This window comes from Rana temporaria, chromosome 10 (assembly GCF_905171775.1).
Source record: "Rana temporaria chromosome 10, aRanTem1.1, whole genome shotgun sequence".
Classification (NCBI taxonomy): domain Eukaryota; kingdom Metazoa; phylum Chordata; class Amphibia; order Anura; family Ranidae; genus Rana; species Rana temporaria.
Genome location: NC_053498.1, coordinates 133,681,385 through 133,825,563, shown reverse-complemented (window position 1 = coordinate 133,825,563; position 144,179 = coordinate 133,681,385). Strand labels below are relative to the sequence as shown.

Genomic DNA, 144,179 nt, shown 5'->3' with positions numbered 1-144,179 from the left:
GGTAACCAGAACTGTGCCATAAAATTGTTGCCACTGTGCCATAAAATTGTCACCCCTGTGCCATAAAATTGTTGCCACTGTGCCATGCCATCAAACCCAGCCATATGCCATCAATTGTTGCCACTGTGCCCATCAGTTGTCGCCACTGTGCCCATCGATTGTCGCCACTGTTCCATGCCATCAATTGTCGCCACTGTGCCATGCCATCAATTGTCGCCACTGTGCCATGCCAAACGCAGCCACTGTGCCATGCCATTGTCGCCACTATGTTCATCAATTGTCGCCACTGTGCCATGCCATTGTCGCCACTGTACCATCAATTATTGCCACTGTGCCCATCAATTGTCGCCACTGTGCCATCAATTGTTGCCACTGTGCCCATCAATTGCCGCCAGTTTGCCCCTAAAATGCCGCCAGATTGCCCCCCCCCCCCCCCCCCCCGCTTGGGACTTACCTTTCTCGGTCAGCCATCCTCAGATCTTCCTCCACGATCCCTCAAAGTAGTCCCACCCTTGATGTCGCTTCAGCCAATCAGGTTACCGGTAACCATAACCGGTGAACCTGATTGGCTGAGACGCGTGTCAGTGTTAACCTATTTGGAAGCCGATTACAGCCCTCAGGCTGTAATGGGAAAGACTATCAGAGCCGCTGGCTCTGTTAGACACTTCCACAGCCAACCAGCTGCTGTTTTTCAGATGGCCGGCGCTCACCAGGGGTGTATTGTTTTTCAGTGGCGGTGCAGGAGCGAGAGGGGGCGGCGCTCCTGCGCCCTCTATGGACTCACCCCCACTGGTTCCAGGACTTCTTTGGTTATACCTCGCCCAGGGAATACCTCACACCTCTGGGGCTACATGGCTGTGACTAGGGCCTGAATCAGTCCAGTAGGGGTCAGCTTCTACAACTGCCTCCTCTTTGTGTCCCCACCTGAAGTAACTATCTCATTCTACACATAATTTAGAAGCTACCAGACGGCACCACCTAGTTGCCAAAGTGGGAATTGAGCCGACACTCCCTTACACAGGGGTGTGCATAAAAAAGACTATTGTTCAGCTTTAACCATACTTGAAAACCTTTTCTTCCATGACTAGATTTTCTTTTAACTTTTTTAAAATCTCTTTCTCATTCTATGTATAGAAAAAACATATTTTCCCCAAATCTCCTTTGAGCTCCCTGGGATCCAGAGCCCTCACAAAGCCTCGTATTATATGCGCTGTGTGTTTACTCATACAAAGTTCTGTTCCTGTTGGCAGGAAAGAAGCAATCTACATATTCAGCCATGGCTCTCGTAATTGATATTTGCCTCGAAAATTACATATTTATGTTTTAGATAATTTTGTGCTATTCACGTGCTCTGCGGTGCTCTCGCAAATTCCCCGTGAATTCATAACGCCGCTGATATAATGCATATTGTTTGCCGCGCCGCAGAAAAAGAACAGGTTATAATCTCATTTTTCCCCTCACCTGAATGTAAATTGGAAAGGCTGAGAGGGGAAATTGCTCACATCTCCGTGCCATTAATTTAGGGCTGAAACTCACACTTCATCACAAATATGTTCTTCAGCGCTGTGAATGTGAATCAACTTATTAAAAAGTCTGTTTGGAGCTTTGTTTATGTATGTGTCCATTACCTCTTGAAGTATAATATTTAATCTTTTCATGAATACAAAAATACGGATATTGTTAAAAACTGAATTTCAGCGAAATATTCATTATGAGCTGCTGGTTGTGTCTAAACCTAGCATCAGACCAAATATTGCTTGTTCCAAGGTTTGGCAAACGGCCAAATTAAATTGGTGTTCAGCCGACTCAAACCACCAGCGGCAGTGGGAAGTGAAACATTTAGTAATGGTATTACTATAGGTGCTAAATGTTACAGCTTCGTCTCTGGCTGGTTGTTAGGAAGCCGACAGCTGCTGGCGTCTTAACAACCATAATGCATTCCCGCTCGACACATTCAACTGTAAACCGGGGATTCCTAGCTAATAGAAGATTTAACCACTTAACCCCCGGACCATATTGCTGGTCAAAGACCAGAGTACTTTTTGCGATTCGGCACTGCGTCGCTTTAACTGACAATTGCGCGGTTGTGCGACGTGGCTCCCAAACAAAATTGGCGTCCTTTTTTCCCCACAAATAGAGCTTTCTTTTGGTGGTATTTGATCACCTCTGCGGTTTTTAGTTTTTGCGCTATAAACAAAAATAGAGCGACAATTTTGAAAAAAATGAATATTTTAAAAATAAAAAATATATAAAAAAAACAATTTTTTTCCTCAGTTTAGGCCGATACGTATTCTTCTACATATTTTTCGTAAAAAAAAATCGCAATAAGCGTTTATTGATTGGTTTGCGCAAAAGTTATAGCGTTTACAAAATAGGGGCTATTTTTATGGCATTTTTATTAATATTTTTTTTTTACTAGTAATGGCGGCGATCAGCGATTTTTTTCGGTACTGCGACATTATGGCGGACACTTCGGACACTTTTGACACATTTTTGGGACCATTGGCATTTTTATAGCGATCAGTGCTAAAAAAATGCATTGGATTACTATAGAAATGCCACTGGCAGTGAAGGGGTTAACACTAGGGGGCGGGGAAGGGGTTAAGTATGTCCCTGGGTGTGTTCTTACTGTGGGGGGGGGGTGGCCTCACTAGGGGAAATCACTGATCTTCTGTTCATACATTGTATGAACAGAAGATCAGCATTTCCCCCTCTGACAGGACCGGGAGCTGTAACGAGCGATCGCGTGTGCCCGGCGACACACGTGAGCGGGGGGTGCGCGCCCCTGGTAGCCTGCGAGAGAGCCGACATAGATTGACGGGCTCTCCAACAGGAGAGCCAACCTGCCGCCGTAGAATGATGGTGGCAGGTCAGCAAGCAGTTAAACAAAGAGGTGGGGAGTGCATAAAAAAAAAACTGTCACAACTACCCCTAGCATTGGTGGCCAGGCACTATAGCAGCCCTCTTTCCTATAAGGTAAACAGGCCTACCTGTGCTCAGTTGCCCCCAGGTCATGTAGCACCCTGATGTTTAGGCAGGGTTGCTATCAAATTTATTTGTCAGGCGATAATTGCCTTGGCCAATTGATAGAAGATCAATTGATTCCTCTCTAAATCTGGACTTGTTGCACCCTTTCTCTTCTGCCACTAGGTGGCACTAGGCTAGTGAAATGAGATAAGACAGGGGCTTTGCAAGCTCAGACATGAATGGATGGGGTGTCTCAGCCAATGGGAAGATATTTTCTTTGGTCCCTTGGCCTGCTGGGAGAGCCTATTTATTTGGGTGGAGTCAGGTAATCAAGGTTCTTAGCCACCTGGCATTGCCGATCCTGACCTCCCTGGGGCCCTAAGCAAAATTCTGCTAAGGGGCCCTCTACCTGACCCGTGAATAATGGGCGTGGTTTAAGCATAATGCCGGGCGTGGCTTACATGAGCGTGACTCAAAGGGGTGTGGTTAGAGTCTGAGATGAACGAGGGATAGAGGGAGAAATAAAGGAAGAAAGAGAGAGAGAGAGGAATTAAAAAAAGAGGGATGGAGGGAAAGCAGGCCCAGATCCTACACCGCAATAAAATATGTGTATTCCAGAAAGTTTAACAATCAGCAGATAAAGATACTCCAAAATTCTAGTGTTGGCGCCTCAATCATCTCGGCACCATGGTTGTTATGGTGTCAGGATGATTGAAGCGCATTATTTATATTATTACATTGTAATATAGAATGAAATTATTCAACTAACCATAATGCAGAATCAGTGGGAGCTCTAATATCACTGTCCCCAGCCAGCAGGGTGCTTTCTTACATCTCAGGGGTCCCCAGTCAGCAGAGTGCTTCCTTACATCTCAGGTGTCACTGTCCCAAGCCAGCGGAGTGCTTCCTTACATCTCAGGTGTCAAGGTCCCCAGCCAGCGGAATGCTTCCTTACATCTCAGGTGTCCCCAGCAGAGTGCTTCCTTACATCTCAGGTGTCCCCAGTGGACTGCTTCCTTACATCTCAGGTGTCCCCAACGGAGTGCTTCCTTACATCTCAGGTGTCCCCAACGGAGTGCTTCCTTACATCTCAGGTGTCCCCAACGGAGTGTTTCCTTACATCTCAGGTGTCCCCAGCAGAGTGCTTCCTTACATCTCAGTGCCTCCTTACATCTCAGGTGTCCCCAGCGGAGTGCTTCCTTACATCTCAGGTGTCCCCAGCGGAGTGCTTCCTTACATCTCAGGTGTCCCCAGCGGAGTGCCTCCTTACATCTCAGGTGTCCCCAGTGGAGGGCTTCCTTACATCTCAGGTGTCCTTAGAGCATGGGGGGAGGTGGAGAGCACTGGGCTGGGGTGTTAAAGAGCACTGGGGGGCTGGAGAGCACAGGGGAGGTGAAGAGCACAGGGGAGAGGCGGAGAGCACTGGGGAGGCTAGAGAGCACTGGGGAGGCTAGAGAGCACTGGGGGGCTAGAGAGCACTGGGGGAGAGGTAGAGGGCACAGGGGGGCAGCGTAGAGCATGGGGGAGGTGGAGAGCACAGGGGGAGAGATGGAGGACATAGGGGGCATCGTAGAGCACAGGGGGAGAGGCAGAGGGCACAGGGGGGCAGCGCAGAGCATGGGGAAGGTGGAGAGCACAGGGGGAGAGATGGAGGGCATAGGGGGCAGCGTAGAGCACAGGAGGGAGTTAGAGAGAAGAGGGGGGCTGGAGAGCACTGGGGGGGATAGAGAGCACTGGGGGGCTGGAGAGAATTAGGGGGAATTGAAAAGAGCACAGGGGGAGGTGGAGAGCACAGGGGGAGAGGCGGAGGGCACAGGGGGCAGCGTAAAGCATGGGGGGAGAGACGGAGGGCACAGGGGGAGAGACGGAGGGCACAGGGGGAGAGACGGAGGGCACAGGGGGGCAGCGTAGAGCATGGGGGAGGTGGAGAGCACCGGAGGAGAGATGAAGGGCACAGGGGGCAGCGTAGAGCATGGGGGGAGGTGGAGAACACAGGAGGGAGGTGGAGAGAAGAGGGGGCTGGAGAGCACTGGGGTGGGCTAGAGAGCATTAGGGGGGGTTGGAGAGCATTGGGGGGAGGTGAAAAGCACAGGGGGAGGAGGAGAGGCAGAGGACACAGGGGGGCAGCGTAGAGCATGGGGGAGGTGGAGAGCATGGGGGGAGGTGGAGAGCACAGGGGGGGGGCTAGAGAGCACTGGGGGGGGCTAGAGAGCACTGGGGGGGGCTGGAGAGCATTGGGGGAGGTGAAGAGCACAGGGGGAAAGGCGGAGGGCACAGGGGGAAACAGTAGAGCATGTAGGGAGGTGGAGAGCACAGGGGGAGGTAAAAAGCACAAGGGGAGAGGTGGAGGGCACAGGGGGGTAGCCTAGAGCATGGAGGGAGGTGGAGAGCACAGGAGGGAGAAGGAGAGCACAGGGGGGGCTGGATAGCACTGGGGGAGAAGTGGAGGGCACAGGGGGCAGCGGAGAGTATGGGGGAGGTAAATATCACAGGGGGAGGTGCAGAGCACAGAAAGAGATGCAGGGGGCATAGGGGGGCAGCAGAGAGCATGGGGGAGGTGGAGAGCACTGGGGGGGCTAGAGAGCACTGGGGGGGGGCAGCAGAGATAAGCAGGATAGGAGGAGCGGTGGGGTATAGAAGAATCATTCTCTCCATCTTCTTCCCGCAGTACCTGAATGCCTGCGAGAGGGAGAGGAGCAGAAGCAGGCATTCAGAGACCGTGGGAGGACGATGGAGAGAATGATTCTTCTATATGCAGCCACCCCACCGCTTTTCCTCCTATTCAGGTTACAGGGGGCCGCACTTAATTTCTCTCTGATCCTATCGGCAGACCAGGTGCCGCAGCTCTATTTCGGCAGGCAGAGCTCCCTTCTCGTTCTGGTCTTCAGGAAAATGGCGGTCGGCGGAGACATTATCTCCGCCGGCCGCAGCCTGCGTAGTCCGCGTATAGGGCGGATCGGCCCTGCCACCTGAACACCTGTCTGTGGTGTTGTGCTACCCCAGGCTGCTAGGCTGAAAGCCTAAGGCCTATCAAGGAGCTGCCTGGAGGCCTTTCAAGGAAAAGGAGAGAAGGGTTGGGACTGCTGGCTTGTAGTCCAACCAGAAGTAGCGGTTCAGCCAGACGCAGAACCAGCTGTGGTTGGAGGTAGAAGGAGAAGCTGTCGCCACTAAGGGACCATCCATCTTGTTACCAAAGACCACTGTGAGTAAGCTGAAGCCAGTACCAGAGCAGTCTTCTCACCAGCCAGGGACGGTGAAGAAGTGGGAAAAATTCAGCGAGTGCCAAGCCAGGGACCCAGCAGGACAGCAGAGGTGACGCTTGTGGAGCATCAGTGGGTGCCAAACCAGGGACCTGGCAGGTCAGCAGGGGTGACGCATGAAGAGTATCTGTTAGGGTTGAGCGAACCCGAACTGTAAAGTTCGAGTTCGTACCGGACTTTTGGATTTTTGGTACCCGGACCCGAACCCGTGATTGGCCAGTGCAGCATGTGACCCGCCTCTATATAAGCTAGAGGCACACAGCACACAGCACAGCACGTCACTCTGCTTTAGATAGTGTAGAGAAAGGCTGCTGCTCTGAGGGAGAGAATTAGATAGGAGTCAGACTATCCTGCTTCAGAAATCAAATTACGCAGCGATCTAGATATGTGCAAGTCACTCTGCTTTAGATACTTTAGGGAAAGGTTCCTGCCTCGTTTTGCTTTTAGGGAGAGAAATAGATAGGAGTCGGTCCTGCTTCAGAAATCAGATTAGACCAGCACTGCATATGTTACTGTGAGATACACCCTTTAGATACTTTTCTTCTATTGTGCTATTCAAAAAACATCCATTTAAAAAAATTGCAGTGTTTCCACCATATCTGTACTTGTGAGATACACCCTTTAGATCATTTTCTTCTATTGTGCTATTCAAAAAACATCCATTTAGGGAAACAAATAAAAAATTGCAGTGTTTCCTCCAGTGTTTGCAGTGTTTCCTCCATATCTGTACGTGTGAGATAAACACTTTAGATACTGTTCTTCTATTCCTCAACCTCCTACTCCATATGGACCTCGTCCCCCTAGGTCAAGATTATTTATTTTTTATTTTTTATCTTTAGGTATTTTATGTTATTTTAAGTTATTTCCCTATCCACATTTGTTTGCAGAGTACTTGCCATGCTCTTGCCGACTTGTTGCTGCCATTTGCAGCCCTCTAGCCCTTTCCATTACTTTTTTAGAGACATTTTAGTACTCAAAAGTTCGGGTCCCCATTGACTTCAATGGGGTTCGGGTCAAGTTCGGGTCCCGAACCCGGACTTTTTTCTGAAGTTCGGCCGAATCCATCGAACCCCAACATCCAGGTGTCCGCTCAACTCTAGTATCTGTTAGTGCCAAGCCAGGGACCCAGCAGGGAAGCGGGGCTGACGCTTGAGGAAGATACTGAGTGCTAAAAGTAGAAGAGCTCAGGGGATACAGTGGCTATTGGATCCAAAGTCTAGTGAAAGACTGGGCAATCATTGAGTGAAGATCCACTGTGAGTGACTGTGGAGTAAGCCGAGAACTGTTTGTGTTGCCAATAGTTGAATATAACTACTGTTAGTAACTACTACAAGATTGTTGTCAAAGGAGACAGCAGCCTTGTTTTGACAGATATCCACTCCCACTTCCTGCTGAACTCCGGAAGTTCGGCTCTCTCTGCAGCCGGCCCATTGAGAAAGCGCAGCGCGATTCGCACATGCGCAGTAGGAATCCGGCTGTGAAGCCGCAAGGTTTCATTGCCGGTTTTCCTTACCCAAGATAGCGGCGCCAGCACTCAGGAGCCGATTCAAGAATCAGCTTGGGTGAGGACACCGTGGGATCCCAGGACAGGTAAGTGCCCTGATAGTAAAAGTCAGCAGCTACAGTACTTGTACATTTTTTGGTGGGGGGCTGGAGCTCTGCTTTAAGTAGTGGATGGTAATGGATTATTTTTGAAGAATAAAGATCATTTATTGTCACTTTAAAGCTTTCCCGCAACACTTTGTCAAACTACCAGCAACTTTGTCAGTAAAGATGGTAACTGACACTCATTGGGATTTTTATTTATTTTTGGTTATCGCTCATTCTTTGTGTAGCAGATATAATAAAACACTTTTATTTTAATCTCCATTTTGTTGTAATGCTGCTTGTTAAGCACTTCTATTACCTGTTATTAGATCCATTTGTTCAATTGCTTACCGGAATGTCTCTATTAAATGTCTTTTGCAGAAAATGATTTTACTCCCTCCGCTCGCCATGCAAAATGGCTTGTTGTCTAATGCTCCCATCCTTCCACGAGATGAATGTACATTTACAATGGTCTCTGCTTATCGCACTGTGTAATTATGCCAATATCCTACATGGATTATAGACAAAGTCACTGTTCATTGGGTTATTGCCTGGCTTTGCCGGAATGGATGGGATTTCTTATCAATTTCAGTCGGATGCAGAAGGTCATTTTGGCTGAAGAGTTCTCTGGATTTGCTTTGGGCAAAGGAACAGTCAAATAGGGAGGGAGTGTTGCTGCCACTCACCTTGCGCCTGCAGTCTTATCCAGATTTTATGTAACGCGCCCCCGTACACACTGTGATGGAGTTAATAAACTGATTATTTTGTGTTTATGTTATTTTTCTCCTAAACCACTCAAATATTGGTTTCCTTTCTTATATTGTTTTATTTATTTTATTTCTTGATCTATATATATATATATATATATATATATATATATATATATATGTCATTATAGAGTTAAAAAACCTTCAGGGGTGATAAGTGAAAACAGATGTCTCCAAACCCCCCTTCTACTACTCCTAATCAGCTGCTACTCCTTCCGGCCCCCTCCACCGAAGAAGCAAATGGCGAATGATTGTGGAATGAGTGTGCCTCGTGGCAAGAAGAACAAGTAACAAGAAGAAAGCCATATATGGACTAACGAATCAGATGTGCTCATATGAATGATGTCATTCTGTCTATAAAGCTGTGATAATAAAAAAGGTTCCTCCTCTTTACAGCTGGACTGTTCCTCGTTTTCTGCATGCTTTCACAACTTGGGTCAGAGGCAGTTTTAGGTTGCCCTGGAGTTGTGCCAGGGGACGTCCATTTCAACACGATCGGATTTTCCCACAGCAAAAGTCCGATGTGAGCTTTTGAACGGAAATTCCGACCCTGTGTAGGCTCCATCGGACTTTTGCTGTCAGAATTTCCGCCAACAAAAGATTGAGAGCTGGATCTCAATTTTTCAGACGGAAAAAATTCTGATCGGAAATTCCGATCCTCTGTAGCAATTCCGACACGCTAAATTCCGATGCATGCTCAGAAACAATTTGATGCATGCTCTGAAGTATTGAACTTAAAGGATTTGTAAAGGAAAAAAATGTTCACCTTAATGCAATCTATGCATTAAAGTGAAAAAACATCTGATGATGCTGGCCCCCCCCCGAGCCCCCGTTTTACTTACTTGACCCCTTGAAAGTCCCGCGCTCGGTCCTGAGATCCTTTTCGCCGCTCAGCCTGGCCGCTGATTGGCTAGAGCAGATGGATTGAGAGCAGCGCAGCCATTGGCTGGCGCTGCTGTCAAACACCTCCGGTGACGCGGCGCGCCGAAGGGCGGGGCTGAGTGATACAGTGAGCGGCTATTGCCGCTCACTGTATCACGGCAGTGCGCCCGCAAGGACTCATCACCATGCGAGCTCTCTCGCATAATTGTGATGAGTTCTTGCGGGGAGGACCAGAAACAGCCGCCGAGGGACCCTAGAAGACGTGGATCAGGGACACTCTGTGCAAAACGAACTGTACAGTGGAGGTAAGTATAACACGTTTATTATTTTAAAGAAAAAAATCCTTTAGTGACCCTTTAATTTTCTTGGCTCGTCATAGTGTCACCTCGTTCTTGACGGTTGGAAGTTCAGAGAACTTTTGTGTGACCGTGTGTATGCAAGCCAAGCTTGGGCGGAATTCTGTCAGAAAAACCATCCAAGTTTTTTCCGACTTAAAATCCGATCGTTTGTACAGGGCATTAGGTCTACCAGAAAAACAAATCTATCCACTTCCAGGCCAGACCTTGTCTGGCACTTTTTGTTTACATGTAACAATTGGTATTGCTTGCTAGAAAATTACTTAGAACTCAATACCCCCCCAAACATTAGATATTTTTTAAAGCAGAGACCCTAGGGAATAAAGTGGCAGGTGCTGCAATTTTTTATGTCACATGGTATTTGTGCAATTTTTGGGGGAAAAAATACTTTTTGGAATTTTAATAAAAAAAAACACAATACAATTTTTTTTTTGTAAAATATAAAAGATTATGTTACATTGTGTAACTAGATAACAAATATGTCATACTTTAATATTGAGCGCGCCCCTGCAACGGCAACAAAAGATGTACATTTTACAATCCATTGGTGATGCTTTAAAAGCCTCTACAGCAGGGGTGTCAACCTCAATTTCATTGTGGGGCGCATCAGCATTACGATTGCCCTCAAAAGGGCCGGTTGCATCTGTAAGATTAGATTTCCAGCGCATCCCCTCCCCTTACATTAGATATCAAGGGTCACCCCACCATCAGAAGTGGAGTCCCCCACTCTCCCTTACATCATAGTGCACCCCCTTATCTTATGCTGCTGCTGGGAAGAAGCTGGATGCATTGGTTGAATGCAGAAAGTAAGGGTCTGGAGGAGGACCAGAGCTCCACGAGCCTTGTGTTTGACACCTGTGCTCTACAGATTACCACTTTAGATTTACAGAGGAGGTCTAGTGCTAGAATTACTGCCCCATGATCTGACATTTGCGGCAATACCTCACATTTTTGGATGACTGCTGTTTGTGCATGTGCGGGGCCGACACACGCTTTCGCCTTTGTGCACAAGCACAGAGGGACGGGGGCACTTACATATTTTTTTTTATTAATAATTTAGTTTATTTTTTCATTTTTACACTGTTGCTTTCAATTTTTTTTGGATCACTTTTATGTCTGTCACAAGGAATGTAAACAGCAATAGGCACGTGACAGGTACTCTTTATGGAGAGATCTGAGGTCTATAAGACCCCAAATCCCTCCACAGCATTCAAAACACCAAGATGGGTGTTTTCAAATGCTTTGGATTTAAAAAAAATGGTGCTGTTGACATCCAGGTAAACCAGATGTACTGTAATGTCAGGTCATCGCTTCCTGGTTACTACAGCCGATGAAAGCCGGGCTTTGTTTGGCTCTCCGACCAGCACCGACTGGTAGCTCTGATCTCTCGGTGAGACGGGAGAGCCTGAGAAAGCTGTAGAAGTGGAAATGTCCCCTCCCGTTGCTTGTAAAAACAATCCAGTGGCTGGTTAGCTGCTAGGATTGCTTTTACATGAGAGCTGAACACTGGCACTAAAAAGTTGGTTATAGCTTGCGTGTGGTCATCCAATTTTTTTGTATAGCCACTTCCGGACCCTAAAATGTTTCGCTCACTATCGGCTAAATCATAGACGCCTCTACGATTAAGCCCCTACTGGATGAAATATGTTAGAGGGGGTTCTCCTATGGGTGGGAGACCAAGCTGAAGACATTTTTTGCTAAGAGAGGTTTTCTATGTGCCGAGGTACTGTGCCGACGGGCGCCATTTTGTTGTAACCTGCATCTATTGCATAAGGCTTGAAGCAAGTATGATGTGGACTGCTGAAGATGCTGGTCAGGTCAGGTCAGGCTAGACCAGGGGTCTCCTAGAGTGAGCCTTAGAGGGGTGAGGTATAGGCATTCCACCCAATGCAGCGAGTACGCTGATAGAGCTTGTGCCCATAGTATTCCAGTAGGTCTAGGAAACCATCCCTGGGTTCAGGCATGGATCCGTTAAAGAGACCATGCACTCCCACACCACATGGCAGTTTAAAACATGGAGGACCGGCAGCCCAGTAGCTGGCTTCCGTTACATTATAGCTGGTCATACAGTATTTCAGAAGACAGTCAGCTATAGCAGATTGTTATTTCTCTGATGACTGGATTCCTTTAACATGTGAGAATTTTGGACTATGGGAATAGGGCAGAACAAACATACAAGCCCTGTGCATAGTGGGTGACTGTTTGGGTATCACCTAAAAAGCTGGTTCTGCAAAACCATGGCACTACCCATTGGTCTGCCCTTCAATTTTCCTATCTGACCAAATAAAATTATGGGAAAAAATGTTGGAACTCAAAGGTTGGGGTTATGCCATTGGTTTTATACATGCCAAAAAAGCGACATTGCGTCAGCTCACAGTTCAGCAAGAAAAACAAGGGATGGTGTGGAAATTCCAATTAATGACAAGTTTTCAGAACAGCTCTGTGTCTCTGTAATTACTGGCTGCGTTGTAGAACTCTTGATTAAATTCTTGGATTTTTTTTATGTTCAGTAAACAGCAGCTGTAACCCCGGAAAACTATCAATTGTTTCATCAAACATGCGTGCTTAAAAGCTTTATTGGTAACAAAGGAGCTTTCCGAATAGGAACTGAATGTGATGAATGTCCTGATGAAAATGGTAAGGGCTGACTGGTACCCTTCAACACAGAGATGTAAGGCCGCCCATACTGTAGATGGAGTGAACCACAGAGAACATGTTGACAGGTTAATCCCTCCCTCCAAGCTAATATGTTCGCCACTAGCAGCTATAACAGCCACTAATCGCATGTAAAATCTGTCCGGATGGTTGTACCCAAATTGATCGATTGATCAACTTGGGTACATTCAGCCTGCCCATACATGGTTTGAATCTCGGGCAGTTCCTGCTCAAGTGGCTGAGTTTCAAACCATCTATGGCCGGCTGAACAGCCAGGTCTGGGAGAGAAGGTTATAATTGGCATCTGAAGGCAGCCAATTGGGTAGCTGAGAACTGGTGTTGATATGCTGAGGTGCATAATGAAGGGGAGACATTTTTTTATTTTTATGTGTGACACTTCTGGAGGTGTGTAAGAAGGAGGCTCCTGTGGGGTGATCTCAAGGTGTCGAAGAAGAAGGCTCCCGTGGGGTGCTCTGAAGGTGTAGAAAAAGGAGGCTCATGTGGGGGTGCTCTGAAGGTGTAGAAGAAGGAGGCTCATGTGGGGTGCTCTGAAGGTGTAGAAGAAGGAGGCTCATGTGGGGTGCTCTGAAGGTGTAGAAGAAGGAGGCTCTTGTGGGGTGCTCTGAAGGTGTAGAAGAAGGAGTCTCATGTGGGGTGCTCTGAAGGTGTAGAAGAAGGAGGCTCGTGTGGGGTGCTCTGAAGGTGTAGAAGAAGGAGGCTCCTGTGGGGTGCTCTGAAGCTGTAGAAGAAGGAGGCTCATGTGGGGGGCTCTGAAGGTGTAGAAGAAGGAGGCTCCTGTGGGGTGCTCTGAAGGTGTAGAAGAAGGAGGCTCCTGTGGGGTGCTCTGAAGGTGTAGAAGAAGTAGGCCTATGTTGGGTGCTGTTGGAGGTATGTTAGAAGAAGAGTCATGTGGAGTTACTTTGGGGTGTGGAAGACAAAGGCTCATGTTGTGCGCTCTGTCTGAGGACTTGTGTTGAAGTGCTGAGGTCCATAAAGAAGGGGAGAAATGTAAATTTGAAAGGCGAGTGCAAACATGGAAAGCATGGAAGAGGGAGTTTTACAGTATGTGTGACACTTCTGAAGGTGTAGAAGAAGGAGGCTCATGTGGAGTGCTCTGAAGGTGTAGAAGAAGGAGGCTCATGTGGGGTGCTCTGAAGATATAGCAGAAGGAGGTTCATGTGGGGTGCTCTGAAGGTGTAGAAGAAGGAGGCTCATGCAAGGGGGCTCTAAAGATATAGCAGAAGGAGGTTCATGTAGGGTGCTCTGAAGATATAGCAGAAGGAGGTTCATGTGGGGTGCTCTGAAGATATAGCAGAAGGAGGTTCATGTGCGATGCTCTGAAGGTGTAGAAGAAGGAGGCTCATGTGGGGTGCTCTGAAGGCAGGGGAGGGATGGCAGTCTTAGGCCTGGGGGGCAAGTCCAGTCAAGTGGCCCATAGAGCATGGAAAAGTGATGGATAGAGGTTAGAGAAAAACAGTCTAAGATTTTTTATGATCACAAGAGTCCGCACAGAGGCTACCCTTACATCAGAGTCTGCACAAAGGCCCCCCTTACATCAGAGTCCGCACACAGAGGCCCCCCTTACATCAGATAGATTCCGCACAGAGCCTCCCCTTACATCAGAGTCCACACAGAGCCTCCCCTTACATCAGAGTCCGCACAGACCCCATATACATCAGATCTGATGTAAGGGGTGTTCTGGGAAACTTGATTTAAGGGTGCATGCTGTGGACTATTGTGTAAAGAGGGTCTCTGCCCACCAAAGCCTGCCCCCCTCCCCTTTAACAAAGTCCACAGAGCACCCCTTTTTATACACTGGGGGGCAGGAGAGACTAGAGAGGGTGAGCTTACCAGGATGGAGGCTGAGGGGCAGGCAGGCTGTCTGATGCTTTTTTGGGTTCAAACTTCCTGTCCAGTAACCACACATGCCCGGGGAGTGTGGGCAGGGCAGACTCAGAAGGAGGAGGAGCAGATGAGCTCTATCTCTTCTCGTGTCTGTGCAGAGAGAGAAGGGGATGTCAGCGCTGGTGTGCGCTGAGGCTGAGCTATGTGTGAGACGAGACATAGCTCAGCTCTGCAGCCATCTACCTCGGAGCTGACACAGGCACGGCTGCACAGTGGGAGGTGAGCAGCGGCCGTGACCTGTGTTAACAGAGCTCCAGCAGGCATATTCCTGCTCTGCAAAAACAGCATTTGGTAGTGGCGGCCGGTGGCTGTGCATAGTTTCACCAGCCCGGGGGGGGGGGGGGGGGAGATTTTCACCCTGCCCCCCCCCTGCCAGCCCTTCCCTGTCTGAAGGTGTAGAAGAAGTAGGCCTATATTGGGTGCTGTTGGAGGAATGTTAGAAGAAGAGTCATGTGGAGTTACTTTGGGGTGTGGAAGACACAGGCTCACGTTGTGCGCTCCTGGAGGCAAGGAAGAAGAAGGCTCACGTGTGATGCCCCTGTAGGCTTGAATGAAAGAGCTTTATGTTGGGATCTCCTGGAGGAATAGATAAAAAAGGAGACTCATTTGGTTGCTCCTAGATGCTTGAATAAAGGAGGTGTGGGGCGCTAATACATGTGTAGAAGAAATCTGATGATCTCCTGTAAGGGAGACTCATATATCCCCGTCTATAAAGGCTGTTTTTTTTTTTCTTTTGGGAGATTGCTAATATGAGAAGCATCTCCTGAAAAACACTCACCGGACAGTAGGAGTCCTGGGTAGTAATGTTAGTAGGGCCCAGATTGTCAGGATAACAGGTTTAAGTGATAAAATCTTGCTTCTAGAAGGTGTAGAGGCTGTTAATCCAGCATGTAGGCAGGGACAGTCTACATTCTCCACTGCAGGTAATGCTTTTCTGCAGCAGCACTACAGTTTGAAAGGAAGTCAGGAGGAACATGGTTCCTCTATGGTTTCCTGGAGAAGTTATTCCATTGGATGCTGCCACCCCATGTGACTCTAGCAGCCATCTTGGGTCAGACAGAACCTTTTTAAGACCCTGGTTCACAGGTTTGGTACGCATTTGTGAGTTGGTAGAGTAGGGACGGGTACCCCACCTGGTTGTGACAGAACTAGTGGCAGGGAAAGGTTCCGGATGAGGAGGGAAAGCCTAGGGCTCGCAAATTCTCTAAACATCTTCCAGCTTGGGCATGAGACAGCTAGGCCACATTTTACCCCTTTCAACAGATGTTGCCAGTTCAGCTGAATCCTGCTCTCTACACGCTGTTAGAACTTCACCCCACCAACTAAACTCTCAGCTTAGTGAACCAGGCTTGGTGAGACTATACCCCAACTTGTCACTGGTCATTACAGATAGTCAAAAACGTAAAATGTGTATGTGTGAGTGGGTCAGAGTGCTTCCTTTTTCCATTTTGTTTAACAGTCCAGTCAGAATTCCTACATTGGTTTCAAATACGCTGCATGTCCTACCGCTGGCCTAATATTTAACAGATCTGTCAACCTCTATGAACACGTTTGGTAAGCCTGTATGTCCACAAGCAGCTTCCTCAAGAGCTTGGGTGTATACATGAGGGCGGGGTTTTGGTTCCTCATGGGAGGAGCACAAAGTAGCCTCAATTTGATATTCCTAAATGTTTGACACAATGTTTGCTTGGTGGCCTAGACTTCTAGCTTTCCAATAAGAAAGAAGGACAGACCGGAGCCTTGGGGGAGGTGAGAGTGGGGATTTGGGTCCACCTCATCAATTTGGACTTGGTTAGCCATAGAAAAAAGCTGAATAGAGTAAGGTGACCAGATTTTTAAAATGAATTTCGGGGACATATTTATTTTTTTATTGGCAAATGGTAAACTATTTTATATGCATATTTTCCTCAAATTATATATGCAGTCAGTGGTGTAGCGTGGGTTGTCAGTGCCTAGGATAGGGCAAGAAATTTGCACCCCCCCACCAGACTTTTAACACTCCCTGACACCCTTCCACTAGTACAGTAGTACTGACCAACTTGATTCCTACACCTACCTGACCACTGCACTAACCTACCTCATTCCTACACTGACCACTAGACTGACCTACTTGATTCCTACACTGACCTACCTGATTCCTACACTGACCATTACACTCACCAACCTTATCCCTACACTGACCTACCTGATTCCTACACTGACCACTACACTAACCTACCTGATTCCTATACTATCCACTACACTAACCTACCTGATTCCTACACTGGTCTACCTGTTCCCTACACTGACCACTACACTGACCTACCTGATTCCTATACTGACCACTACACTGACCTACCTGATCCATGATAATCCATCGGAGCGGGGCTCTCCCCAGCACCAGGTACTGTTCCCGACACCCAGCCGCACCTCAGTATCCCCTGCCAAGAGCTTCTCCAATACCCGCACCAGAGGGATCATGGGGGACAGGCTGGACTACAGGAGTCCTTGGGCGGGGGGGTGCAACACAACACACTTGGGGGGCACAGTAATGATTTTGTGCCTCCCAAAATGTTGCACCCGGGGCAAGAGTACCAGATGCCCCCCTCCATGCCACTGCAATCCGGGGAAAAATCCAGGGACAGACTGGTTCCGGAAACTTGGATGTCTGGTCACCCTAGAATAGAGGAGCAGTATGTGTGTGTCTGAAGATAAATCCAGAAAAGTGAATCATATAATTTTATTAAATATTTGCCATTATTCCGATTATGAATATTTTATGGTTGTAGAAGAGGCCCATTTGCTGGAGCTGAGACATGGAATATGTACTCAGCACTTCAAGTAAAAAACTGAAATAAGGTCCTTATAATCTCTGTGTGGTTACAGCTGAGCAACCGGGGGAAATGTGTGCACTTGTCTTTACCATACAATCAAATGAGAAAATATCGCACAGAAATCAAGTCCCATTATTGCAGATGTTTGTCGCCCAACAAAACTGGTATCGGAGTGCCATCTGGTGTATGAAAGGAGTAGTGCAATCTAAGATTCTAGTTGAGGTGTCAGTACCGACCATGCAATCCAGCTTCACGGGGCAGATGTTATGCAAGCAGGGGTGGACTGACAACTCATGGGGCCCCCGGGCAATAGAAGATTATGGGGCCCCCGGGCTTATAGATGGCCGCCACGCCAGGAGGCAGTGCAGAGGCAGGGCATTTCACATCAAAAGCATGTTGGTTTCAAACATATCAGGGACAGATGTAAAAAAACACAGATTTTTACATACTGTCCCTGTTTTTATTGAGCCTGGCAACCCTGATGGGGCCCCCTAGTGGCATGGGGCCCTCGGGCAGTGCCCAAGAGTCCCAATGGTCAGTCCGCCCCTGCATGCAAGTTTCCCAACAAAAGAAACTTTCTCGGTGCATATAAAACCAAAAGTTTTAAAGCTTTGTATTCATAGAAGTAAAAGGGGCCAGCCAAAGCCAACATGCAAAAAGCAATATCTGAGTAACTCATTTTGTACTGAGAGAGCAGAGAAGTGGGTCGCACATGCTAACTAAGAGCTTATTCACATGTGAGGTTGGTGGGTGGAAAACGAACGTTAGCATCTGTGCCATATATAAGAATGGCAGATGCAATAGGGCCTTGCTGTCTGATCTGCAGCTTTGCCCTGTATCCTGTACCTGCCTTTGATCTGAATGTGACCCGGCTTCCTGACTACTCTGATTCTGTCCACTCCTGACCCTGACTTGCTTAAAGTGGAGGTTCACCCGGAAATTACAATTTTTAAGATTAGATTCATGTTCATTTTGTCTAGGGGAATCGGGTAGTTTTTTTTAAATCAAAGCTGTACTTACCGTTTTAGAGATAGATCTTCTCTCTATCGCGCCACGATTTTCCGAAAGTAGCTGAACGTCGGTGCGCAGGCGCCGTATAGAGCCGCACCGACGTTCGGCTTCTTTCGGCTACTCGTGACGCGATAGATGCGACCGTCGGAAGCCTGTCAATCAAGAAGGAACGCCCAGTCCCGAAGACCATACCCGGAAGCGGCGGAGAAGATCTATCTCTAAAACGGTAAGTACTGCTTCGTTTTAAAAAAAACTACCCGATTCCCCTAGACTAAATGAGCATCAATCTAATGTTAACATTTTTTTTAGGGTGAACTCCCGCTTTTACTTTCTGTTGCCAAAATTCTGCCTGAACTTTGACCATTCTTTGCCTGATGTCCCTGATGTACCTGATCTTCCGTGTATAACCTGACTTGTCTGACTCTGCACCAGTTTCCTCCACTTGATACAGCCTCTACGTACTTGCATCCACAGTACCCCGACACACGCAACCTACCTGCATCTACAGCACTCCAGCATCCACCACGTGCCTGCATCCACAGCCATACCCCGCAGCTCCACTACCGCTGCCGGCTGTTTCACCTGTTCATCTGCTACCAAGAACATTGCAGGCACTCCTACCTCACCTTGCTCTCGCAGCCACTGTTCCAACCGCAGTGGTCCGTGAACCGGGGCGGTCAGGCTCTACCTGAAGGTACGTGACACTGGCAGTGGCACACTTACTATATGCTACTGCCAGTAGCATCACTAGGGTTGGTGTCACCTAGTGCAGTAAAACATGGTGTCACCCCCCAAAAGTGCACCAATGATGCAGCATGCAGGACTTTTGGTGCGCTTTCAGAAAAAATGCGCAACCTAATAGAAATCTATAGGACTGCAGCTATAACTGTGCCTTTACATTACACAGCCCCTGTACCTCTGGACCTCTTTACTTTAGACAGCTCTGCACCTCTGGACCCCTTTACTTTACACAGCCCCCGTACCTCTGGACCCCTTTACATTAGACAGCTCTGCACCTCTGGACCCCTTTACTTTACACAGCCCCTGCACCTCCGGACCCCTTTACATTACACAGCTTCACACCTCTGGACCGTTTTATATTATACAGCTCCACACCTCTGGACCCCTTTACATTACATAGCACCCTTCACACACCTTTGGACTCCTTTACATTACACAGCCCCCTTCCCACACCTTTGAACCCCTTTACATTACACAGCCCCCCCCATACCTCTGGACCCCCTTTGCATTACATAGCCCCGCCTTCTACACCTCTAGACACCTTTACATTACACAGCCCCCCTCCCACACCTCTGGACCCCCCTTTGCATTACATAACCCCCCTTCAACACCTCTGGACACCTTTACATTTCACAGCCCCCCACAGATCTGCCCCTTCCTACCTTATTCGAGCATGCAGAGTGGGAGACACAGGAGAGCGGAGCAGGAAGCAGGAGAGAAACAGCTACGTGGGGGGGGGGGGGGGGTTCCGAGCCAACCCACACACAAGAGCTAACCTCGGGAGGTGGAGGTCGGGAAACACTGCCATCACCCACCCCCCCCCCCCCCCACGGGCGGCAGCTAGGGAAATCCGAAGTGTGCAGCGGCAGTGTAGCAATAGGTTCCGCTGCGGTATTGTGTGGAGGAGGAAAACAGGAAGACATGACAAGCGCGGCCCCGGGGGTTTTCCAGCTGAAAAAAAAAAGCCAAAGCAGCAGGCGGGGCACTCGCCGTACTCAGGAAGCCTCTGACACCCCCGCAATGTGTGGCACCTGGGGCGGACCGCCCCCCTGCCCCCTCCTTGGTACGCCACTGGCCAGCCCCCCTAAAGTCTGAAGGACAGCACACTGGCCCTTTGCTCAGAAAGTTTGGGGACCCCTGCTCAGGCCTGGTACACTCAATGGGAATATTGGACAAATGATTGCCATTTTATTTTTTCCATTTCGAAAATAAAGAGGTTACTCAACTTACGAAAATTCTTGTATGACAGAATACAACTTTGGAAGTGACGAATTGTATTTGTGTTGTATTTTCGGGAGAATACTGTACTGAATGAATAAAAATCGCACAATCTGTTATATGAGAGAAAAAATCATCATGCTATAAAAATGCACGGTTTACTGTAATACCGTAATGACACTGGCAGGGGGTTAACCTGTAGGGGGCACTGAAGGGGTTAAGTGTGTCCTAGAGAGTGATTCTAACTGTTAGGGGGGCGTGTCTACGAGTGACATGTCACTGATCGCTGTTTCCGATGACAGCGAACAGACGATCAGTGACATGTCACTAGGAAGAACGGGTAGAACGTGCGCGTGACCACACGGTGATAAATTAACCACTTACGACCGACACTCGACTATTTACTTCGACATCATGGCACGGGCAGGCAGATTGTTGAACAGTTATGTTCTTTTAAATTTGCTGTCCAGCGGGCCTTGCGAGTGCGGCCGCGTGTCCCGGGAACTCGATGTTCCTGGGAGTCCCGCGATTGCGGTCGGCAAGGGCAGAACAGGGGAATGCCTTTGTAAACAAGGAATTTCCCTATTCTGCCTAGTGACACTGTCACTGATGACCGTTCCCCGTGATCGGGAACGGTCATCAGCGACGTTTCACGTGTAGCCTCGCCCCCCAACAGTAAGAATTACTCCCTAGGGAGCACTTAACCCCTGAAGCGCCACCTAGTGGTTAACTCCTTTACTGCCAGTGTCATTTTTACAGTAATCAGTACATTTTTATAGCACTGATCGCTGTAAAAATGACAATGGTCCCAAAATAGTGTCAAAAGTGTCCGACGTGTCTGCCATAATGTCGCAGTCACAACAAAAATCGCTGATTGCCAACATAACTAGTAAAAAAAAATATTAATAAAAATGCCATAAAACAGTCCCCTATTTTGTAGAAGCTATAACTTTTGCGCAAACTAATCAATATACGCTTATTGCGATTTTTTTTTACCAAAAATATGTAGAAGAATACATATCGGCCTAAACCGTGGGGAAAAAAAAAAGTTTTTTTGTGTATTTTCTGGGGATATTTATTATAGCAAAAAGTAAAAAATATTGCTTCCTTTCAAAATTGTCACTCTTTTTGTTTATAGCGCAAAAAATAAAGGTGGTGAGGTGATCAAATAGCACCAAATAAAAGCTCTATTTGTTGGAAAAAAGGAACGTCAATTTTGTTTGGGAGCCACGTTGCACGGCCGTGCAATTGTCAGTTAAAGCGACGCAGTGCCGAATCGCAAAAAGTGGCCTGGTCTTTGACCACCAAAATGGTCCGGGGCTGAAGCGGTTAAAGGGGACGTACCTGTAAGCCCATTTTCGCAGCCGTGCCATTCTGTTGACGTAAATGATCATGCGGCGGTCCATCGGACAAAACTCCAAAGTAAAAACACGCATGCTCAGAAGCAATGCAAACCGTAACACAACATTTGCAGAAGTTGCAAAAAGGGTGGCGATAAAGAGCTGAAAAAACACGTAGTTTTGTGTTTGTTGGCCAACAATTGTGTGCCGTTTGTATGCAAGACAAATTCCTGGTCAATGCCCTTCAGACAAAATCGCTTTGCCCGCGGAAAATGTGATCATGTGTACGAGGCTTAAGTAGGAACAAATGATATGTCCCTGACAGACACAAAACCCCACGCTGGCGCTCGTGCACGCGATCGCGCGAGGCCGGCGGTGATCGTGCCCACTGGCCACGCACCCTCTGGTGGCCGAAAAAGATAAGGACGTACCTGTACGGGGTTTCGCCCAGGAGAACCTGCCGCAGTATATCTGCGCGAGCCAGTCGGGAACTGGTTAAATCACTTGGCATCTTGGTGTTTTGTACCTGGGTAGACTAGCCGGTGGTCGGCGATGGAGGACCGGGAATAGCTATTCTAGTCCCATGCTAAGGATGGAAAACCTTGTTAATAATCCAGATATACCGTGCCGGTGTCTGTTGCAATTACCCAGCGATGTCAAATGTATCTTGCAGAACGTAAATCGTAATGGCAGCCAACAGCATCAGAATGCAGCGTCCTTATTTGAGGCCGCTTTCAATATACAGGGCGGGGGGGGACGGTAACATGGCTAATCAGCCATTTGGATGTGTGGCGGGCTGACAGAGCCGCGATATGCTTTACATGGGCCTGCTCCATCCCTGATAAGTGGAAAGCGAATTGTAAATCATGGCGTGCTGCCACATATCTCACAACACCGCTTCCCGTCACAAAGCGGACGGGGAGAACGGCTCGGTGCTAAAACCGCCAGGTGCGGGCGGCCGGTGGAAGATTTACAGCCGTCTCTCTGCCGGAAAATAGAGAAACTGCTAATAAGGTACATGATTGTGTGTGACTCGGGCTCAGAGGCGAGCGACACAAATGGCCATCGAATACGCGGTATACAGGGAGTGTAGTGTTCTATGATGAGGACGGATCAACATTAATCCTTCTTCAAAGAACAGCTAATGCCGTGGTTTTCTGGCCTGGCGTTTCTGTTGCCTCTACCGCGTCCCACTAGTCATCACACAGCTATAATGAGTGTAGTAGGAACCTTTCATGGTCTCTTTTGTTGTCAGGGCTCAAAGAATTCAGGTTTAAAGGAAGACTCCGCCTTTAATTCTGTGACTTCAGGCAACTAAATCTAGACTCCAGAGAGAGAGATATCATTTTGCCCCCCTGTACAAATCATTAGTAAGACCTCATCTGGAATATGCAGTTCAGTTTTGGGCTCCAGTTCTCAAAAAGGATATCGGGGAACTGGAGAAAGTGCAGAGAAGGGCAACCAAACTGATAAGAGGCATGGAGGAGCTCAGCTATGAGGAAAGATTAGAGGAACTGAATTTATTCTCTCACAAGCAGAGGAGATCAAGGGGGAATGATCATCATGTATAAATACATAAGGGGGGATCTGATTGCCATAAATGAATACTTAAGGGGGGGATATGAACATACCTCCCAACTTTTCAACTTCACAATGAGGGACAAATGAGCATACCCCCCAAGCGAAGTTGTTGAGCGCGGGGGGGGGGGGTCCGCGGATCAAAGTTGTTGAGCGGGGGAGGGCGGATAAAAGTTGTTAAGCGGGGGGGAGGGTTCCCGGATAAAAGTTGTTGAGCAGGGGGGGGGGCCACGGATCAGAGTTGTTGAGGGGGGGGCGGAGCAAACTTGTTGAGCGGGGGGGGTGCCACGGATCAGAGTTGATGAGCGGGGGGGGTTTACCGCGTGATTTGTCGCGAATCGTGGTAATCGCGGGGGGGTGCAGCGAAATTGGGGGAAATTAGTGCTGCTCGCGGCAACGCGGGACTTTCCCGCGAAATCTGGGACGGTTGGGAGGTATGATATCAACACCATGTATAAATACATACGGGGGGATATGATCTCCATGTATAAATACATAAGAGGGGATATGATCTCCATGTATAAATACATAGGGGGGATATGATCACCATGTATAAATACATAGGGGGGGATATGATCTCCATGTATAAATACATAAGAGGGGATATGATCTCCATGTATAAATACATACGGGGGGATACAATCACCATGTATAAATACATAGGGGGGATATGATCACCATGTATAAATACATAGGGGGGGATATGATCACAATGTATAAATACATAAGGGGGATATGATCACCATGTATAAATACATAGGGGGGGATATGATCACCATGTATAAATACATAGGGGGGATATGATCACCATGTATAAATACATAAGGGGGGATATGATCACCATGTATAAATACATAAGGGGGGATATGATCACCATGTATAAATACATAGGGGGGGATATGATCACCATGTATAAATACATAGGGGGGGATATGATCACCATGTATAAATACATAATGGGGGATACAAGCCTGACTCTATTCTTCAGTATGTTAGTTTGTTGGAGATAATCTTCTTCTAATGTACAGTTTCTTTTGATACACACAAACCGACTCCTCGGGATATTGGATAGGCACTTGGACTGATGAAGCCATTCCTGTCTGTAGATGGATTTTAGTGTATCTTCTTTCAAAAGTATATTACTATCTAAAGATGTTGCCTTATTTCTATTATACTGGAATGATAAATTTATAACCATCCAAAACCAACAACATAGGGGGTAATCCACAAAAGAGATACACCGTTGTATCCCTGTTTCTATCTATGGAACTGATCCACAGAATCAGTTTCCAATAGATAGGCAGAAGATCCGACATGTGTAAGGGACTTACACTGTCGGATCTTAGGATGCAGTACCTCGGCCGCCGCTGGGGGCATTTTGAGACGAAATGCCGCGTCGGGTATGCAAATTAGCACTTACGGAGATCCACGAAGCTTTTCAGCTTCGTTTTTTCTCCGTAAGTATTAGTTTGCTATCGCAAAATTAGGGCTGCTTTTACAAGGTGTAAAGTTAGTACACCATGTAAAAGTAGACCCTTCTTTCCCGCGACGGTGTCTTTTTTTTTTTGTCGCAACTCGTATTTTTTTTTTACGCCCGTGGCGATTCTCAAAACCCGGCGCAACGTAAAACCGCGCAAAGCACGTTGGGAAAATGACGTCGGGAGCATGCGCAGTACGTCTGGCGCGCCTAATTTAAATGAGACTCGCCCCATTAAATTAGGAACGCCTTGCACCGGACGATTTTAAGTTACACCGCTGCAAATTTCAAGGTAAGTGCTTTGTGGATCGGGCACTACCTTGTGCAATTTGCGGCGGTGTAACTTAAATGACAAAAGTTACGTTGCGCCGGGTGTTTGTGGATTACCCCCATAGATCTTAAATCCCGCGCCAGATAAAGAAGATGTCATCTATAAAACACTTGTAAAAGCATAATTCTGTCCATTTATTCACATTGACAAGTTCTCTTACCCATCTGTCTACCCCATGGGTGCCCAATCTTTTGAAGAGCAAGGGAATGGTACTCCAGGATATAAAAAGGAACAAGTTTCCCTTGGTTCCTTTTTATATCCTGGAGTACCGTTACCCTGTGTTTGATTGGGATACTGGCGATTACCTGGCTGACCATACCGGACGGATGTTATTACTACACCTTCAATGTGGATGGTGGATGTCACTCCTGTATCTATGCTGTGTTTGATCTCTTCGAGATCTTTGGCTCTGGTAAGGGTCAGTGTTTGATGGTGGTGGAGGCTCTTGTTCGTCATCAACTGCACCATGTGTGGATCCATTTTTGCACTTTGGGCTTACTATCCTTACCTTTGTCTATTATTGGACTTTGGTTTATTATTTTTCATTTTTTCAATTTACATACAATGGGCCAGATTCTCAAAGGGCTTACAACGGCGCAACGCCATTTGCGCCGTCGTAAGTCCTAATCTGGCCCGGCGTATCTAAGCGACTGATTCTTAAGGCCCCATACACACGAGAGGATTTATCCGCGAATACGTTCCAGCGGAACGTTTCCGCGGATAAATCCTCTCGAGGATTTCAGCAGATTTCTCTGCGATGGAGTGTACTCACCATCGCATTGAAATCCGCGCCGAAATCCTCTGGCGATGACGTGTCGCGCCGTTGCCGCGATTATGACGCGGCGACGTGCGCGACGCTGTCATATAAGGAATTCCACGCATGCGTCGAATCATTACGACGCATGCGGGGGATCCCTTCGGACGGATGGATCCGGTGAGTCTATACAGACCAGCGGATCCATCCGTTGGGATGGATTCCAGCAGATAGATTTGTTTAGCATGTCAGCGAATATTCGATCTGCTGGAATCCATCCCAGGGGAGAAATATCCGTGGAAACAGATCCGCTGGCGTGTACACACCATAGGATCTATCCGCTGAAACCCATTCGCTGGGATTTTTCAGTGGATGGATTCTATCGTGTGTATGGGGCCTTAGAATCAGTTACGCATAGATATCCATTAGATCTGACAGGCGTAAGGCTCTTACGCTGTCAGATCTTAGATGCAATTTTTTTTCCCGCCGCTAGGTGTCGCCGACGTCGTTTTCCCCGTCGTCTATGCAAATTAGCTATTTACGCGAGATTCCCGAACGTACGCGCAGTCGACGCAGTGAAAGCGTAAACTTACCCCTGCTATATGAGGGGTAAGTTTACGAAGGTCCGTCGTATGCCATGTTAAGTATGGCGTCTGGTCAGCGTCGTCTTTTTCCGTCGTTTTCCTAAGTCGTTCGCGAATAGGACTTTACGTCAATGACGCTCATGTCAGCGCCATTGACGTTTTCCGTCGTGAGCTGGAGCATGCGCACTGGGCTATTTTTACGGCCCCCGGCGCATGCGCAGTGCGATCGGCGCGGGAACGCGCCTAATTTAAATGATCCACGCCCCCTACCTGGATCATTTGAATTAGGCGGGGCTTGCGCCGGAGAATTTACGCTACGCCGCCGCAACTTTACAGGCAAGTGCTTTGTGAATCAAGCACTTACCCGTAAAACTTGCGGCCGCGTAACGTAAACGAGATACGTTACAGCCGCATTGTTTAACGCCGATCTATAAGAATCTGGCCCATTGTGTGTATATCTTTGATATTCTATGTATGCTGATTGGATATTCACTTTGTATTGTGTCCACGTCACTTTATTGGATAATAAGCATTTTTTGTCCTGTTTTTAATAGCGCAACCCCTCTCCTTTTCTTATGTATTTTTGATGTTGTATAGCATTTTTGAGTCGCAGCTTTTCTCTAATATTTTTTCACATATGGTATGCGCAATTTTTTCTTTGTTTTATTCGAAGTGGTGCATTATCCTACAGAAATTCAAGGGTGCCAATATTTTTGGCCATGACTGTACATTGTTCCATGCAACTATTTCAATAATGCCATACCTGGAGATCTTCTTTCACTCTGACATTACTTTTTTCAGTGTCAGATGTTTGTAAAATGTGAAAAAAAGGAAATTATGATGAAATTAGGGAAATAAAATGAATTATTTTTGCCCATCCGGATGGCATGACAGATGGTAGCTTGCCTTATTTGCCTGCAGCGGCGAGATGCTGCATCATCCTTTGCTCCGCTCTTTATGAATCGGCTCCAATAAACTTGATAAGTAAATACAATAAATCTGCCTTTGGATTTACATTGCGTTCCGTCAGCTTGTATGATGAATGTGTTACTCCCCCTCTTTTCATTTGCTGCTGTTTTACTGATCGGAATGTCGTAAACACGGGTCTGCCATGATTTATAATCTGTGCCCGGGTGGTGATCATTCTGAATGATGCTGGCTGTAATAACGCGCCTCCGAAGTGACTGGCTCTGCATCTTAACTGACACCTGTCTCTGTGCGGCTCCATTCTCAGTCCGCACTTCTCAAACGTTGTCTTTTCTTGAATTAATTCTTCTGAAGCACTCTTTCCTGCACCCGCTTCCGCTCTGTTGAAGGGGGCCCTCAAGGGGATGCCATTTTTATTAGTATTTTTTTTTTTTACCAGTAATGGCGGAGATCTGCGATTTATATCGCGACTGCGATATTGCGCTGGACACATCTGACACTTTTGAAACAATTTTGCGACCATTGTCATTTATACAGCGATCAGTGCTATAAAAATGCACGGATTACTGCGTAAATGACACTAGCAGGGAAGGGGTTAAACACTAGGGGGCGATCAAGAGGTTAAGTGTGTCCTAGGGAGTGATTCTAACTGTGGGGGGGATGGGCTACCACCGACATTAAAAAAAGATCACTGCTCCCGATGACAGGGAAAAGTAGATCCCTGCCATGCCACTAGGCAGAACAGGGAAATGCCTTCTTTTCTGCCTCTCCGTGTCACGATCGCGAGCCTCTGGCAAACATCGAGTTTACGGGGCCTGCGGGCACGGTCATGCGGCCGCCGCGCATCAAATTAAAGGGGACGTACCTGTACGCCCATTTGCCCACCGCTGCCATTGTGCCGACATATATCGGCGTGCAGCGGGCGGGCGTTACCCACTCCTGATCCCTGTATTCTGCGTTTCCCACTCCTGATCCCTGTATTCTGCGTTTCTCACTCCTGATCCCTGTAGTCTGCGTTTCCCACTCCTGATCCCTGTATTCTGCGTTTCCCACTCCTGATCCCTGTATTCTGCGTTTCCCACTCCTGATCCCTGTATTCTGCGTTTCCCACTCCTGATCCCTGTATTCTGCGTTTCCCACTCCTGATCCCTGTATTCTGCGTTTCCCACTCCTGATCCCTGTTTTCTGCGTTTCCCACTCCTGATCCCTGTATTCTGCGTTTCCCACTCCTGATCCCTGTATTCTGCGTTTCCCACTCCTGATCCCTGTAGTCTGCGTTTCTCACTCCTGATCCCTGTATTCTGCGTTTCCCACTCCTGATCCCTGTAGTCTGCGTTTCCCACTCCTGATCCCTGTAGTCTGCGTTTCCCACTCCTGATCCCTGTAGTCTGCGTTTCTCACTCCTGATCCCTGTATTCTGCGTTTCTCACTCCTGATCCCTGTATTCTGCGTTTCCCACTCCTGATCCCTGTAGTCTGCGTTTCTCACTCCTGATCCCTGCATTCTGCGTTTCCCACTCCTGATCCCTGTATTCTGCGTTTCTCACTCCTGATCCCTGTAGTCTGCGTTTCTCACTCCTGATCCCTGTATTCTGCGTTTCCCACTCCTGATCCCTGTAGCCTGCGTTTCTCACTCCTGATCCCTGTTTTTTTGCGTTTCCCACTCCTGATCCCTGTATTCTGCGTTTCCCACTCCTGATCCCTGTATTCTGCGTTTCCCACTCCTGATCCCTGTAGTCTGCGTTTCTCACTCCTGATCCCTGTAGTCTGCGTTTCCCACTCCTGATCCCTCTATTCTGCGTTTCTCACTCCTGATCCCTGTAGTCTGCGTTTCTCACTCCTGATCCCTGTATTCTGCGTTTCCCACTCCTGATCCCTGTAGCCTGCGTTTCCCACTCCTGATCCCTGTAGTCTGCGTTTCTCACTCCTGATCCCTGTATTCTGCGTTTCCCACTCCTGATCCCTGTATTCTGCGTTTCTCACTCCTGATCCCTGTATTCTGCGTTTCCCACTCCTGATCCCTGTATTCTGCGTTTCCCACTCCTGATCCCTGTATTCTGCGTTTCCCACTCCTGATCCATGTTTTCTGTGTGTTATGCACTCTTGAACCCAAAGCAGAGTCCGCTCAGCTTTCATTTAACTGTACCACTTTAAGAACCCCCCACTGTTTTGCAGTTTTTCCACACGCACAATGAATTGTGTAAAATAGGGGGCTGGTATTGTGGGTGTGACTACAAATGGGGGTTTAATTTATGGGTGTAGTTTAAAAGTGGGCATGGTCAGTAAAAAATCTTGTAACGTTATCTCAGCATCTATGATCTGTCTGCATTGAATAGAGATTATTATTATTATTATACAGGATTTATATAGCGCCAACAGTTTGCGCAGCGCTTAGTGATGAAATCACTGGCCCGGATTCAGATACATTTGGTGTATCTCTCGGCGGGCGTAACGTATCTCAGATACGTTACGCCGCCGTAAATTAGGGCGCAAGTTCCGTATTCAGAAAGAACCTGCACCCTAAGTTACAGCGGCGTAACGTCTGTGGTCCGGCGTAAGCCTGCCTAATTCAAATGTGGATGATGTGGGTGTGTTTTATTCAAATGAATTGTGACCCCACGTATTTGAAGTTTTTTAGGAACGGCGCATGCGCCGTTCGTGAAAGAATCCCAGTGCGCATGCTCGAAAATTATGCCGCAAATCGTCAATGCTTTAGACGTGAATGTAACTTACGTACAGCCCTATTCGTGAACGACTTACGCAAACGACGTAAAATTTTCAAAATTCGACGCGGGAACGACGTCCATATTTAACATAGGATACGCCTCATATAGCAGGGGTAACTTTACGCCAGAAAAAGCCTGACGTAAAAAAATGCGTCGGGCGGACGTACGTTTCTGAATCGGCGTATCTACCTAATTAGCATATTCCCATGCGTAAATCGACGGAAGCGCCACCTAGCGGCCAGCGTAAATATGCAACTAAGATAGGACGGCGTAAGAGACTTACGCCAGTCGGATCTTAGCCTAATTTCGGCGTATCTTGCTTTCTGAATACAGAAAGAAGATACGCCGGCGCAGCTTTGAATTTACGCGGCGTATCAATAGATACGCCAACGTAAATTCTTTCTGAATCTAGCCCACTGGGTCTAAAATAAGGGATATCGTGAAAATGGAAAGGTTTTATTTAAACATATGTCATTAGCATCTTGATGAAGGGAAGGCAAAATATTATTTAATTAAACTTCAGCTTTAAAACTGGTCTAAAGAGATTTACTTTAATATTAGTCTGGATTCTGTACATATTTATATCTCGACAGTGTGTTTCTAACGAGAACAGTGTGTTCCCCTGATAGTCATCAAATACATTCAAACTTTAACACTCCAGTAACAGACAGACAGCGATTCGGAGTCACACAGCGATGAGTCTTAGGCTTCAACTTTGACGCTGCTGTTGGTCACACGGACTCCGAACCAGCCCTTCCAGAACACGGAGTCCTGACCGCCATGCATGAACTTGACAAAGCGCACTCCTGGACCATAGCCAGAAAATGTGTGAGTGACCTGCATTGAGAGAAGACAATAAAAAAAATCTAACACAAGTAAAAATATAAGAAATCATATTGGAGCAGCAGTGTAGAGTATTCCAGGACAGGCGAGTTAGATAGAGGAAGGAGCAGAGATCTCCAGCAGTGCAGAGTATTCCAGGAGAGATAGAGGAAGGAGCAGAGACCTCCAGCAGTGCAGAGTATTCCAGGAGAGGAGAGATAGAGAGAGGAAGGAGCAGAGACCTCCAGCAGTGCAGAGTATTCCAGGAGAGGAGAGTTAGATAGAGGAAGGAGCAGAGACCTCCAGCAGTGCAGAGTATTCCAGGAGAGGAGAGTTAGATAGAGGAAGGAGCAGAGACCTCCAGCAGTGCAGAGTATTCCAGGAGAGGAGAGATAGATAGAGGAAGGAGCAGAGACCTCCAGCAGTGCAGAGTATTCCAGGAGAGGAGAGATAGATAGAGGAAGGAGCAGAGACCTCCAGCAGTGCAGAGTATTCCAGGAGAGATAGATAGAGGAAGGAGCAGAGACCTCCAGCAGTGCAGAGTATTCCAGGAGAGGAGAGATAGATAGAGGAAGGAGCAGAGACCTCCAGCAGTGTAGAGTATTCCAGGAGAGGAGAGTTAGATAGAGGAAGGAGCAGAGACCTCCAGCAGTGCAGAGTATTCCAGGAGAGGAGAGATAGAGAGAGGAAGGAGCAGATTTCTTCAGCAGTGCAGAGTATTCCAGGAGAGGAGAGTTAGATAGAGGAAGGAGCAGAGACCTCCAGCATTGTAGAGTATTCCAGGAGAGATAGACAGAGGAAGGAGCAGAGACCTCCAGCAGTGCAGAGTATTCCAGGAGAGATAGACAGAGGAAGGAGCAGAGACCTCCAGCAGTGCAGAGTATTCCAGGAGAGGAGAGATAGATAGAGGAAGGAGCAGAGACCTCCAGCAGTGTAGAGTATTCCAGGAGAGGAGAGTTAGATAGAGGAAGGAGCAGAGACCTCCAGCAGTGTAGAGTATTCCAGGAGAGGAGAGATAGATAGAGGAAGGAGCAGAGACCTCCAGCAGTGCAGAGTATTCCAGGAGAGGAGAGATAGATAGAGGAAGGAGCAGAGACCTCCAGCAGTGCAGAGTAGGCCAGGAGAGATAGATAGAGGAAGGAGCAGATTCCTCCAGCAGTGCAGAGTATTCCAGGAGAGGAGAGTTAGATAGAGGAAGGAGCAGAGACCTGCAGCAGTGCAGAGTATTCCAGGAGAGGAGAGTTAGATAGAGGAAGGAGCAGAGACCTGCAGCAGTGCAGAGTATTCCAGGAGAGGAGAGTTAGATAGAGGAAGGAGCAGAGACCTGCAGCAGTGCAGAGTATTCCAGGAGAGGAGAGTTAGATAGAGGAAGGAGCAGAGACCTCCAGCCGTGCAGAGTATTTCAGGAGAGTTAGATCTCTTTCACACTGAAGTGCTGCTAAAACAGCTGCTAAAGCGCTGGTAGTTTTTGCAGTGCTTTTCGGGCACTTTTTTTTAATGTCACATGACATCATGACCTTAAGGCTGCTTTCACACTGAGGTGCTTTGCAGGAGCTATAACCCAAGAAAATAGCGATTGAAAAGCACCTCGAAACTGCCTCTCCTCTCACTCCAATGTGAAGAGGTTGTGAGGCGGGCGGCGGCGGTGATGGGCAGAGTAGCTGATTGCCTCCATTACTAGTAAAAAAAAAATATGTCCCCAGATTTCATTAAAAAAATCTGGTCACCTTAAGTTAGATAGAGGAAGGAGGAGAGTCCTCCAGCAGAGCAGAGTGTATCAGGAGAGGAGAGTTAGATAGAGGAAGGAGCAGAGTCCTCTAGCAGAGTAGAATATATATCAGGAGAGGAGAGTTAGATAGAGGAAGGAGAAGAGACCTCCAGCAATACAGAGGGTATCAGGAGAGGAGAGTTGGGTAGAGGAAGGAGCAGAGTCCTCTAGCAGAGTAGAATATATCAGGAGAATAGAGTTGGATAGAGGAAGGAGAAGAGACCTCCAGCAGAGCAGAGTGTATCAGGAGATGAGACTTAGATAGATGAAGGAGAAGAGACCTCCAGCAAAACAGAATATATCAGGAGAAGAGAGTTGGATAGAGGAAGGAGCAGAGTCCTCCAGCAGAGTAGAATATATCAGGAGGAGAGAGTTGGATAGAGGAAGGAGAAGAGTCCTCCAGCAGAGTAGAATATATCAGGAGATGAGAGTTGGATAGAGGAAGGAGAAGAGACCTCCAGCAGAGTAGAATATATCAGGAGAAGAGAGTTGGATAGAGGAAGGAGCAGAGTCCTCTAGCAGAGTAGAATATATCAGGAGAGGAGAGTTAGATAGAGGAAGGAGAAGAGACCTCCAGCAATACAGAGGGTATCAGGAGAGGAGAGTTGGGTAGAGGAAGGAGCAGAGTCCTCTAGCAGAGTAGAATATATCAGGAGAGGAGAGTTGGATAGAGGAAGGAGAAGAGACCTCCAGCAGAGCAGAGTGTATCAGGAGATGAGAGTTGGATAGAGGAAGGAGAAGAGACCTCCAGCAGAGTAGAATATATCAGGAGAAGAGAGTTGGATAGAGGAAGGAGCAGAGTCCTCTAGCAGAGTAGAATATATCAGGAGAGGAGAGTTAGATAGAGGAAGGAGAAGAGACCTCCAGCAGAGCAGAGTGTATCAGGAGAGGAGAGTTGGATAGAGAAAGGTGCAAAGTCTCCCACCAAGCAGAATATTTTGGGAGAGGAGAATTAAATAAAATAAAATAGTTTAATGCTGAGGAATCAGTGCTAGTTGGCATTGTCTTTCACAGATCGCTCACCTCGCTCCAGATGCTCTCTGTGGATTGTGGGATTGCGATGGTTTCACTCTTGTGTTCGGAGATAGCATCACGGGTATCAGAGAGAAGCTCTACACAGAGTTCATACAGACAGCCCGCGTCTGTCCGGCCACAGTACCTGCAAATTCACATAGACAGCCATATTATATATTGAAGAGGTAATCTATAGAAGTGATCTCTCTGTTCCCAGGACCAAAACTATTGACTCCCTTTAGAGTAAAATCAGAAACCCATAGTTCAGAATCCAGTACTGATAGATGTATCCTGCAATTGCTGATCTCCTTCTGAATGCGCTAGTTGCCTGGTTATTGTCATAGATATGCAATAAAGTCTGGCAGCTTACCTGTCTCCATCTGAGGCCTGACTCTGTTCTGGTTGCCTTCTTATCTCCTCTACTTCCTGTATGGCCCCACCTAGGCCATCCCAGGAAGTCTATATTAACTGTTGCACTACAGGCCTGCAGTGCTGTTCAACAGTGTTGTTAGCTTAAGTTCCTGTCTGCAGTGTGCTATGTTTTACCTTCCTGTGTACCGTTTTTGGCTTGTCCCTGACTTCTCCTGTTTGCCTGTGACCCTGACCTTTTGCCTGTCCCTCGGTTACCCTTGTCTGTCTGTTGCCCTGACCTCGGCTTACCCATCACTATCGCTTGTCCTGCTTGCTGCTTCCCCTCTCTCCCTGCGGAGCGTGACCTAGGGGATCCCAGGGGTCGCGACCTGGATCCAGCTGCGGCGAAGGCCATCCTCACCACTAGAGGCTCTGGTGAACACAAAGCTGGGTCTTAGACTCCGCGCCCTGGGTAATCTTGGGTTCACGCTTCCTCTCTAAGTGCACCCATCCCTGGCCTGGGAAGGGCGAGTCTGCAGCAGCTGAGTAATTAGGCCTGAAGCCTAGGGGGTCTTGAAATGTGCTCGGTGGCTTCTTTAGACCCTGGGCTCAGGGAACTACACAGAGAACAGGGAACTGGAAAGAAGAAATTATGCTTTGGGATGAAGTACCAGAGGTGACTGTGCAATTTAGGTCCTATGGAGGGGGAACTCACGGAGAGCCAGGGAAAGCATTGGCAGAATTACTAAAGCTGCTTCTGCTAATGAAGATTCTGTTGCTAATGGAAACAGGTCCATCTAAAAAGGTACAGGTGTCTGGTGTTAGCATAAATGCCTTTTTTGCCTGTACTGAGGTCTATTGATGGAGTCTGAGTCAGTATGTCAGTAATGGGTGTTCAAAATTCCCTACCCCTCTCTCATACCTCCCAACATTTTGAGATAGGAATGAGGGACACCTAATAACAAACGTATGTAGGCATAGGACACACCCCTTGCCATACCCCCTTAAAGGAGAACTAACCAAAAAAAAAGTTCATTAAATTCAGAAGGACTATTTTTTACCACTACTATTCATTTATATTGGCTTTTAAAATGTACAAAAGCAGCCATTTAGAATTTGGATGAAAGGTTTAGCACTGGGAAACACCCTTCGAAAGATAAGAAGTGCATTTTATATACTATATGGATCAGACCAAAATGAGGGACAAATGAGGAGGAAAGAGGGACATTGCTCCAAATCAGGGACAGTCCCTCAAAATCCGGGACAGTTGGGAGCTATGCCCTCTCTCCCAATAATTGCTGTGAAAAATTAAATTCCTGTAAAAGTCCATAGAGTGACTGCACCCAATTAGCTAGATTCAGGTACAGCCGCCTATCTTTAAGTCGGCGTAGCGCATCCCATTTGCACTACGCCGACGTAACATAGTGAGGCAAGTACTGTATTCACAAAGCACTTGTCTCCTAAGTTACGTCGGCGGAGCGCAAATGGCCCGGCGTAACCCCACCTAATTCAAAATAGGCAGGTAGGGGGCGTGTTGTATGGTAATAAATTCACGATTCATTACCATACATGTAAATGAAGCACCGATCGTACGGCGCATGCGCGCGCATGCTCAGTATCACGTCGCAAATACTCCTTGCTTTCGACGTGAACGTAACCTACGCCCAGCCCCATTCTGAATCGGCTTACACAAACGACGTAAACAACGTGAAATTCGACGGCTGTCCGACGTCCATACTTAACATTGGCTGCGCCATCTTTTTGGTGGTTTATCTTTACGCCTGAAAACGCCTTACATAAACAGCGTATCTTACATGCGACGGTCGTGCGTACGTTCGTGAATAGGCGTGTCTTGATCATTTACATATTCTCGGAGTAAATCGACGTACACGCCCCTAGCAGCCAGCGTAAATATGCAGCTAAGATACGACGGCGTAGGAGACTTACGCCGGTCGTATCTTAGCAACAGAGAAGCGTATCTCAATTTGAGCATACCGCTTAAAGATACAACGGTGCGGATTCGGACTTATGACGGCGTATCTACTGATACGCCGTCGTAAGTCTTTATGAATCTAGCTAAATGTGTTTTAAATTCCTCATATTCCAGCAATGGACTCCAGCCCTGAGAAATGCAGGGATTTGCAATTGGCGGACCTCCAGCTGTTGCAAAACTACAAGTCCCATCATGCCTCTGCCTCTGGGTGTAATGCTTGTGGCTGTCAGAGTCTTGCTATGCCTTATGGGATTTGTAGTTCTGCAACAGCTGGAGGTCCGCTAATTGCATATCCCTGCTCTAGGGGAAGAGGGGTGAGGGTGCCACACCTACAGTTGGTTTTCTTTAGTAAGTAGCCACAGCCTGTTTAGAAAAACCTGTCCTATGCTGCCATACAGTAAAAAATGACCCTTCTCTATGTGGAAGCAGTGTACTTCCTGCAGAAGTCCAACACCCCCCCCCCCCCCCCCCCTGATTAGTCAGATCTAGGCAGGGCTGTCTTAATGAGAGGGCACACCCTAGCTGCACGGGGGACCCCTGCACTTTCCCCAAAGCAGCTGGTCCTTGAGCCCACGCTGCCCCGTAATTGGGGGCCCCATGATGGCACTGAGAGTGATAGATACACAGGACTGTCTGTTTACCTGCATTGTCATCATTGTAGGGGCCCCAGAGCATTACTTTGCCCAGGGGCCCATGATGCTATTAAGATGGCCCTGGATCTAGGTTAGCTTAAATCAGCAGAAAGCCTGAGCTTTGGGATTGCAGGGCATTATGCCTTACAAAGTCTAAGAAAAGTAGGATTCTGGTGATGACTTACCAGTCACTGACCACAATGTTGGGCTGCTCGTTGTCTAAGACCTCCTCCGAAAAGCCTTCAGCGACTAGATCAATGAGCTGAGACTTGCTGCACCATCTGTAATCAGAAGAGACCCCCATAGCATCAATCATAATTCATTATTCAGGAAAACAGTATGAAGAACTAGGGGGCAAATCCACAAAAACGTAGCCTAACTTAACTTTTACCATTTAAGTTACACTGGCGGAAAATTTCTACCTAAGTGCCCGATCCACAAAGCACTTACCTAGAAATTTTCGGCCGTGTAACTTAAATGTCTCCGGCGCAAGGCGGTCCTCTTCTGCAGGGGGCGATGACAATTTAAATGAGGCGCGCTCCCGCGCCGGCCGTACTGCGCATGCTCGTGACGTCATTTTCCCGACGGGCAGTGCGCGAAATTACGTTACGCCGGGCTTTGTGGATTGCGACGGGACAATAAAGTTGCGTCGGGTAAAAAAAAAGTTACGCGCCGAAAAATAAAATTTAAAATTTAAAAAAAAATAGCGGCGATCGAAAAAAAGGTCTGTTTTTACAAGGTGTAACTAGTTTACACTTTGTAAAAGCATCCCTAATTTTACGTATGCAAAGCTGAAAAGCTTTGTGGATCTCCGTAAGTCCTCATTTGCATACGCAAAGCGGCATTTCAACGCGAAATGCCCCCAGCAGCGGATGCGGTACTGCATCCTAAGATCTGACAGTGTAAGTGTCTTACAGATGTCAGATCTTCTGCCTATCTTTGGAAAACTGCTTCTGAGGATCAGTTCCAAAGATAGGCACAGGGATACGCAGGCTGAACAGCAGTTCCGCCTGCGTATCCCTTTTGAGGATTTGGCCCTAGATTTTCATGTATGGCACCACCACACTGCTGGATAAACTAGACACATGGACATGGATAGGCAGGTGCTGGGGGAAGGATCTTTGAAAATATGGATTATACAAATGCCCCAGGCTTAGTAGCCATTATTAATGCAAAATATGGACAACTTGGCTTTACTGTAGCTATCAGGGTTTGGGGTGCAATGGGAGATTATATCCATCAAGCTACATTGAGAAGCCAAAAATATACCAAAGAAATCTTCAATGGTGTCCAGATATGTATTGTGGAAAGATAATAAGCTTGAAATACCTGTGAAGAATTTTGACAAATGACTTATGTAGACTAGGTATGTTCTATAAAACGGAGAGTTAGATGGCTCTATATTTAGGTTGTTTTTAGGCTATAAGGGCTAATTCACTCATGGTGAGGTGACAGGCATTTTCTGCATTGTAGAGTGCCTGTCACTGCAAGAACACAGGAAATAATTGTTTCCTGTGCTTCCAATTCACAATGCAACAGAGCCCAGCGGGTCCAGCGTTTCACGACCGCGCAATTGTCATTCAAAGTGTGACAACGCTGAAAGCTAAAAAATGGCCTGGGCAGGAAGGGGGTGAAAGTGCCCTGTATTGAAGTGGTTAAGGGGGGCAACGCCTTCCAGTTCTTAAGTGGTTAAATGAGAAGCACCATGGGCCAGATTCACAAAGGAGATACGACGGAGTATCTCAGATACTCCGTCGTATCTCTCAGAGTATCAATGCGACTGATTCATAGAATCAGTTACGCATAGATAGCCCTAAGATCCGACAGGTGTAATTGTTTTACACTGTCGGATCTTAGGATGCAGTACCGCGGCCGCCGCTGGGGGGAGTTCGCGACGTAAACCAGCGTCGGGTATGCAAATTAGCAGTTACGGCGATCCACAAAGGTTTTTCCCGTTGTTACGTCGTCGCAAGTTTTAGATTCCCGTCCCAAAGATAGGGCTGCTATTAACATGGTGTAGAATTACTCCACCATGTTAAAGTATGCCCGTCTTTCCCGCGTCACTTTTGAATTTTTTTGTTTTCCTGACGTAAGTACGTTACGCACGTCGCGATTCTCAACACATCGGCGCGTTGTAATTTCATGCAAAACACGTCGGGAAACTTGCGACCGCAGCATGCGCAGTACGTCCGGCGCGGGAGCGCGCCTAATTTAAATGGTACCCGCCCCATTTGAATTGGGCCGCCTTGCGCCGGACGTGTTTACGATACACCGCCGCAAGTTTCCAGGTAAGTGCTTTGTGGATCGGGCACTTAGACTGAAAACTTGCGGCGGTGTAACGTAAACGGGTTACGTTACGCTGCGCCGCAGGTACGTGAATCTGGCCCCTTGTCTTTTGGGATTTGTTGAATTTGTTGATTTGTAGTATTGCACTTCATGGTATAAATCCAGAACACATGAACTCTTTCATCATCTCTACAACACAAAGGACCTGCTGAGGCATGAATGGACATCAGTCAACGATGATGAAAGGTTTTTTGCCAGAGTTTGTCAGAGCAAATTATTCAGGGTGGAAAGTTGTCAGAATTCCAGCAAAAGGGAATGCAAATGAGACTGCTAGACCAGAGCTATACAGACAGTATTAGGTGGATTACTACTATATGTGACAGTCACAAGACTAATGCTGCATACACACGATCGGCTTTTGCCCAGCCAAATTACATCGGAAAAAAATAGAACATGTTCTCTATCTAAACTCCGATGGAATTCATCGGAATTTCCGATGAAAAAACTCAGATGGGGCTACACACGATCAGAAAATCCGATGGAAAAAGTCCATCGGACTTTTTCGATTGGAAATTCTGATCGTGTGTACGGGGCATAAGGTGACCAGATTTTTAAAATGAAATCCGGGGGCATATTTTCTTTTACTAGTAATGGCGGCAATCAGCGACTCTCTGGCCATCGCCGCTGTCGCCCACCTCACAGCCTGTCAAGTCTTACTCTCCAGGCCCCGGCTACTACTGGGTGGGGAGGGGAGAAAGATCACTCCGCCAGGGAAGGCAAGGAGATCAGCAGGCAGGCGGCTGGCCGGGACTTGAGCCAAGGCAGAAGAACATGCGAGCGGAGCTGAATGGGCATGTACCCGAAACTGAAGAAATGTTCCCTCCGCTCCGACCAGCACATGATCATCAGAAAGGGGCACAGATAATGGAAGCGGGGAGGGCAATTCAGATATTTTTTTTATTCTGCACTCACTGGGCCAGATCCACAGTGAGAGTACACCGGCGTATCTACTGATACGCCGGCGTACTTTCAAATTTCCCGCGTCGTATCATTAGTTTGAATCCTCAAACCAAGATACAACGGCATCTGGGTTTGATCCGACAGGGGTACGGCTTCTACGCCTTCGGATCGTAGATGCAATACTTTGGCCTCCGCTGGGTGGAGTTTGCGTCGTTTTCCGCGTCGGGTATGCAAATTAGCTTTTTCCGCCGATCCACGAACGTACACGCGGCCGTCGTCTCTAGTCGGCTTTTTCCGGCGTATAGTTAAAGCTGGTATTTTGCGGCGTATAGATAGACTTGCCATGTTAGGTATGGCCATCGTTTCCGCGTCGAAATTTGAATTATTTTTTTATTTTTGCGTAAGGCGTCCGTGAATAGGTATGGACGTAATTCACGTCTAAGTTAAAAAAATGACGTTGTTGCGATGTCATTTCGGGAAATTTCGAAACGGAGCATGCGCAGTTCATTCGGCGCGGGGACACGCTTAATTTAAATGAAACACGCCCCCTAATCGCCGATTTGAATTCCGCCGCCAGAAATACACTATGCTGCCGTAACTTACGGCGCAAAATCTTCCAGGATTCGATTTAAAGCCAGGTAAGATACGGCGTCGTAGCGGATCTCTGATACGCTGCGCCGATCCATTTCTATGTGGATCTGGCCCACTGTCTTTGCAATTGCCCAAGCCTCTGTTCAAATCCAATCCGTGGGCAAAACCAGGGACAGACTTGGCACTGTCCCCGGAAAGCGGGATGTCTGGTTACCCTACACAAGACCCACTATTGCTCTCCATAGCCCAGGGGGTGAGGTGGTGGAGCTAGCTCTCCGTCTCGCTACCTGAATATTTACACCTAATAGCCAAATCTGTGTGTGAATGTAACATTATAGTTTCACTTTTACAACATACTTAGCAGACAACAAGACTGCCAAAGTAAAGAAGCAAGATAACGTTTGAAGAAAACTATAAAAAGACAGTAAACTCACTCAAAGGACGAAGCAAAATATTTCTGGACACCGTCATCTGGAAATGAAGCGCCACAATCTCCGGGAGCCTCTTCCACCTTCCAGCCATCTCCTCCATTCACACCAATTTCCCAGAAATCAAATTCCTCTGTAGAAGAAATGTTTACCTTTTGTGATATACTGAAATGTGGCCAAAACAGATCACGTTTATTCCAGGCTGCAATACACGCCAATACAATTTCATTGAGAAGATCCGACTTACCTTCTCCACATCCATTTTTAATGAGATTTTTCGCCATCTTGTTCTGTAGGTTGATGTATTTTCAGCTTATTGTGGTAGAACAACTCCTTCCACCCGGAGCCTTTGAAGATCCGACCCAACCACTCCGATGTTCCACTGAGCAGCCTGGAAATTAAAAAGATTTTTTCAGATGAAGCCAACAGTGGTGATGAGTGGGGATTAGTGGAGTAAATAAATATCGATCTTGTCTATTGCAAACATATTTAATGACACAAGAACAGGTCCAGGATAAATGAAAGGAGCTTCGATTACCCTCAGAAACCATTTTAAGCCCATTACCCTCTTAGAAACCTCTAAAAACCATCCCAACTTTTCCTTCCCTATTGACTTCAGTGAATTGCACTAAAATGGCCAAATCTTGCCAAAATCTTCAGACGTCATGAAAAAAATTCACAATTTTGTCATCCTTAGTAATTTATAAACTGCTGTAGGCCATAAATTTTGGGGTATCATGCCGCGCACACACGATCATTTTTCAGCATGAAAGAAAACTTTGTTTTTCAGCATGCCTACACATCATCGTTTTTAAAAAATGCTCTAGCAAAGCGCGGTGACGTACAACGCGTACAACGGCACTTTAAAGGGGAAGTTCCATTCGCCTTTGGGCTGCTTTAGCTGATTCCGTGTTAGTAAAAGACGATTTGCGCTTTTCTGTCTGTTACAGGGTGATGAATGTGCTTACTCCAGTACGAACGGTAGTTTTACCTGAACAAGCGCTCCCGTCTCATAACTTGCTTCTAAGCATGCGCATTTTTTTTCCGTCGTTTTAGCCCACACACGATCATTTTTTACAACCCGATAGTTTAAAACGACGTTAAAAAATGCAGCATGTTAAAATTATTTTTTTGTCGTTTTTCAGAACCTGAAAAATGATGTGAAGCCCACACACGATCATTTTAAATGACGTTTTTGAAAAACAAAGTTTTTTTCATGCTGAAAAATGATCGTGTGTACGCGACATCATAGTCGTCATGTGAGCGTGAGTTAAGTCGATATGGGTACAGTACATGTTACCGAGAATGTATTTCTAGCACAACAGCATCGCGCTGATTCTCGGCAACAGGGTGCCGTCATCTCGCACTCGCTGGAATAGACAAAGCACATTCCAGCGAGTGCGTCATAGAGGGGGCTCCCAGATTCCGATAAGCCCCCCGCCCGCAGACCCCGACAACCAACGGGCAGGGTTGTCGGGAAGAGGCCCTGTCCTTATCAACATGGGGACAGGGTGCTCTTGGGTGGGGGGGCCCCGCAGTGCGCCCCCCTGCCCCAGAGCACCCAACCCCAACATGTTGAGGGCATGCGGCCTGGTACGGCTCAGGAGGGGGGGCGCTTGCTCGTCCCCACTCCTTTCCTGGCCGGCCGGGTAGCGTGCTTTGGATATGGGTCTGGTATGGATTGTGGGGGAACCCCCCACGTCGGTTTTTCGGCATAGGGTGGGGTCTCCTTACAACCCATACCAGACCTAAGGGCCTGGTATGCTCCTGGGGGGGGAACCCATGTCGGTTTTTTATTTAAAATTTGGCGTGGAGTTCTCCCTCTCAGGATGCATACCAAATGCCGCAGCTAGAATTGGCGGGAATCCAAGTCGGATCTCCCGTTGCTTCTATGACGGCTTTGTCTCCATCGCGGCAAGCCAGCTCGGCGCTGGCTCCCGCGATGGGGCTCGTAGGTAGTCAATCTCGCCGAGAAAGGGAGCGAGATTGACACAATATCGCGGTCACCTACTGTAACTGGATTGTCGTATTGCTCTCTCTATATCTATATATATATCTATATATATATATATATATATATATATATATATATATATATATATATATACACACACATACACATACACACACACACACACACACCAATATACTATGTATATACTATTTATACACAAATATACTATTTATATACTATATATACACTATTTATATATATATATATATATATATGGTATATTAGTATACAAGTATATATATATATATATATATATATATATATATATATATATATATATATATATATATATATATATATATATATATATCTCTATCTATCCATACACACACATATATATATATATATATATATATATATATATATATATATATTATATATACCATACATACTAATATACTATTTATATAATAAAGATATATATATATCTATCTATCTATCTATCTATCTATATACACTAATATACTATATATATATATATACACACACACACACAAATATACGATTTATATACTATATATACTAATATACTATTTATATACCAATATACTATTTATATACTATTTATGCTATGTTTTAGGCTATGTTTCCACTATTGCAACCCCAAAGTAGTGCAAATTTTGTCGTGATTTTTTGACGCAATTTGATGCGACTTGAAGCAATGCCTGTGTATTCTTGAGGACCTGGACCTCGAGTCGCATCAAAGTGGGACCAAAGTAGTGCAGGGGCTACTTTGAAGTCGCACAGATATGAACGGTGCTCATTGGAAATCATGGGGTACAACTTGACACGCGACTTTGCAGTCCCAAGTTGCGTGGCAAGTCACACAAGTGGAAACTGAGCCTTAGGTAGAAAAATTAGTGGTAGAGTTATAGTCAGGGTTAACGAATGCTGCTATATTCAGCTCATCTTTGGATTACTGACCTCTAGTCATGTAAGGGTTAAGGCCTGCGCTCAAAATACGACGCCGCCATCCACAGACAGGACAGAAATCAGCGAGCACAGATCTCAGTGATGGGTCGCAGGGGGGTTAAAGAGAAAAGGTGTGGGGGTCGTGGCGCTGTCTCGGTAAGGGCTTATAATATCAAAATAAGAAAAACTTGGGCATCACTTTTTGGGGGGGCAGCAGTCTCTATACGCCTATCCGTTATTTAGTACACCATACCCTCCCTGCACCATCTCCAGACTGTTCCCAAGCGCGGTACCTTCTCTATTTTATTTATGCAGGGGGGTTAAAGGCTCTTGGTGGGCCGTTAACCCTTTGTTGCAGTCCCAGTAGACATCCCCCCCACCGTCTTTACCTATGAAGGTCAGAAGGTTCCTCTTCTGCATCTCTGAAGGTCGCAAAAAGAATTAGAGAACACTCATTGGCACATCTGCTGCTTCCTGCAAGACCTGCTGAGCAACTTTTCAATGCAGGGATGGAATGAGGATTCTCGCAAAGCTGAACTAGAAGATCTTAGTAAAGGGGGATCAGGAATGGGTTAATAGAGAGCCCCTAGGTGGGCAGGATGCAGTCAGTGCCTTACCTGTATGGGGAGCCCCTAGGTGGGCAGGATGCAGTGGCTTACCTGTATGGGGTGCAGGCTGTAGGGTTGGTAGTTGGAGAACACAGGCCTAGGAGCAGAGAGCAGCTCTGTACACGGTCCTCCCAGCACTGCGTCCCAGTACAAGCCTCTTGCTATTATTAGGTTACCTCTTGGCAATGGTTCCCATAGTGTGTCAGCACAATACCCAGCCTCCCCCCCCTTACATCACTCTGCAGCCAATGCATCTGCAGGGGCGAGGCGTGGATCTGTCTGAAACTGGATGTCTGCAGTAGTTCCCGGCTCTGACAATGCGAGGACCGACCATTGCTGGTGTGAGTCAGCAGACTGCAGGAAAATCAGCATTTCCCAAATTCCTACAAAAGTTTATGACTTTTCAGGCCGCATGCACACTGTACTCTATTATCCTTACAGGAGGAAAGCAGAAGAAAAAGCGCAGTCAAGCCCGGTTCACACTAGCGAGATGCCAGACATTGCATGGGATTCGCACCGCATTGCTGTGAAGATCAATTGCGATGTCTGTGCGATATGCGATTATCAGCCATGCAAATTGTATGGCTGAAATCGCATTCGCACCAAAATGGCGCAGGACCCTTTTTTTTTTTGGTCCGCACTGGAATCGGATCGCATGAGTGTTCACACCTATATGCATACCTCCCAACATTCTGAGATGGGAATGAGGAACACCTACTAGAAAATATATGTAGGTATAGGACACACCCCATGCCACACCCCCTTAACCACTTCAGCCCCAGAAGATTTGGCTGCTCAATGACCAGGCCATTTTTTGCGATACGGCACTGCGTTGCTTTAACCATTTAAGGACCTGCTCATGTATATATACGTCCTGTTTTTAAAGATGGATACCTCGGTTGTGGCAGCAGCTGCTGGCGTTACCAAGATATCTATCTTTAGGATGAGCGGTCCTTTAACCAGTAGAGTACCGGGCCATCGTCAAATGACGGCTCCACGGTGACTCTGAATATTCAACAGGACGTCATATGACGTCCTGTATTCCTGCGGCCACTGGGGGGCGAACGAGCGCGCCGGCGACGCCTTGCGCGCGCCCGGCGCGTCCCCGAGATGCCGATGCGCGTGCCTGGCGGTCGCGATGTCCGCCAGGTACCCGCGATCGGTAACGACAGAGCAGGGACGTGGAGCTCTGTGTGTAAACACAGAGCTCCACGTCCTGTCAGGGGATAGAGGAGACCGATCTGTGTCCCTTGTACATAGGGACACAGATCGGTCACCTCCCCCAGTCACCCCCCTTCCCCCACAGTTAGAACACAATACAGGTACACATATTAACCCCTCCCTCACCCCCTAGTGTTAACCCCTTGAATGCCAGTCACATTTATACAGTAATTAGTGCATTTTTATCGCATTAATCGCTGTATAAATGTGAATGGCGCCAAAAACGTGTCAAAAGTGTCCGATGTGTTCGCCGCAATGTCACGGTGACAGTAAAAAAATCGCAAATCGCCGCCAATACTAGTAAAAAAATTAATAAAATAAAAATGCCATAAATCTATCACCTATTTTGTAAATGCTATAACTTTTGCGCAAACCAATCAATATATGATCATTGCGATTTTTTTTACCAAAAATATGTAGAAGAATACGTATCGGCCTAAACTGAGGGGAAAAAAAGTTTTTTTTAAAAAAATTGTGATATTTATTAAATAAAAAAGTAAAAAATAGTGTTTTTTTTTTTTAATTGTCACTCTTCTTTTGTTTATAGCGCAAAAAATAAAAACCGCAGAGGTGATCAAATACCACCAAAAGAAAGCTCTATTTGTGGGAACAAAATGATAAAAAAATTGTTTGGGTACAGTGTAGCACGACCGCGCAATTGTCATTCAAAGTGCGACAGTGCTGAAAGCTGAAAATTGGCTTGGGCAGGAAGGGGCGTAAGTGCCCGGTATGGAAGTGGTTAAACGATAACGGCGGTCTCCGCGGCGGATTCGCCGCCATCATCGGCGGGAGAGGGCCCCCCCTCCCGCGCCCTCCGCCACTTACCGGAGCCGTCAGTAGCGGCGGAGGCGATCGGGTCCTTCAGCCTGCTGTGTGGGGATGCGAGTGAGGGCAAGATGGTCCCCACCCGTCCCCATAGCCTAGCAGGGCGGAAGTGACGTCAAAACGTCAGTCCCGCCCATGCGTCTTAAAGGCACATTTTTTTGTTGTAATTTTTTCAAATGACAACATTTCCATTTTTTTTTTTTTGCATTTAAGTCTAAATATGAGATCTGAGGTCTTTTTGACCCCAGATCTCATATTTAAGAGGACCTGTCATGCTTTTTTCTATTACAAGGGATGATTACATTCCTTATAATAGGAATAAAAGTGATCAATTTTTTTCTTTTTTCCAGTGTAAAAAATAATAAAATAAATAAAAATAAATAAGAAAACAAAAAAAAATTTTTTTTTAAAGAGCCCTGTCCCAACGAGCTCGCGCGCAGAAGCGAACGCATACGTGAGTAGCGCCCACATATGAAAACGGTGTTCAAACCACACAAGTGAGGTATCACCACGATCGCTAGAGCAAGAGCAATAACTCTAGCACTAGACCTACTCTGTAGCTCAAAAGATGCGACCTATAGAATTTTTTAAACGTTGCCTTTCGAGATTTTTAAGGGTAAAAGTTTGACGCCATGCCAAGACCGGGCGCAATTTTTAAGCGTGACATGTTGGGTATCATTTTACTCGGCGTAACATTATCTTTCACAATATATAAACAAAATTGGGCCAAATGTATTGCGGTCTTATTTTTTAATTCAAAAAAGTGAATTGTTTCCAAAAAAAGTGCGCTTGTAAGACCGCTGCGCAATTACAGTGTGACAAAAAGTATTGCAATGACCGCCATTTTATTCTCTAGGGTGTTAAAAAAATATTTATATAATGTTTGGGGGTTTTAAGTAATTTTCTAGCAAAAAAAAATGTTTTAGTCTTGCAAACACCAAATCTGAAAAACACCTAAGATCCTTAAGTGGTTAACTGACAATTGCGCGGTCGTGCGACGCTGTACCCAAACAAACTTCCTTTTTTTCCCCACAAATAGAAATTTATTTTGGTGATATTTGATCACCTCTGCGGTTTTTATTTTTTGCGTTATAAACTAAAGAAGAGCGACAATTTTGAAAAAAAAAAAAAACACAATGGGGGTTATTTACTAAAGGCAAATCCACCTTGCACTACAAGTGCAAAGTGAACTTGAAATTGCACTGAATTTAGGCCAATATATATTCTGCTACATATTTTTGGTAAACAAAATCCCAATAAGCGTATAGTGAATGGTTTGTGCAAAAGTTATAGCGTAGATTTATATAAATAAACAAAAAAAAATGCAAATTGCTGTAAAAACGTGTGTCGAAAAACGCAGCAAGCACCGCAAAAAAGCTCAAAAGCAACATGCATAGGTGTGAAAGTTTTTTTCCAACCCGATCGTTGAGAGGGGGGAGAGACACACCAGTGCCTACTCCATGCAGACACACAGCCTCGGGCTCTTCCCCTCTGCAAGCCGAGCATCAGCATGTGACCTGTCTGGACAGTGGGAGGAACAAACACAGAGCTTGCTGTGCGAGCTAAGGGGACACCAACAGCTGGGTGAGTGCAGAGCTGAGGGTCTTTACCTTCCTGCAGTTCAGTCCACAGGCTCTCCAGTGTGGGGCTTGTCATGCTGCTCTTTCCAGGGACATGGCTGCTGATTGAAGATCACAGTCTAGTTCTCCCTGCAGTTCCATCCTGGCATAACTACTTAATTGTCCAGAGCTCACTCAGTAGCCTTTATCTAATATCTTCTTTCTTCTGTGGATTGCCTTGATTTTATTTTTTTTGGCAATTAAAAGTCCTCTGGTCTACTGACACACCACTGCCCCACTGACACCGTCCACTGCCCTACTGACACCGTCCACTGCCCCACTGACACCGTCCACTGCCCCACTGACACCGTCCTCTGCCCCACTGACACCGTCCCCTGCCCCACTGACACCGTCCACTGCCCCACTGACACCGTCCACTGCCCCACTGACACCGTCCACTGCCCCACTGACACCGTCCACTGCCCCACTGACACCGTCCACTGCCCCACTGACACCGTCCACTGCCCCACTGACACCGTCCACTGCCCCACTGACACCGTCCACTGCCCCACTGACACCGTCCACTGCCCCACTGACACCGTCCACTGCTCCACTGACACCGTCCACTGCTCCACTGACACCGTCCACTGCCCCACTGACACCGTCCTCTGCCCCACTGACACCGTCCCCTGCCCCACTGACACCGTCCACTGCCCCACTGACACCGTCCACTGCCCCACTGACACCGTCCACTGCCCCACTGACACCGTCCACTGCCCCACTGACACCGTCCACTGCCCCACTGACACCGTCCACTGCCCCACTGACACCGTCCACTGCCCCACTGACACCGTCCACTGCCCCACTGACACCGTCCACTGCTCCACTGACACCGTCCACTGCTCCACTGACACCGTCCACTGCCCCACTGACACCGTCCATTGCTCCACTGACACCGTCCACTGCTCTACTGACACCGTCCACTGCCCCACTGACACCGTCCACTGCTCCACTGACACCGTCCACTGCTCCACTGACACCGTCCACTGCCCTACTGACACCGTCCACTGCTCCACTGACACCGTCCACTGCCCCACTGACACCGTCCACTGCTCCACTGACACCGTCCACTGCTCCACTGACACCGTCCACTGCCCCACTGACACCGTCCACTGCTCCACTGACACCGTCCACTGCTCTACTGACACCGTCCACTGCCCCACTGACACCATCCAATGACACCGTCCACTGCCCCACTGACACCGTCCACTGCTCCACTGACACCGTCCACTGCTCTACTGACACCGTCCACTGCCCCACTGACACCATCCACTGACACCGTCCACTGCCCCACTGACACCGTCCACTGCTCCACTGACACCGTCCACTGCCCCACTGACACCGTCCACTGCCCCACTGACACCGTCCACTGCCCCACTGACACCGTCCACTGCCCCACTGACACCATCCACTGACACCGTCCACTGCCCCACTGACACCGTCCACTGCCCCACTGACACCATCCACTGACACCGTCCACTGCCCCACTGACACCGTCCACTGCGCCACTGACACCGTCCACTGCTCCACTGACACCGTCCACTGCTCCACTGACACCGTCCACTGCTCCACTGACACCGTCCACTGCTCCACTTACACCGTCCACTGCTCCACTCACACCGTCCACTGCCCCACTTACACCGTCTACTGCTCTACTGACACCGTCCTCTGCCCCACTGACACCGTCCACTGCCCCACTGACACCGTCCACTGCTCCACTGACTGACAGTGTCCACTTTTAAGGTAAGCTAGGTTCATATTTTAACTGTGACATTTCTTTTATTGATCTAATCATATTTTATGGGCACACCATGCCCCTTTAAGTCTACCCCCCTCTCCACTGTTAACACAATTTAGCCACAGCCACTGTTCACTACAGCGCGCTATGTGCGCCTCCTTACTACTCTCCTAGGGTAACTCAAAGGTGTCCTAAGTCTCTTACAATCCTATAGCATGTACTACAAAAAAATTGCTGTGCGCCGCTAAAGGGTTTGGCTTGACGAGAAGGTGGCGACCCTAGCTGCCAGGCTTGTGAGAGAGGCCTGTCCAGGTGCGCTACACCCATTCCGGCTGGAGTGGCGAAGTAAAGTGTCGTTGGAAGCAGGACTGTTTCCCATCTACATACACCTGAATCTGTTGTTCTTCATTTCTGCTATTGCTTCACCTTTTAATTGTTTAACCGTTTTTCCCCGGCTGGGTAATAAAAGCACAGAAAAGACACCTGTTTGAGTGGACATTCCATTTGCTGCAGCTCTTGTCGAGTGCCCTGGACGGCAGAGATGCGGAGGTAACATGCCACCCAAGACAAACCAGCAGCTCCTTGGGGGGTTTTGCTACAAAACACACCGGTCAGCACTCTCAGCCATTGGCTGATCGGGAGACCTTTTTTCAGTCTTGCCCCATCAACAGAAGCCGGCTTGACTGCAACACCAGGGTTGCCAACCATCAGTAAATTTACAAACAGTTTGTAAAATCCTTAATTTTTTCATCTGTCCATAAATGTCCATTACGGACATAGAGACTACACGTCCATAACGGACATTTATGGACAGATGCAAAAATTACGGATTTTACAAACTGTTTGTAAATTTACTGATGGTTGGCAACCCTGTGCAATGTCAGCCGGGTTTCTATTAAACGCCCGATATTTGGCCCGTGTGCACTAGGCTTAAAATTGTGACTCAACCGTATTGTTTTATCATCCCCCAACCTCAGGTGTGAGAAGACCCAGGGCCATCTTTTCCATTAGGCACGCTGGGAAGTTGCCCGGGGGCCCCGCTTGCCTGGGGGGCCCCACAGGCTGCCCAGCAACCCCAGTAAAAAAGTGTGGAGAGTGACGGGTTAGAACTGCCCATGCCCAGTTTGCGGAAATCACAGAGAAGATCCGGTCCTCCACGAGTGCGGGGGGTTGCTGATGTAAGGGGGGAGTAAATGCAAAAATGTAAGGGGGCACTGATATAAAGGTTCCCCCTCCTATATTAGTGACCCCCCTTACCTTAGTGTATTTACTCTACGGAAGGTGGTCTCTGGTCACCAGAGTGCACCCCACATCAGAGTTCCCCTTTACATCAGAGTCTGCAGGATTCCCCCTTACAATGCAAGGGGGAACTCAGTCTGCAGACCCTGATGTAAGTGGGAAAGAGAAAGCAGTGGACTCTGATATAAGGTGGTCTCTGGTCACCAGAGCCCCCCTCCACATCAGAGTTTCCCCCTTAGATCATGATCTGCAGCGTTTCCCTTTACATAAGAGTTCCCTTTCACTGTAAGGGGGAATCCTGCAGACTCTGATGTAAGAGGAAACTCTGTGCTGGCTGGGTTATAGTAACCTGACCTTCATGTCAACGAAGACATTTTTTTTTTTTGTTACTTTTTGTTTAACCACTTCCCGACCGCCTCATGTACATATACGTCGGCAGAATGGCACGGACAGGCACATCAACGTACCTGTACGTCCCTGCCTAGACGTGGGTCTGGGGTCCGATCGGGCCCCCCCCCCCCCCCCCGGAACTTGCGGCGGTCGGGTTCCCTCGGGGAGCGATCCGGGACGACGGCGCGGCTATTCGTTTATAGCCGCTCCATCGCAATCGCTCCCCGGAGCTGAAGAACCGGGAGAGCCGTATGTAAACACGGCTTCCCCGTGCTTTACTGTGGCGGCGTATCGATCGAGTGATCCCTTTTATAGGGGAGACTCGATCGATGACGTCAGTCCTACAGTCACACCCCCCTAAAGTTGTAAACACACACTAGGTGAACCCTAACTCCTACAGCGCCCCCTGTGTTTAACTCCCAAACTGCAACTGTCATTTTCACAATAAACAATGCAATTTAAATGCATTTTTTGCTGTGAAAATGACAATGGTCCCAAAAATGTGTCAAAATTGTCCGAAGTGTCCGCCATAATGTCGCAGTCACGAACAAAAATCGCTAATCGCCGCCATTAGTAGTAAAAAAAAAAAAAAATTATAAAAATGCAATAAAACTATCCCCTATTTTGTAAACGCTATAAATTTTGCGCAAACCAATCGATAAACGCTTATTGCGATTTTTTTTACCAAAAATAGGTAAACGAATACGTATCGGCCTAAACTGAGGAAAAAAATAATTTTTAGATATGTTTTTGGGGGATATTTATTATAGCAAAAAGTAAAAAATATTGAATTTTTTTTCAAAATTGTCGCTCTATTTTTGTTTATAGCGCAAAAAATAAAAACCGCAGAGGTGATCAAATACCACCAAAAGAAAGCTCTATTTGTGGAGAAAAAAGGACGCCAATTTTGTTTGGGAGCCACGTCGCACGACCGCGCAATTGTCTGTTAAAGCGACGCAGTGCCGAATTGTAAAAAGCCCTTGGGTCATTTAGCTGCGTATTGGTCCGGTCCTTATGTGGTTAACTTAAACAAATTGCTAATAGCACTAGCTATATGTTTATAGTTTAAATACTGACATTTGCATTGTTCGGCACTGGAAACTGTAATTTTAGGTACTTTTTTTGCAGTGGCAATAAAAAATGTGGTTCTGCCAGTAAATTTTATAATTTTGGTCAGTAAATTCTTGTGCGTGATTGTGTAGACAGGGCCCCAGTGTACTGTATTGCCCGGGGGCCTATAATGCTCTTAAGATGACACTGAGAAGACCAGGAGCTGTAGGTAGGTGAGATGAGAAGGGAGATCGTCATACACAGGTGTGGGAAGAGCCGGCCAAACCTGATCTGCAGCATAGCCAGGTGAGCTCCCCCTGATTTCCTCCATGGTGTGGCTTTTGCTGAACTTTACATATGAAAAGCTGAATGTCTGACTCTTCAGAGTCCCTGGGATGTGTACAGGAAACACCGACCACCACCGTCTGTCTTCATATCAGCTTCACCTGTTTGTAGTGAGCCTGTGACAGGTAATGAAGGGGATTGTCTTATCACCGCACATGGAGGACACCTTCTAACATCACATTCTTCATACCTTGTTGTTTCCCTTTGTATGAATTTTTTATGACTTTGGACAGGTGCTGTGTCATGTGATCCTGTTCCTATGAAAAGCCCATATGTTGTGCATCAATAGATGAAAATACCACACTGATTGCTTTCCAGAGGGTTGTATAGCAGCAGCTGACAGGCCCTCAGGAGGTGCTACCAGTGGCGGCTGGTGCTCCAAATTCTTTTTGGGGAGGGTGTGCAAACAAAAAAAAACATCAATTGTCGCCACCGTGCCCATCAATTGTCGCCACCGTGCCCATCAATTGTCGCCACCGTGCCCATCAATTGTCGCCACCGTGCCCATCAATTGTCGCCACCGTGCCCATCAATTGCCGCCAGTTTGCCCCGTAAAATGCCGCCAGTTTGCCCCCTGTAAAATGCCGCCAGATTGTCCCAAAATACCGCCAGTTTGCCCCACCCGGCACTTACCTTTCTCGGGTCAGCCATCCTCCTCCACTGTCCCTCGCTGTCGCTTCAGCCAATCAGGTGACCGGTAACCAGACCCGGTGAACCAGTTTGGCTGAGATGCGTGTCAGTGTTAGCCCTGGTTCACACTGGGCTGCGGGAGTGAAGCCGTGCGAGTTCAGCTGAACTCGCACGATTTCACTCCCGCTGGCAGTCCCGATTTCGGGCCGCGATTTAGGAGACATCTGTGCAGGTTTCTGCACAGATGTCAATGTAAATCGCGGCCCTAAATCGCAAAAAGTAGTACAGGAACTACTTTTTGAAATCGGTGCAGCGCCGCAGATGCGGCGTCGCACTGATTAGGACGGTGTCATTGCCGACAATTGCTGGCAAATGCCGCCGATTTGAGATGCGATTTCACAAGTGAAATCGCATCTCAAATCGAACCAAATCGTACCCAGTGGGCTCAACCAGGGAATGCTCCCCCCGTGCGTCCCCTGGTTAATCATTTGGAAGCTGATTAGAGCCAACAGGCTGTAATCAGGAAGCCGCTGGCTCTGATACACTTCCAAAACGCACCCACTGCTGTTATTCAGATGGCCGGTGCTCAACAGGGGGCCGACCACCTGACAAGTGGGCGGCAGCGGCGACAATACATTGATTCATGCAATGCATGAATCTATGTAGTGTTGATTGACGGGTGAAGGAGAGAGGGGGCGGCGCTCCTGCGCCCACTATGGACGCACCGCCACTGGGTGCTACTGCCACTCCTCCAGCCCTTGTTTTTAATTACTGAATGGCAATTTGCAGGACTTGGCTCTTTATTTGTCTCACGGTTGCAGGGCAGCCCCATTGGCAGGTCTGACAGGCAGGGCCGCCATCAGGGGCATACAGGCAGTACACCTGTAAGGGGCCCGGATGGCAACCCCCTTTTGTTTTTATTTTTTTATAAAAAATATATATTTTTTTCAATATATTTTTTAATAAAGGGCCAATTTATTTTATTTTTTAGAGATCCGGTGGCCCCCATGGCCCGGACGGCAACCCACCTTTTTTTTATTTATTTTTTATAAAAAAATATATATTTTTATTAATATTAATTTTTTTAGGGGAACCGGAGGTCCCCAGATGACAACCCCCCCCCTTTTTTTTATAAAAAAAAATAATATTTTTTATGACAACCCCCCCCTTTTTTTTATAAAAAAAATAAATATATATATATATAGTCCAGAGGTCCCTATGGCTACCCCCCTTTTTTTGTAAAGGGCCCCCCCGGGTTCTCTGCTCCAGGGGGCCCATGCCTGAAGCTGTGTAAGGGGCCCCATAATTCCTGATGGCGGCCCTGCTGACAAGTTAAAGTGGTTGTAAACCCCATTACACCACTTTTACCTACAAGTAAGCCTATAATAAGTCTTACCTGTAGGTACCGCAAATTTGCAGTTTAGGAGTTATTCACTGTATCTGCATGTGCCAACGTAATCGGCGCATGCGCACTAAAGAAACTTGCCTGTGCCATTTCTTCAGTAGCCGTGCCATGACCGGCGGCTACTGCGCACGTGTGCAGGAGTGACGTCATTGCAGCTCCAGCCAATCACAGTGATGGAGCCCACAAAACCTGGAAATAACTCTGGGAGACGTGACGCCGGTCGCATCTGTGTACGGGGGGGCCCCTCCAACAGCTTCGATCTCAGGTGAGTATTTCATAATGAGCTAGTATGCAATGCATACTAGCTCATTATGCCTTTTATCTTGCAGCTTTTTTTTTTTTTCAGAGTTTACAACCGCTTTAATAAATACATAAACACAACATATCATATTCCTGATATGTGTCTGTTGCATAGATCCCAACTGTTCCTGATTTGGAACAAAGTCCCTCTTTCCTCCTCATTTGTCCCTCATTTCGGTCTGATCTATATAGTTGTATAAAAAAATATTATTATTATTTAGGTACTTCTAAAATGCACCTTTTTATCTTTCTAAAAGTGTTTCCCAGTGCTAAACCTTTCGTCCACATTCTAAATTGCTGCATTTGTAAATTTCAAAAGCCAATATAAAGGAATAGTAGTGGGTTTAACGAATCATATAATAATATTATTATTATTTTGTATAATTCTCCTTTTAAGGGGGTGTGTCTTATGCCCAGTGTTGCTAATACCGTGTTTCCCCTAAAATAAGCCCGGATCTTTTATTAATTTCGGCAACGAAAGACACAGTAGGGCTTATTTTCGGGATAGGTCTTACCATGTAATGTGCTGTTTTCTCTGCCTTTCAGGAGTTAAAATGCTTGTAAAATCCTATAATCCACTCTATTACAGAAGTGTATATAATGTACAATGTGTGTGTTTCTGGAATATAATTGTGCCAAATACCTTCTTTATAGCGCCGCTCTGCACTTCTGTGACCCGCCGGAGCTCTCTTCCCCGCAATTATATTACAGAAACACACACATTGTACATTATATACACTTCTATAATAGAGTGGATTATAGGATTTTACAAGCATTTTAAACTAGGGCTTATTTTCGGGGTAGGGTTTATATTGTTAAATAACGGGGGAAACGCGGTAGGCGTCGCTCATTCCCATCACAAAAACTTGGGAGATATGCTTCTGCTGTACCATGTACTTGTGTGAGAAAGTATCCTGTTCTCTTTATATTGCTTCCTTTTGTGTGAAATCCCTGGTGTTCCTGCCAGTCCCTCTGCTTTCCTATTAAAAACTGACCACACTAAGCAGGAGAACACATTGTGGTCAGTTCTCTAGCAGTGCTGGGAACTCGGCCTGCTCTCCTCCAATGATCAGACTTGCCCCCCCCCCCTGCAAAGCCATTCACTGGGAAGCTCCGTGTCTGCTGTTTCTCCTCTCCCTGCTTTTAAGCAACTGAGAACAGAGGAAATGTGATCACTATATATATATATATATATATATATATATATATATATATATGTATACATGTGCTGCCTTTCATTTCTGTTTTAAACCTCTTTTTTCCTAGGTGATTGTTTGCATATACTTTAACCACTTCAGCCCCGGAAGGATTTTCCCCCTTAATGACCAGGCAGTTTTTTTGGGATATGCCACTGTCGCTTTTACTGACAATTGCGCGGTCGTGCGACGCTGTACACAAATAAAATGTACATTCTTTTTTTTTTTCACACACATAGAGCTTTCTTTCAGTGGCGGTGCGTCCATAGTGGGCGCAGGAGCGCCGCCCCCTCTCTCCTGCAACCATCAATCAACAATACATTGGTTCATGCATTGCATGAATCTATGTATTGTCACCGGCGCTGCTGCAAACTATTTAGGTGTCTGGCCTCTTGTTGAGCGCCGGCCATCTGAATAATAGAGGTGGGTGTGTTTTGGAAGTGACTGATTAGAGCGAGAGGCTCTGATAGGCTTCCTGATAACAGCCTGTGGGCTCTAATCGGCTTCCAAATGGTTAACCAGAGGGCGCACAGGGTGTGCGTTCCCTGGTTAAACAGTGCTGTGTTAGGGAATCGCTTCCCTAACACTGACCCGCCAATCAGGTTCACCGGGTCTGGTTACCGGTCACCTGATTGGCTGAAGCGGCAGGCTTGGAAGGATGAGAGGAGTCTTCCTCATTGAGGAAGAAATGGAGGACACTGCTTGCTGCCGTTACCGAGACGAAGTAGGGGGCGGGCATGTGGGGACCAACGTTTGGGGCACTGTGGCAACACTTGAGGCACACTGGCAGCATTCGGCACATGGCACAGTGGTAGCGTTTAATGTTTTTTTTTCTTCTTCTCATGAGTTTATTTGCGCCCCATCAAATTTTTTTTTTTTTTTTTTTACACCCCCACTGCTTTCTTTTGATGGTATTTGATAACCTCTGGGGTTTTTATTCTTTGCGCTGTAAACAAGCAAAGAGTTAGGTTTAGGCCGATATATATTCTATTACATATTTTTGTTCTAAAAAATACAAATCGCAATATTGATTGGTTTGCGCAAAAGTTATTGCGTCTACAATTTATGGGATAGATTTAGGGACTTTTTTATTTTACTAGTAATGGCGGCGATCTGCGATTTTTTTTATTTATTTATTTTTTTTTTTTTTGCCTGACTGCGACATTGCGGCGGACAAATCTGAGCCAAAATGACACTTTTTGGGGACCAGTAACATTATCAGAGCTGTACTGGCACACACAATTTTTTTGTGACTATTCTGTTAAATGCCACTAGATGGCGCAGGTGTACTTGTTCATTTATTTCCCCATCCTGCATTATTACATGGTAGCTTCCTGTTATTTTCTTTTAGCAGAACTGAAACGAGAACCGTGCTAAAAAGTTTTAGGGCTAGATTCAGATAGCCCCGCGTAATGTTGTGCGATATGTTACGCCGCCGTAAATTAGGGTGCAAGTTCCGTATTCAGAAAGAACTTGCGCCCTAAGTTACGGCGGCGTAACGTATGTGCTCCGGGGTAAGCCCGCCTAATTCAAATTTGGATGATGTGGGTGTGTTTTATTCAAATTTAGTGTGACCCCACGTATTTGACGTTTTTAATAATAATAATAATAATACATTTAAAAAAAATATATGTGTGTGTGTTGGGGTTGCCACCTGCCCGGGAGACAGTTTTCTCCCAGACAGTCCAGTATTTTGAATGATGTGTACGGGTTTTCATCTGCCCTAGACCCGGATACATTATTCACACCGGACTGCGCAGAGACTGACAGGTCTGCTCAGTCATCTGATGTGTCTCATCGAGTCCCGACGGCAGCCTGTTTCAGCAGAGTGGATCAAAGCTGTCCCCTCCTCCTCCGCTCTGTAGTGTGTATATACAATACATACACACACACAGGAAGAGGAGGGGGGACAGGAACACGCTGATCGAGGTCTGTACAAAGTTGTTATTATACTCTGTAGATCAGGGGTGTCAAACTCAAATTCATCGTGGGCCGCATCGTGCAATATGGTTGTCCTCAAGGGGCCGGTTGTATATCTAAGACTATGCAGCTACTCTTTATCAAATTAAATAATTGCCTCTGAATTTAACTGTTTTTTAATTTTAAGTAATAATTAGCTCAGAGTTCAGGGGTGTAATGTGTACAGAGGGCAGGGTTCGGGAGCTGCGCTACGTACAGAATGCAGAGTTCAGGTGTGAGTTACGTAGAGAGCGCAGGGTTCAGGGGGTTTGCAGTGTGGACAAGGTGCAGGATTTGGGGTTTGCACTGTGGACAGGGTGCAGGGTTCAGGGGTTTGCACTGTGGACAGGGTGCAGGGTTCAGGGGTTTGTGCTATGGATAGGGTTCAGGGTTGCGCTGTGGACAGAGTGCAGGGTTGCGCTGTTGACAGGGTGCAGGGTTTAGGGGTGTGCTACATACAGAGTGCAAAGTTCAAGAGTTGTGCTACGTATTGAGTGCGGGGTTCAAAAGTACCCTGTGTACAGAGTGCAGGATCCATGGGAGAGCTACAAGCAGGGTTCCGGGGGGGTTCAGCTCACCCCACCAAGGCCCCTCCACTACCAGATGCCCCCCTAGGGGGCAGCTTTATCTTTACGCGGCGTATCTCTTACGGAAACGGCGTATCTTTACTGCGAAGGGCGCACGTACGTTCGTGAATCGGCGTATCTAGGCATTTGCATATTCTACGCCAAACTCAATGGAAGCGCCACCTAGCGGCCAGCGTAAATATTGCACCCTGAGATACGACGGTGCAGGTTTAAGTGCATCTTAGTTTGAGCATACACTTAAACTTACGACGGCGCAGATTCCGAGTTACGTCGGCGTATATACTGATACGCCGGTGTAACTCTCTATCAATCTGGCTATTAGAGCGTTCAGAAACGGGGGGAGGGGGGGGGGGACGGTTCAGTCGCTACCGAAAATTACTTCTTAGTTCTTCCTCGTCCATCATCCTCCTTCCTTCTCCCATGCAGCAAGCGAGTTGAGAGGGGGGGGGGGGGCAGCAGGCCAGCTCGGGGGCCCAAGAATTGGGTCAGAATTGGCCCAGTAGGGAAGTAGTTAAATGCAGAAAATCCTCGCCCTCAGTCTCGCATGACGGCAAATGTTTCTCTGTATTTGACTAGTCAGCTGGGATAATGACGGCTCCTTGTTAAGCTTCCCCACTGTGAGGCCAATTGTTGCTCGCTGTCTGTCATCCCGAGTCAGGAGAATCCCCGCTGACTGCTGGGAAATCCATCGGACGCACACAGCCGCATCGGGAGCGAAGAGAGGAAGTAATCGCTGCGTGACCTTTTACACCAGACCGCTGATCTCCTCCGACTTTTCCTCCATCAACGTCGTTCTCCCTCCATCCTATGATGCGGACCAAGTGTGACAGCGAAACTTCATTGTGAATCCCACCCTGAGGAGAGACGACTTCTCCCTGTCTGAGAGGAAATCCGCTGTGAGGACGACCTACATCCAGCATCGAAAGGCAGGAGGACCCCGCATCTCTGATGTAGGGAAATGTTGTGCCGTTGGAAGGGAGGGGGGCAGTTCTGTCTTCTGTAATTTGCTAAGAGGCTGCAAAAAAAACGCAGGCTGAGCTTCTCACCGTTCATTTCCCGCCCATCCTTTCTTTCTGCTTCCTGGTTTGTGAGGTAAAAAAAACAAAGAAAACATTGAGTGTTTTTTTTTTTTTTAACCACTTCCATACCAGGCACTTACGCACCTTCCCGCCCAAGCCAATTTTCAGCTTTCAGCACTGTCGCACTTTGAATGGCAATTACGCGGTCATGCTATACTGTACCCAAACAAAATTGGTGTCCTTTTTTCCCCACAAATAGAGCTTTCTTTTGGTGGTATTTGATCACCTCTGCGATAATTTTTTTTTTTTTTTTTTTTTGCGCAACAACTAAAAAAAGACTGATTTTTTTTAAATGAGTAAGTTTTCTATTTCAATTACGGGCACTGATATGGTGGCACTGATGGGCACCAATGAGATGGCACTGATGGACATCGATGAGGTAGTACTGATGAGCACCGATGAGGTGGCACAGATAGGCGGCACTGATGGGCACTTATGGGTGGCACAGATGGGCACTGATAGGTGGGCACGGATGGGCACTGATAGGTGGGCACTGTGGGGTGGCACTGATGGACACTGTGGGGTGGCACTGATGGACACTGTGGGGTGGCACTGATGGACACTGTGGGGCAGCACTGATTTATCCATGTTGCCAGTCAGTGCTCATTTGTGGGCACTGATTGGCATTTTTTTTACTGACTTTTTTTTGCCCCCTTTTTTTTTCTTTGCCCTTCCCTGGTGGTCCAGTGTGGGCTTCCCTGGTGGTCCAGTGCTGCGATCCTAGGGGGGGCTGCGCTGATAAACAATCAGCGCGAACCCCCCCTGTCAGGAGAGCCGCCGATCAACGGCTCTTCCTGTTTACATCGTGATCAGCCGTGGTTGGACACGGCTGATCACGTGGTAAAGAGCCTCCGCTGGAGGCTCTTTACCGAGATCGGAGATGCAGGGTGTCAGACTGACACCCCGCATCACCGATCGCTGCGCGCGGCATGAAATCCTGCAGGACGTCCAGGATTACACAACCACTTCCCGGACGTAAATCTCCCATTGACCGGGCGGGAAGTGGTTAATCACTTCCAGTCCAGTCCACATTCCTCTCCTACATAAGAAAAGAATATATATTTTTTTTTGCCAGAAAACGACACCTGCCTTTACACGCACTTCCAGGCGTCTGGAAGAATGGTCAAACATTCCCATAGACACACTCCTAAACCTTGTGGACAGCCTTCCCAGAATGCCCCGTACACACGATCACTTTTTGTCTTGAAATAAAATGTAATTTTTCATCATGGACCCCTCTAGCGCCAACTGTCGCCCAGGGGTGGTAACGCACCCCTGGAGCGCAGACTGACCTACAGGACAGTTCTAAATTGACAACAGCCCAAATTTCAATAAATTGTGAATGGGAGTAAACTAACTCTCCCATTCCTCATTAACTTTAGTGTAGTGCCCGTACTGAAAGTAAGGGGGCGCTACATGTAGATGAAGGAAGTTTAACCATTCAATGACCAAACCTTTTCTGACATTTGTTGCTTACAAGTAAAAAAAATCACTATTTTCTGCTAGAAAATTGCGTGGAACACCCAAACATAATAGAATATATTTTATATTTATATATATATATATATATATATATATATATATATATATATATATATATATATATATATATATATATATATATATATATATATATATATACTAGTATCGGTATCGGGACCGATTCCAAGTATTTGCGGGAGTATTTGTACTCCCGCAAATGCCTCATCCGATACTCGCCCTCCGCCGCTACGCCGCATCCCCGCTGCCGCCGCCGCTTGGTTAATACGGGCGGGGAACATTACAGCTTTCATTCGAATAGCTGTAGTGTTTCCCACCGCGCCGCGTATAGACACTCCCCCTTGCTCGGGTGAACTGTCCAATCCCGAGCAAGGGGGAGTGTCTATACGAAGCACGGCGCGAAACACTACAGCTATTCAAATGAAAGCTGTAATGTCCCCCCCACCCGTATTAACCAAGCGGCGGCGCGGCAGCATGTAGGTAAGGGGGACATGGCTGCATGTATGGGGGGGACATGGCTGCATATGGGGGGGGGGACATGGCTGCATATGGGGGGGGGGACATGGCTGCATATGGGGGGGGGGACATGGCTGCATATGGGGGGGACATGGCTGCATTTGTGGGGGGACATGGCTGCATTTGTGGGGGGACATGGCTGCATTTGGGGACACATTTAAAAAAAAAGTATCGGTATTCGGTATCGGCTAGTACTTGAAAAAAGTATCGGTACTTGTACTCGGTCCTAAAAAAGTGGTATCGGGACAACCCTATATATATATATATATATATATATCTCATTGTAACGGTCAGGGGTTAACGGCGTTACGATATTCCATTCCACCAACCCAAGACAGCTTCCGACACTCCACAATCCAGCAGACAGGACCCATTGGATTTTCCCCAGAATAACGAGACACAGCTCTGTTCTCTGGTTCCAAACAGAATGACACTTTAATGGTAAACTTAGGTTTCTTATATATAGTTAGAAAGCATGCTGCAGTAATCAAAAGGGACAATGACACACTCCACTCCCAACATCACACAATGGGTGCTAACGCGTCCCCCTCAATCCACATCTTAGACAGACTTTCTGACTCCGTGATAAGCTATTCTCACCTGCTACACAATACACATTCCTTTAGTGAACATAAGTCAGACGTCTGATCTTTAGAGTGTGTTAACTCACAACACATATTAGCATCAATAGAACTTTCACACAATACAGGGTTAGTTAGCATAGCACCATGAAATATCTTAGGAGCAAAAAAACAAAAGAACAAAAGCTGGACAGCCGCACTCCAAAATTTTCTTTAAAAGAGATGTCTTTATTTTCAACTGTGCATACAGTCACTGCAAGCCCACAAAAATCAGTATGGCCAACGTTTTCGCACTGGCGTCAGTGCTTAGTCATGGCTGAGCCATGACTAAGCACTGACGCCAGTGCGAAACGTTGGCCATACTGATTTTTGTGGGCTTGCAGTGACTGTATGCACAGTTGAAAATAAAGACATCTCTTTTAAAGAAAATTTTGGAGTGCGGCTGTCCAGCTTTTGTTCTTTTGTTTTTTTGCTATTACCGCATTGCCAGCACCCTGGTGGTTCAACAACCCCTGATCATCACGAGGCTCACCTGGAGCGGTGAGAATTCTGTCTAAATATCTTGGGAGCCAGGCTTAATTAACACAATAGACAATAGAATGCAATCACAGCAAGCTTTCATCACTACAGCCAGGTAGCTGGAGGTAATTAACATCTTAACAGTATGTGTCCCCACATTGAATGACACTAATTATTGACCTGTTGGGTTAGTTCTTCTAGACATTTTTGAGTATATTGTGGATTATTGTCCCATGCTAAAACAATCCAACATATGTCCTTTTATTTCCTGGCTCAATCTGTGCCCAAAAGTGACTCGCGTTACAATCATGTTTAAGTGTTTTTTTTTTATTTATTTTTTTTGCAGAGGCCCTAGAGAATAAAATAGTGGTTGTTACAATATTGTATGTCACACCGTATTTGCGCAGCGGTTTTTCAAATGCATGCGCCGTTCAAATAAAACTTAAAAAACGCGGGGTCAACACAAATTTAAATAAAACACGCCCCCTACATCCCCATTTGAATTACGCGGCCTTACGCCACAACACATACGTTACGCCGCCATAACTAAGGGCGCAAGTTCTTTCTGAATAAAGAACTCGTGCCCAAAGTTAGAGCGGCGTAACGTATCGGAGATACGTTACGCCGGCCGGACAGATACGCTCAGCCCCTTTGCAAAAATAAATGAAACAATAAAGTTAGCCCAATTTTTTTTTGTATGATGTGAAAGATGATGTTACACCATGAGAATCGTGATCTTCTAAGCAAAAAAATGTGATTCTCATTTTAGCCAGAATCACGCGGCTCTACAGTGTATGTATGCATTTTATATAATATATATATATATATATATAAACACTGGTGGTGTTGGGGTTAAATAAGGATGATTATAGGCCCCTTGCCAATGGCGCAAGCTCTATAATATGTGGGGCCCTGTCATTTCTAGTAATACCATGCAGGGGCAGTATTGAGTTATACTGAACTGGGATTTGTACTTGGTTTTATGAGTCTGTGGGGATTATTTACGAAAGGCAAATCCACTTTACACTACAAGTGCAAAGTACACTTGGAAGTGCAGTCGCTGTAAATTTGAGGGGAAGCTCTGCTGATTTTATCATCCAATCATGTGCAAGCTAAAATGCTGTTTTTTTATTTTCCTTGCATGTCCCCCTCAGTTCTACAGCGACTGCACTTCCAAGTGCACTTTCAGTGCAATTTCAAGTGCACTTTGCACTTGTAGGGCCAGATCCACATACATTTTACACCTGCGCCGCGTATCAGAGATACGCTACGCCGCCGTACCTTACCTGGCGTACTTTCAAATCCACAAAAGATTTTGCGCCGTAAGTTACGGCGGCGTAGTGTATTTCTGGTGGCCTAATTCAAATCGGCGATCAGGGGGCGGGGTTCATTTAAATGAAGCGCGTCCCTGCACCGAATGAACTGCGCATGCGTCATCCAGAAATTTCCCGCCGTGCTTTGCGCGAAATGACGTCGCAACGACGTCATTTTTTTAACTTAGACGTGAGTTACGTCCATCCCTATTCACGGACGACTTACGAAAAAAAAAAAAAAAAAATTCCACGCGGGAACGACGGCCATACTTAACATGGCAAGTCTACCTATACACCGAAAAATACCAGCTTTAACTATACCCTGGAAAAAGGCGACTACAGACGACGTTACAGAATTCGACGGCCGCGCGTACGTTCGTGGATCGCCGTAAATCGCTAATTTGCATACCCGACACGGAAAACGACGCAAACTCCACCCAGCAGGCGCCGAAGTATTGCATCTAAGATCCGAAGGCGTACGCCTGTCGGATCTTACCCGGATGCCGTCGTATCTTGGCTTGAGGATTCAAACTAAAGATACAACGCGGGAAATTTGAAAGTACGCCGGCGTATCAGTAGATACGCCGGCGTACTTCGTCTGTTTGTACTTGAAGTGCAAAGTGGATTTGCCTTTCGTAAATAATCCCCATTGTGTGTTTGTCATTTTTTTTTATTTTTGCTTTTTTTTTTGGACTTTGCAAGAATTGAACAGGACACAGAATGATCATTAATGGCATTCCGGAAGGGGCTCTGCTGGAAATTCTGACCGTGGTCCCTGCCTGCAATCTCATCATGCACTGTCGGCTGGTCTGCACTCTATGGAGAGATATTGTTGACTCGCCAGCCTTGTGGAAAAGGAAGTCTCAGCAGGATGGACTTGTCTCCAAGCACCGCCAAAGAATTCCACCGGACTGGAGGATGTTCTACTTTCTACATGAGAAAAAGAGGAATTTACTTAAAAACCCCTGTGCTGTAGGTAAGAGTTCTGCACCCAGTCTTCTCCGGGACCCCTTAATCCTCCTGGGTGGGTCAACAGATGGTCCCGAGTTCTGCTGGGTGGGCCCTCAGATGGCCCATTGTCTTCCCGGGAAAGCCCCCAACTGGTTCCTAAGCCTCCTGGGCAGACCCCCAGCTCTGTAAGCTGTCAATGTGAATGTACAGTATATACCAAATATCCCCTAGGGGCAGTGGTCCCCAACCTTTTTGGCACCGGGCAGATTGCCACATGCCACCAGATGCAGATTGCCACATGCCACCAGATGCAGATTGCCACAGTCACTTTCCACATGCCACTAGATGCAGATTGCCACAGGCTACCAGATGCAGATTCAGATTGCCACATGCCACCAGATGCAGATCGCCACCAAATGTAGATTGCCACAGTCACTTGCCACATGCCACCAGATGCAGATTGACACAGTTACTTGCCAAATGCCGCTAGATGTAGATTGCCACAGTCACTTGCCACATGCCACCAAATGCAGATTGCCACATGACACCAGATGCAGATTGCCACCAAATGTAGATTGCCACAGTCACTTGCCACATGCCACCAGATGCAGATTGCCACATGCCACCAGATGCAGATTGCCACATGCCACCAGATGCAGATTGCCACATGCCACCAGATGCAGATTGCCACATGCCACCAGATGCAGATTTCCACCAGATGTAGATTGCCACAGTCACTTGCCACATGCCACCAAATGCAGATTGCCGCATGCCACCAGATGCAGATTTCCACCAGATGTAGATTGCCACAGTCACTTGCCACATGCCACCAAATGCAGATTGCCACATGCCACCAAATGCAGATTGCCACATGCCACCAGATGCAGATTGCCACATGCCACTGTCTCCTGCCTACTAGATGCAAATTGTCATTAAGCACAGTGAGTTCCGCGTGAGAGAGAACAGTGGTGATGCAGGGCGGGCAGTGGGAGATGATGTCATCTCTCTGCTCACCTGCTTCACCCCTAACAGTGTAGTGGCGGGGCTGTGTGGGCAGAAGTGCGGCGATCTCTCTGCTCGCCGGCCACCGCACCTCAGCGCAAACTTCGCGGCCTGCCGGTAAACAGGCTACGACCCGGTAGTGGGCCGGGGGTTGGAGACCCCTGCCCTAGGGGATATATGACTGTGCTCCTTTTGACTTGAAATTTACACAATGTCTTACACAATTACTTTTATTTTTTTGGTGTGGGGTTACCCTTAAAATCCATATCAGACCTGACATCGGTGCCAGTTTTTGTGAAAATATCTCCTTAACCGTGTACAGTAGGTTAAGGAGATATTTCGTACACCTACAGGTAAGCCTTAAAGGGGTTGTAAAGGAAACATTTTTTTTTCATAATAAGCATCCTTTACCTGCAGACATTCCTCTTTTCACTTCACTTCATTGTTCGTTTTTGCTCAGAAGTTGCTCTATTTCTTCTCTGTTCTGTTCACTTCCTGCTTGTCTGATTTTACTGACCACCGTGAAGGGAGTCTTTACTGCGGTGGTCAGTGACGTGCTCGCCCCCTCCTGGGAACTACATCTGTGCGGCAGGACACTCTCTACGTGTTAGAGACTTCAAGGAGGTGTGAATTACTGGGCGTGCCGCAATGCATACTGGGAAATGTAGTTCTTGCATGAACGAGCGCCGCAAACCAGGAAGTGAATGAGAGAACAGAAACTAGAACGCCGGAGGTGATATAGATGAAGGAATTTAATAGGTATTTACTAGTTTTTTAACAGAATTATTACACTATTCTGTCTACCTTGCAGACATTAATTTTAGGCAACTCCTTTTAATCTAGGCTTACCTGTAGGTGCATAATGTGTGCTTGGGTTTACAACCACTTTAACCAATCCCCTTTTTTTTTTTTTTTTTACAATTCTCCTTTTTAAGGGGGCGTGACAATGGGGTGTGTCCTATGCCTGCATACTTTTGCTGATAGGTGTCCCTCATTCCCAACTCAAAAAGTTGGGAGGTATGCGCATGCGCGAGTAAGGTGTGCTTTCTGAATGGTCCCGTTGTCTCCAGGGACAATCACGGGTCCCAGAAGGCAGCAGTGGGAAGGAGGAGGGCCCAAATCACTTGGGGGGGGGGGGATTGCGTACCTCACCACTGCAACATAGGATGGAAGCCCAGAAGAAAAACAAAAGCAAGGGTACAGAAAAATCCCAAAAAGGAAAATCCCCCCACCCCCCAAAATGGTAACATCAAAAAACAGGGGGGGGGGGTGTACTATTGCTTAAGACCGAGTTGTTTTTTTGCCTGGAACTCTGCTTTAACTACTGATCTCTAAAGGAACACTAATTTTTTTTTTTTTATTACATCAATTGATTGCTGGAAGCTAGAGCATTTAAAGTGGAGGTTCACCCGAAATTTTAATTTTTAACATTATATTGAGGCTCATTTTGTCTAGGGGAATCGGGTAGTTTTTTTTTAAATCGAAGCAGTACTTACCGTTTTAGAGAGCGATCTTCTCCACCGCTTCCGGGTATGGTCTGCGGGACTGAGCGTTCCTACTTGATTGACAGGCTTCCGACGGTCCCATACATCGCGTCACGATTTTCCGAAAGTAGCCGAACGTCGGTGCGCAGGCGCCGTATAGAGCACCACCGACGTTCGGCTTCTTTCGGCTACTCGTGACGCGATGTATGCGACCGTCGGAAGCCTGTCAATCAAATAGGAACGCCCAGTCCCATAGACCATTCCCATTAGGCCGTGATTTAGCAAGAATGAATGCGCACCGCAAACCAGGAAGTCAGTGAGAATAATGATTCAGGAGTGACGAAGGGGAATAAAACAGCTCGATTTCAACAGGTATCAAACTAGTTATAATGCAAAACATTACTTTTTACTTTATCAGCTACTGTCAGACTTTAATTTAAGAGGAAAATATTTTTGTCTTTACAACCCCTTTAAGAAATGATTTTATCATTTTCCAGAGGGCTTCCAGCACTGGGAAGTAGAAGAAAACGGCGGAGACCAGTGGAAAGTCGAACAGCTCCCAGGGGACCATGGAAAGCCGTTTCCAGATGAAAACATTAAAGATTACTTTGTCACCTCCTTTGGGTATGTCATTTTTATTTATTTTTCTTGCTCAAAAGGACACTGTAGCATATTTTGTTCAAAAAGTAAGATTGTACTTTATCCAAAAGGCCCCATTCACATTGCGATTTTTTTTTTTTTTTTTCAGCCTGATTTCTGCATGTTGCAAAGAGCAGCTCATTCATTTGAATGGACAGCCCTATGCCTGTTTGTCGCCCAAAGGGAAGCTCCTGCTCCTTTTTTGGACGACGAGCTTCACGTAAATTGTGAAGGCTCGGTTTGCAGCACGACAATTGTGGCAGAATCGCATTGCATAACGCTCGGGGTGCCGTTGAAGAAAAACGCACCTAAATGCACGCAGCGCTTCGTTTTGCGAATGTCACACAGTTTGGGATCGCGGGCGGTATCCTGATTCTGCCTGGGATCCCAAATCGCAAGATGTGAACGAGGCCGAAGTCACACATGTCAAATACTATAGTCTCCTTAATAAGCAACAGCTGGGAGCAAACCGATAACCAGATAAATATTTTTTTAGTTTTAGTTTTTTACACAAAAATTGCCGGACTGGTTAGCAGGGAAAAGGAAAGCACAGTTGCTTACCGTATTTATCGGGGTATTGCACGCTCCGGCGTATAGCGCGCACCCCTAATGTGGACCCGCATTCCTGTAAAAAAAATCATTTTAGTACTTACAGTTTTGGTGTCTTGCGCGTCGTCCATCGGCGGCCTCGTCGGGTCCCACGTCCGTCTGCGGCTTCGGTGGTGTCCTCCTCGTCGTGTCCGGCGTCCTTCTGCGGTGTCCTCCTCGCTTCCCGCGCTGAGTTTGAACCACTGCACTGGCATATACCAAGCGCAGTACACTCGGGTATAGTCGGGCAGGCTCAGCTCCTCTCGCGTTCACGTCCTGTACATCCAGGACGTGACCGCGAGAGGAGCCGAGCCTGCCCGAGTGTACTGCGCTCGGTATATGCCGGCGCAGTGGTTCAAACTCATCGCGGGTATCGGCGTATATCGCGCACCCACGATTTTGCCCTGATTTTCAAGGCAAAAAAGTGCGCAGTATACGCCGATAAATATGGTATTTTGTTTAAAGCCCAACTCTAGGAAAAAGTGAAAATCCTCTCGCAGTTGGGGATGCATCTGCACTGCAAGGGTTAACTGCTAGTTTTTGGGCCTATTCACACCAGAAGCTGCACATAACTTTGCGTTTTTGACTGCATGTTTACATGCATTTGACGCGCGCTTGAATGCGTTTTTTGTGCTGCGTTTGCAGTTCATTTTTCTATATGTTTTTGGGCTTGACTTTCTTGGCTTCAAGGAGTGCGGTGCGTTTTGAAGCGCATTCCCTTTTTTTTACTGTGCTGAACTGCACTGCAATGATGTGAACTATGCCCATAGGAATACCTTGATTTGGGGTTGTTTATCTCCAAACTGCGGCCCGAGGGCAAGATGTGGCCCTTTGGTAGCCTTTATCCGGCCCTTGGGGCACTATTCTTCCCACTCACACCAACAATGGGGCATTTTTTCTTCTATGGATACTAGGGTTGTCCAGATACCGATACCAGTATCGGTATCGGGACCGATACCGAGTATTTGCAGGAGTACTCGTACTCGCGCAAATACCCCCGATACCTAAATAGAATACTTTCCCCCCCCTTTCCCCCCCCGCCTCTGCAGCCGCATCAAGGGACATGGCTAGAGGGACATTGCTGCATATGTGAGGGACATGGCTAGAGGGACATGGCTGCATATGTGGGGGACATGGCTGCATATGGGGGGGACATGGCTGCATTTGGGGACACATTTAAAAAAAGTATCGGTATTCGGTATCGGCGACTACTTGAAAAAAAGTATCGGTACTTGTACTCGGTCCTAAAAAAGTGGTATCGGGACAACCCTAATGGATACCAATGATGGGATACTATTCCTCCTACTATAGGGGCACCACTATTGACCACCAACACTGAGGCCATATTTTTTCTCACTGATGATGGGCCCATGACATTTTCTGCCCCTGTTGACCACAATCCGGCCCCCCTAAAGTCTGAAGGAAAAAAAAATGGTCCTTTTTGTTTGGAGACCCCTGGTCTAGGGGGTCAGTAAAAGCACTTTTTGTCTACCTGATTGCTCGCATCTTTAACAACCACTAAACATGGATTTCCCCCCTGACAGCTGAAGGCTGACAGCTGAAAGTAAAAAAATCAATTGGCATTAATATTTACAAAATGTAAAAAAAAGGCCTGGGGTCCGCTCGTGCCAAAGCCTCCCGCCATCTGCCAGTTGAACGATGTAAATTTTTGTCGATAGATCTACGGCGGGGGGACATTTATAAATATTTTTTAAATAACTGTCTTTTTTTACACTACGAATTTGTTTTTTGGTAAATAAGTAGGGGTACTATGTTCCAATAGGGGGGGGCTGGGATATGGGGGCCCCCAGATTCCAATAAGCCCCCTGCCCGCAGATCTCTACAACCACTGGCCAGGGTTGTGGGGAAGAGGCCCTTGTCTACATCAACCAAAGCACCCTCCCATGTTGAGGACATGTGACCTGGTATGGTTTTGAGGGGGGGGGGCACGCTTGTTCCCTCCCTTTCCTGACTTGCCAGGCTTCATGCTCAGATAAGGGTCTGGTATAGATTTTTTGGGAGGGACCCCACGCCACATTTTTTATTTTATTTTTTACATTTTGGTGTTGGGGTTCCCTTCAAAAACCATATCAGAGACCCCAATGGCCTTGTATGGATTTGGGGTGTCCCCATGCCATTGTTTACTGGTTGCTAAGGGTACCGGAAGCTGCGGGTTCCTTAACCAGTTCCCTACCGATCCATAGTAATATGACGTCGGCAGGAACTGTCTCTCCCTCAGAGTGGACATCATATGATGTCCTTTGCATCGTGGGCGCTAGGGGGTGCGCGCGCCCGCGGCATCGCTCGCCACCCAGGTGCGCGTGCCCGCGATGTCCGCCTGGCACCCGCGATTGCCGGCAATCACGGCAGAAGTATAGATCTGTGTGTGTAAACACACAGATCCACCTCCTGTCAGAGGTGAGGAGACCGATTTGTGTTCCCAGTACAGAGGAACACCGATCGGTCTCCCCTTGTGTGTCCCCTCCCCCTACAGTTAGAATCACTCCCAGGGAACATATTAACCCCTTCAGCGCCCCCTAGTGTCAACCCCTTCCCTGCCAGTCACATTATACAGCAATCAGTGCAGTTTTATAGCACTAATCGCTGTATAAATGTGAATGGTCCCAAAAACATGTCAAAAGTGTCCGATATGTCCGCCGCAATGTCACGGTCACAATAAATATTGCAGATCGCCGCCATTACTAGTAAAAAGAAAATAATAAATAAAAATGCATAAACCTATCCCCTATTTTGTAGACGCTATAACTTTTGCGCAAACCAATCTATATACTCTTTTTTGCGATTTTATTTTTTATTTTATTTTATTACCAAAAATATGTAGAAGAATGCATATCGGTCTAAACTCTGAGGAAATTTTTTTATTTATTTGATACTAGCTGAATACCCGGCGTTGCCCGGTCTTCCTATCTTAACCTTTTGGGGAGGAAAATCATAGTAATATAAATATACCCATCTTTTATATAAGGGTGTAGGTAAGGGTTAATTTAACTGTCATATATTTTTATTTGGCATATAAGTAATATGTGTACCAGGTATTATTGAAATATCTCCAGGCGTACAGAAGTTATGTGGGAACATACATTTCCCATTGATTTGCATGGGACTTTAAACAAAAACCCCGACCCTCACAAATGGGGGTAGTTAAGGGATAAATTAACTATCCTATAGTTTAAGTGGACATATAAGTAACATGTGACCAAGTGTTATGGAAATATCTACAGCCGTTTGGAAGTTATGAAGTAACATGTATTTCCCATAGAGTTGAATGGGACTTTAAAGGAAAACCCCGACCATGGCAAATGGGGGTGGGTAAGGGTTAAACCACCTATCCTATGTTTGTTGCTGACATATAAGTAACATGTGTGCCAAGTTTCATGTTAATATCTTTAGCCGTTTGGACGTGATGCTGGTACATACATACATACATACATACATACATACATACACACACACACACACACACACACACACACACACACACGTTGAGTTTTATATATATATATATAGATTTATTAAATCAAAAAGTAAAAAATATTGGGCTAGATTCAGGTAGCCCTGCGTAATTTAGTGCGGGTGTAACGTATCTCCGATACGTTACGCCACCGTAAATTAAGGCGCAAGTTCCGTATTCATAAAGAACTTGCGCCCTAAGTTGCGGCGTAACGTATGTGGGCCGGCATAAGCCCGCCTAATTCAAATGGGGATGATGTGGGCGTGTTTTATTTAAATTATTGTTGACGCGGCATATTTTACGTTTTTTACGAACGCCGCATGCGCCGTTCGTGAAAGAATCCCAGTGCGCATGCTCGAAATTCCACCGCAAATCGTCATTGCTTTCGAAGTCAACGTAAATTACGTCCAGCCCTATTCGCGAACGACTTACGCAAACAACGTAAAAAATTCAAAATTTGACGCGGGAACGACGTCCATACTTAACATTGCGTACACCTCATAGAAGCAGGAGCAACGTTACGCCAGAACAAGCCTTACACAAACAACGTAAAAAATTCCGCCGGGCGCACGTACGTTTGTAAATCGGCATTTCTAGGTCATTTGCATATTCTACGCCAAAAACGGAAGCGCCATCTAGCGGCCAGCGTAAATATGCACCCTAAGATACGACGGTGTAAGAGACTTACGCCAGTCGGATCTTAGCCTAATTTCGGCGTATCTTGCTTTCTAAATACAGAAAGAAGATACGCCGGCGCAGCTTTGAATTTACGCCGGCGTAAATTCTTGCTGAATCTAGCCCCTAGTGTTTTTTCAAAATTGTTGCTCTTCTTTTGTTTATAGCGCAAAAAATAAAAACCGCAAAGATGATCAAATATCACCAAAATAAAGCTCTATTTGGTTACAGTGTTGCATGACCGTGCAATTGTCATTCAAAGTGCGACAGAGCTGAAAACGAAAAATTGGTCTGGGCAGGAAGAGGGTGAAAATGCCCGGTATGGAAGTGGTTAAATATCGTATGCCGGAACCACTACTTATTTACAGCATTCAATTTGTATTTATTTTTTTGTGAATTGACTTTCACTCATGTTTTATGTATTATTTACCGAGTGTTTTTGCTTTATGCAGTAAATACCGCATAAAGCAGTAGCGAGTTAACATTTTCGGGGTTTCATGCAGTATTTAGGAAAACGCCCAAATTCCACCTTCAATCTGGTTCTGTGAATGGAGCCCAGAAGACCTTCTCTTACATGATCCAGCACTACATCACACGCCCTCATCACCACTTTGAATTTTTATTTTATTTTTGTTTCTTTTAGAAAGTGTTTAAAAAGCCAGTTGATTGACCTGGAGAAGGAAGGATATCCTGGGCAATGGTTGGATGTCATGCAGCCGGATATAGTCATCAGGGACTGGTGAGTGTTACTGAGCATGGTGGGAGGTGGTAACATTGTCTTCCCTGAGGACCCCAAACAAAGCCGAAAGGCTTCCGACGGTCGCATCCATCGCGTCACGATTTTCCGAAAGTAGCCGAACGTCGGTGCGCAGGCGCAGTATAGAGCCGCACCGACGTTCGGCTTCTTTCGGCTACTCGTGACGCGATGGAAGCGACGGTCGGAAGCCTGTCAATCAAGAAGGAACGCCCAGTCCCGCAGCCCATACCCGGAAGCGGCGGAGAAGATCGCTCTCTACAACGGTAAGTACTGCTTCCCCTAGACTAAATGAGCATCCATCTAGGATGGTAAAAAAACATTTATGGGTGAACTCCCGCTTTAAGTTGTTAAACGTTCCCTAATTTACATACAGAAGTCAATGTGATACAATGTTTAGACTTAACTTTCCACTGATAAAGAATGTTTTCAAAAATTGGCAGGCTGCCCAGACTTTGACTTTTGGCTGAGAGCAGAGAGGAAATTCTTTGCATATTAAAGTGCAGAGAGAAAATTATTTTCATGTCAAAGATTGTGAAACCCTGTGTCAAGAATCGCAACGGGAAAACGATCGCGATAACGATTCTTGACGATTAATCGTGCAGCTCTAGAATGAACACAGTGAGTGAGTGTGTTCACTGTTTTCATTTAGAAAAGGAAGAGGCCGGTAAATGACATACTGACTAGCCCCTTCCCTTGCTCTTTATCCTGAAACATCCCCTGCAACTGCCAGGGAGAGAGGAGAGAAGGGAAGAGACACAACACATTGGAAAGCCTGGGCAGTAAGGAAAAGCAGCAAGCAGCACTGCACAGAGTGCTTAGGGTGTGCCCGGGCACACATGGCGCACACTTAGGAACCAACATGGACAGTTCTTACTTCATACACTGATACTGAGGCCAGTTGTCTCTCATGAGGACCTGTCTTCTTGCAGTAGGCTGGAAAAATAATGCATTTAAAGGATTGTCATTGTGTTTGTCTCTCTAGGTATGCCGCCAGACATGACTGTGGGTCCATGTATACCTTATGTGTTCAGCTGCTCTCCAAGGAGAAAACCATTATTCAGGAGTTTCTTCCAGATCAGATTTATATAGAGCAGTTCAATGATGCCAAGTGGTCTCAGGTATACCCACCCATTTCTTTGTATTTTACCCTTAAATGCCTGATATTTGTGTAAGGGGCACATTGTAAGTTCGTGGCCTGCTGCTTAGATCAGACTGTGAAGATTGTAGAAGTGGGTAAGGAGCGCGGTGTATGAATAAGAATTCAGTATGCTTGATGTTTACCAAACCCAACATGAAATCCCTGATCCTTTCTTCTTCCTTTCTTCCCTCTTGCTTTATTCTTCCTTTCTTCCCTCCTTGCTTTCTCCTTCCTTCCTTCCTTCCTTCCTTCCTTCCTTCCTTCCTTTTTTCCCTCCCTCCCTCTTCCTTTCTTCCTTCCCTCCCTCTTCCTTTTTTCTTCCTCCTTTCTTTCCTTTCTTCCCTCTTGCTTTCTCCTTCCTTCCTTCCTTCCTTCCTTCCTTCCTTCCTTCCTTCCTTCCTTCCTTCCTTCCTTCCTTCCTTCTTTCTTTCCTTCCTTCCTTCCTTCACTTCCCTTTCCTTCCTTCCTTCCCTTTCCTTCCTTCCTTCTTTCCCTCCCTCTTCCTTTCTTCCTTCCCTCCCTCTTCCTTTTTTCTTCCTCCTTTCTTCCCTCTTGCTTTCTCCTTCCTTCCCTTCCTTCCCTCCCTCCCTTTTTCTTCCTTTGTTCCCTCTTCCTTTGTTCCCTCTTCCTTTGTTCCCTCTTCCTTTGTTCCTTCTTCCTTTGTTCCCTCTTCCTTTGTTCCTTCTTCCTTTGTTCCCTCTTCCTTTCTTTCTTCCCTCCCTCTTGCTTTCTCCTTCCTTTCTTTCTTCCCTCCCTCTTCCTTCCTTCCTTCCTTCCTTCCTTCCTTCCTTCCTTCCTTCCTTCCTTCCTTCCTTTCCTCCCTCCCTCTTCCTTCCTTCCTTCCTTCCTTCCTTCCTTCCTTTTTTCCCTCCCTCCCTCTTCCTTTCTTCCTTCCCTCCCTCTTCCTTTTTTCTTCCTCCTTTCTTTCCTTTCTTCCCTCTTGCTTTCTCCTTCCTTCCTTCCTTCCTTCCTTCCTTCCTTCCTTCCTTCCTTCCTTCCTTCTTTCCTTCCTTCCTTCCTTCACTTCCCTTTCCTTCCTTCCTTCCCTTTCCTTCCTTCCTTCTTTCCCTCCCTCTTCCTTTCTTCCTTCCCTCCCTCTTCCTTTTTTCTTCCTCCTTTCTTCCCTCTTGCTTTCTCCTTCCTTCCCTTCCTTCCCTCCCTCCCTTTTTCTTCCTTTGTTCCCTCTTCCTTTGTTCCCTCTTCCTTTGTTCCCTCTTCCTTTGTTCCCTCTTCCTTTGTTCCCTCTTCCTTTGTTCCCTCTTCCTTTGTTCCTTCTTCCTTTGTTCCCTCTTCCTTTGTTCCCTCTTCCTTTCTTTCTTCCCTCCCTCTTGCTTTCTCCTTCCTTTCTTTCTTCCCTCCCTCTTGCTTTCTGCTTCCTTCCTTCCTTCCTTCCTTCCTTCCTTCCTTCCTTCCTTCCTTCCTTCCTTCCTTCCTTCCTTTCCTCCCTCCCTCTTCCTTCCTTCCTTCCTTCCTTTCTTTCCCTCTTCCTTTCTTCCTTCCCTCTTCCTTTCTTCCTTCCCTCTTCCTTTCTTCCTTCCCTCTTCCTTTCTTCCTTCCCTCTTCCTTTCTTCCTTCCCTCTTCCTTTCTTCCTTCCCTCTTCCTTTCTTCCTTCCCTCTTCCTTTCTTCCTTCCCTCTTCCTTTCTTCCTTCCCTCTTCCTTTCTTCCTTCCCTCTTCTTTTCTTCCTTCCCTCTTCCTTTCTTCCTTCCCTCTTCCTTTCTTCCTTCCTTTCTTCTTCAAGAGGGCCTAGGAGCTTACAATCTAATAAGTGGGGCAAGTGGTACGAAAGGTTATAACTGTGGAGGATGAGCTGATGGAAGTAATAAAAGTTTAGTTGGAGGCGTGATTGGCTTCCCTGAAGAGATGAGTTTTCAGGGATCACCTAAAGGCAGCCAGAGTAGAAGGTAGCTGGTTAGATTAAGATAGAGAGTTTCAGAGGCTCTGGGGGAAGTCCTGGAGATGAGCTTGGGAGAAGGAGACCATAGAACTTAAGAACAGGAGGTCTTGGGAGGAGTGGAGAGAATGGTTTAGTGGATATTTGGAGACAAGATTGGTGACGTAGCTGGGGGCAGAGTTGTGGACAGCTTTGTATGATGTCATTATTACTATTATGATTTTTTTTTTCACCGGGCAATCAGATGACAGTGTAGGGATTGGCAGAGCGGGGTGACAAATACTGAATGGTCAAGGTAGATGAGTGTAGAAGCAACATTCATAATAGAACGTAGAGGGGATACCCTATGGACCCTATGGATTACATGTTTAAATAAAATGAGTTATAAAATAAAAATAAATAAAAGGATAGACAAAAACAAATAAAAATGGATAGGAAAGGATAGTAGGAAGATAGAAAAGGAAGTGTCGAAGTCCACTGAGATAGTTTGAGTGAGTTGGCCTACAGCCTGAGGGTTTGAACAGAACTCTATAATGTTCACGATAATGAGTAGGGTAACACCCAAGCTCTATAAATTTAGTTTTGTAAGTAATTTATTACCGACTGAATCTTTCAGCTACCATGGCATAAGAATTGAGTTGTCGCGGAATGATGGAAGGCGATAATTAATCCAAGGGTTCCAGATTTTTTCAAAGACTGGAATTTGATCCCTTTCTATAGCTATCATTTTGGCGCGAGACATGAAGTCATTTACTCTACGTATGGTCTCGGATATCTCCAGGTTAGGGGTCCTCCATGCCCTGTCATATCTGAGTCTTAAAGCAGGGATTCACCCTAAAAAAAAATTCTAACATTACATTGAGCCGAGTTGTGAGAATGACATTAGGGATATTACCTTAATTCCAAAATGAAATATTAAAAAGAAATTAAAATTCTGAAGTACTTTTGAACAACACTCGTCAAGTCATTAAATATACTGATTATTTATACAAGCATTTGTTCAAAAGTCCACTGGTGTATGGTCAGCTTAAAGCAGGGGTTCACCCTAAAAAAAAATTCTAACATTACATTGAGCCGAGTTGTGAGAATGACATTATGCTGAGCTTTTTTATCTTTTTGCCGTACATACCGTTTTATCTATATTTTCACCGCGGCTTCCAGGTATGTAATCATGCAGGACTGGGCATTCCTATTCACATGCTAATTGATTGACATGCTTCCCACCGGCGCATACAGCGTGTCACGAGTTGCCGAAAGAAGCTGGACTGCGAGTCTGCTCTATACGGCGCCTGCGCACCGACGTTCGACTTCTTTCGGCAACTCGTGACGCGCTGTATGTGCCGGTGGGAATCAATTAGCATGTGAATAGGAATGCCCAATCCCGCAGATTACATACCCGGAAGCCGCGGAGAAAATATACATAAACCGGTATGTACGGCAAGAAAATAAAAAAGCTCAGCATAATGTAATTCTTTTTTTTTACAGACTTTTTTTGCCCCCCTTTTTTTTTGCCCTTCTCTGGTGGTCCAGGGTGGGCTTCCCTGGTGGTCTATGTGGCGATCCGAGGGGGGGCTGCGCTGATAAACAATCAGCGCGAACCCCCCCTGTCAGGAGGGCCGCCGATCGGCTCTCCTCTACTCACGTCTGTCAGACGCGAGTAAGGAAGAGCCATCAACGTCTCTTCCTGTTTACATCGTGATCAGCCGTGGTTGGACACGGCTGATCACGTGGTAAAGAGTCTCCGTGAGAGACTCTTTACCGATATCGGTGTTGCGGGGTGTCAGACGCGCCCCCGGGTCGGAATCCTGAGGACGTCATATGACATCCAGTCAGGATTCTACAACCACTTTGCCAACGTCAATATGTCATTGGCGGGCGGCAAGTGGTTAACATGGGAGTCTATGGAATGGGCACCTGGCTTTGAAAAATTGGTTCTCCCCAGCCGTAGGTCCCCCAGACAACAATCTTTGCACACTTATAGAGGAGAAATGGGGCCACATGTCTGCCAAGTTCCGAGTCCAGGGGCCCTAAAAGTCACCAGAGAAATTACTGTTTATGGAAGGGGTGCCCGGTTGAAAAACCGGTGTTCCCCGGCCGTAAGTCCCCCGGACAACAAACTTTGCACATGTGTAGAGGAAAAGTGTGGCTACACGTGTGCCAAGTTTGGAGTCCAGGGGACCTACGGCCGGCTGGTACCGGGTCCCCAAATTCCAGGATAAAAAGGTGACTCGAGTATAAGCCGAGGGGGGCATTTTCAGCACAAAAACATTTGCTGAAAAACTCGGCTTATACTCGAGTATATACGGTAGTTAACAACTTTTTAAAATCATCCCCAAGTTCTACACGGGGCCCCTCTGGTAAAGCCGATACTTCAGTATATTATAGTGGGAACTGTCCTGCAATTTGTAAGCTTTTTTTTCCCCACATGTAGATTGAATACAGATTTAAAAACTATGGACCAGAAGCCCGATACATCTACTTCCAGCATGGGGGAAATGACACCCAATTCTGGGCCGGCTGGTACGGCATTCGAGTGACCAACAGCAGCATCACCATTGACCCGGGAGACCTCAGCACGTAGCACAGGAACCTGTGGACATTGTTCTAATATATATTCTATAATAACATACTACATCCCTGTGTACTGTGTAATAAGTATGTATCTTTTAATAGTGAAAGGACACAATCATCGATCCATTCATCACTACAGATGTACGTGATCGAGCCAACAAAAAGGAAGAAATGGGACTGTTTTTATGTATATATTTCTCTGCAGCACAAACCAACCTGTTTGGTATAATTTATAATTCAGTACTGCTTCTGTGAACTGGACACTGTCTAATGTCATTTTAGTGATTTGTCTGTTAAAAATAAAATAAAAAAATAAAATAAAAATTCAATTTAAAAGAAAAGAATATGTGCTGTTACCTCTGAGACCACATTAAACTAATGTCCAATAAAACACAACAAAAGCTTTGTACTTCCCCAAGATTACTTAAAGGGTCACTAAAGGAAAAAATTTTTTTTGCTGAAATTACTGTTTACAGGGTATAGAGACATGGGGCCAAATCCACAAAAGGGATACGACGGCTTAACTGCTGTTACGCCATCGTATCCCTGTTCCTAACTATGGAACTGATCCACAGAATCAGTTTCTCATAGATCGGCAGAAGATCCGACATGTGTAAGGAACTTACACTGCCGGATCTTAGGATGCAGTACCGCGGCCGCCGCTGGGGGCATTTCGTGTCGAAATGCCGCCTCGGGTATGCAAATTAGCACTTACGGAGATTCACGAAGCTTTTCTCCGTAAGTTTTAGTTTGCAAACGCAAAATTAGGGCTGCTTTTACAAAGTGTAAAGTTAGTACACCATGTAAAAGCAGACCCTTCTGTCCAGCGACGCGATTTTTTTTTTTTGTTTTGAATTTTTTTTTTTCGCCGTATCTTTTTTTTTTTTCCCGACGCAACTTTATTGACCCGACGCGATCCACAAAGCTGGGCGTAACGTAATTTCGCGCTATGCACGTCGGGAAAATGACGTCACAAGCATGCGCAGTACGGCCGGCGCGGGAGCGCGCCTAATTTAAATGGGAATCGCCCCCATTTGAAGAGGAACGCCTTGCGCCGGCGGAATTTAAGTTACACAGCCGAAAATTTCTAGGTAAGTGCTTTGTGGATCGGGCACTTAGGTAGAAATTTTAAGGCAGTGTAACTTAAATGGAAAAATTTACGTTACGCCGGCTCTTTGAGGATTTGGCCCATAAAAGTTAACTGATTCCCTTTAAATGATTAAAAATAGATAAAAATCAATCATATAATGTGCCTCTAGTTTCACTTTCGGTTTAAAACTGGTTTCATGTTTCTGTGAAGTAAAGAGACCCACAGAACAAAAACAAACAAATCCAGGGCAGTGTTTTGTTTTTAAAATGAATCTGATTGGTTCTGAGGAGTTTTAGACACACAGTAATGACAGCTTAGACCACCGTGAAAATCTCCCAGTACGATGGTTATAAGGAGCCAGACAACCAGGAAGTGTGGAGATCACAGCAGAATTACAGCAACTTCAAAGCAAAAACGAACAATAAGGACATGAAACCAGTACTGCAGTAAGGTAAAGGAAGCTATTTAGCTAAAAAAATGTTTTCCTTTAGTGATCCTTTAATGGTAATTCGTTTTGCTTTTTTTAAACGGAGTACCAGATTTTATTGCATGGTTACACCGATTCAACCTTGACCAATGTAAGTAGGCATACGCAGAGCTGGTGCTGGACTATTTTGCACCCTAGTCAAGACCAGCTACTTGTGCACCCCCACCAAAAAGCAACAAAACAACAAAAAAACGGAATTACTTTGTGCATTAAATAACAGAACTCTTTGATCACAGATCCCAGTGGGTATTGTGTGACAATCTGTCACAGTGTTTTTTGTTTTGTTTTGTTTTTTAATATGGCACTTTTTTATTACTTCACTGTACACCATTATAAAAAAATATATAATACTGGTGGAAGCGGCCAAAAGGTGACGAAACACCAGGGCCCGATTGCAAGTGCGACCTTTGCAGACACTGCAAAACTTACTACAGGAGAGAGTCGGAGACTGCCAAAAAATACTACAGGAGAGGGTCAGAGGCTGCGGACGAACTACAGGAGAGGGTCAGAGGCTGCAAAACATACTACAGGAGAGGGTCAGAGGCTGCAAAACGTACTACAGGAGAGGGTCAGAGGCTGCAAAACATACTACAGGAGAGGGTCAGAGGCTGCAAAACATACTACAGGAGAGGGTCAGAGGCTGCGGACGTACTACAGGAGAGGGTCAGAGGCTGCGGACGTACTACAGGAGAGGGTCAGAGGCTGCAGACGTACTACAGGAGAGGGTCAGAGGCTGCAGACATACTACAGGAGAGGGTCAGAGGCTGCGGACGTACTACAGGAGAGGGTCAGAGGCTGCGGACGTACTACAGGAGAGGGTCAGAGGCTGCAGACATACTACAGGAGAGGGTCAGAGGCTGCAGACATACTACAGGAGAGGGTCAGAGGCTGCGGACGTACTACAGGAGAGGGTCAGAGGCTGCAGATGTACTACAGGAGAGGGTCAGAGGCTGCAAAACGTACTACAGGAGAGGGTCAGAGGCTGCAGACATACTACAAGAGAGGGTCAGAGGCTGCAGACATACTACAGGAGAGGGTCAGATGCTGCAAAACGTACTACAGGAGAGGGTCAGATGCTGCAAAACGTACTACAGGAGAGGGTCAGAGGCTGCAGACATACTACAGGAGAGGGTCAGAGGCTGCAGACATACTACAGGAGAGGGTCAGAGGCTGCAGACATACTACAGGAGAGGGTCAGATGCTGCAAAACGTACTACAGGAGAGGGTCAGATGCTGCAAAACGTACTACAGGAGAGGGTCAGATGTTGCAAAACGTACTACAGGAGAGGGTCAGAGGCTGCAGACATACTACAGGAGAGGGTCAGAGGCTGCAGACATACTACAGGAGAGGGTCAGAGGCTGCAAAACTTACTACAGGAGAGGGTCAGAGGCTGCAGACATACTACAGGAGAGGGTCAGAGGCTGCAAAACTTACTACAGGAGAGGGTCAGAGGCTGCAAAGCGTACTACAGGAGAGGGTCAGATGCTGCAAAACATACTACAGGAGAGGGTCAGAGGCTGCAGACATACTACAGGAGAGGGTCAGAGGCTGCAGACATACTACAGGAGAGGGTCAGAGGCTGCAGACATACTACAGGAGAGGGTCAGAGGCTGCAGACGTGTTACAGTAGATGGTCAGAGACTGCAGACTCGATACCGGAGACGATCAGAGACTGCAGACATACAAGTGTGTTTTAGCAGTGACCAGTGTGGAAAAACATTGATCACTGCATGTAAACAGGATTTTACAAGATATATAACAAAGGCCCAGATTCACAAAGCCTGGCATTTACTCTGCTCGGGCGCAGTGTAAATGAGTTACACTCTGCCAGAGTAAATGTGTCAGAGTTACCCTGATTCACAAAGAACCATGCACCTACTCCAGAGCGGTGCAGTGTGGTGTAAGTGCCATGGGGGTGTGCACAATTTGCATAAAGCACGCCCTATTACTTAAGTCACAGCGGAGTAGGTAAAGTTACGCCTGCCTGGAGTATCTCCACTGAGCATGTGCAGTACTATGCCAAGGCAGTGTAAATCTCCTGAGCATGCTCAGCAGTTAACCACATCAGTGTAAGTTACTCCGAGTCGGTTTAAGTGACTCTGAGTCGGCTTAAGTTGTTCCGCGTCAGTGTAAAGTTACACCGAGTCAGCGTAAGTGGCAAATAGGATAGCGGGTGGGAAAACCTCTGGGTCTGACATGCCAAAGAGTTTTGTGCGAGGGGGATATTTTCACAAACTAGGCAGTTGTTGCACATCCCTCCTTATATGCTTTGCAACAATCTCTGCAGATTGTAGAAATATGCAGTATTCAAATGTCAGGGTGCAGTCCTATGTTACATAGTGCACTGTCCCAGGTAGTGTGTGCCCAAAACACACATGGTTGTGCTAGAAATGACAAAAGTCTCACTTACGACATGACTTACCCCGGCTTTTGGTGGGGTATCTTTTGGGTGTAACTTTGACTTAACCTGCCTGGCGGTGTTCCCGAGACTGACTCGGGGTTAGATTTTCCTGCTACGATCGGAAACCCCGAGTCAGTCTCGGGCTTGCCTCGCTAGATCCACAGGCACTTTTTACTTACCTTGTCCCTGGATCCAGCGATGCCACCGCGCTGTGTGAGCGAGCGGGACCTCGCTCGATTCACACAGTGCCTCCGTGTGACGCCGATCTCCGTTCCCTGCGACGTTACGACGCACGGGGACGGAGAACGGCGCCAAATTCAAAAACGTAAACAAACACCTTACATACAGTATACTGTAATCTTATAGATTACAGTACTGTATGTAAAAAAAACACACCCCCCTTGTCCCTAGTGGTCTGTCCTGTGTCATGCATGTCATTTTATATAATAAAAACGTTTCTTTCTCCCTGCAAACTGTAGATTGTCCATAGCAACCAAAAGTGTCCCTTTATGTCAAAAATAGTTTTAGATCAGCTAAAAAACAGCGATAATAAATTATAATCACTTGCAGAATTGTGCGATAGCGATTTGTGGGGAAATTCGTCATAAAAAAAAAAAAATAATGACAGCAACAATTCTGCAACTGAGCAAATTTCAGTGATTTTAATTTGATTACATTATTGAATCATTTTTATTATAATTATATTATTATTTGTTATAATTATTTATAATTATTTATTATATTATAATTTATAATTTTGTTTTTAAAAAAATGTCATACCCGGGATGCCTATTAGAAGCTTGTTTGGTCAGATTTAAGTGAGTTATTTCTAAAAATTACAGACCTACAATATAAAACGCCAAATTTCCTTGCAAATAATGGTACCGCTTTCAGCATGTTTTTTCGGAAAGAATCATACCGCCAGGGAGGTTAAGTCACACTGGCGTAACTTACGTTGCTTTTGTGAATCAGGCGTAATACAATTTGCATATTTGCATGTTAATATATGCCGGAATTTGCCAGTTACTCCGTGTCAGTGTAAGTCACTTATGCTGCACTTTTGTAGTGTAAGCCTTTGTGCATCAAGTGCAACTTTACGCCGGAGTAAATTGAAACTTACGCCGATGAGCAGTATCTTACTCCGGCGTTAGTGCTTTGTGAATCTGGGCCAAAGTTTCCAAAAAACAACAACATTACAAACAGTCAATTCTCAAACACAGGAGGGCAGTGTGGGCCATATTCTCATACATTTCAGGCGGCGGAACGTATGTACTTTACGTTACGCCGCCGCAAGTTTAAGTGGCAAGTGCCGGATTCCCAAACCACTTACCTGTGAACTTGCGGCGGCATCGCGTAAAGTCCACCCGTGTAAGCCATCCTAATTCAAATGATCCAGGCAGGGGGCGTGGATCATTTAAATTAGGCGCGCTCCCGCGCCGATCGTAATGCGCATGCTCCGTCGGGTAAATTACCCGACTTGCATTGCGCTAAATGACGTCTCACGGACGTCATTTGTTTTGACTGTAACGTAAATGGCGTCCAGCGCCATTCACGGACGACTTACGTAAACGACGTTCAATTTTGAAATTTCGACGCGGGATCGACGGCCATACTTAACATTGAGTACGCCACCTAGGGGGCATCTTTATCTTTACGCCGCGTATCGCTTACGGAAACGACGTTAAAACACTACGGCGGGCAAGCGTACGTTCGAGAATCGGCGTGAGTAGTCATTTGCATATTCTACGCTGACCGCCACCTAGCGGTCAGCGTAAATATTGCAGCCTAAGATACAACGGCGCAGGCTGATGTATCTTAGGCATGTTTAAGTGTATCTCAGTTTGAGAATACACTTAAACATAGGAAAGGGACTTACGTAGGCGTATCTGTTGATACGCCTACGTAACTTGTTTAAGAATATGGCCCTAAATGCTTAACAGGTCTGTGAAGCTCCTAGCCTGACCAGTTAATTCCTTCAAAGATAACAAGGAAAAGGTCAAACAAATCATGGATGACTAACACACGACTCTGGCACAAATAGCTATAGAAGCGTTTTTTTAAATTTGCATGCAGAATTGCAATTTTTTTTTCCTTCCTCTATTATGTAGCGCTCACCCCCGAAGGAGCCGCTGATTAGTTTGGGATCGGCTTACTGAGTTACCTTCTTGACTTGGTCTAGGGGTGATTTCTGCAAGCGTGAATAAAGAGCAAGGGCCAGATTCACAAATGAGATACGACGGCATATCTCCTGATACGCCGTCGTATCTCTGTTTCTATCTATGCGACGGATTCATAGAATCAGTTACGCATAGATATCCAGAAGATCCGACAGGTGTAATTGTTTTACACTGTCGGATCTTAAGATGCAATACCGCGGCCGCCGCTGGGGGGAGTTCGCGTCGTAAACCAGCGTCGGGTATGCAAATTAGGAGTTACGGCGATCCCCAACGTTTTTTCGCGTTCGCTACGTCGCCGCTAGTCTAGTTTCCCGTCGCAAAGTTAGTAGTTTTTTTTGGTGCCTTAACTTTACACAGCAATCGTATTGCTGTGTAAAGTATGGCCGTCGTTCCCGCGTCGAAATTTAAAAAATAACGGTGTTTGCGTAAGCCGTCCGGGAATACGTCACTTCGCGCAAAGCACGGCGGGAGTTCGGAAACGGAGCATGCGCGGTAGGTCCGGCGCGGGAGCGCGCCTAATTTAAAGGACGCACGCCCATTTGAATTGGCCCGCCTTGCGCCAGAGGCCGCCGGTGTAGGTTTTCATCGCAAGTGCTTGGTGAATCAGGCACTTGCAATGAAAAATTGCGGCGGTGTAACGTATCTAGGATACGTTACGCCGCCGCGATTCTACGTGAATCTGGCCCCAAGTGTCCAGGCATCAATTCAGTTTTCAATGCTTTATTCCAAGGCCCAACACAGCCAACATCAACATGGCACACGACAGAGAAAGGTTGATGAGCGTAGAGAAAACTCTAGTATCAGGCCCCGTACACACGGCCGAGGAACTCGACGTGCCAGGCACGTCGAGTTCCTCGTCGAGTTCTGGGATGAAGCCGCCGAGGAGCTCGACGGGCCGCCTTCTCCCATTGAACAACGAGAAAATAGAGAACATGTTCTCTATTTTCTCGACAAGCTCCTCGGCGGCTCCATCGAGCCAAAAGTGTACAGACGACAGAGTTTCTCGGCAGAATCCGGGTTTTGACCGAGTTTCTCGGTGAATTCTGCCGAGAAACTCTGTCGTGTGTACGAGGCCTCAGGCCTTGGATATAAAGAGAGAGCAAGCCTGCTCTCAGCAATGATATAGCCCAATTCGTCGCCACCCCAATCAGGGTGGCTAAAGTGCCACAGGCCGGACAACTTGAGATTTGTGAGATCAATTTGAGCAAATCCCCCCCAGTTAGTTCAATCAGTGTCACCTACTGACAGCTTGAGCATACCTGTCATATGGTGTGGTGACCGGATCCCCGATGGTTCGTCTAGGCCTCCCGGACAACCTCTAGTTCTAGGTTCCCCCGAGGCGATCCCCCATCACACAGCCTCCAGCTTAGGATCCTCTCAACAGAAGGTTGGGACCCAGCAAGTCGCTGGGGCCCCTCTCAATGTCAGGATAAGGCTCCGCATGGTGCACAACCTCAGCGAAGCAGGCCGCGGTGGCGGGGCCCATGGATGCGCGTACCCTGAAGTTGGGTACCGCACTGAAAGTAAGGGGGGCGCTACAATTACAATTAGCTTGGCTTACACGAAGAACAACACTCCGATTTATTATTCATTTCAGTTTAAATGTAGTAATTAAGATTAAATGAAAAAGGAAAGTATTATGCCGCGTACACACGGTCGTTTTTTGTCTTGTAAAAAAACTTAGGCCCAGATTCACAGAGAGATACAACGGTGTATCTACAGATACACCATCGTATCTCTGATTTACACTGGTCCTATCTATGCGCCTGATTCATAGAATCAGATACGCATACATAGGGCTAGATCCGACAGTGTTACAATGTGTTACACTGTCGGATCTTTTTTTAAATTTAAAAATGGCGCCGGGGGCGTTCCCGCTGATTTACGATAAATAATATGTAAATCAGCGAGATACGCAAATTCACGAACGTACGCGGACCCGTCGCAGTGTTCTTACGTCGTTTCCGTAGCGGTTTTCCGTCGTATACTTACCCCTTCTTTTATCAGGCGCAGCCAATGTTAAGTATAGCCGGCGTTCCCACGTCGAATTTGAATTTTTCTACGTCGTTTGCGTACGCCGATTCACGAACACGTGCGTCGCAAGTCCCGCTCACGTCGCAACCACTGACGTCCTAGTGACGTCAGTGGGAGCAATGCACGCTGGGAAATTCCACGGACGACGCATGCGCATTTAAATCGGCGCGGGAACGCGCCTGATTTAAATATGACACTCCCCTAGCCGCGGAATTTGAATTCCGCCGGGGGATTTAGGATCCGCCGTCGCAAGTTTGGAGGTAAGTGGTTTGTGAATTAGCCACTTGCCTCCTAAACTTGCGGGAGCGGATCTTAATTCACGTAGATCGAGCGGATCTATAGATCCGCTGAGCTACGTGAATCTGGCCCACAGTTTTTTCTCATGAAAAAAACAAGGGGCCTGATCCACAAAAGGGATACGCCGGCGTATCCCTGTTTCTATCTATGGAACTGATCCACAGAATCAGTTTCACATAGATAGGCAGAAGATCCGACATGTGTAAGGGACTTACACTGTCGGATCTTAGGATGCAGTACCGCGGCCGCCGCTGGGGGCATTTCTCGTCGAAATCCAGCGTCGGGTATGCAAATTAGCACTTACGGAGATCCACAAAGCTTTTTCGCTTTGTTTTTTCTCCGGAAGTATTAGTTTGCCGTCGCAAAATTAGGGCTGCTTTTACAAAGTGTAAACTGTTACACCTTGTAAAAGTAGACCCTTCTATCCCGCGTCGCTGTCATTTTTTTTTTTTTATTTTTTTTTTCCCGCCACAACTTTTTTTTTTTTTTTACGCCCGTCGCGATTCTCAAAACCCGGCGCAACGTAAATCCGCGCAAAGCACGTCGGGAAAATAACGTCGGGAGCATGCGCAGTACGTCCGGCGCGGGAGCGCGCCTAATTTAAATGGGACTCGCCCCATTAGATTAGGCACGCCTTGCGCCGGACGGATTTAAGTTACACCGCTGAAAATTTCTAGGTAAGTGCTTTGTGGATCAGGCACTTAGGTAGAGATTTTGCGGCGGTGTAACTTAAATCGTAAGATTTAAGTTGCGCCCGGTATTTGTGGATCTGGCCCAATGTTTTTCAAACTTCATTTTAAAAAACGACGTTGCCTACACACCATCGTTTTTTCAAAATGCTCTAGCAAAGCGTGGTTACATTCAGCACATACGGCGGCACTCTGTTCCATTCAAGCTCGCGTCATAACTTGCTTCTGAGCATGCGCAGGTTTAAAAACGACATAAAAAATTGAAGCATGTTCAAAAAATTTTTGTCGTTTTTCAGATGACATAAAACTACGTTTTCCTCACACAGTCATTTTAAATGACGTTTTTAAAAATGTTGTTTTTTTTTTCATCACAAAAAACGACCATGTGTACGCGGCATAAGGGCCCTTTCACACTGGTGCGTTTTTGCCGCGTTTTCGCTGTAAAAATAGCGCTATTAAAACGCTCCCCATGCCCCCTCCATTGAAATGAATTAAAAAAAGGGGTAAAAACGGAGCGTTAAAATCGCGGTAAAACACAGCGATTTTACCGCATTTTTAATTAATTTCAATGGAGAGGGGCATGGGGAGCGTTTTAATACCGCTATTTTTACCGCGAGAACGCGGCAAAAACGCACCAGTGTGAAAGGGCCCTTAGAGTAGAGTTCCCCTGCCATTCTTACCAGACCCCTAGGCTTTGTGCACATGGGTGAATCCAAGCATCCATCCATAAGAAGAGCCATGTTTGCCCGCTTGGGATGCACAGGTGTACCAGGGACACGTACCTACATGGCTGTCAAATTGGGACCACTGGCTGTATCCATGCAATTGCAGCATCCCAATAGGCACGAATAGGACTACTTGCACATGGATGCATGGAATGCCTTTGCACCCCCTGCATGTGCTGCCCTTCCCACACATGTACACTTTGATATGCTCATGTGGATGCAAGGATGCAGCCTAGTTGGCCAGGAAAGGGAGAGCATCTGCATCTGAGCTCCCCACTTTCTGCATCATGTGTGGTTTAAAACTGAGAAAATCAGCAGTGTCTGCATCCCTTTTAGAAGTATTTACCTTTGGGCAGTACCTCACCAAAACTGAAATTTCTATTGCAGAGGATGCCTGAAATTTGACTTCTGAGAAAAATATGAGCCAATCACACAAGCAGGAAATTACATATCTAAGTGTGTTCTATAAATCAACAGTGGACAGAACACCTCCAGGTTGCCATATTGAAATTAATTTTACAGAAAGTTAAAGTGGAGTTCCAGACGTTTTTGTGTTTATTAAGACAAAAAGTGTAGCTGCTGGCTTTTAATAAATACACACTCACCTATCCCACAACCCTCCATCGTTTCTCCCCGGTGCCGCTGTCCTGCCGAGAATAGTCCGCCGGCGGAAAATACCCGCTCTGTACTGCGCAGGCGCCACACTTGCGCAGTATAGAGCACAACGGACCTTCAAAAATACCCAAAGATGAACATAGATGTGACTCATCTGTACACGGCGCTTGTGCAATCCGCACTACACGCTCCCAATGCTCGCTCCACTCTGCAAGGGGCGGGTGTATAAGTATCGTGTAAGGAGCGGATGGCTACAGCAAGGGGTGCCCTTATTTATGTCCAATTTAATATACCGCCTCTTCGCCCTTCATTTGGTTAAACATGCCCCGCAAAGATGTGTAGTTTCTACACCCGCCCCTTGCTGTAGCCACCCGCCCCTTTAACGATATAATACTAATACACATCCGCCCCCTGCTGTAGCCATTTGCCCCTTTCACGATATAATACTAATACACATCCGCCCCTTGCTGTAGCCACCCGCCCCTTTCACGATATAATACTAATACACATCCGCCCCCTGCTGTAGCCATTTGCCCCTTTCACGATATAATACTAATACACATCCGCCCCCTGCTGTAGCCACCCGCCCCTTACACGATATAATACTAATACACATCCGCCCCCTGCTGTAGCCATTTGCCCCTTTCACGATATAATACTAATACACATCCGCCCCCTGCTGTAGCCACCCGCCCCTTACACGATATAATACTAATACACATCCGCCCCCTGCTGTAGCCATCCGCCCCTTACACGATATAATACTAATACACATCTGCCCCCTGCTGTAGCCATTTGCCCCTTTCACGATATAAAACTAATACACATCCGCCCCCTGCTGTAGCCATCCGCCCCTTACACAATATAATACTAATACACATCCGCCCCCTGCTGTAGCCACCCGCCCCTTACACGATATAATACTAATACACATCTGCCCCCTGCTGTAGCCATCCGCCCCTTACACGATATACTACTAATACACATCCGCCCCCTGCTGTAGCCACCCGCCCCTTACACAATATAATACTAATACACATCTGCCCCCTGCTGTAGCCACCCGCCCCTTACACGATATAATACTAATACACATCCGCCCCCTGCTGTAGCCACCCGCCCCTTACACGATATAATACTAATACACATCTGCCCCCTGCTGTAGCCATCCGCCCCTTACACGATATACTACTAATACACATCCGCCCCCTGCTGTAGCCACCCGCCCCTTACACAATATAATACTAATACACATCTGCCCCCTGCTGTAGCCATCCGCCCCTTACACGATATAATACTAATACACATCCGCCCCCTGCTGTAGCCACCCGCCCCTTACACGATATAATACTAATACACATCTGCCCCCTGCTGTAGCCATCCGCCCCTTACACGATATAATAGTCATACACATCCGCCCCCTGCTGTAGCCATCCGCCCCTTTCACGATATAATACTAATACACATCCGCCCCTTGCTGTAGCCACCCGCCCCTTACACGATATAATACTAATACACATCTGCCCCCTGCTGTAGCCATCCGCCCCTTACACGATATAATACTAATACACATCTGCCCCCTGCTGTAGCCATCCGCCCCTTACACGATATAATACTAATACACATCCGCCCCCTGCTGTAGCCACCCGCCCCTTACACGATATAATACTAATACACATCTGCCCCCTGCTGTAGCCATTTGCCCCTTACACGATATAATACTAATACACATCTGCCCCCTGCTGTAGCCATCCGCCCCTTACACGATATAATACTAATACACATCTGCCCCCTGCTGTAGCCACCCGGCCCTTACACGATATAATAGTCATACACATCCGCTCCTTGCTGAGTGGAGCGAGCTTCGGGAACATGCGGCAACGTCTGTCACAATGTCCTGTTCATTGCGCAGGCGCAAGCTACAGCTGATTGCAGCTCTTCATGTTCGGCAATTTTCGGCAGCTCCATTTGCAAGAGCGTTGCGCCTGCGCAGTACAGGGGGGACGTTATCCGCCGGAGGGAAACTCATCGGCAGAACACCGGCATTACATATGTGGGCACCCGGCTGTGACAGCTTGCAGCTGCACAGCTGGGTGCGCACTGTGCATGCGCGAGTCACGCTGTGCCTTCTCAATGGCCTGACAATCTTCTGGGACGTGTGACTTGTCCCGGAAGATTGCAGGGAGGAAGAGGGAGAGAAGACCTTACGCTCGAACCGCCTAGATGTAAATAAACATCTTTTGGAAATAAAAGTAAATAAACATCTTTTGGAATGATAAAAAGTGCCTGGTGCACAATGGTATTTTAAGTTATCCACTATAGCAGGGATATGCAATTAGCGGACCTCCAGCTGTTGCAAAACTACAAGTCCCATCATGCTTCTGACTCTGGTGTCATGCTTGTGGCTGTCAGTCTTGCTATGCCTCATGGGAATTGTAGTTCTGCAACAGCTGGAGGTCCGCTAATTGCATATCCCCGCACTATAGCTATGGATCCACTCTGGGGTAATATCTGCCCACCCCAGCGCTGGGTGTTTTCTTTCCCCACCAAGAGGGGCTATTACATAAAGTTGTATGTTACATAGTACTGACCACTGCACTGGAGGTTGCACCGTAACTGCTTTACAAGGCCAAACCTCCAGCCTATCATAATACGATTTCCCCTGGGGCTGGAATGTTCAAGTTTCTGGCCTAGGCACTCCACACAGGTCTCCGTGCAGGGGCATTGCTAGGATTGCTCCCGAAGGAGAGCAGCGCTGCAACCTCAGCACTGGGCAGGGTTGCTCCTAAATTTACCTGACAATTGTTGGGGATCAATTGATTTCACACTAAGTCTGAAATTGCTGCACTTCTCTCTTCTGCCGCTGGGTGGCCAGGTACCTGGTGACATTAAATAAGATAAGGGTGATGCAAGGACAGATTTGGAGTATCTGTAGTGTCTCAGCCAATGGGCAGGGGTTTTCTTGGCCCCTCAGCCTGCTGGGAGAACCTATATATTTGGGTGGAGTCAGGTGATTACTGTCCTGTGCTACCTGGATGGCTGTCTGGGAGGACGTGTGTTGTGCTGCCTGGGCTGCTAGGCCGGAGTTTGGGCCTATTCCAGGCGCTGCTAGGCTGTCTGAGGGCCTATCCAGAAGCAAGAGAGCAGCGTAGGGTTGGGATTGCAACCCACTCTATACAGAAGGATGTCAGCTCATTATTAGTGTTGAGCGGAATACGCCATATTCGATTTTGCGATATATCACGAATATATAGACGAATATTCGTGAAATATTCGCTAAAATCGAATATTCGTGATATTTTACCCAAAAAAATTTATTGCGAAATTTCGCTAATGCGAATGCGAAATTGCTTGCGAAATTCTGAAACATTCAATTTCACCTGCCCTTTGGAAAAAGTGTGGTTTTACGTAATGGACCCTGCAACTAACAACAAGGTATTAATAAAATAAATACATTATTATATAGATTTGAGGGTTTACTTTGACCAATTTGTATATTGATTAGTTTAATAAATATTGAATAACCATAGATTTGGAAAATACAGATCTCTCCTCTAGACTGACCTGTATTGAGTTAGGTAAAGATCAACCGCACACTGGGGCCCCTGATTCTGTTGAGTTAAAAAAAAGCCAAGTAAACCGTTTACGTTGACATCTCTTAGGCCCCATTCACACCTAAGCGACAAAACGCCCGACGCGGGACGCTTCTGTCGCTTGAGGGGAGAATTCCCATTGCCGTCTATGGAGATGGTTCACATCTCATAGACGCGCAACGCCTGTCGTCTGAAAAAAAGTCCCGGACCCTTTTTTTCACGCGACAGGCGCGTTTTCCCATAGACAGCAATGGGAATACTTTAGAAAAAAAAAAAAAAAAAAAAAGATACATTTGTAATCGCGGCAAATCTGCCGCTACACGCATACGCGGCTGTCGCTTAGGTGTGAATGCAGCCTTAAATGTCTTTATGTTAAACAGTTATTATTCTCATTAAAGTGGTGAAATGCAAATGATGACACGGGACAAAAGATGGAAAATTCTTTGAAGATGTGATACACTGGAAAAACGCACAGAAACACTCCCCTCTCTCTAGCCACCTTGTGAATCTGCACTGAAATACTGCTGGGAGTGATCTTATATACTGGTCGTGCAGGCAGGTTCCTATTGGTTGCTATGGAGGTTGCTAACCTCTGACAACTGTGGTAGGAGAACTCTGATTGGCTCTGATGCAAAAGAAGGGCGGAGAAAGTATTCGCGAATATTCGGCAACATAAAAGGATCGCCTCAGCTTAGCTACTCGGCCCAGGGTCTCTAATCATACCAGCAATGCTTTTAGACGTCGATGGAGATCACTAGGATGTGATCTGTTTTAAAAATAAATTTGAAAAAATACGAATATTCGGAATAGCGAATTTTGGCCGCGAAATTCGAGTTATTCGCGAATACTCGAATATGCCATATTCGTAACGAATATTCGCAATGTGAATATTCGTGAGCAACACTACTCATTATATTAAAGGAGGCCTGGGACCTTGCTACATAAAGCTCTCCAATAAAATGAGGAGAATTTTGTGAAAACACATCTGATTAATTTCTAGCATTGTGCAATTAATACACATTAACACATTTTTGTGTGTACACCCCAAGATTACTTTAACAGTAGGCTGAAGTCTAGTTCTTGCTTGAGTTTTTTTTTTTTTTAAACGTAACAAATTTTTCTCTTTTTTGCTGTGTTTTACATTTTGTTTGCTTATTTCTTGATGTGTTTTTTGTAGGCCTACTTATTTTAAATGTTCTTGTTTGCGTTAGCTTGAATTAATTAAAATTGAAAAATATAAACTGGTGTGTGATGTGGTATTGGGGCCACATACCGTATATACCTGAATATAAGCTGAGGCACCTCATTTTACCACAAAAAAAAAATGGGAAAACGTATTGACTTGAGTATAAGCCTAGGGTTTCCATCTGCATTCCTCACTGTGTCCATGTGCATTCCTCACTGTGCCCATGCCTCACTGTGCCCATGCCTCACTGTGCCCATGCCTCACTGTGTCCATGCCTCACTGTGTCCATGTGCATTCCTCACTGTGTCCATGCCTCACTGTGTCCATGTGCATTCCTCACTGTGCCCATGCCTCACTGTGCCCATGCCTCACTGTGTCCATGCCTCACTGTGTCCATGTGCATTCCTCACTGTGTCCATGCCTCACTGTGCCCATGCCTCACTGTGTCCATGCCTCACTGTGCCCATGCCTCACTGTGCCCATGCCTCACTGTGTCCATGACTAGACTGATGTTTAACCACTTCCATACCAGACACTTACGCACCTTCCCGCCCAAGCCAATTTTCAGCTTTCAGCACTGTCGCACTTTGAATGGCAATTGCGCAGTCATGCTACACTGTACCCAAACAAAATTGGCGTCCTTTTTTCCCCACAAATAGAGCTTTCTTTTGGTGGTATTTGATCGCCTCTGCAATTTTTTTTTTTTGCGCAACAACTAAAAAAAGACTGAAAATTTTGAAAAAAAAATATGTTTTTATTTTTTTCTGTAAATTTTTTTGTAAATAAGTACGTTTTCTCTTTCAATTACGGGCACTGATATGGCGGCACTGATGGGCACCGATGAGATGGCACTGATGGACATCGATGAGGTAGTACTGATGGGCACAGATGAGGTGGCACTGATTGGCGGCGCTGGTATGCGGCACTGATGGGAACTCATAGGCGGCACTGATGGGCACACATAGGCGGCACTGATGGGCACTCATAGGCGGCACTGATGGGCACTCATGGGCGGCACTGATGGGCACTCATGAGCGGCACTGATGGGCACTCATAGGCGGCACAGATGGGCACTCATGGGCGGCACTTATGGGTGGCACTGATGGATACTTATGGATGGCACAGATGGGCACTGATAGGTGGGCACTGGGCATGGATGGGCACTGTGGGGTGGCACTGACTGTGGGGTGGCACTGATGGACACTGTGGGGTGGCACTGATGCACACTGTGGGCATGGGCGTCCGCTCCATAGGGTAAGGGGGGTCATTTGCCCCCCCTGAAATTGCCAGGGAGAGCCAGGAGCAGGGCCGAACTGGCCCTGGGGACGATTTAAGCGGTGACTGCAGCGCTCCCCTCCCCTCTAATTAGGAGTGCCTGCCCCTCTTCTGGAATCAAATCCATTTGTCCCTCATTCCGAAAGGTTCCTTTTTTAGACCTGAAATAAATATACTGTCAATATAGTGTAGTGTTTCAGTCAAGGGAAAGGGGTGCTGTGTAATGTGAGGGGGTCCAGTGATGCAGGGTACTGTGTAATGTAAAGGGGGCCAGTGATGCAGGGTGCTGTGTAATGTAAAGGGTGCCAGTGATGCAGGGTTCTGTGTAATGTAAAGGGGTCCAGTGGTGCAGGGTGCTGTGTAATGTAAAGGGGGCCAGTAATGCAGGGTGCTGTGTAATGTAAAGGGGTCCAGTGGTGCAGGGTGCTGTGTAATGTAAAGGGGTCCAGTGATGCAGGGTGCTGTGTAATGTAAAGGGGTCCAGTGGTGCAGGGTGCTGTGTAATGTAAAGGGGGCCAGTGATGCAGGGTGCTGTGTAATGTAAAGGGGGCCAGTGATGCAGGGTGCTGTGTAATGTAAAGGAGACCAGAGCTGTGGGGTGCTGTGTAATGTAAAGGGGTCCAGAGCTGTGAGGTTCTGTGTAATGTAAAGGGGACCAGAGCTGTAGGGTGCTGTGTAATGTAAAGGGGTCCAGGGGTGCAGTTGTGACGAGGGGGTACACAGTAGTGAAAAGAGATATTGAAAGATGCAGGGGGAACAGTGGGGTGTTTTTACATTTTAACATGGGGGGGCGCTTTTAACCCCTGCTAGCGGTCGAAGAAAGGGTAAAATGCGACTGTGTATCGCCACTGCCAAAGCGCCCCCCTCTGAAAAAATTTCAGCGGATGCCCATGACTGTGGGGTGGCACTAATGGACACTGTGGGGCAGCACAAATTAATCACCATTTGTGGGCACTGATTGGCATATTTTGTATTTTGTACAGCTTTTTTTTTTTCTTTCCACTGACTTTTTTTTTTTATCCCCTTTTTTTTTCTTTTGCCCTTCCCTGGTGGTCCAGTGTGGGCTTTCCTGGTGGTCCAGTGTGGCGATCCGAGAGGGGGCTGCGCTGATAAACAATCAGTGCAAACCCCCCCTGTCAGGAGAGCCGCCGATCGGCTCTCCTCTACTCGCGTCTGTCAGACGCGAGTGAGGAAGAGCCATCAACGGCTCTTCCTGTTTACATCGTGATCAGCCGTGATTGGACACGGCTGATCACGTGGTAATGAGCCTCCGCCAGAGGCTCTTTACCGAGATCGGAGATGCAGGGTGTCAGACTGACACCCCGCATCACCGATCGCCGCGCTGCACGCCCCCACAGCCGTGCGCGGCTTGAAATCCTGCAGGACGTCCATGGACGTCCAGTCAGGATTTCAGAACCACTTCCCGGACGTAAATCCCCTATGGACCGGGCGGAAAGTGGTTAAGATGGAAGTCTATGGAAGGGGCGCCCGGATTTGAAAAAACGGTGCTCCCCAGATGTAGGTTCCCTAGACAACAAACTTTGCACACTTGTAGAGGAGAAATGGGGCTTTATGTGTTCCAAGTTCCAGGTCCAGGGGATCTACGGCCAGTACCGGGTCCCCAAAATCACCATAAAAATTACCATTTAACATGGGAGTCTATGGAAGGGGTGCCCGGCTTTGAAAAATCGGTGCTCCCCGGCCGTAGGTCTCCTAGACAACAAACTTTACACAGGGGACCTACGGCCGGCCAGTACCTGGTCCCCAAAGTCCGGGAGATCAGGCGCAAAAAGGTGACTCGTGTATAAGCCGAGGGGGGCATTTTCAGCACACAAAAAAGTGCTGAAAAACTCGGCTTACACTCGAGTATATACGGTATGTTGATTTTTATCGCTTGTACGAATATGCCAGCCCTGTTTTTGTTTTGACTGAAATAAATAGTTGTAAATTCATTTATTTTTTTCCTTCTTTCTTTCTTTCTTTCTTTCTTGAAATAACTTATTTAAACACCATTTACCATATGCAAACTCACATGGCAATCATGCCTCAGTCTGCTGTATCCCCATGACTCCTTTGTAAATATAATTATGAAGATATTGAATTAAATTGCTAGAACCTTATTTCGATTGACTTTAAAATGAGCTCCAATATTAGTAATGTTTAGTGGAAAGCAGAAGTCAAAAAGGGACAGTTTGGCTTGTTTAGCATTGCTGGACGATGGATTCCACAACCACAACACCTAAACTCTATCATGTACATGGGATGGATTCCAGAAGTCATCTTGATATGTATTTCTCTAATAAGGAGGACATGGTCTTTGCAGAGGATTCTATAAAATTTCCAATGGCGAATCTTTACTATCAGCTCAGCACCGGTATGTACAGCATAGATTAATATATTTAACAAAAAAGACAAATTTTGTTAAAAAAAATATCTATTTCGAAGGAAAAATTATTTACGCCACTTTGGGCTTTTCCACATTTTGTTGCGTTACAATCTGCGATAAAAGGATTTGATTGAGATTTTACATCACTGATGTACATAAAATAGTCTGTAATTAAATAACAAAGATCAACATCCTTATATTATACAAATTAAAAAAAGTTTGGGCTTCCTCTGGAGCAACCAATCGCCCTCTGAAGTTGTATAATTAGATTAATGAAGTCTACTTTTGGGCAATTAGGGGCAGATTCTTGTTGGAATGGCACAAAAATGGGCGGGCGTAACGTATCTCATTTACGTTACGCCGCCGCAAGTTTTTCAGGCAAGTGCTTTATTAACAAAGCACTTGCCTGTAAAGTTGCGGCGGCGTAGCGTAAAACACCCGGCGGAATTCAAATTCGGCCGGGTAGGGGGCGTGTTTCATTTAAATGAAGCGCGTCCCCGCGCCGAACGAACTGCGCATGCGCCATCCCTAAAATTTCCCGGCGTGCATTGGGCTAAATGACGTCGCAAGGACGTCATTGGTTTTGACGTGGACGTAAATTACATCCAGCACCATTCACGGACGACTTACGCAAACAACGTAATTTTATACATTTTCGACGCGGGAACAACGGCCATACTTAACATTGGCTGCGCCTCATATAGCAGGGGCAAAAGCCTAACGTAAACGTCGTAACTTTACTGCGTCGGCCGCGCGTACGTTCGGGAATTCGTGTATCTAGCTAATTTGCATACTCGACGCGGAAAACTATGAAAGCGCTACCTAGCGGGAAAAAAAAATGCAGTTACGATCCGACGGTGTAAGAGCCTTACGCCTGTCGGATCGAATGGATATCTATGCGTAACTGATTCTAAGAATCAGTCGCATAGATACGACGGCACAGATTAGGACTTACAAGCAAGTCCAGGATAAGCTTAGAGAAAGTACCAACTCCAACTTGAGGTGGAGAGGTCAGTAGTGACAGCCTGATGCAAAGAAATTTTCCTTTTTTTTCCCACAAATAGTTTTCCTTTGATGGTATTTGATCACCTCTGCAGTTTTTTTTTTTGCGCAATAAACAAAAAAGGCCGACAATTTTGAAAAAAAATATATGTTTTACTTTTTGCTATAAAACATATTTAATAAAAAATTGAAAAAATATAACATTTCCTCATCAATGTAGGCCAATATGTATTCTGCTACATATTTTTGGTCAAAAAAATCCCAGTTAGGCCGCGTACACACGATCGGTTAGACCGATGAGAACGGTCTGATGGACCGTTTTCATCCGTCCAAACCGATCGTGTGTGGGCCCCATCGGTTATTTATCCATCGGTTAAAAAAAGCCAACTTGTTTTAAATTTAACCGATGGATTCCTAACCAATAGAAAAAAAACGATCGTTAGTAGGCACGTCAATTGGTTAAAAATCCACACATGCTCAGAATCAATTTGACGCATGCTTGGAAGCATTGAACTTCGTTTTTTTCAGCACGTCGTTGTGTTTTACGTCACCGCGTTCTGACACGATCGTTTTTTTAACCTATGGTGTGTAGGCGCGACTGACCATCAGTCAGCTTCATCGGTTAACCGATGAAAACAGTCCATCAGACCGTTTTCATCGGATGGACCGATCGTGTGTACAGGGCTTTAATGTATATTGATTGGTTTGTACAAAAGTTATAGCAAACTATGGGATATTTTTATTTTTAGTAGTAATGGCGGCGATCAGCGACTTAAAGCAGGATTGCGATATTGTGGCAGATAGTCGGACACTATCTGACACTTTTGACGCTTTTTGGGGACCAGTGACACTAATACAGTGATCAGTGTGAAAAATATGCACTGTCACTGTACTAGTGACACTGTCTGGGAAGGGGTTAATCATCAGGGGCCATCAAAGGGTTAACTATGTGCCTAGCCAGTGTTTTAACCACTTTAATACCGGGCATTTTCACCCCCTTCCTGCCCAGGCCAATTTTCAGCTTTCAGCACTGTCACATTTTGAATGACAATTGCGCGGCCGTGCGACGTGGCTCCCAAACAAAATTGACGTCCTTTTTTTCCCACAAATAGCTTTCCTTTGGTGGTATTTGATCATCTCTGTGGTTTTAATTTTTTGCGCTATAAACAAAAAAGTCTGACAATTTTGAAAAAAACACAATATTTTTTACTTTTTGCTATAAAAAATATCCAATAAAAAAAAACAAAAAAAAAAGCGTATAGTGATTGGTTTGCGCAAATGTTATAGCGCCTACAAAATAGGGGATACATTTATGAATTTATTTTTTATTTTTATTTTTTACTAGTAATGGCGGTTATCTGCAATTTTTGGATATGTGATATTGCGGTGGACAGTTCGGACACTTTTGACACTATTTTGGGACTGAACAGTGCTATAAATATGCACTGATTACTGTATAAATGTATGAATAGAGAACTCTGCGCTATGGTAATAAAAATATATTAAAGAAGCTGCTCCCCTAAAGTGTTTTGAAACCAACTTTGGCAATGTGGGGGGTGTATAATAATAAGGGGGCGCTAATAGTAGGTGATAAATAAATTCCAAATTCTAGCTTGAAACAATATATTAACCACTTTAGCCCCGGGCCTGTTTTTCAGAGTCAGTGTTTACGAGACAAAACCATTTTTTTTTGCTAGAAAATTACTTAAAACCCCCAAACATTATATATATATTTTTTCTAACACCCTAGAGAATAAAATGGAAGTCATTGCAATACTTTTTGTCACACCGTATTTGCGCAGCAGTCTTACAAGCGCACTTTTTTTGGAAAAAATTCACTTTTTTAAATGAAAAAATAAGACAACAATAAATTTGGCCCAATTTTGTTATATATTGTGAAAGATAATGTTACGCCGAGTAAAATGATACCCAACATGTCACGCTTAAAAATTGCGCCCGCTCGTGGCATGGCGTCAAACTTTTACCCTTAAAAATCTTGATAGGCGACGTTTAAAAAATTCTACAGGTTGCATTTTTTGAGTTACAGAGTAGGCCTAAGGCTAAAATTAATGCTCTCGCTCTAACGATCGCGGCGATACCTCACTTGTGTGGTTTGAATACCGTTTTCATATGTCGGCGCTACTCGCGTATACGTTCGCTTCTACGCGCGAGCTCGTCGGGACGGGGCGCTTTAAAAAATTTTTTTTTTGCTTTTCGCATTTATTTTTATTTATTTTAGAATTTTTAACACTGAAAAAAAAAAAAAAAAAATTATCACTTTTATTCCTATTACAAGGAATGTAAACATCCCTTGTAATAGGAAAAAGCATGACAGGTCCTCTTAAATATGAGATCTGGGGTCAAAAAGACCTCAGATCTCATATTTGGGCTTAAATGCAAAAAAAAATAAAAAATTTGGAAATGTCATTTTTTCAAATGACAAAAAAAAAATGTTTCTTTAAGACGCTGGGCGGGACTGACGTTTTGACGTCACTTCCGCCCAGCGGAGCTATGGGGACGGGCGAAGGAGATTTTTCCTTCAGTCTCGTCCCCGCTCAGCTGCCGGATGGTCGCGATCTCCTCCGCCGCTACCGACAGCTACGGTAAGCGGCGGAGGGCGCGGGAGAGCGGCGGGAGGGGGGGGGGCCCTCTCCCGCCACCGATAACGGCGATCTCGCGGCGAATTCGCCGCGGAGACCGCCATTATCGTTAACACGGCCGCCCACAGAAGAGATGAATATCTCGATTGTGGCAGCAGCTGCTACCGTTACCGAGATATTCATCTCTAAAGTGAGGACGTATAACGACGGTGGGCGGTCGGCAAGTAGTTAAAGCGGAGCTCCACCCTAAAGTGGAACTCACGCTGATCGGAACCCTCCCCCCCTCCGGTGTCACATTTGACACCTTTCAGGGGGGAGGGGGGTGCAGATACCTGGTATTTGCACCCACTTCCGGCCACAGAGCTTCGGGTTTTCTCCGGGCATGACGTCACCTCCCGTTGTGCTCTGGGAACACTCGGCTCCCAGAGCACAGCGGGAGTCAATCAGCGGCGCAGCGTGACTCGCGCATGCGCCGTAGGGAACCGGGTAGTGAAGCCGGAGCGCTTCACTTCCTGGTTCCCTCACTGAGGATGGCGGGGGGAGCAGCAGAGAGACGAGCGATCGCTCATCCTCTGCTGTGGACGGCGCTGGACTCCAGGACAGGTAAGTGTCCTAATATTAAAAGTCAGCAGCTGCAGTATTTGTAGCTGCTGGCTTTTAATATTTTTTTTTAGTGACACATCCGCTTTAACTATAAGGTCAACAATATAATAGTGATTTAAAGTGCAAGTGCTAATATAATGACAACATCAACAAATAGGTGCAAACAGGTCCAAAAAATGCAGCAATGGTCACTAAATAATAAGCATTGGTAAGTCCATGCATCAAATGGTTGACTTGAGAGTAGACACCATCACCACGGAACAGATATCAAACTGGCGACACCCGGTGAAAGATAGAGGTAAGTACCTACTTACCAGACCACCATGACCCTTCGTATGAAAAAAGGATCAGGTAAAGCTTTAGTACAGTTGGTGGCCTAAGGTCTATACTGGTACCTGGATGGGACTGGCCAGGAATGGACTCCAACAGAAGAAATTACCATGGATAAAATGAAGAAAAAAGGGCCATAGTGAAGTTCTGCGATTTATTGTAAAACAGATTAAAAACAAAAGCCACTTGTGCAAGTGCCGAGACCTTGGCACTAAGGAATCAAGCGTAATGCAGCTAGATGTGATGTGGAGCACCAGCTGCACTGTGTCTCACTCACTTTTATCCATGGTAATTTCTATATCGTATAGAGCCGGCTCGCGGTTCGGCTACTTTCGGAAAGTCGCCTTATCCGCCGGGGGGAGTTTTTCTCAGGCACGCCAATCATATGGGCGAAGTCCCAGATGACATTGCGGCACTGCACAGGAACGCCCAGTCCCGCGGGAGCGAGTACCCGGAAGCCAGGAGGAAAATACAGATAATACCGTATGTACACCCCCCCCCCAAAAAAAACACCGGCATACTGTACATGTTTGAGGAATACTGAATGTAATGTTAGATTTTTGGGTGAACCTCCGCTTTAAGAAGTCTGCCATTCACACATCGCACCAATCTGTTTATTGATTTCTGCTGGTATGACTGCCTGGTAAAACAGGGGTCCATATCCTAAGGTGAGAGTAGCCATTCTTAACGGTGGAGGGATCACTGTGTTTGAAACTTAAAGCGGGGGATCACCCTAGAATAAAATTTTTTTTTTTTTTTTTTTATTCTATCATAAAATTCGGCATCGTAGCGCGAGCTACAGTATGCCGGTCTTACATTTTTTATCCCCGTACTCACTGTTTAATCCGACCTAGACGATTCCGTCTGCCCACGGGGAATGGGCGTTCCAATCCAGACGGAAAGTGATTGACGGCCGGCTCTGGCGCGTCACGCTTCTCCGGAAATAGCCGAAATAGGCTTGGCTCTTCACGGCGCCTGCGCATAGCCTGTGCGCAGGCGCCGTGAAGAGCCGAGACCTACTCCGGCTGTCTTCGGGGAGAGTGACGTGCCAGGGCCGGCCATCAATCATCCTCCCTCTCCATAGGCACGCCCATTCCCCGCGGGAGCCGAAATCTATAATGTACGATTACAAGGTGAGTCCGGGGTTAAAAAAATCGGGACAGGCATACTGTAGCTCGCGCTACAATGCCTGTCTCGATGGTAAAATCATGTCAGTGAGGGTGAACTACCGCTTTAAGTCACCAGTGAAGATTTGGAGTGGCTGTCACACTGTTCCTTTGGAATTTTTCACATTTTGGACTTTTCTGCATTTATTATTATTAGTAATTTACTATCGTATAATTACTTTGTTATTGCACTTTTTCATTTTTTATATTGCGCTGCACTATTTCCTTATATATTTTGCACTATATAATAATGAATTGTTTCTCATTTATTGGGTAAATGTGTCACTCTTTTTCATTATATTATCACTTTTTTTGTACGGTATTTGCTTGTTAATTCACAGACATTATCATACTTGTGTTCTATCTTTAAATAATCAGAGCAAATGTAGAGCAAAGTGCTTATGTCTCTGCAAATCGCCCGATGACCCTTTTATATCAGTTTTAGCTGGTGACACAAATTTGGAGGGGGGGTGGCAAACAGACCTGGCCCCCTCACTCGCACTCGGTCAAAGCGCCGATCCACTCACACTACACCCCCCCCCCACCACGCTCAATAGGCAGCGATCCACTTGTACTACCGGCACCCTCCCACAAGCGATCCATCGCCTTGCCTTATACTGCGGTATGTGGTAGAGGTGCAGGGAGGAGGATGAAGTGGTGATGCACTGCTGAATCCGGGCGCCACTGTTGCTACCACCGGGGGAGTTGTTTCTCCTGCCGGCCGAACAGGAGTCGGGTCCTAAGACTCCCGACCAATCGTATCTCAGGACCCACTTCCTGATTGGTCAGAGGGGAAGTAGGAAGACATTAGCGAATATTAATTCGCTAATGTCTCACAAGTGTGTGAGCTCGGGGGGGGGCAGTGCTCTGCACCCCGAGCCCACCCTTTTTTAATCCAATTAGAGCCTCCGATTCTAATCATGTGTTTTTAAAAAACTGCCTGCTTGTCATCTGCCCCTTCTCTGCTGTCTATCTCTACCTCAATGGGAGGCCTCCCAGCAACTGCTGTCTCTGTGACAGCTGTTATAGAGGCAAGGGCGAGGCGACCGGGTGACGTAACAGAGTGACCCGCCCCTTCTGACATCATGTGACGTCAGACGGGGCAGGGTTATCCGGTTACTTCAGTAGGTGGCCCTGCCTATATATGAGCTGCCAAAGGGAAAAGACAGCAGTCAGCAGTCGGCAGCGTTTTTTTTGGGTCCATTAGGCGGCGTGATTGACGATGAATGTACATCGCGGGGACAATTTTTTTTTTAGATAAGGAATTGTCAAAAACTGTCTATTGGGGTTTTCCCCTTAAGACACTTTTTTGGTGAAGGGGTAGGGGTACAATGTACCCCTACCAATTCACATAGGGGTATGTGAATGCCCCACCGCTCAGAGACCCTGACAACCAATGGCCAGGGTTTTCACCATTAACATGGGGACATGGTTCAGGAGGGGGGGGGCGCTTGTTTGTCCGTCCCCCATTCTGACCTCCAGGCTGCATGCTTGGATAAGGGTCTGGTATGGATTTGGGGGGGGGGGCATGCCATTTTTATTTTTTTTTATTTTGGCGTGGAGTTTCCCTTAAAATACATACCTTTGGGCCTGGTATGAAATGGGGATGACGAGCGGACACCATTTTTGTCCTTGATTTTTTTATCTGTATTGCCGAGAGGCGGCAATATATTACATCCACGTGCAAGATTAATAAAAAAAAAAAATCTTTAGAAATGTAATTTTGCTGCAGCACTGTTCTACACATCACACAGATGCTCCACTTTACAGGCAGACTAAGGGGACCCCCCAGGCATTTTTGTCCTTGATTTTTTTTATCTGTATTGCCGGGAGGCGGCAATATATTACATCCACGAGCAAGAGTCATTTAATTTTTTTTCTTTAGAAATGTAATTTTGCTGCAGCACTGTTCTACACATCACACATATGCTCCACTTTACAGGCAGACTAAGGGGACCCCCCAGGCATGATATTTAAAGGAATATTTCATTTTTATTATAATGAGAGGGGGAACCAATGCGCAAATCCACCTAATAAAGAATAATTCTAAACTCAAAGGGAACTAAAATAAAATTAAAATAAATAAAAAATAGCAGCCACGACGAAAAGTGTTCTCACACTCAAGACAGATATGAATATTGGTGGGTGTAATGGCGCTAAAAACACTAGAAAAAACTTAAAAACAATAAATGATCCTCATCACTCGACCCATAAAATAATGGAGAAAGTTTCTTGGTAAATGCTCCAATGAATGTGAATAAATGTGTCCCACTCTTGGCGAATCCTGGAATACCATCCAGCATCAACAAAAAATGTGGAGGGTATTAATAGTGGCAAATAATAACAAATGATAAGTGAACAAACTGTGCCAAGCCAATGCACAATGTTGCATCAATACAATCAAAAGTGAGATATTTGGGTAACCAAATAAACATCAATATTAATGAAAAAACGGAAATCCAGTATATAAAAAACACCAAAACACAAAAGTCAAATAAAGTGCAGCGTGCAATAATTATAGTGTAACAAATTCCAAAGTGATCCGAAGTAGTTTAAAACAACATGCAAAAATTAAGCATGAAAATAAATCTATTGTGAAAAAATGTCCAGTGAAATGAACAATGTTACATTAATAACAATGTCTCTAAAATTCACCAATAGAGGTTAAAAATAAAAGCACAGTGATAATGGTAAAGTGTCACAGTGCATATAAGGTGAAGAAAAAAGCAATCATAAAAAATGTTCAGTGAAAAAGATAAGTGCTCCAAATCGCAAATCTTTAAAATCCACAGCGTTCAGTGATCAATCCTGGATATGCATGCAAGCTTAGAACTTCCACCATCAGGATTCCCAGAAGTGTCCAACAAACTAGGTGTTCCAGCCCCTTACCTCAGAGCGGCTTGTATTTAAGCCTATATAGATGTCTCACAGGCAGTCAGCTGTTCATCCAGCTCCACAATCCCACGACCCAGTCACGGATGGTTGCAGTCTCTCAGAGGGAACATAAAGCAAGGGGAGCCTCCATGGTGTAGTAACATCAATGCATTTTATTGAAAACAAATAGACACTCACATTTCTAGTAGTACAAAGTCGGCGTGTGTAAATCTTTGTGTCTCCCGCTCTGCGGCCGCGAGCGGGTGACGTCACCAGCAGCTCCTCCACGTCCTCACGCGTATCGCAACTGATTCACGTTGCTTACTCATAGGATGGAGAGCGGCTGGCATACAGGTGACTTTTATAGCGCCGGGCGGCGCCCTAATACAATTGTATTAGGGCGCCGCCCGGCGCTATAAAAGTCACCTGTATGCCAGCCGCTCTCCATCCTATGAGTAAGCAACGTGAATCAGTTGCGATACGCGTGAGGACGTGGAGGAGCTGCTGGTGACGTCACCCGCTCGCGGCCGCAGAGCGGGAGACACAAAGATTTACACACGCCGACTTTGTACTACTAGAAATGTGAGTGTCTATTTGTTTTCAATAAAATGCATTGATGTTACTACACCATGGAGGCTCCCCTTGCTTTATGTTCCCTCTGAGAGACTGCAACCATCCGTGACTGGGTCGTGGGATTGTGGAGCTGGATGAACAGCTGACTGCCTGTGAGACATCTATATAGGCTTAAATACAAGCCGCTCTGAGGTAAGGGGCTGGAACACCTAGTTTGTTGGACACTTCTGGGAATCCTGATGGTGGAAGTTCTAAGCTTGCATGCATATCCAGGATTGATCACTGAACGCTGTGGATTTTAAAGATTTGCGATTTGGAGCACTTATCTTTTTCACTGAACATTTTTTATGATTGTTTTTTTCTTCACCTTATATGCACTGTGACACTTTACCATTATCACTGTGCTTTTATTTTTAACCTCTATTGGTGAATTTTAGAGACATTGTTATTAATGTAACATTGTTCATTTCACTGGACATTTTTTCACAATAGATTTATTTTCATGCTTAATTTTTGCATGTTGTTTTAAACTACTTCGGATCACTTTGGAATTTGTTACACTATAATTATTGCACGCTGCACTTTATTTGACTTTTGTGTTTTGGTGTTTTTTATATACTGGATTTCCGTTTTTTCATTAATATTGATGTTTATTTGGTTACCCAAATATCTCACTTTTGATTGTATTGATGCAACATTGTGCATTGGCTTGGCACAGTTTGTTCACTTATCATTTGTTATTATTTGCCACTATTAATACCCTCCACATTTTTTGTTGATGCTGGATGGTATTCCAGGATTCGCCAAGAGTGGGACACATTTATTCACATTCATTGGAGCATTTACCAAGAAACTTTCTCCATTATTTTATGGGTCGAGTGATGAGGATCATTTATTGTTTTTAAGTTTTTTCTAGTGTTTTTAGCGCCATTACACCCACCAATATTCATTTCATTTTTATTGTTTCACTTTAAGCATTATTAACATCACTGCTCCTGAAAAAACAGTTGTTTTAAAAACTTTTTTATTGCATTGATACATATCCCCTGGGGCAGTACCAGTTCCCGTCCCCATACACTTTTTATTGCAAAAATGTGTATATAAGCCTTTGAAGTGGTCAGTCGGGTCAATCACACCCCCTCCCAACGGTCGGCCCCACACTTACCTTATCTATGGCACGAGCAGTGCTTCCCTCTGGGCGGGGGCTTCTCTTGCATCTCCTCATGGAAGCTGTGTGTCTCCTCCCTCCTCCTCCTAGGCCAATAGTATCGCTTCTACTTTTGGCCAATCGGGAAAAGGGGTCTTAAGACCCACTTCCTGATTGTCCGAGAGGAGAATCATTGTCACACAACTGGCAGTGCTCTGCGGCTCGAGCACACCCTTTTATTGAAGCAATTAGAGCCTCAGGCTCTAATCACGTGCTTAAAAAAAACACAACCCCATTGTAATCTATGCCTCTGGCACCCCACATGTAGATTAGGGGACCGGGCCCATGGATAGGGGGGGGGTGCCCCTGTGCCCCTAATGGAGCGGTCACCAGTGCCACTGCTTTATACTAACACTAACCTAACCTGCATAACATCTCAGCTCCTTGCTCATTTGGCACTTTCATATATGGAGATTAATGTCACATATAATGGTGGCTGGGCCTAGCAGCCAATCCCACAGCCATAGGAAATATTGGTTGGAGATTGGAGATTAAATCTCTTTTTTGGCAGTAGGGAAAAATAACACATCTGTATTATCCCTGCAGGTCGACTTGAGGGTACATTTTTGATTGACATCAGCTTTGGTTCTATCATTCACCAACTCTTTTCTGCCTCCAATACCTTCAAATATATAGTCATATTAAAATTTCAAGAGAGATGTATCATGGAACTGACCAGATGGCTACATGACCGTACCGGAGCATATGATTGGTCGCATACATCATCAGCCGCAGCTGAGTTCGAAGGAACGAGGTGACTTGTCCCCACTTTTCTTTCACAGTCCTCACTTTTTGACTTTTGCATTTTAGGTTACATAGTAGGTTGCAGAAGATAGTATCTTAAGGGAACTTCAATTTTTTTTTAGTGTATTTCATATATTATTTTGTTTTATATTCAAACATTTTTTCATGTTTTAAGTCAGTTAAAGGGTCACTAAAGGAATCTTTTTTTTTTAGCTAAATAGCTTCCTTTACCTTACTGCAGTACTGGTTTCATGTCCTCATTGCTCGTTTTTGCTTTGATGTTGCTGTAAAACTGCTGTGATCTCCACACTTCCAGGTTGTCTGGCTCCTTATAAACATCATACTGGGAGCTTTTCACGATGGTCTAAGCTGTCATTACTGTGTGTCTAAAACTTAACAGAACCAATCAGATTCATTTTAAAAACAAAACACTTCACATAAACATGAAACCAGTTTAAAAACTAAAGTGAAACTACAGGCACATTATATGATTGAATTTAATCTATTTTTAATCATTTTTAAAAGGAATCAGTTAACTTTTATGTCTCTATACCCTGTAAACAGTAATTTCAGCAAAAACAATTTTTTTCTTTAGTGATCCTTTAACTTTGAAATATTGTATTTTAAGTTTTTAGCCAGCAGATGGAGCTCTTAGCTCCTTACAATGTTTTTATTCAGGCTCTTATCCGCTATGCTGTAAAAAGCATATTTACAGAGTTTAAATAAGAGGTCCAGTCAAATACGCCCCAATTGGCTTCACCCCTGACTCCACCCCCTTTGCCCTGCCCATGTGATAGGAGGCAGCGCTATACAGGAAGCATCAGCTCTGCTTCCTCTAGCGCTGGTTTCAGTGCTGCACTGCGCCTCTAATTACACTACCGGTTGGACGGAGCAGCTACCTGAGACTGAGTTAATTACATGCTGCAGCCTGCAGAGCATACAGATGCAAAGGAAAACCAGCAGCCTGGCGCCCCTAGGAAGCAGTGCATCCTAGGCGGCTGCCTAGTTTGCCTAGTGGTAGCACCAAACCCTGGCTAGGGGGCCTGCTACACGCAGAAGGTTTTTTATCTTAATTTTTATCGTGACTAAGACATTATGGTGGACAGATCGGACACTTTGGATGCTATTTTGGGACCATTCACATTTATACAGCGGCCAGTGCTATACAAATGCACTGATTACTGCATAAATCTGACTGGCAGTGAAGGGGTTAACCTCTAGAGGTCTGGGAAGGGGTTAAGTGTGTTCTAGGGAGTGATTCTAAGGCCCCATACACACGAGAGGATTTATCCGCGGATACGGTCCAGCGGACCGTATCCGCGGATAAATCCTCTCGAGGATTTCAGCAGATTTCTATGCGATGGCGTGTACACACCATCGCATTGAAATCCGCGCGGAAATCCTCTGGCGATGACGCGTCGCGCCGTCGCCGCGATTATGACGCGGCGACGGGCGCGACGCTGTTATATAAGGAATTCCACGCATGCGTCAAATCATTACGACGCATGCGGGGGATCCCTTCGGACGGATGGATTCGGTGAGTCTGTACAGACGAGCGGATCCATCCGTTGGGATGGATTCCAGCAGATGGATTTGTTGAGCATGTCAGCAAATATCCATCTGCTGGAAATCCATCCCAGGGGAGATTTATCTGCGGATAAATATCCGACGGAGTGTACACACCATAGGATCTATCCGCAGAAACCCATTTGATGGGATTTATCTGCGGATAGATTCTATGGTGTGTATGGGGCCTAACTGTGTGGGGGCTGGGCTTACTGTGACACGACACTGATCACTGCTCCCGATTACAGGGAGCAGACGATCAGTGTCCTGTCACTAGGCAGAACAGGGAAATGCCTTGTTTACACAGGCATTCCCCTGTTCTGCCTCTCTGTGACCCGATCGTGGGACACCGATGGCCGCACGCATTGTTAAAGGGGACGTACAGGTACGCAGAATTGCTCATCACACTTCAAAAGTAAATTCTTACTTATATTGGAAATTTTCCTGAAATATTCATATTATGTTTTTTTTTTACAGCGATCAGGAGAAAGAAATGCACCTAAAATCATCCATCAAACAAATTTTGAAATGTGATTTTAAACAGGAAAACATAACTTCCCCGGTGTTATTACCACTTGCTGATTGCATTGTCAGTGCGTGGATACTGGAAGCTATCAGTAAAAATGAAGACGACTACATGAGGAATCTGGAAAAGATCTTAAAACTGTTAAAACCCGGAGGCCAGCTGGTACTCATTGGGATGTTAGATGCAACCTATGGGATTGTTGGAGAGGAACGGATCAATTTTTTTAAATATAATGAGGACTTTGTGAAAAACGCCTTTGGTAAGGTGGGTTTAGTAATTGATTACTGTGCAGTGCAGAGGAGACGCAATGTCAGCGATCTCGTTGATTATAGCGCTATTATATTCCTTGTAGGACGCAAAGGAGAGTAGATGATTGGAGCCAATAGCATTCATCTCAGTGTCTAAATGTTACAAACAATCTACAGGCAACAAATAAAATTATGCATTGACTTACCAATGGCAGTCAGTAATCACAGCAGGTATGCTAAAGTCAGCAATGTTAGTTTGCTTTATTTTTTGTTAAGTTGTGTTAACAAATGTCGCTATCTTAATAAAGATTATTCAGAATATAAATGTATGTTGGCTTGTCTTGAAACAATATTGTAAACCTTTTATAAAAACAAATATATTTTTTTGTCTTGACAACCAATGCATTTCAGGACATTTACAGTGTCCCTTTCATCAGAATATAGATAACGATTATATAAAAGTACAATATCAGATACAACACACAGATAATATATTAGAAAACATAAAAAAATTAACATTATCGGGTTCAATACTTAAACATTATTAATTGCTTATAAGGAGATAATATATAGGGAGATTAAATTAATAAGTGTTGTACAGGGCAGCAGGGATGGGTCCTGGTGGATGACAGGTATATTTTCCCCTTTATTTGGGTTGTGGTCCCTTGAAGGGAGAGCATAAGATACATTTTTAGGCCCTTTTCTACAGGGTATTGTCACTACACATCTGTTAGATCTTTTATGTACCCTTTCTAGTCTGCTTTTCAGGCAGTCCTAATATTTGAATTACCTCTCCGGGATTGGTTATTATTGTTTTCATTGTAATTTTCTGCTATGTTCGCAAAATGATGTGAGTCGCCCCTAGGGGCATTTGTTACTTTTGATGCTTATGTAATTGTTGTAACCCTACTTAAAATCTCAATAAAAATTTATTGAAATTGAAAAAAAAAGATACATTTTTACTACTCAGGGGTTCTCACTAGGGATGAGCTTCGTGTTCGAGTCGAACCCATGTTCGATCGTTCGTCGAAATACGAACGTTACGGGCCGTTCGCGCCAAATTCGAGTGGCGCGTCGCGGCCCATAATTCACTGCGGCATTGCTGGCTGGCACTATGACTCGCATGCTTGGCCAATCACAGCGCACAAAAAAACGGAGAGCCATAATTGGCCAAAGCCAGGGTGGCTTTGGCCAATTATTGCTCAGGGGTTTAGTACACGCCCCACACTATAAAAGGCCGCCTGCAGGTCGGCCTTGTGTAGTGTGTTGCAGCGGTGGTTAGAGATTTGTCTAAGAGAGAGAGAGAGAGAGAGAAAGAGAGAGAGAGAGTGTCTTTTTTTCTAGGTAGATAGAGCAGGCAGGCTAGTCAGTTAAAGTTACAGGGCCGGATTCAGATACCTGAGCGTATCTGTCCGGCCGGCGTAACGTATCTCCGATACGTTACTCCCCTCTAACTTTGGGCGCAAGTTCTGTATTCAAAAAGAACTTGCGCCCTTAGTTACGGCGGCGTAACGTATGTGTTGCGGCCTAAGGCCGCGTAATTCAAATGGGGATGTAGGGGGCGTGTTTAATTAAAATTTGTCTTGACCCCGCGTATTTGACGTTTTTTTTTTTAAGGGCGCATGCGCCGTTCGTCAAAAAAATCCCGGTGCGCATGCTCGAAAATCCGCCGCAAAACGTCATTGCTTTCAACGTGAACGTAAATTACGTCCAGTCGTATTCGCGAACGACATTTACGCAAATGACGTAAAAATTTCAAAACTCGGCGCGGGAACGACGGCCATACTTAACATAGGATACGCCGCACATACCCATACCCCTCATATAGCAGGGGTAACTTTACGCCGGAAAAAGCGCCGGAGATACGCCGTCGTATCTCTTTCTGAATCTGGCCCACAGTGTGTAGAGGATATATATACATCCCAGGTGTTGTACATATATTTATACAATACAAAAAATATCAGATATAATCCTAAAATCACTCTAATCCCAGCGCTCAATGGTATAATCAAACGGAACAATTTTATTTATTTTTTATTTTTTAAGGTATATAGCAGCTATTATAAAATCAACAATTACTAAAAAATATATGTGTTATCAGAGGAAACTGAATAAAATATTAACAGCGCTTTTTGGTCACTGCCATGACTCATGAGTCCAAAAATCTCATAACCTAAATAAGCTGATAGAGAAGCTCTCAAGGTCAAAACACTTGTTTGGCAACTAGTATCAGTCTCTTTGAATGAACAGCTCAATCAAAAACGAAGCTGTGTGTGTGATGAAGTGTCAATTCACATATCACTGCTGAAACAGATAATGTAGATCAAATCTTCTCCAAGCACTACAGGGCTGTATGCTTCACACTGCTATCCTCCCCCTATAGGTAATGTACTCACCAGATATTAGGTGAAAGACAGCATAATAAGTACTGGATCTCAGCTCGTCTCCTCAGAGGATTGGATGGATGTCAGCAGTGATGGGATCCTGGTGTTGAATCACTCTCCTCCTGCTTGTCTCTCAATAGTTTTAAAGAAATGTTTCCTTGAAATATTGGTGCAGCACAACGGTCATGCAGGGAGAGAAAGGGAGACTATATAGTGTAAAACCCTTTTATTTTTTAATAATAAACCCCTGCTGCCCACATATGCTTACACGCTTTAAAATCATAAAAGGCTTGTCACTCAAAAGAATGGTATCAGCTCACACAGGGAGGATGTCAGCAAATCACTATCCCCTGTTTTGTAAGTCCCGGGTAAATACCAGCCTTGGTGCAAGAGAGCTTGTCGTGTAGTCACGCCCTTATATATATATATATTATTATATATATTTATACACTGTATAGTTTAGCTAGATCAGTTTTTCCTAATTTACTGGCAGGCAATTGATTGTGCTAGCTGCAGTATTCTCACGTGGTGTATTGCCTGTGTCCTCTGTAGTTTGCACCTAAAGCTACTTGGTGTGTACTGCACGTGTGCTCTGTAGTTTGCACCTAAAGCTACTTGGTGTGCCTTGGAGGGTATGCAGGCAACATCTGCCATCAGCTCCAGGAGCGACAGGCCAGGGGATGAACCTCTTCATGATGCCCCACTCGAGTCGTCGCCAAGACAATTGAGGAGCGAACCCTTGGCACAAGGCCTGGCCCACGAGAGGGCAAATGACTCTCCTCTGGACGAGTGCAGCTCAGAGTATGAGCTTTATTATTTTTATTTTTGACGTGCACAGATGTATGTGCCGTGGGCATGATCCCTATATTATTTTTTTTTAGTCACTGCACACGGTCAGGAGTGCAGCAGTGGTGACTGGACACCAGTTTGCAGGGGCAGGGTTTGCCCGGTGATGCTACAGTGTGACTGGTGTGTGTGTATGTGTGTGTGACATTCCTGCCAGCAAGGCGTGTCACCTTGGATCGTCAGGGAGAGGTTATCCCCACAACCGTGTGAATGTGGTATGAATGGACAGCAACATCATTGGGGCCTTGGCGTGGCGTTGCTGCTCCCAAGTCCCGCGCAGTGGACTTGGGCTAAACCAATGTGAGGTGGATGTGGTGTGTGTAAGCTAGGGACCACAGTGGTGTGCATGCGTGCATTGTCCATGTGCCATGATGAATGTGTGTGTTTAACGTGCAAAGATGCGTTCCACGAGGCAACTCCTGACTGCTGTTCCTTCAGCAGACGGGGTAGCCTCGGGCAGGGGGGGGCTGTGTGGCTCGGGGGTCAGGTCATCACATATGTCAATCTCCAGGCCCTTCCTCATGGCGTAGTTGTGCAGCACACAACATGCACCGATGATCTGGAACACAAAGTTTGGAGAATACAACAGGGCCCCCCAGGACTTATGCAGGCATCGGAAACGGGACTTCAGGATGCCAAATGTGCGCTCCACCACTGCATATGTGTGCAGCATTGTATCTTCTCTCGCCTCTGGTTTGGGGATTCCGGTATGGAGTCAGGAGATGGGGCCCAAGTGCATATGCAGAGTCATCTGGAAGGGAAAAGACAGGAGGATGTTAGTCGTGCATGTGCCCCTCGTGATGTCTGCATCATGGGGGCGGACAGTCATGCCTGACACCCATGTCACTCACCAACCAGCTAGCTGTCCCTGTACACGTTTTGTTCAAATTCTGTTGGGATGTTGCTTTGACGGTATATGTAGCTGTCGTGCCTGGCCCCAGGGTGTTTGGCATGGACGTGCCATATGAGGCATTGGGCATCGGCTATCACCTGTACGTTGATGGAATGCCACTGCTTACGATTGCGGTATATGTGCTCTGTGGCACGGGGGGACCGTAGTGCCACATGTGTGCAATCAATGGCCCAGACGGTGCGTGGGAATCCGGCAATTCTGTAGAAATCCTGCATTGCCTTCTGCCGCAGATGCTCATGGGTGGGTTTGATGATGTTTGTGGGACATGCGTGTGAGGATTGCGGGGACAACCTGGTGCACGCATCTGCTCATGCTAGATTGTGACATCCCAGACACGACTCCACTTGTACGTTGGAAAGATCCACTGGCGAGGAAATGCAGTGTTGCCAGTACCTCAACCAGTGACTGCACTGCATGTGAGCGTTCTGTCTGGCTGGTGATTTCATCATGCAGGGCTGTGGCTAATTCCAGGATGGCATCAGGGCTGAATCTGAAGATGCAATACACCTCCGATTCCCCCATGCCAAAGACATTCATGCGCGTTCGGTATATCCTCTCCTGTGCCCTCCTCCGTGCCTGTGGACGCAGTAGTGCTATGACCATGGCTGCCCCTGGTATGTTGGCACACAGATGTGGTCCTGCAAGTGTGGTGGCTCAGCTCGTCCGTAACGGTGCTGCTGCAGCTGCTCTCCAGCTGACCTGTGCACGTCTGTTCCCGGGTTGCACCTCCTTTATGGGGAATAACTTTGCGCCGGACGTACAACTTACGCGCACCCCGCGTAGCATGCGTCGGGCGCACGCACGTTCGTGAATCGCCGTATTTCCCTCATTTGCATATTTGAATGCCTAATCAATGGGAGAAGCAACATGCGTCCAGCCCATATTTGCGCCCACGCTACGCCGGCGTGTGCAAGATACGTTGGAGTAGGGTGGCCAGTTTTTGGGCGTATATTGGTTTGTGACTCTGGCGCACACATACGCTGGAGCATATTTGCACTTACGTCGGCGTAACGTGATTTACGTCAGCGTAAGGGCTTTGTGAATCTGGGCCTGTTTTCAGAAAAGCTTAAAAAAAGATTTTATGGCTGAAGCTACACTTTAAAGAAGTACCAGTGGAAAATTACAAACAGATTATACTTAAAGCGGATGTGCCATGGGAAAAAAATATTAAAAGCCAGCAGCTACAAATACTGCAGCTGCTGACTTTTAATATTAGGACACTTACCTGTCCTGGAGTCCAGCGCCGATCGCAGCAGAGGACGAGCGATCGCTCGTCTCTCTGCTGCTCCCCCCGCCATCCACGCTGAGGGAACCAGGAAGTGAAGCGCTGCGGCTTCACTGCCCGGTTCCCTACGGCGCATGCGCGAGTCGCGCCGCGCCCGCCGATTGGCTCCCGCTGTGTGCTGGGAGCCGAGGGGGGGCGACGGGATGTGACGGAATGCCCGTCTTTTGCTCGTGAATGCCGGGCCGGAAGTGGGTGCAAATACCTGTCTTTAGACAGGTATCTGCACCCCCCTCCCCCCTGAAAGGTGTCAAATGTCCTTTAGGGTGGAGAACCGCTTTAACAACAAACTTACAGTCCCTGTCTTGTTTGCACCGCCTGTATACTGCTGTTCAAAGTATATAGGGCCAAAGGGGCTTGTAATGACCTGGGGGGAGGTGGGGAAACCCATGCTATTTTCTTAGTGATTTTCATCCATATTGCAGGGACCAAACATTACATTAAAGCCGCAAGCAGTCTTAAATTACTTCTTTCTTATAGTAATCTCATTTTGTGCAGGGACAGTTTTAAACACGTGCCACCTCACAGGCATACTATAGACACCCAGCAGGTACGATATTTAAAGGAATTTTTCCACTTTAAGCATCATTAAAATCGCTGCTCCAGAAAAAACGTCAGTTTTTAAAACTTTTTTTTCCATTGATACATGTTCCCTGGGGCAAGACCCGGGTCCCCAAACCCGTTTTCCGACAATAACCCGTTTTCTGACAATAACTTGCATATTAGGCTTTAAAATTAGCACTTTTGAATTCTAACGTTCGAGTCCCATTGACGTCAATGGTGTTCTTAATGTTTGTGCGAACGTTCGGTCCGTTCGAATGTTCTGGTGCGAACCGAACTGGGGGTGTTCGGCTCATCCCTATTAATGCAGAAATGCATACAGTATATGATGAGAACATGTACAGTACTATTGCTGTGATAATATTAGCATGAGAAGGACAGCGCTATGGATAGAGATTAATAATAGTATATGCAATATGTTGGTTCCAGTAGTTCCTCTGCTCCCAATTACTTTGTTTAGATTTCTGTTTAATTTCTGAGTAAGGGAGACCCCACTGTTCACAGAGACCCTGCCCTGGGTGGAGGAACCGCCAACGTTATTAACAAACTCACACTTCCACTTACCCACGGTTCTGGTTCTTTTTCCTAGGGGATTAGTGCAATATCCTGTTTGGGATTGCTTTTTCCAATATCCACGCCCCCCGCAAAAAAAAACTACATTCCTTAAACTTTTAGAGCATACACAAACTTAGGCCCAGATTCTCAAAGGCGTTACAACGGCGCAACACCATTTGCGCCGTCGTAAGTCCTAATCTGGCCCCGGGTATCTATGCGACTGATTCTTAGAATCAGTTACGCATAGATACCCATTCGATCTGACAGGCGTAAGGCTCTTACGCTGTCAGATCTTAAATGCAATTTTTTTTCCCGCCGCTAGGTGTCGCCGACGTCGTTTTCCCCGTCGCTTATGTAAATTAGCAAATTACGACGATTCCCGAACGTACGCGCGCTCGACGCAGAGAATTTACGACGTTTCCGTAGCCTTTGCGACGCGTAAAGTTGCCCCTGGGTCTATGAGGCGCAGCCAATGTTAAGTATGGCCGTTGTTCCCGCGTCGAAATTAAAAAAATCGACGTCGTTTGTGTAAGACGTCCGTGAATGGCGCTGGACGCCATTTACGTTAACGTGTAAGCAAATGACGTCGGTGCGACGTCATTTAGCGCAATGCACGTCGGGTAATTTACCCGATGGAGCATGCGCAGTACGCTCGGCGCGGGAACGCGCCTAATTTAAATGGTGCCCGCCCCATTTGAATTGGGCCGGCTTGCGCCGAGCGCTTTTACGATACACCGCCGCAAGTTTACAGGTAAGTGTTCTGAGAATCAGGCACTTACGCTGTAAACCTGCGGCGGTGTAACGTAAATCACATACGTTACGCTGCCCAGGAGCAACGTAATTATATGTGAATCTGGGCCTTAATATTTACTAATAACATTTCTAGCCACTGATAAAGCTCTCAGCTCCTTTATACAGCTCAATAGCTCAAGCAGCAATTTACTACAAAACTGAATGAGTCAGGAGACAAGCATTTCCAATTTTCTAATTCTTTTGGGCCATATTCTGAGTATAGTTACGATGGAGTATCTCAGGATACTCCATCGTAGCTCTCTTTTTTGGGCCGCGTATCTATGCGAGTGATTCTTAGGCCCCATACTCACGAGCAAACATGTCTGCTGAAACTGGCCCGCAGGCCAGTTTCAGCAGACATGTTTGGTCGTGTGTGGGCGCGAGCGGGCCGAATTCCAGCAAACATTTGCCCGCCGGGCCTTTTCCCAGCAGACAAATATTCCTGGACTTGTTTTAAAACAGTCCGCTGGAATTCAGCCCGCTCGGACATGTACGGTCGTCAGTACAGACCTACCGTACATGTCCAGGCGCCCGCCGTCCCTCGCATGCGTCGAATGACTTCGACGCATGCGTGGAAGCATTTTAAAGGCGGGCCGCCCACGTCGCCGCGTCATTGTCGCGGCGACACCGCGTCATCGACGCGGCGACACCGCGGACACGCCCCGCGTATTGTTTACGCGCGGACTTCTGTACGATGGTGTGTATAACCATCGTACAGAAGCCCTCTGGCAGACATGTATGGTGGAAACGGTCCGACGGACCGCTTTCACCATACATGTTTGTCCGTGTGTACCCGGCCTTAGAATCATTTTCGCATAGATACGCTTAAGATCCGACATGTGTAAGTCACTTACACTGTCGGATCTTAAATGTAATTACTCCGCCGGCCGCTAGGTGGCGTTTACGTTCAGGTCTCATTTGTTTATGCAAATGAGCCTGATACGCCGATTCACAAACGAAATCGCGTCGCGTAACCGTCGCTAACGTCGTTTGCGTAGGCGTAAGGTTACCCCTGCTATATGAGGGGTAACCTTACGCCAGTCCCACGTAGGCCATGTTAAGTATGGCGTTGGGTCCGCGTCGTGTTTTCCCGTCGGGTACGTCGTTTTACTAAGTCGTCCGCGAATACGACTTTACGTCAATGACGCACACGTCGGCGTCATTGACGTTTTACACCGAGAACTGGAGCATGTGCACTGGGCTATTTTAAGCCCGGCGCATGCGCAGTTCGTTCGAATCGGGGGCGCGCTTAATTTAAATACAAGCCGCCCCCTTGGATATACGCGGGGATACGCCGGGCCAATTACACTACGCCGCCCCAAACTACGGAGCAAGTGTTTGGGGAATACAGCACTTGCTCCTGTAGGTTGGGGCGGCGGAGTGTAAATGGCTTACGCGCCGCCCGCCTACTTTCTACCAGAATATGGCCCCTTTGTCTATAAAGCCTGGCTGGTACACTAAGGCCCCGTACACACGTCCAAGGAACTCGACGTGCCAAACACATCGAGTTCCTCGTCGAGTTCAGTGTTGAAGCCGCCAAGGATCTCGGCGGGCCGACTTTCCTCATTGAACAACGAGGAAATAGAGAACATGTTCCTCGTCGGCTTCCTCGCTGAAAAGTGTACACACGGCCGGGTTTCTCGCCAGAATTCAGCTCCGATCGAGTTTCTGGCTGAATTCTGCCGAGAAACTTGGTCGTGTGTACGGGGCCTAAGGGTCTCATTCAGCAAGAATTTACACCGGCGTATCTATAGATACGCCGGCGCAGCTTTGAATTTACGCGGCGTATCTTCTTTCTGTATTCAGAAAGCAAGATACGCCGAAATTAGGCTAAGATCCGACTGGCGTAAGTCTCTTACGCCGTCGTATCTTAGGGTGCATATTTACGCTGGCGGCTAGGTGGCGCTTCCGCCGTTTTCGGCGTAGAATATGCAAATGACCTAGATACGCCGATTCACAAACGTACGTGCGCCCGGCGGAATTTTTTTTACGTAGTTTGCGTAAGGCTTTTCCGGCGTAACGTTGCTCCTGCTTCTATGAGGCGTACGCAATGTTAAGTATGGACGTCGTTCCCGCGTCAAATTTTGAATTTTTTACGTTGTTTGCGTAAGTCGTTCGCGAATAGGGCTGGACGTAATTTACGCTCACGTCGAAACCAATACGTCCTTGCGGCGTACTTTGGAGCAATGCACACTGGGATATGTACACGGACGGCGCATGCGCCGTTCGTGAAAAACGTCAATCACGTCAGGTCACCACCCATTTACATAAAACACGCGCCCTTATCCTCATTTGAATTAGGCGCACTTACGCCGGCCCCTATTTACGCTACGCCGCCGTAACTTAGGAGGCAAGTGCTTTGTGAATACAGCACTTGCCTCACTTACTTACGGCGGCGTAGCGTAAATACGATACGCTACGCCGCCGTAACAATGTGCGATTCTACCTGAATCTAGCCCCAACAGTTTTATTTTTACAGGCTGAACAAAAAATAATAAAAAATGAAGAGCTCGGGAGGAGCTGTTTCCTAACTATCCGATGTTAGCGATCTCCCCCGCTGAGCTATTGTGTTCTGCCAGAACACACTGGTCAGCCATTGGCAGAGAACGCTGATGGAGTGGTGATCAGCAGACCTTTTTCGGTCATGCCCCTTCAACAGAAGGGCCGAATATCAGCCAAATTGTATTGAATCGGTCTATGCCACCTGACATGTGGCCCGTGTGGCCCTTAAAGAAATTGGCCCAGATTCTCAAAGGGCTTACGACGGCGCAACGCAATGTACGCATAGATATCCATTAGATCCGACAGGCGTAAGGCTCTTACGCCATCGGATCTTAAATGCAATTTTTTTTTTGCCGCTAGGTGTCGCCTCCGTCGTTTTCCCCGTCAAGTATGCAAATTAGCAAAATACGCGAATTCCCGAACGTACGCGCGGTCGACGCAGTGAAGTTATAACGTTTACGTTAGATTTGCGCCACGTAAAGTTGCCCCTGCTATATGAGGGGCAACCAATGTTAAGTATGGCCGTCGTTCCCTCGTCAAAATTTTAAAATTTACGTCGTTTGCGTAAGTCGTCCGTGAATGGGGCTGGACGTCAATTACGTTAACGTCAAAACCAATGACGTCCTTGCGACGTCATTTGGAGCAATGCACCCAGGGATATTTTACGGACGGCGCATGCGCAGTACGTTCGGCGCGTGAACGCACTTAATTTAAATGCTCCACGCCCCCTACCCGGCTAATTTTAATTAGGCGGGCTTGCGCCGGGTGATTTACGCTACGCCGCCGCAAATTTACAGGCAAGTTCTTTGTAAAGAAAACACTTGTCTGTAAAACTTGCGGCGGCGTAACGTAAATCAGATACGTTACGCCGGCACAGTTTTACGCCCATATACGAGAATCTGGCCATTGTATCTTAATGCATTCTATATATTAAGATACAAATCCTTCTGTGTGCAGAAGCCACCCTAGGACCCTCTAATACTTATCTGAGCCCCATCTATGTCCATAAATGTCCACGAGTGTCTCGGCCGTCCGAGATTCTCCCTCCTGATTGGCTGAGACTCAGCAATGGCGCCCCCTGCTGTCAATCAAAGTTAGTCAGCCACGGTGTCATGTGGAGTCCCCCAAGGATCCCCCCTGTCACCGGTGCTTTTCAACATCTATCTTCGTCCTCTCTTTGATATTATCAGTAGCCAAGAACTACTCTATCACTCTTATGCAGACGATACGCAATTGTATTTTCGCATCTGCAACAAAAAGGATCATCATCCCAGTTTAGAGAAATGTCTATCTTCGATAGAAAACTGGATGACTAAGAGTTATCTTAAACTCAACAGTTCAAAAACAGAACTCCTTATGTTTCACGCCAGCCGAAAGAGTCAACTGGCAACAACCTGGACACCCCCGTCCATTCTGGGCCAAATCATCACCCCTAGCTCCAAAGTCAAAAGTCTCGGGGTCATCTTTGACACCTTCATGACAATGGACGCACAAATAGGGTCAGTAGTCAGCGGAGCGCACCATCTGTTGCGCCTACTACACAGACTTATTCCATTTATCCCCAAAGAAGACGTAGCAGTCGTGGTGGGAACAATCGTGAATTCCAGACTGGACTATGCTAACGCCCTGTACCTCGGGCTCCCAAAGTACCAAATCTCTCGTCTGCAAGTCGTACAGAATACGGCCGCCAGACTGGTGACTGGGAAAAGGACATGGGAATCAATCTCACCTTCACTGAGAACCCTTCACTGGCTGCCAGTAAAAGACAGAATTGCATTTAAAGCACTCTGCCTGACACATAAGTGCATCCATGGGAAGGCTCCGCAATATCTTTGCGACAAGATAGAACCTCACAATTCGAATCGCGTTCTGCGATCTACCGACCAAAATCTGGTCAGGGTACCAAAAACCAAATACAAGTCCAAAGGAGAAAGAAGGTTTGCTTTTCAGGGTCCTAGACTATGGAACGCTTTACCAACCAGCATTCGGTTGGAGGAAAACCACCTGACTTTCAGAAGACAGATTAAAACTCTGCTCTTTTGATGTCATGAGACACGAACAACTAGCGCCCAGAAGCGATTCAGTTCCCATGCGCCGCGCTTTATAAGTTTTTCATTCATTCATTCATTCATGTGCGCATCCTCAGACCACCTCTGTATCATTCATGTCCACATCCTCTGACCACCTCTGTACCATGTGCACACCCTCAGACCACCTCTGTATCATTCATGTCCACATCCTCTGACCACCTCTGTACCATGTGCGCATCCTCAGACCACCTCTGTATCATTCATGTCCGCATCCTCTGACCACCTCTGTACCATGTGCGCATCCTCAGACCACCTCAGTATCATTCATGTCCGCATCCTCTGACCACCTCTGTACCATTCATGTCCGCATCCTCAGACCACCTCTGTACCATGTGCTCATCCTCAGACCACCCCTGTATCATTCATGTCCGCATCCTCTGACCACCTCTGTACCATGTGCACACCCTCAGACCACCTTTGTATCATTCATGTCCACATCCTCAGACCACCCCTGTATCATTCATGTCCACATCCTCAGACCACCTCTGTATCATTCATGTCCGCATCCTCTGACCACCTCTGTACTATGTGCGCATCCTCAGACCACCTCTGTATCATTCATGTCCGCATCCTCTGGCCAACTCTGTACCACGTGCACACCCTCAGACCACCTCTGTATCATTCATGTCCGCATCCTCTGACAACCTCTGTATCATTCATGTCCACATCCTCTGACCACCTCTGTACCATGTGCGCATCCTCAGACCACCTCTGTATCATTCATGTCCGCATCCTCAGACCACCTCTGTATCATTCATGTCCGCATCCTCAGACCACCTCTGTATCATTCATGTCCGCATCCTCTGACCACCTCTGTACCATGTCCACATCCTCCGACTACCTCCTCTGTACCATGTCTGCATCCTCTGACCACCTCTGTATCATTCATGTCCGCATCCTCTGACAACCTCTGTACTATGTGCACACCCTCAGACCACCTCTGTATCATTCATGTCCGCATCCTCTGGCCAACTCTGTACCATGTGCGCATCCTCAGACCATCTCTGTATCATTCATGTCCGCATCCTCAGACCACCTCTGTACCATGTGATCATCCTCAGACCACCTCAGTATCATTCATGTCCGCATCCTCTGACCACCCCTGTATCATTCATGTCCGCATCCTCTGACCACCTCTGTATCATTCATGTCCGCATCCTCTGACCACCTCTGTACCATGTGCACACCCTCAGACCACCTCTGTATCATTCATGTCCACATCCTCAGACCACCTCTGTATCATTCATGTCCACATCCTCTGACAACCTCTGTACTATGTGCACACCCTCAGACCACCTCTGTATCATTCATGTCCACATCCTTTGACAACCTATGTACCATGTGCGCATCCTCAGACCACCTCTGTATCATTCATGTCCGCATCCTCAGACCACCTCTGTACCATGTGCGCATCCTCAGACCACCTCTGTATCATTCATGTCCGCATCCTCTGACCACCTCTGTACCATTCATGTCCGCATCCTCAGACCACCTCTGTACCATGTGCGCATCCTCAGACCACCTATGTATCATTCATGTCCGCATCCTCTGACCACCTCTGTATCATTGGAAAAATGGATATTACCGCGCTTATCAAAGGAGGGGAAACAGAGAGGGGAAGAAAGGGGGAGGGGAAATGAAAGTGATGAGAAGTGGAGGTACAGCTGCGGCACTGGAAGGTGTATCAAACCATAAGCAATTGAAAATGGGGAGGGTAGTGCTGCGCTAATCAGTGGTGAATGGATAAGTGAATAAACAGGTGGGGGAGGGGAATGAAAGTAGGTGTAATTGAAATGAGGAGCAATATAGCCCAAATGGCATCAGCATAAAAATAAATATAAATGATCAGTGAACAATAACAGTAATGGTGCAAATCATATAACTACACAGGTTCCTCTTAATGTGATGAAATACACTATAAGTAATGGTGCAAAAAAATTTTTCAGGTAACTGTGCTAAGTGACACTCCTATACTGGTGATAAACAGTCCATCAACAGAGTTTGAAAAATATTAGCAAAAAATATAAGTAAAATTTCAAAAGTCCAAGAAAGCAAAAGTGCAAGTGTAGGTCCGCAATATGGAGTGAGAGGAAAATGGGTATCCAGTAATCCTTTTAGGGTAAGTAAGGATGTCCCCTTACCTTACTGCTGTAAGGTAACAGCATATAGATCCAACCACATTAGATGGTTCACTCGATGGGCTCTGATCCAACAACGGCAGGTCCTCCTTGGGGTTCTCGTCCCAGATTGGTCAGTTTCTCGCCCCAAAGAAATAAAGCATCGATGGTGTGATACCGTTTTAAAAATTTTAATTCTCAAAGAAAATAGACAGGGGTACTCACATAATCCAAAATACAATTGAGCATGTAAAAAAGAGGGGCAATCTGTCGCCAACGTCACCTCCGATACCTCTCAGTGGACCTCTGTATCATTCATGTCCGCATCCTCTGACCACCTCTGTACCATGTGCACACCCTCAGACCACCTCTGTATCATTCATGTCCGCATCCTCTGACCACCTCTGTACCATGTGCGCATCCTCAGACCACCTCTGTATCATTCATGTCCACATCCTCTGACCACCTCTGTACCATTCATGTCCGCATCCTCAGACCACCTCTGTACCATGTGCGCATCCTCAGACCACCTCTGTATCATTCATGTCCGCATCCTCAGACCACCTCTGTACTATGTGCACACCCTCAGACCACCTCTGTATCATTCATGTCCGCATCCTCTGGCCAACTCTGTACCACGTGCACACCCTCAGACCACCTCTGTATCATTCATGTCCGCATCCTCTGACAACCTCTGTATCATTCATGTCCACATCCTCTGACCACCTCTGTACCATGTGCGCATCCTCAGACCACCTCTGTATCATTCATGTCCGCATCCTCTGACAACCTCTGTACTATGTGCACACCCTCAGACCACCTCTGTATCATTCATGTCCGCATCCTCTGGCCAACTCTGTACCACGTGCACACCCTCAGACCACCTCTGTATCATTCATGTCCGCATCCTCTGACAACCTCTGTATCATTCATGTCCACATCCTCTGACCACCTCTGTACCATGTGCGCATCCTCAGACCACCTCTGTATCATTCATGTCCGCATCCTCAGACCACCTCTGTATCATTCATGTCCGCATCCTCTGACCACCTCTGTACCATGTCCACATCCTCCGACTACCTCCTCTGTACCATGTCTGCATCCTCTGACCACCTCTGTATCATTCATGTCCGCATCCTCTGACCACCTCTGTACCATGTGCGCATCCTCAGACCACCTCTGTATCATTCATGTCCGCATCCTCAGACCACCTCTGTATCATTCATGCCCGCATCCTCTGACCACCTCTGTACCATGTCCACATCCTCTGACCACCTCTGTACCATGTCCACATCCTCTGACCACCTCCTCTGTACCATGTCTGCATCCTCTGACCACCTCTGTACCATGTCCGCAATCTTTGACCACCTCTGTACCATGTCCGCAATATCTGACCACCTCTGTACCATGTCTGCATCCTCTGACCACCTCTGTACCATGTCTGCATCCTCTGACCACCTCTGTACCATGTCTGCATCCTCTGACCACCTCTGTACCATGTCCGCAATCTCTGACCATCTCTGTACCATGTCTGCAGCCTCTGACCATCTCTTGTCTTGTATCATGTCTGCAGTCTCTGAGGGTGAGCCTGGAGAGGCCGCTGGAATAGGGATCGCGGGAGGAGTCAGACGTATGTGGACTGTGGAGAGGAGACTATAGGATAAAACCAGAGCCACCGAGCTGTTCCAGGTGTTCCCCTTTACAACAGTCTGCAAGGGGAATTCTGGGAACTGTGATGTAAAAAGGCAATTCTGCAGACTCTAATGTAAGTGGGAACTCTGATGTAAAGGGGAATGCAGTGGACTCTGATAAAAGGTGGTCTCTGGTGACACACTCTGATGTAGGGAGGAACATTACTAATAGCACTAGCTACAGTTTGGGCACCCCAGGTAAAAATTGTATTAATGTGCATAACGAAGCCAAGGAATAATGGAAAAATCTCCAAAAGGCATCAAATTACAGATTAGTCATTCTTATTATATGTAAAAAAAAGTTAGATTTTATTTCCATCATTTACACTTTCAAAATTACAGAAAACAAAACAATGGTGTCTGAAAAAGTTTGGGCACCCTGCAGAGTTAATATCTTGTACTGCCCCCTTTGGCAAGTATCACAGCTTGTAAACGCTTTTTGTAGCCAGCCAAGAGTCTTTCAATTCTTGTTTGAGGTATCTTTGCCCATTCTTCCTTACAAAAGTCTTCCAGTTCTTTGAGATTTCTGGGCTGTCTGTCACGCACTGCTCTTTTAAGGTCTATCCATAGATTTTCAATTATGTTGAGGTCAGGAGATTGTGAAGGCCATGGCAAAACCTTCAGTTTACGCCTCTTGATGTAATCCCCCGTGGATTTTGAGGTGTGTTTAGGATCATTATCCATTTGTAGAAGCCATCCTCTCTTTAACTTCAGCTTTTTCACAGCCCGGCTCCCGGTGGGTGTGCTATGCGAGGTAAGCCTGCGGTTAGTACGCCCACCCCCCTCCCACAAAAACCACCACACTTACACGCACTCGTAATTGGGTTAACATGCACGCACTTTGACCACGGGGTCTCTAAAAAAGAGAGGCAAAGGACTAACGGGGCTGGTTAAGCGGGATAGATCCTCTCACTCCCTTATAGGGAGTCCCTCTGCCCCGTTGGGCTTCAAAGCGGAGCAGGTAGGACGGGCTGTGTGGGAGGACCCCCTCACGCACCCGCCATTGCCACCTGGGGCATGGAGAAAGATGGTAGATTGCCTCTGGGGGAGGCCTGCCTACTCCCAACTCCTGCAGTCCGGCTCATCTCTCGAGTACACGCACAAAATACACTTAAAAAAAAAAAAAAAACCTTCAGCTTTTTCACAGATGGCATCAAGTTACCATCCAAAATTTGCTGAAATGTTATTGAATCCATTTTTCCTTCTACTCGTGAAATGTTCCCTGTGCCACTGGCTGCAATACAACCCCAAAGCATGATTGATCCACCCCCATGCTTCACAGTTGGACAGAGGTTCTTTTCATTAAATTCTGTGCCCTTTCTTCTCCAAACGTACCTTTGCTCATTCCGGCCAAAAATTTCTATTTTAACCTCATCGGTCCACAGAACTTGTTTCCAAAATGCATCAGGCTTGTCTATATCAGTGGCGTCATTAGGATTGGTGTCACCTGGTGCGGTAAAATATGGTGTCACTCCCCCCCCCCCCCGCCCCCAATAAAATTTTTCAAATATTTTTTACCCTACTGTTTTCTCTCTGTTCTCCTTTCTTCCCCTTTTCTCTCTCTCCCTATCCATCTTTCTTCTTCGTTCTATCCCTTCTTCTTTCTCTCCATTTTCACATCTCAGGAGCCTATAGGCCAGGGGCGTACCTAGAGCATTTGGCACCCGGGGCGGAACCAATATCTGGCACCCCCCCCCCCCCCCCACGTTAAAATGTAAAAACACCCCACTGTGCCCCCACCTCTGCATCCTTCAATATCTTTTTGTTACTACTGTGTACCCCTCTCCACAACTGCCCCTCTGGACCACTTTACATTGCACAGCACCCTGCACTGAACCCCTTTACATTAAACAGCCCCCTGCATCACTGGACCCCTTTACATTACACAGGCCCCTGCATCACTGGACCCCTTTACATTACACAGCCCCCTGTATCACTGGACCCCTTTAAAATTACACAGCACCCTGTATCACTGGACCCCTTTAAAATTACACAGCACCCTGTATCACTGGACCCCTTTACATCTCATAGCCCCCTGCACCTCTGGACCCCTTTACATTACACAGCACCCTGAATCACTGGACCCTTTTACATTACACAGCACCCTGCACCTCTGGACCTCTTTACATTACACAGCCCCCTGCATCACTGGACCCCTTTAAAATTACACAGTACCCTGCATCACTGCACCCCTTTACATTACACAGCACCCTGCATCACTGGACCCCTTTACATCTCATAGCCCCCTGCACCTCTGGACCCTTTTACATTACACAGCCTCCTGCACCACTGTACCCCTTTACATCACATAGCCCCCTGCACCTCTGGACCCCTTTACATTACACAGCACCCTGAATCACTGGACCCATTTACATTACACAGCACCCTGCACCTCTGGACCCCTTTACATTACACAGCACCCTGCATCACTGGACCCCTTTACATTACACAGCACCATTGGACCCCTTTACATTACACAGCACCCTGCATCACTGGACCCCTTTACATTACACAGCACCCTGCACCTCTGGACCTCTTTACATTACACAGCCCCCTGCATCACTGGACCCCATTAAAATTACACAGCACCCTGCATCACTGGACCCCTTTACTGTACATCTCACAGCCCCCTTCACCTCAGGACCCTTTTACATTACACAGCACCCTGCACCTCTGGGCCCCTTTACATTACACAGCACCCTGCACCACTTTACATTACACAGCCCCTGCACCACTGGACCCCTTTACATCACATAGCCCCCTGCACCTATGGGCCCCTTTACATTACACAGCACCCTGCATCACTGGACCCCTTAACATTACACAGCACCCTGCATCACTGGACCCCTTTACATCTCATAGCACCCTGCATCTCTGGACCCTTTTACATTGCACAGCACCCTGCATCACTGCACCCCTTTTACATTACACAGCCACCTGCACCTCTGCACCCCTTTACATTACACAGCACCCTGCACCTCTGGACCCCTTTACATTACACAGCACCCTGCATCACTGCACCCCTTTTACATTACACAGCCTCCTGCACCTCTGGACCCCTGCATGTTACACAGACCCCCCTTCAGTGCAGACACCCCCTCAGTGCAGACACCCCCCCTAGTGCAACCCCCCTCAGTGCAAATCCCCCCCCTCAGTGCAACCCCCCCTCAGTGCAAACCCCCCCTCAGTGCAAACACCCCCCCCCTAGTACAACCCCCCTCAGTGCAAACCCCCCTTAGTGAAAACCCCCTCAGTGCAAACACCCCCTTAGTACATCCCCCCACCCCTTCAGTGAAATCCCCCAGGTGCAAACACCCCCCTCCCCATTCAGTACCGCAGATCATCACAGGCAGCGCCACGGCACATGGACAGAAGGTCCCCTCGGCCCCTGCCCCTCTGTACACACAAACAGAGAGGAGGGGGCTGTGCCGACTGCCGACCACCGCTAACAGCCCGTGGCTGTGAGAGGAGGGGATGGATGGTGCTGCGGTGTCACCCCGCAACCCCCCCTCCTCTTGTACCGCGGCGCTCGGCGCTCCGATTCCGCGGCGCTCATCGCTCATCGCGGAGCGGCCCCCCCCACATGTCAGCTAAAAAAATATTTGTATTTTTTTTTAATCGGGATGGTGTCACCCCTCTAGCGGGTGTCACCCCCCGCACCCCCCTAGCAACGCCTCTGAATCTAATACAAGTGTACTGAGTGACTTGTCGTCCTCTGGACCTTGTTCAGATGTGTCCAGTCTATAGAGGAGACACTCACCTGGGAAACTTCATACAGCAGTTTAGTGCACAGATTGCAACCCATTGTGGATGAAGGGCTCAGGGAATTCCCTGTTCTGGGAGCAGAAGAAGCTGTGACAGGAGATCTCCCTCTTGTGCTGTTCTATCAGTCACTCCCGACTCCTCTACCCAGGCACACCAGTGTGAGCTGCCAGCCAACTTAGCCAAGGAAGAGATTGCAGTGTCCTCCTGCACTGCATCGCTGCACTCCCTGTCACTTCCCATCCAGGGACAGCAGTCACAGAGGAGGAAGGGCAAGCCTATGAGGCCCCGATCCTCACTGCAAAGCCCAGGCACTGTCCATCCTTTCAGAGACACAGCCCTGCCCCCGCTCTTCACTGGAGTTGCCACATCCTCTCCTCGGCAGACAGAAATCCAGCATCACAATGTGTCTGAGCCGCTGGATTATTGTCTTTGGGGCTTCCCCTGCTGAGTCCTGATAGCCTCTTCTGCCACGGCAGAGTCTGGAGAGCGTTAGGCGCGGAGGAGGAAACCTAACAAACTCCTCCTCCGCTTTGCATGCTGGGGAGAGTCGGGCTGTGAGGTCACTGGTTGTTAGATGCCAGGCGGCCCTAGCAACCAGTGACCAGAGTCTCAGGTGGAGCTGGAGACAGAGCGAGTGGCAGCACTACCGCAGGTTTTGATCGCTCTGTCAATTCCATTCCGGGACACTCTATTGTCCCGCAATGAAGGTGCCCGGGACCCGGGACAGACCTGTTAATTGCGGGACTGTCCCGGGCAATCCAGGACATGTGGGCACCCTAGTCCCTCTATCTGGGTGCTGGTGTCAGTGTTCTCTTTCTGGGTGCTGGTGTCAGTGTTCTCTATCTGGGTGCTGGTGTCAGTCCCTCTATCTGGGTGCTGGTGTCAGTGTTCTCTATCTGGGTGATGGTGTCAGTCCCTCTGTCTGGGTGCTGGTGTCAGTGTTCTCTGTCTGGGTGCTGGTGTCAGTCCCTCTATCTGGGTGCTGGTGTCAGTGTTCTCTATCTGGGTGCTGGTGTCAGTCCCTCTATGTGGGTGCTGGTGTCAGTCCCTCTATCTGGGTGCTGGTGTCAGTGTTCTCTCTCTGGGTGCTGGTGTCAGTCCCTCTATGTGGGTGCTGGTGTCAGTGTTCTCTATCTGGGTGCTGGTGTCAGTCCCTCTATCTGGGTGCTGGTGTCAGTCCCTCTATGTGGGTGCTGGTGTCAGTGTTCTCAATCTGGGTGCTGGTGTCAGTCCCTCTATCTGGGTGCTGGTGTCAGTCCCTCTATCTGGGTGCTGGTGTCAGTCCCTCTATCTGGGTGCTGGTGTCAGTGTTCTCTATCTGGGTGCTGGTGTCAGTCCCTCTATGTGGGTGCTGGTGTCAGTGTTCTCTATCTGGGTGCTGGTGTCAGTCCCTCTATCTGGGTGCTGGTGTCAGTCCCTCTATCTGGGTGCTGGTGTCAGTGTTCTCTATCTGGGTGCTGGTGTCAGTCCCTCTATGTGGGTGCTGGTGTCAGTGTTCTCTATCTGGGTTAGGGTTGCCACCTGTCCAGGGTTCACCCGGACAGTTCGGGTTTGGGATCTTGTGTCCAGGTTTCAGTCTGCCTGAAACCCGGACACATTATTTAGACTGGGCTGTGGCTCCCCAAGTAACTGAGGTAGTCACACAAAAATCTGTTGCCATTCGGGAGATGCGGGCCGCTGTCTGGGGGCAGGTTTGGCATCACTGAGGGGGAGCCACGATGTCGGCAAGAGCAGTTTGGCCACACCCACTGTTTGCCGCAGCGCGCTGCAATACCACTGTCCTTGAGGCACCCAAAGGTGCCCCAGGTCTTTTATTATCCGATTGTGTATACTACGAAAAAAAACGTGCCCTGTGCCGCTAAAGTGTTCGGGTTTGGCTCGAAGAAAAGGTGGCAACCCTAATCTGGGTGCTGGTGTCAGTGTTCTCTATCTGGGTGCTGGTGTCAGTGTTCTCTCTCTGGGTGCTGGTGTCAGTGTTCTCTATCTGGGTGCTGGTGTCAGTGTTCTCTATCTGGGTGCTGGTGTCAGTGTTCTCTATCTGGGTGCTGGTGTCAGTGTTCTCTATCTGGGTGCTGGTGTCAGTGTTCTCTATCTGGGTGCTGGTGTCCCTCTATCTAGGTGCTGGTGTCAGTGTTCTCTATCTGGGTTCTGGTGTCAGTGTTCTCTATCTGGGTGCTGGTGTCAGTCCCTCTATCTGGGTGCTGGTGTCAGTCCCTCTTTCTGGGTGCTGGTGTCAGTGTTCTCTATCTGGGTGCTGGTGTCAGTCCCTCTATCTGGGTGCTGGTGTCAGTGTTCTCTATCTGGGTGCTGGTGTCAGTCCCTCTATCTGGGTGCTGGTGTCAGTCCCTCTATCTGGGTGCTGGTGTCAGTGTTCTCTATCTGGGTGCTGGTGTCAGTGTTCTCTATCTGGGTGCTGGTGTCGGTGTTCTCTCTCTGGGTGCTGGTGTCAGTGTTCTCTCTCTGGGTGCTGGTGTCAGTGTTCTCTATCTGGGTGCTGGTGTCAGTCCCTCTATCTTGGTGCTGGTGTCAGTGTTCTCTCTCTGGGTGCTGGTGTCAGTGTTCTCTATCTGGGTGCTGGTGTCAGTCCCTCTATCTGGGTGCTGGTGTCAGTGTTCTCTATCTGGGTGCTGGTGTCAGTGTTCTCTTTCTGGGTGCTGGTGTCAGTGTTCTCTTTCTGGGTGCTGGTGTCAGTCCCTCTATCTGGGTGCTGGTGTCAGTGTTCTCTATCTGGGTGCTGGTGTCAGTCCCTCTGTCTGGGTGCTGGTGTCAGTCCCTCTATCTGGGTGCTGGTGTCAGTGTTCTCTATCTGGGTGCTGGTGTCAGTGTTCTCTATCTGGGTGCTGGTGTCAGTGTTCTCTATCTGGGTGCTGGTGTCAGTGTTCTCTATCTGGGTGCTGGTGTCAGTGTTCTCTATCTGGGTGCTGGTGTCAGTGTTCTCTATCTGGGTGCTGGTGTCAGTCCCTCTATCTGGGTGCTGGTGTCAGTGTTCTCTATCTGGGTGCTGGTGTCAGTGTTCTCTTTCTGGGTGCTGGTGTCAGTGTTCTCTATCTGGGTGCTGGTGTCAGTGTTCTCTATCTAGGTGCTGGTGTCAGTGTTCTCTATCTGGGTGCTGGTGTCAGTCCCTCTATCTGGGTGCTGGTGTCAGTGTTCTCTATCTGGGTGCTGGTGTCAGTCCCTCTATCTGGGTGCTGGTGTCAGTGTTCTCTATCTGGGTGCTGGTGTCAGTCCCTCTATCTAGGTGCTGGTGTCAGTGTTCTCTCTCTGGGTGCTGGTGTCAGTGTTCTCTATCTGGGTGCTGGTGTCAGTGTTCTCTATCTGGGTGCTGGTGTCAGTGTTCTCTATCTGGGTGCTGGTGTCAGTGTTCTCTATCTGGGTGCTGGTGTCAGTGTTCTCTATCTGGGTGCTGGTGTCAGTGTTCTCTCTCTGGGTGCTGGTGTCAGTCCCTCTATCTGGGTGCTGGTGTCAGTGTTCTCTATCTGGGTGCTGGTGTCAGTGTTCTCTATCTGGGTGCTGGTGTCAGTGTTCTCTATCTGGGTGCTGGTGTCAGTGTTCTCTATCTGGGTGCTGGTGTCAGTGTTCTCTCTCTGGGTGCTGGTGTCAGTCCCTCTATCTGGGTGCTGGTGTCAGTGTTCTCTATCTGGGTGCTGGTGTCAGTCCCTCTATCTAGGTGCTGGTGTCAGTGTTCTCTCTCTGGGTGCTGGTGTCAGTGTTCTCTATCTGGGTGCTGGTGTCAGTGTTCTCTCTCTGGGTGCTGGTGTCAGTGTTCTCTATCTGGGTACTGGTGTCAGTGTTCTCTCTCTGGGTGCTGGTGTCAGTCCCTCTATCTGGGTGCTGGTGTCAGTGTTCTCTATCTGGGTGCTGGTGTCAGTCCCTCTATGTGGGTGCTGGTGTCAGTGTTCTCTATCTGGGTTAGGGTTGCCACCTGTCCAGGGTTCACCCGGACAGTTCGGGTTTGGGATCTTGTGTCCAGGTTTCAGTCTGCCTGAAACCCGGACACATTATTTAGACTGGGCTGTGGCTCCCCAAGTAACTGAGGTAGTCACACAAAAATCTGTTGCCATTCGGGAGATGCGGGCCGCTGTCTGGGGGCAGGTTTGGCATCACTGAGGGGGAGCCACGATGTCGGCAAGAGCAGTTTGGCCACACCCACTGTTTGCCGCAGCGCGCTGCAATACCACTGTCCTTGAGGCACCCAAAGGTGCCCCAGGTCTTTTATTATCCGATTGTGTATACTACGAAAAAAAACGTGCCCTGTGCCGCTAAAGTGTTCGGGTTTGGCTCGAAGAAAAGGTGGCAACCCTAATCTGGGTGCTGGTGTCAGTGTTCTCTATCTGGGTGCTGGTGTCAGTGTTCTCTCTCTGGGTGCTGGTGTCAGTGTTCTCTCTCTGGGTGCTGGTGTCAGTCCCTCTATCTGGGTGCTGGTGTCAGTGTTCTCTATCTGGGTGCTGGTGTCAGTCCCTCTATCTGGGTGCTGGTGTCAGTGTTCTCTATCTGGGTGCTGGTGTCAGTCCCTCTATCTGGGTGCTGGTGTCAGTGTTCTTTATCTGGGTGCTGGTGTCAGTGCTCTCTATCTGGGTGCTGGTGTCAGTGTTCTCTATCTGGGTGCTGGTGTCAGTGTTCTCTATCTGGGTGCTGGTGTCAGTGTTCTCTATCTGGGTGCTGGTGTCAGTCCCTCTATATGGGTGCTGGTGTCAGTGTTCTCTGTCTGGGTGCTGGTGTCAGTGTTCTCTATCTGGGTGCTGGTGTCAGTGTTCTCTCTCTGGGTGCTGGTGTCAGTGTTCTCTATCTGGGTGCTGGTGTCAGTGTTCTCTTTCTGGGTGCTGGTGTCAGTGTTCTCTATCTGGGTGCTGGTGTCAGTGTTCTCTATCTGGGTGCTGGTGTCAGTGTTCTCTATCTGGGTGCTGGTGTCCCTCTATCTAGGTGCTGGTGTCAGTGTTCTCTATCTGGGTTCTGGTGTCAGTGTTCTCTATCTGGGTGCTGGTGTCAGTCCCTCTATCTGGGTGCTGGTGTCAGTCCCTCTTTCTGGGTGCTGGTGTCAGTGTTCTCTATCTGGGTGCTGGTGTCAGTCCCTCTATCTGGGTGCTGGTGTCAGTGTTCTCTATCCGGGTGCTGGTGTCAGTCCCTCTATCTGGGTGCTGGTGTCAGTGTTCTCTATCTGGGTGCTGGTGTCAGTGTTCTCTATCTGGGTGCTGGTGTCGGTGTTCTCTATCTGGGTGCTGGTGTCAGTGTTCTCTATCTGGGTGCTGGTGTCAGTGTTCTCTATCTGGGTGCTGGTGTCAGTCCCTCTATCTGGGTGCTGGTGTCAGTGTTCTCTATCTGGGTGCTGGTGTCAGTGTTCTCTTTCTGGGTGCTGGTGTCAGTGTTCTCTTTCTGGGTGCTGGTGTCAGTCCCTCTATCTGGGTGCTGGTGTCAGTGTTCTCTATCTGGGTGCTGGTGTCAGTCCCTCTGTCTGGGTGCTGGTGTCAGTCCCTCTATCTGGGTGCTGGTGTCAGTGTTCTCTATCTGGGTGCTGGTGTCAGTGTTCTCTATCTGGGTGCTGGTGTCAGTGTTCTCTATCTGGGTGCTGGTGTCAGTGTTCTCTATCTGGGTGCTGGTGTCAGTGTTCTCTATCTGGGTGCTGGTGTCAGTGTTCTCTATCTGGGTGCTGGTGTCAGTCCCTCTATCTGGGTGCTGGTGTCAGTGTTCTCTATCTGGGTGCTGGTGTCAGTGTTCTCTATCTGGGTGCTGGTGTCAGTCCCTCTATCTGGGTGCTGGTGTCAGTGTTCTCTATCTGGGTGCTGGTGTCAGTCCCTCTATCTGGGTGCTGGTGTCAGTGTTCTCTATCTGGGTGCTGGTGTCAGTCCCTCTATCTAGGTGCTGGTGTCAGTGTTCTCTATCTGGGTGCTGGTGTCAGTGTTCTCTATCTGGGTGCTGGTGTCAGTGTTCTCTATCTAGGTGCTGGTGTCAGTGTTCTCTATCTGGGTGCTGGTGTCAGTGTTCTCTATCTGGGTGCTGGTGTCAGTGTTCTCTATCTGGGTGCTGGTGTCAGTCCCTCTATCTGGGTGCTGGTGTTCTCTATCTGGGTGCTGGTGTCAGTGTTCTCTATCTGGGTGCTGGTGTCAGTGTTCTCTATCTGGGTGCTGGTGTCAGTGTTCTCTCTCTGGGTGCTGGTGTCAGTGTTCTCTCTCTGGGTGCTGGTGTCAGTGTTCTCTATCTGGGTGCTGGTGTCAGTGTTCTCTATCTGGGTGCTGGTGTCAGTGTTCTCTATCTGGGTGCTGGTGTCAGTGTTCTCTATCTGGGTGCTGGTGTCAGTGTTCTCTATCTGGGTGCTGGTGTCAGTGTTCTCTATCTGGGTGCTGGTGTCAGTGTTCTCTATCTGGGTGCTGGTGTCAGTGTTCTCTATCTGGGTGCTGGTGTCAGTGTTCTCTATCTGGGTGCTGGTGTCAGTGTTCTCTATCTGGGTGCTGGTGTCAGTGTTCTCTCTCTGGGTGCTGGTGTCAGTCCCTCTATCTGGGTGCTGGTGTCAGTGTTCTCTATCTGGGTGCTGGTGTCAGTGTTCTCTATCTGGGTGCTGGTGTCAGTCCCTCTATCTGGGTGCTGGTGTTCTCTATCTGGGTGCTGGTGTCAGTGTTCTCTATCTGGGTGCTGGTGTCAGTGTTCTCTATCTGGGTGCTGGTGTCAGTGTTCTCTCTCTGGGTGCTGGTGTCAGTGTTCTCTATCTGGGTGTTGGTGTCAGTGTTCTCTATCTGGGTGCTGGTGTCAGTGTTCTCTCTCTGGGTGCTGGTGTCAGTGTTCTCTATCTGGGTGTTGGTGTCAGTGTTCTCTATCTGGGTGCTGGTGTCAGTCCCTCTATCTGGGTGCTGGTGTTCTCTATCTGGGTGCTGGTGTCAGTGTTCTCTATCTGGGTGCTGGTGTCAGTGTTCTCTCTCTGGGTGCTGGTGTCAGTGTTCTCTATCTGGGTGCTGGTGTCAGTGTTCTCTATCTGGGTGCTGGTGTCAGTGTTCTCTCTCTGGGTGCTGGTGTCAGTGTTCTCTATCTGGGTGCTGGTGTCAGTGTTCTCTATCTGGGTGCTGGTGTCAGTGTTCTCTATCTGGGTGCTGGTGTCAGTGTTCTCTATCTGGGTGCTGGTGTCAGTGTTCTCTATCTGGGTGCTGGTGTCAGTGTTCTCTATCTGGGTGCTGGTGTCAGTGTTCTCTATCTGGGTGCTGGTGTCAGTGTTCTCTATCTGGGTGCTGGTGTCAGTGTTCTCTATCTGGGTGCTGGTGTCAGTGTTCTCTATCTGGGTGCTGGTGTCAGTGTTCTCTATCTGGGTGCTGGTGTCAGTCCCTCTATCTGGGTGCTGGTGTCAGTGTTCTCTATCTGGGTGTTGGTGTCAGTGTTCTCTATCTGGGTGCTGGTGTCAGTGTTCTCTCTCTGGGTGCTGGTGTCAGTCCCTCTATCTGGGTGCTGGTGTCAGTCCCTCTATCTGGGTGCTGGTGTCAGTGTTCTCTCTCTGGGTGCTGGTGTCAGTGTTCTCTATCTGGTCGCTGGTGTCAGTGTTCTCTATCTGGGTGCTGGTGTCAGTGTTCTCTATCTGGGTGCTGGTGTCAGTCCCTCTATCTGGGTGCTGGTGTCAGTCCTTCTATCTGGGTGCTGGTGTCAGTGTTCTCTATCTGGGTGCTGGTGTCAGTGTTCTCTATCTGGGTGCTGGTGTCAGTCCCTCTATCTGGGTGCTGGTGTCAGTCCCTCTATCTGGGTGCTGGTGTCAGTGTTCTCTATCTGGGTGCTGGTGTCAGTCCCTCTATCTGGGTGCTGGTGTCAGTGTTCTCTATCTGGGTGCTGGTGTCGGGGGTGACTCGCCCTGCCCCTTTGCCGCCGAGGGACACAGAGCAGAGAGACAGGCGGAGGGGAAGACCGCAGCTCCGGCGGCTCACACTGTGATTGTCTCCCGCCACCATGGTCCGTATTTCTCGTCGCACTGTGATTGGGCGTATAGCGGTCATGTGCAGAGGCGGGACTTCTAGACAGGCCAGCCCCACGCCGCACATGACCCCCATACGCCCAATCACGGGGCACCGGACACCAAACATGGCGGGTGAGATTGGGGACACAGGAAATGAAAATTAGGAGAAGGCACGGAATGTCGCACCCCCTAAATGTCGCACCCGGGGCCCTGTTTTCCGGGACTCTAGTCTAGTCTGCGGGACCCCGGGACACACTTGGAATTGCGGGAGGGTCCCGCGGACGGTTGGGAGGTATGTAGATATATACTCGGATTAAACCAAGAGTCCTTTAGTAAAATCAATTGGCCAGAAGTGAAGATCTAGTGATCGTCTCGCCCATTCGCTGACACACTTTTGACCAAGAGATTCCAAGCCTGCCCACCACGGCAAGGTAGACTCTTCTAGGGCAGGACCTACACTAACTACACTAATCTACCCTACTGGATGCTAGTCATCCTTTTTCTAATGTTGGGTGTATGTTTGTAGTACGGCCTCATCCTATAATCTGTGGCCCAGATTCAGGTAGAATTGCGCGATATTTGCGGGGGAGCAGGGCAACGATTTTGCCCTACGCCCCCGCAAATATTTTGCGCTGCCCTCGATTCACGGAGCAGTAGCTCCGTGAATTGCGAGGGCGCGCCGGCAAATTTGCCCGGCGTAAGCGCGCGCAAGTTAAATGATCCCGCCGGGAATCATTTAAATTAGGCGCGCTCCCGCGCCGAGCGTAGAGCGCATGCTCCGTCGGGAAGCTTTCCCGACGTGCATTGCGGCAAATGACGTCGCAAGGACGTCATTTGCTTCAAAGTGAACACGAATGGCGTCCAGCGCCATTCACGAAGCACTTACGCAAACGACGTGAAATTCAAATTTCACGTCGCGGGAGCGGCGGCTATACTTTAGCATTGGCTGCCCCTACTATTAGAAGGGGCAGCCTTGCGCTAAAGTTGCCGTACGGAAACTCCGTACCTGGCTTGCGCGGCGCCCGCGCAAGTTTGTGAATCAGTTGGTAGTATGCAATTTGCATACTACACGCTGATCACAATGGGAGCGCCCCCTAGCGGCAAGCACAAGAATGCAGCCTAAAATCTGCGAGGCATAAGTGCCTTATGCTGCGCAGATTTTAGGCTGCAGTGGGTGTAACGAGGTTCCTGAATCAGGAGCACTCGTTACACCGGAGCAAGTAAGCAATTGCGCCGTGTAACTTATGGTTACACGGGCGCAATTGCTTCTTGAATCTGGGCCTGTGTGTGCGATCTACTCTCTCCTAATTTGGTTGTGTGTGTGTATATCTATCTAAAGCATGGAGCGGTCAGTTTATGTACATCCCGACGGGGAACCTAAATATCTAACTGGCTAACCAGCGTCAACAGTGACACTTAGGCCTCGTACACACGACCGGACATGTCCGATGAAAACGGTCCGCGGACCGTTTTCATCGTACATGTCTGCTGGGAGATTTTGGTCTGATGTGTGTACACACCATCAGACCAAAATCCCCCCGGACTGCAAACGCAGTGACGTGGTGGCGACGATGACGCGGCGATTGTCCGCTGGGATTTCGGGCCAGTGGACATGTCCGATGAGTCGTACTAACCATCGGACATGTCCGACGGACAGGCTTCCAGCGGACATGTTTCTTAGCATGCTAAGAAACTATTGTCTGCTGGAAACCTGTCCGCTAGGCCGGAAAACTGTCCGGTCAGCCCTACACACGGTCGGACATGTCCTCGGAAACTGGTCCGCGGACAAGTTTCAGCGGACATGTTCGGTCGTGTGTACGAGGCCTAATACGGTGATTACTGGTGAAAGGGTTAACTCTAGGGGCAATCAGGGGGTTAAAACCTTTATTAGAAAATATATGGGGGTACCCGACGCTATAAAAACCTGGCGGCGAACCTAAAGAAATAACTGGCTACCTAGCGGCACCAGCGACACTAATCAGAAAAACGATCGATTAGTGACACTGGCGATAGGGGGTGAATGGGTTAACTGGTGGGGCGATCGAGGGGTTAAACCTTTATTAGGGGGGGGTAGGGGGCTACCCTGGACCCAAAGGGGCATAACACCAATGTCCCTAACACTTTTTCCAGTCACAAATGACACTCAATGCAGTGATCAGTAAATAAATGATCACTGCAATCAGTGACACTGTGACTGGGGGGTGGATTGTGTGCCTATGTGTACTGGTGTTAGTGTAGTGTTGGTGCCACTCACGTTAGATGTCTTCACTCCACAAGCGCCGGTCAAAAAGATTGCCTCGTGGAGCGTGACATCACTTCCTCTGCCTGTGTTTACCACTTACTGCCCGGCCTATAGCAGAATGACGGCCGGGCGGTGGTTACGCTATCCTGACTGGACGTAATATGACATCCAGCAGGATAACAGCCAATGCACGCCCCCCCCCAGGGGCGCACGGTGGCTGTTATCCTGCTGGACGTCGTATTACGTCCAGTCAGGATAGCGTAACCACCGCCCGGCCGTCATTCTGCTATAGGCCGGGCAGTAAGTGGTAAACACAGGCAGAGGAAGTGATGTCACGCTCCATGAGGCGATCTTTTTGACCGGCGCTTGTGGAGTGAAGACATCTAACGTGAGTGGCACCAACACTACACTAACACCAGTACACATAGGCACATGTAAGTGGTTAAATAACGAAAAACACGGCTATTCAGCGTTTTTGAGCCCTAAGCTTTTATGGGAATATAGCTTTGCTAAAAAACACAGAAAAACTCGCTCTACAGCTTTCTACAGCGAATGTTATTGGCTTTTTTTTATAACGTCCCGTGTGCATGAGGTTTGGGATTTGGAAACGTTGCAAATTGTGATCCCTGTTATTTTCAGTGGCACCAAATTGGCGCCCGACGAATCGTGGCAAAAATGCACAAATAGTATTTCGGGATTCCCCGATGCCCCAAAAAAGTATAAGAACGTATTTTGGGTGATTCTGCCTGCAAAACGGAACGCCAAGGTGTGAAAGGAGCCTTAATGATAAGTTCACCTATAGAACATGCTACATGTTCCAGCATCTGCAACCACTCCCCCCCCCCCCCCCTGTTACAGTAGGCGGGGGATCCTCTCCCCGCACCCACTTTCACAATTTAAAAACGGCGTGGCCACACGAGGCTCTGTCCAGACTGCTTTGTTCAACACACACCTAAAAAATAATAATAAAAGAAAGTACCATCCTGAGAGCTTTCACACTCAGGCGGTGCGCTTGCATTTCCTGCCAGGCAGCATCTTTGGGACGGTGCGGGAGCCCCTCCTCCACCACCACTGCCTATTGAAATGAATGGGCACCACTTTAAAAGTGATTTGATAGCGGCACTAAGCAAGCGCTTTTAACCCCTTCTGGGGAGTTAATAGCACCCTGCCAGTGGCCAAGCCCTGCTAAAACTAACAGATCCACCTACAATAAAAGGAACCAGCCATATAGCTGGTCCAACACACACCTTAATAATAATAATAATAATAATAATAATAATAATAATAATAATAATAATAATATTATTTATTATTATTATTAGAAAAGTACCAGCCTCCAACCTTCCCCTATTTCTGGTCCAACACACACCTAAAAAAGGAACCAGCCTCCCCCTATGGCTGGTTTAACACACACCAAAATAATAATAAAAAAAAGGAACCAGCGTCCAACCCCCTCCTATAGCTGGTCCAACAATCCCTATCCCCCCCCCCTCTCTCCTTTCTCTAATCAGCCTATCCCCTCTCCTGTCCTATGACGACCCCTCCCCCCTCTCCTGTCCTATGACGACCCCCCTCTCCTGTCCTATGACGACCCCTCCCCTCCCTTCTGCCCTATGACGACCCCTTCCCCCCCTCCTGTCCTATGACGACCCCTCCCCCCCCCTCCTGTCCTATGACGACCCCTCCCCCCCTCCTGTCCTATAACGACCCCTTCCCCCTCCTGTCCTATGACGACCCCTTCCCCCCTCCTGTCCTATGACGACCCCTCCCCCCGTCCTATGACGACCCCCCCTCCTGTCCTATGACGACCCCTCCCTCCTGCCCTATGAGGACCCCTCCCCCCCTCCTATCCTATGACGACCCCTTCCCCCCCTCCTGTCCTATGATGACCCCTCCCCGCTCCTGTCCTATGACGACCCCTCCCCCCCTCCTGTCCTATGACGACCCCTCCCCCCTCCTGTCCTATGACGACCCCTCCCCCCCTCCTGTCCTATGACGACCCCTCCCCCCCTCCTGTCCTATGACGACCCCTCCCCCCCTCCTGTCCTATGACGACCCCTCCCCCCTCCTGTCCTATGACGACCCCTCCCCCCCTCCTGCCCTATGACGACCCCCCCCTCCTGTCCTATGACAACCCCTCCCCCCCTCCTGCCCTATGACGACCCCCCCTCCTGCCCTATGACGACCACTCCCCCCCTGCTGTCCTATGACGACCCCCTCCTCCTGTCCTATGACGACCCCTCCCCCCTCCTGTCCTATGACGACCCCTCCCCCCCTCCTGTCCTATGACGACCCCTTCCCCCCCTCCTGTCCTATGACGACCCCTCCCCCCCTCCTGTCCTATAACGACCCCCCCTGTCCTATGACGACCCCTCCCCCCGTCCTATGACGACCCCCCCTCCTGTCCTATGATGACCCCTCCCCTCCCTCCTGCCCTATGAGGACCCCTCCCCCCCTCCTATCCTATGACGACCCCTCCCCTCCCTCCTGCCCTATGACGACCCCTCCCCCCCTCCTGTCCTATGACGACCCCTCCCCCCTCCTGTCCTATGACAACCACTCCCCCCCTCCTGCCCTATGACGACCCCTCCTGCCCTATGACGACCCCTCCCCCCCTCCTGCCCTATGATGACCCCCCCTCCCCTCCTGTGACGACCCCCCCTCCCCTCCTGTCCTATGACGACCC

The 144,179-nt window shown here is 47.3% G+C and overlaps 3 protein-coding genes across 7 annotated transcripts; 2 read left to right on the top strand and 1 right to left on the bottom strand.

Annotated features, from left to right (window-relative positions):
• Positions 1–30,364: 30,364 nt before the first annotated feature.
• On the bottom strand, positions 30,365–44,492 carry LOC120915646 (F-box only protein 2-like). 2 transcript variants are annotated; one of them, XM_040326320.1, is made up of 7 exons: positions 44,309–44,492; positions 40,971–41,114; positions 40,730–40,856; positions 36,644–36,739; positions 33,492–33,627; positions 30,552–30,715; positions 30,365–30,500 (listed from the first exon to the last, which is right to left on the bottom strand). In XM_040326320.1, the coding sequence occupies exons 2-6, from the start codon at positions 41,005–41,007 to the stop codon at positions 30,581–30,583; spliced, it is 531 nt and encodes a 176-aa protein (XP_040182254.1). In that variant the 5' UTR covers positions 41,008–41,114; positions 44,309–44,492; the 3' UTR covers positions 30,365–30,500; positions 30,552–30,580. The 2 variants fall into 2 exon arrangements, with proteins under 2 accessions (XP_040182254.1, XP_040182255.1); XM_040326321.1 differs by lacking the exon at positions 44,309–44,492 and adding an exon at positions 44,039–44,117.
• An 8,058-nt stretch (positions 44,493–52,550) lies between these two features.
• Positions 52,551–79,740, top strand: LOC120915645 (F-box only protein 6-like). Of its 4 annotated transcripts, none has more exons than XM_040326318.1 (6): positions 52,551–52,645; positions 64,972–65,245; positions 68,204–68,330; positions 73,724–73,819; positions 74,820–74,955; positions 79,301–79,740. In XM_040326318.1, the coding sequence occupies exons 2-6, from the start codon at positions 64,990–64,992 to the stop codon at positions 79,448–79,450; spliced, it is 765 nt and encodes a 254-aa protein (XP_040182252.1). In that variant the 5' UTR covers positions 52,551–52,645; positions 64,972–64,989; the 3' UTR covers positions 79,451–79,740. The 4 variants fall into 4 exon arrangements, with proteins under 4 accessions (XP_040182252.1, XP_040182250.1, XP_040182253.1 ...); XM_040326316.1 differs by lacking the exon at positions 52,551–52,645 and adding an exon at positions 52,657–52,809; XM_040326319.1 differs by lacking the exon at positions 52,551–52,645 and adding an exon at positions 58,095–58,144.
• An 18,415-nt stretch (positions 79,741–98,155) lies between these two features.
• On the top strand, positions 98,156–112,153 carry LOC120915644 (nicotinamide N-methyltransferase-like). Its single transcript, XM_040326314.1, has 3 exons — positions 98,156–98,381; positions 109,295–109,502; positions 111,536–112,153. The coding sequence occupies exons 1-3, from the start codon at positions 98,225–98,227 to the stop codon at positions 111,951–111,953; spliced, it is 783 nt and encodes a 260-aa protein (XP_040182248.1). The 5' UTR covers positions 98,156–98,224; the 3' UTR covers positions 111,954–112,153.
• Positions 112,154–144,179: the final 32,026 nt, after the last annotated feature.

Bases quoted from the DNA above. Each gene is read 5' to 3' on its own strand.
- LOC120915646 (XM_040326320.1), bottom strand. From the start codon at position 41,007: ATGGCGAAAAATCTCATTAAAAATGGATGTGGAGAAG. The intron at 40,857-40,970 runs GTAAGTCGGATC...TTTCTTCTACAG, and splicing joins TAAAAATGGATGTGGAGAAG to AGGAATTTGATTTCTGGGAA. The intron at 30,716-33,491 runs GTGAGCGATCTG...CTCTCAATGCAG, and splicing joins CAGAGAGCATCTGGAGCGAG to GTCACTCACACATTTTCTGG.
- LOC120915645 (XM_040326318.1), top strand. From the start codon at position 64,990: ATGATCATTAATGGCATTCCGGAAGGGGCTCTGCTGGAAATTCTGACC. The intron at 68,331-73,723 runs GTATGTCATTTT...TGTTTCTTTTAG, and splicing joins TACTTTGTCACCTCCTTTGG to AAAGTGTTTAAAAAGCCAGT. The intron at 74,956-79,300 runs GTATACCCACCC...CCCCACATGTAG, and splicing joins ATGATGCCAAGTGGTCTCAG to ATTGAATACAGATTTAAAAA.
- LOC120915644 (XM_040326314.1), top strand. From the start codon at position 98,225: ATGGATTCCACAACCACAACACCTAAACTCTATCATGTACATGGGATG. The intron at 98,382-109,294 runs GTATGTACAGCA...TTATCCCTGCAG, and splicing joins TTACTATCAGCTCAGCACCG to GTCGACTTGAGGGTACATTT. The intron at 109,503-111,535 runs GTGACTTGTCCC...TTTTTTTTACAG, and splicing joins GCTGAGTTCGAAGGAACGAG to CGATCAGGAGAAAGAAATGC.